Raw genomic sequence first — 113,792 nt, forward strand, 5'->3', positions numbered from 1 at the left:
AACAACCAACGGCCAGGGTTGTCGGGAAGAGGCCCTTGTCCTCATCAACATGGGGACAAGGTGGTTTGGGGTGGGGGGGCCGCGCGGCCCCCCTTCCCCAAGGCACCCCCCATGTTGAGGGCACTCGGCCTGGCACGGCTCAGGGGGGGCGCTCGCTCGTCCCCACCCCCTTTCCTGGCCGGCCGGGTAGAGTGCTCGGACAAGGGTCTGATGTGGACCTGGGGGAGACCCCCACGCAGATTTTTTCGGTGTAGGGGTTCCCCTTTAAGTCCATACCAGGTGACGGGGCCAGCGACGCCTCCTTCGCTGGCCCCGGCTACCTGGAGACGCGCTCAAAATGAGCGGACTTTCCTCCGCGTGTGTGGGCGAGTCCGTTCATTTCAAAAGTACGGCGGATAGTCCAGCTGAAAAAGTGCCGTTTGTGGGCAAGTAGCTCGTTCGGTAAACACACCACTCCTTCACCGCTCCAAAGAAGCTGCTGGCAGGATTTTTCCCTGATGTCCTGCCAGCGCACCACTGTAGTGTGAAAGCCCTCGGGGCTTTCACAGTACACACAATGGTGCAGCTTCTTTAGGGCGGATTGCAGGCGCTATTTCTAACGCTATAGCGCCTGCAAAACGCCCTGAAAGGGGTCTTACACTTGTCCTGTTAACAGATTCTTCCACCTGAGCTGTGGATCTCTGCAGCTCCTCCAGAGTTACCATGGGCCTACTGGCTGCTTCTCTGATTAGTGCTTTCCTTGCCCGGCCTGTGAGTTTAGGTGGACGGCCATGTCTTGGTAGGTTTGCAGTTGTGCCATACTCTTTGCATTTTCGGATGATGGATTGAACAGTGCTCTGTGAGAAGTTCAAAGCTTGAGATATTTTTTTATAACCTAACCCTGCTTTAAACTTCTCCACAACTTTATCCCTGACCTGTCTGGTGTGTACTTTGGTCTTCATGATGCTGTTTGTTCATTAAGGTTCTCTAACAAACCCCTGAGTGCTTCATAGAACAGCTGTATTTATACTGAGATTACATTACACACAGCTGGAGTGTATTTACTAATTAGATTACTTCTGAGGGCAATTGGTTCTGAGAGCTGCGTAAACTGCTGGCGCTACATAAATCCTGTATAATAATAATACCCATCCGCCCCAGACAGACAATGCTCGTGGCTGCTGTGCCTCCTGTACCCATTCCTCCAGAGTTGTGTGTCACTAATACAGGAGGTGTGATGTTGGCAAGATAACCAGGTAAAAACAGAAGGAAGAAAAGCCAAAGAAAAAAAAACTGATGCAGCCACCACGTCTAATGATTTGTAAGCTGCAATATATTATATTTTTTTCTTTGTGTTTAATACTGCTTTAAATTAACATGAAGGTAAATTTGGGACCAATAGAAATATCAGAAGAAATAAGGGTGCACCGATTTGTGCGACTGGCCACAGAGGTGAGAAGAGACCAGATCATCTCTCCTCGCCTCTATGATCTAGGACAGTGATGGCGGACCCTGGCACACCAGATGTTTTGGAACTACATTTCCCATGATGCCCAACTACACTGCAGAGTGCATGAGCATTATGGGAAATGTAGTTCCAAAACATCTGGGGTGCCAAGGTTCGCTAGGGGGACGAGAATGAGGTCACAACGTCACTTCTGGTCTAGGGAAGCAAATGATATTTTTTTTTGAAAGCACAAGATTAATGTTTTTTTTTTGTTTTTTTTAATCTTATACTTTCAAAGGTAGAGGAGAGATCTGGGGTCTTATAGACCCCTATTCTCTTCATAAAGAGGAACTGTTATCCCTGATTATTTCTATCACAAGAGATGTTTACATTTTGTGTGATATAAACAAAAGTGGAAAAAAAAAATAAAGAGACAGTAAAATAAAATAAAAATAAATAAAAATGGTTAAAGCACCCCATCCCCCCGTGCTCGCGCGCAGAAGCGAACCCATACATAGGTCGTGCACCTGTATGTAAACGGTGTTCATACCACACATGCGAGGTATCGCTGCAAACGTTATAGTGAGATTTGAAAGTATCGTAGTTTGTCGCCATTCCACAAGTGTGCGCAATTTTAAAGCATGACATGTTAGGCATCTATTTACTCAGCGTAACATCATCTTTCATATTTTAACAAATAAATGGGTTATGTATTGTGTTTTTTTTTTTTTTTTGCATTAAAATTAATTAAGGTGTAATTTTTCCCAAAAAAATGCAATAACACAATTTTATTCTCTAGTGTCCCTGCTAAAAAAAAGAATGATTGGGGGTTCTAAGTAATTTGCTAGTAAAAAATAATGATTTTTACTTGTAAACAAAAGGTGGCAAAAAAGGCCTGGCCCTTAGGCTAAGTTCACACTATTGTGCATAAATCAACCCCTAATAAGCTGCCACTTACATCCACAAAGTAGGTATTTGGCATCTCCTGTGCACAGGTCTGTGGATATGATCCGAAGCTGAATGGCTGCCAATTACATCCATAAGTCTACAGATAGCGCCCCCTTCAGGCAGTGTTCCAGTGCAGTCAGTGCCCCTTCCTCTGCTCCCTCCTTTGTACATAGAGTAATGTGGTACCTGTCTGCATGTGATGCCAGCAGGGCAGCTTCTTGAGTTGTCACCCCGCTTCTGAAGTAAGCTTACTGGTGGCTTTACATTGGGATTGCTGCGGTCACATGCTACATGTACAAGTAAAATGCATGTGTCATAGATCCCCATAATACACAGAACGTCTGTTCCCACCTCAGTGCGACTGCATTCTGACAAAAAAAAGGAATGTCGTGAGTACATATTGAAAAATATGACAATCGTTTTTTGTTTTTTTCTCAGAATGCATTGGAAGGCCCATGGAAGTCAATGGCCATGCACGGGAACAAATAGCGAGCGTTTTGGCAACAATTATTAACATGTCCTGGTCAATGTCAGTTAAATGTATCCACTGTAAATTCTACATACCTAAATATGCATCAAAACACACGTCATCTCACATTGACATCTCTCCTGACAATGATAGATTCCCCCTGACAGCAGTGCTAGATCCCTCCTGACAGCAGTTCTAGATCCCTCTGACAGCAGTGCTAGATCCCTCCTGACAGCAGTGCTAGATACCTCCTAGTGACAGTGCTATATCCATCCTGACAGCAGTGCTAGATCCCTCCTGACAGCAGTGCTAGATCCCTCCTGACAGCAGTGCTAGATACCTCCTGGTGACAGTGCTATATCCATCCTGACAGCAGTGCTATATCCATCCTGACAGCAGTGCTAGATCCCTCTTGACAGCAGTGCTAGATACCTCCTGGTGACAGTGCTATATCCCTCCTGACAGCAGTGCTAGATACCTCCTGGTGACAGTGCTATATCCCTCGTGACAGCAGTGCTAGATCCCTCCTGGTAACAGTGCTATATCCCTCCTGACAGTGCTAGATCCCCCCTGACAGCAGTGCTAGATCCCTCCTAACAGCAGTGCTATATCCCTCCTGGTGACAGTGCTATATTCCTCCTGACAACAGTGCTAGATACCTCCTGGTGACAGTGCTATATCCCTCCTGACAGCAGTGCTAGATCCCCCCTGACAGCAGTGCTAGATCCCTCCTGATAGCAGTGCTAGATACCTCCTGGTGACAGTGCTATATCCCTCCTGACAGCAGTGCTAGATCCCCCCTGACAGCAGTGCTAGATCCCTCCTGATAGTAGTGCTAGATACCTCCTGGTGACAGTGCTATATCCCTCCTGTCAGCAGTGCTAGATCCCCCCTGACAGCAGTGCTAGATCCCTCCTCATAGCAGTGCTAGATACCTCCTGGTGACAGTGCTATATCCCTCCTGACAGCAGTGCTAGATCCCTCCTGACAACAGTGCTAGATCCCCCCTGACAGCAGTGCTAGATCCCTCCTAACAGCAGTGCTAGATACCTCCTGGTGACAGTGCTATATCCCTCCTGACAGCAGTGCTAGATCCCTCCTGGTGACAGTGCTATATCCCTCCTGACAGCAGTGCTAGTTCCCCCCTGACAGCAGTACCAAATCCCCCTAATAGCAGTGCTAGATACCTCCTGGTGAAAGTGCTATATCCCTCCTGACAGCAGTGCTAGATCCCTCCTGACAGCAGTGCTAGATACCTCCTGGTGACAGTGCTATATCCCTCCTGACAACAGTGCTAGATCCCCCCTGACAGCAGTGCTAGATCCCTCCTGGTGACAGTGCTATATCCCTCCTGACAGCAGTGCTAGATCCCTCCTTGTGACAGTGCTATATCCCTCCTGACTGCAGTGCTAGATCCCCCCTGACAGCAGTGCTAGATCCCTCCTAATAGCAGTGCTATATACCTCCTGGTGACAGTACTATATCCCTCCTGACAGCAGTGCTAGATCCCTTCTAACAGCAGTGCTAGATACCTCCTGGTGACAGTGCTATATCCCCCCTGACAGCAGTGCTAGATACCTCCTGGTGACAGTGCTATATCCCTCCTGACAGCAGTGCTAGATCCCTCCTGGTGACAGTGCTATATCCCTCCTGACAGTGCTAGATCCCTCCTGACAACAGTGCAAGATGCCCCCTGACAGCAGTGCTAGATCCCTCCTAACAGCAGTGCTATATCCCTCCTGGTGACAGTGCTATATCCCTCCTGACAGCAGTACTAGATCCCCCCTGAAAGCAGTGCTAGATCCCTCTTGATAGCAGTGCTAGATACCTCCTGGTGACAGTGCTATATCCATCCTGACAGCAGTGCTAGATCCCTCCTGACAGCAGTGCTAGATCCCTCCTGACAGCAGTGCTAGATACCTCCTGGTGACAGTGCTATATCCATCCTGACAGCAGTGCTATATCCATCCTGACAGCAGTGCTAGATCCCTCTTGACAGCAGTGCTAGATACCGCCTGGTGACAGTGCTATATCCCTCCTGACAGCAGTGCTAGATACCTCCTGGTGACAGTGCTATATCCCTCCTGACAGCAGTGCTAGATCCCCCCTGACAGCAGTGCTAGATCCCTCCTGATAGCAGTGCTAGATACCTCCTGGTGACAGTGCTATATCCCTCCTGACAGCAGTGCTAGATCCCTCCTGACAGCAGTGCTAGATACCTCCTGGTGACAGTGCTATATCCCTCCTGACAACAGTGCTAGATCCCCCCTGACAGCAGTGCTAGATTCCTCCTAACAGCAGTGCTAGATACCTCCTGGTGACAGTGCTATATCCCTCCTGACAGCAGTGCTAGATCCCCCCTGACAGCAGTGCTAGATCCCCCCTGACAGCAGTGCTAGATCCCTCCTAACAGCAGTGCTAGATACCTCCTGGTGACAGTGCTATATCCCTCCTGACAGCAGTGCTAGATCCCCCTGACAGCAGTGCTAGATCCCCCCTGACAGCAGTGCTAGATCCCCCCTGACAGCAGTGCTAGATCCCCCCTGACAGCAGTGCTAGATGCCTCCTGGTGACAGTGCTATATCCATCCTGACAGCAGTGCTAGATCCCTCCTGACAGCAGTGCTAGATCCCTCCTGACAGCAGTGCTAGATACCTCCTGGTGACAGTGCTATATCCATCCTGACAGCAGTGCTATATCCATCCTGACAGCAGTGATAGATCCCTCTTGACAGCAGTGCTATATCCCTCCTGGTGACAGTGCTAGATCCCTCCTGACAGCAGTGCTAGATACCTCCTGGTGACAGTGCTATATCCCTCCTGACAACAGTGCTAGATCCCCCCTGACAGCAGTGCTAGATCCCTCCTGGTGACAGTGCTATATCCCTCCTGACAGCAGTGCTAGATCCCTCCTTGTGACAGTGCTATATCCCTCCTGACGGCAGTGCTAGATCCCCCCTGACAGCAGTGCTAGATCCCTCCTAATAGCAGTGCTAGATACCTCCTGGTGACAGTACTATATCCCTCCTGACAGCAGTGCTAGATCCCTTCTAACAGCAGTGCTAGATACCTCCTGGTGACAGTGCTATATCCCCCCTGACAGCAGTGCTAGATACCTCCTGGTGACAGTGCTATATCCCTCCTGACAGCAGTGCTAGATCCCTCCTGGTGACAGTGCTATATCCCTCCTGACAGTGCTAGATCCCTCCTGACAACAGTGCAAGATGCCCCCTGACAGCAGTGCTAGATCCCTCCTAACAGCAGTGCTATATCCCTCCTGGTGACAGTGCTATATCCCTCCTGACAGCAGTACTAGATCCCCCCTGAAAGCAGTGCTAGATCCCTCTTGATAGCAGTGCTAGATACCTCCTGGTGACAGTGCTATATCCATCCTGACAGCAGTGCTAGATCCCTCCTGACAGCAGTGCTAGATCCCTCCTGACAGCAGTGCTAGATACCTCCTGGTGACAGTGCTATATCCATCCTGACAGCAGTGCTATATCCATCCTGACAGCAGTGCTAGATCCCTCTTGACAGCAGTGCTAGATACCGCCTGGTGACAGTGCTATATCCCTCCTGACAGCAGTGCTAGATACCTCCTGGTGACAGTGCTATATCCCTCCTGACAGCAGTGCTAGATCCCCCCTGACAGCAGTGCTAGATCCCTCCTGATAGCAGTGCTAGATACCTCCTGGTGACAGTGCTATATCCCTCCTGACAGCAGTGCTAGATCCCTCCTGACAGCAGTGCTAGATACCTCCTGGTGACAGTGCTATATCCCTCCTGACAACAGTGCTAGATCCCCCCTGACAGCAGTGCTAGATTCCTCCTAACAGCAGTGCTAGATACCTCCTGGTGACAGTGCTATATCCCTCCTGACAGCCGTGCTAGATCCCCCCTGACAGCAGTGCTAGATCCCCCCTGACAGCAGTGCTAGATCCCTCCTAACAGCAGTGCTAGATACCTCCTGGTGACAGTGCTATATCCCTCCTGACAGCAGTGCTAGATCCCCCTGACAGCAGTGCTAGATCCCCCCTGACAGCAGTGCTAGATCCCCCCTGACAGCAGTGCTAGATCCCCCCTGACAGCAGTGCTAGATGCCTCCTGGTGACAGTGCTATATCCATCCTGACAGCAGTGCTAGATCCCTCCTGACAGCAGTGCTAGATCCCTCCTGACAGCAGTGCTAGATACCTCCTGGTGACAGTGCTATATCCATCCTGACAGCAGTGCTATATCCATCCTGACAGCAGTGATAGATCCCTCTTGACAGCAGTGCTATATCCCTCCTGGTGACAGTGCTATATCCCTCCTGACAGCAGTGCTATATCCCTCCTGACAGCAGTGCTAGATCCCTCCTGGTGACAGTGCTATATCTCTCCTGACAGCAGTGCTAGATCCCTCCTGACAGCAGTGCTAGATACCTCCTGGTGACAGTGCTATATCCCTCCTGACAGCAGTGCTAGATCCCCCCTGACAGCACTGCTAGATCCCTCCTAATAGTAGTGCTAGATACCTCCTGGTGACAGTGCTATATCCCTCCTGACAGCAGTGCTAGATCCCTCCTAACAGCAGTGCTAGATACTTCCTGGTGAAAGTGCTATATCCCTCCTGACAGCAGTGCTAGATACCTCCTGGTGACAGTGCTAGATCCCTCCTGTTGACAGTGCTATATCCCTCCTGACAGTGCTAGATCCCTCCTGACAACAGTGCTAGATGCCCCCTGACAGCAGTGCTAGATCCCTCCTAACAGCAGTGCTATATCCCTCCTGGTGACAGTGCTATATCCCTCCTGACAACAGTGCTAGATCCCCCCTGACAGCAGTGCTAGATCCCTCTTGATAGCAGTGCTAGATACCTCCTGGTGACAGTGCTATATCCATCCTGACAGCAGTGCCAGATCCCTCCTGACAGCAGTACTAGATCCCTCCTGACAGAAGTGCTAGATACCTCTTGGTGACAGTGCTATATCCATCCTGACAGCAGTGCTATATCCATCCTGACAGCAGTGCTAGATCCCTCATGACAGCAGTGCTAGATACCGCCTGGTGACAGTGCTATATCCCTCCTGACAGCAGTGCTAGATACCTCCTGGTGACAGTGCTATATACCTCCTGACAGCAGTGCTAGATCCCCCCTGACAGCAGTGCTAGATCCCTCCTGATAGCAGTGCTAGATACCTCCTGGTGACAGTGCTATATCCCTCCTGACAGCAGTGCTAGATCCCTCCTGGTGACAGTGCTATATCCCCCCTGACAGCAGTGCTAGATCCCCCCTGACAGCAGTGCTAGATCCCTCCTGATAGCAGTGCTAGATACCTCCTGGTGACAGTGCTATATCCCTCCTGACAGCAGTGCTATATCCCCCCTGACAGCAGTGCTAGATCCCCCCTCATAGCAGTGATAGATACCTCCTGGTGACAGTGCTATATCCCTCCTGACAGCAGTGCTAGATCCCTCCCGACAGCAGTGCTAGATACCTCCTGGTGACAGTGCTATATCCCTCCTCACAACAGTGCTAGATCCCCCCTGACAGCAGTGCTAGATCCCTCCTAACAGCAGTGCTAGATACCTCCTGGTGACAGTGCTATATCCCTCCTGACAGCAGTGCTAGATCCCCCCTGACAGCAGTGCTACATCCTTCTTGATAGCAGTGCTAGATACCTCCTGGTGACAGTGCTATATCCATCCTGACAGCAGTGCTATATCCATCCTGACAGCAGTGCTAGATTCCTCTTGACAGCAGTGCTAGATACCGCCTGGTGACAGTGCTATATCCCTCCTGACAGCAGTGATAGATACCCCCTGACAGCAGTGCTAGATCTCTCCTGATAGCAGTGCTAGATACCTGCTGGTGACAGTGCTATATCCCTCCTGACAGCAGTGCTAGATCTCTCCTGGTGACAGTGCTATATCCCTCCTGACAGCAGTGCTAGATCCCTCCTGACAGCAGTGCTAGTTACCTCCTGGTGACAGTGCTATATCCATCCTGACAGCAGTGCTATATCCATCCTGACAGCAGTGCTAGATCCCTCCTGATAGCAGTGCTAGATACCTCCTGGTGACAGTGCTATATCCCTCCTGACAGCAGTGCTAGATCTCTCCTGGTGACAGTGCTATATCCCTCCTGACAGCAGTGCTAGATCCCTCCTGACAGCAGTGCTAGTTACCGCCTGGTGACAGTGCTATATCCCTCCTGACAGCAGTGCTAGATCCCCCCTGACAGCAGTGCTAGATCCCTCCTGATAGCAGTGCTAGATACCTCCTGGTGACAGTGCTATATCCCTCCTGACAGCAGTGCTAGATCTCTCCTGGTGACAGTGCTATATCCCTCCTGACAGCAGTGCTAGATCCCCCCTGACAGCAGTGCTAGCTCCCTCCTGACAGCAGTGCTAGATACCTCCTGGTGACAGCGATATATCCATCCTGACAGCAGTGCTAGATCCCTCCTGACAGCAGTGCTAGATCCCACCTGACAGCAGTGCTCGATACCTCCTGGTGACAGTGCTATATCCCTCCTGACAGCAGTGCTAGATTCATCCTGACAGCAGTGCTAGATACCTCCTGGTGACAGTGCTAGATCCCTCCTGACAGCAGTGCTAGATCCCTCCTGACAGCAGTGCTAGTTACCTCCTGACAGCAGTGCTAGGTCCACCCTGACAGCAGTGCTAGATCCCTCCTAACAGCAGTGCTATATCCATCCTGACAGCAGTGCTAGATACCTCCTGGTGACAGTGCTATATCCCTCCTGACAGCAGTGCTAGATCCCTCCTGACAGCAGTGCTAGATCCCTCCTGACAGTAGTGCTAGATCCCTCCTGACAGCAGTGTTAGATCCCTCCTGACAGCAGTGCTAGATCCCTCCTGACAGCAGTGCTAGATCCCTCCTGGTGACAGTGCTATACCCCTCCTGACAGCAGTGCTAGTTTCCTCCTGACAGCAGTGCTAGATCCCTCCTGACAGCAGTGCTAGTTACCTCCTGACAGCAGTGCTAGATCCACCCTGACAGCAGTGCTAGATCCCTCCTAACAGCAGTGCTATATCCATCCTGATAGCAGTGCTAGATACCTCCTGGTGACAGTGCTAGATCCCTCCTGACAGCAGTGCTAGATCCCTCCTGACAGCAGTGCTATATCCCTCCTGACAGCAGTGCTAGATCCCTCCTGACAGCAATGTTAGATCCCTCCTGACAGCAGTGCTAGATCCCTCCTGACAGCAGTGCTAGATCCCTCCTGGTGACAGTGCTATATCCCTCCTGACAGCAGTGCTATATCCCTCCTGACAGTGCTAGATCCCTCCTGACAACAGTGCTAGATGCCCCCTGACAGCAGTGCTAGATCCCTCCTAACTGCAGTGCTATATCCCTCCTGGTGACAGTGCTATATCCCTCCTGACAACAGTGCTAGATCCCCCCTGACAGCAGTGCTAGATCCCTCTTGATAGCAGTGCTAGATACCTCCTGGTGACAGTGCTATATCCATCCTGACAGCAGTGCCAGATCCCTCCTGACAGCAGTGCTAGATCCCTCCTGACAGAAGTGCTAGATACCTCCTGGTGACAGTGCTATATCCATCCTGACAGCAGTGCTATATCCATCCTGACAGCAGTGCTAGATCCCTCTTGACAGCAGTGCTAGATACCGCCTGGTGACAGTGCTATATCCCTCCTGACAGCAGTGCTAGATACCTCCTGGTGACAGTGCTATATCCCTCCTGACAGCAGTGCTAGATCCCCCCTGACAGCAGTGCTAGATCCCTCCTGATAGCAGTGCTAGATACCTCTTGGTGACAGTGCTATATCCCTCCTGACAGCAGTGCTAGATCCCTCCTGGTGACAGTGCTATATCCCCCTGACAGCAGTGCTAGATCCCCCCTGACAGCAGTGCTAGATTCCTCCTGATAGCAGTGCTAGATACCTCCTGGTGACAGTGCTATATCCCTCCTGACAGCAGTGCTATATCCCCCCTGACAGCAGTGCTAGATCCCCCCTCATAGCAGTGCTAGATACCTCCTGGTGACAGTGCTATATCCCTCCTGACAGCAGTGCTAGATCCCTCCCGACAGCAGTGCTAGATACCTCCTGGTGACAGTGCTATATCCCTCCTGACAGCAGTGCTAGATCCCCCCTGACAGCAGTGCTAGATCCCTCCTGATAGCAGTGCTAGATACCTCCTGGTGACAGTGCTATATCCCTCCTGACAGCAGTGCTAGATCCCCCCTGACAGCAGTGCTAGATCCCTCCTGATAGCAGTGCTAGATACCTCCTGGTGACAGTGCTATATCCCTCCTGACAGCAGTGCTATATCCCCCCTGACAGCAGTGCTAGATCCCCCCTCATAGCAGTGCTAGATACCTCCTGGTGACAGTGCTATATCCCTCCTGACAACAGTGCTAGATCCCTCCTAACAGCAGTGCTAGATACCTCCTGGTGACAGTGCTATATCCCTCCTGACAGCAGTGCTAGATCCCCCCTGACAGCAGTGCTAGATCCTTCTTGATAGCAGTGCTAGATACCTCCTGGTGACAGTGCTATATCCATCCTGACAGCAGTGCTAGATCCCTCCTGACAGCAGTGCTAGATCCCTCCTGACAGCAGTGCTAGATACCTCCTGGTGACAGTGCTATATCCATCCTGACAGCAGTGCTATATCCATCCTGACAGCAGTGCTAGATCCCTCTTGACAGCAGTGCTAGATACCGCCTGGTGACAGTGCTATATCCCTCCTGACAGCAGTGCTAGATCCCCCCTGACAGCAGTGCTAGATCCCTCCTGATAGCAGTGCTAGATACCTCCTGGTGACAGTGCTATATCCCTCCTGACAGCAGTGCTAGATCTCTCCTGGTGACAGTGCTAGATCCCTCCTGACAGCAGTGCTAGATCCCTCCTGACAGCAGTGCTAGTTACCTCCTGGTGACAGTGCTATATCCATCCTGACAGCAGTGCTAGATCCCTCCTGATAGCAGTGCTAGATCCCTCCTGGTGACAGTGCTATATCCCTCCTGACAGCAGTGCTAGATCCCCCTGACAGCAGTGCTATATCCCCCCTGACAGCAGTGGTGATAGATCCATCCTGACAGCAGTGCTAGATCCCTCCTGGTGACAGTGCTATATCCCTCCTGACAGCAGTACTAGATCCCCCCTGACAGCAGTGCTAGATCCCCCTGATAGCAATGCTAGATCCATCCTGACAGCAGTGCTAGATCCCCCCTGACAGCAGTGCTAGATCCCCCCTGACAGCAGTGCTAGATCCATCCTGACAGCAGTGCTAGATCCCTCCTGGTGACAGTGCTATATCGCTCCTGGTGACAGTGCTATATCCCTCCTGACAGCAGTGCTAGACAGCACCACACCTCACAACTTTTTAAGATGATAATGAGGGACAATTATTAGCAACAGTATGCAGGAATAGGACACACCCCATGCCACGCCCCCTTAAAGTAAAATGATACAAAAAAATATATTAGTTAAACCCACAAGTGTTTTTTTTACCACTATTCCTTTAAATTGGCTTTTGAAATTTACAAATGCGGCAATTTAGAAACCATATGAAAGGTTTAGCACTTGGAAACACTTTTTGAAAGATAAAACGCCTATTTTATATACAACTATATAGATCAGACCAAAATGAGGGACACATGAGGAGGAAAGAGGGACAGAGGGACACTGCTCCAAATCAGGGACAGTTGGGAGGTATGCAGCAGTGCTCGATCTCTGCAGGTGACAGTGCTGAATTCCTTCTGACAGCAGTGCTGGATTCCTTCTGACAGCAGTGCTGGATTCCTTCTGACTCCTTCTGACAGCAGTGCTGGATCTCTCCTGACAGCAGTGCTGGATCCCTCCTGGCGGCAGCGGTAATCGGTCCCGTAGTTGGGAATGGTGTGTGCGGGAAGACATTCTGGTAATGGTCCAGCAGGTGGCGGTAGAAGGCCACGGAGCGGTCAGTGTCGTGCAATGTGCGGAATGTTGGTGATGAGTGGCGCCTCCCCGCACCGCCTTGTCCCCGGGAAGAAGAGAGGAGGTCCCGTCCTGTGCCTGGAAGGAGGAGGGGACAGAGGAGCTTGTCTCAGCAGCAGGAAGGGCAGAGCAGGCTGCGGTGGAGGGAGGCAGTGCCAGCGCCCGCTCATCGGGAGGGTCTGGCAGGCTCTCAGTACACACCCGGGCAGCTCCATCCATGGCACAGACCGACACACCCGGCGGGGAGACATCGCTGCCGCCCGCCGCCCTCCCTTCCTTCACCATGGAGCCGGCCGGGGGTGAGGAGCCGGGGCATCATGTGCCCGGGGGGGTGGCGGCGGCTGGCAGTGCCTGGGATCGGGGCACCCCCGTACAGATCCGGGTGGACATCGAGGAGGCCGAGGATGAGGAGCCGGACAGTGCGGAGGGCAGAGGAGGCCTGGAGGGGAGCAGTGAGGAGGACTACGGCCGGGGAGACAAGTACAGGTGAGGAGAAGAGCTCCATCATCATCATCATCACACCTCCATCATCACTTCTCCACCATCCTCTCCATCATCACACCTACATCATCAATTTTCCATCATCCTCGCCATCATTATCATCACACCTCAATCATTATCTCACCTTCTCCATCATCATCATCACCTCCTCTATCTTAATCATCATCATTATCATCACACCTTCATCATCACTTCCCCACCATCCTCCATCATCATCATCACACCTCCATCAACACTTCTCCACCATCCTCCATCATCATCATCACACCTCCATCATCACTTCTCCATCATCATCTCTATTATCTCCATCGTCATAGCCATCATTATCATCACACTTCAATCATTATCACACCTTCTCCATCATCACCTCCTCTATCTTAATCATCATCATTATCATCACACCTCAATCATCACTTCTCCATTATCATCATCACACCTCCTTTTCCATTATCATCATCATTACACCTCCTCTATCATCATCACATCATCATCATCACACCTTCTTCTCCATCCTCATCATTACACTTCAGTCATTATCATCATCACATCTCAATCATTATCACACCTCCTTCTCCATCATCATCACATCTCAATCATCATTTCTCCATCATCATCATCACACCTCCTTCTCCATGATCACTTATCCATCATCATCACACATACCTCAGTCATCATTACCTCCTCTATCATCATCATCTCCATCATCACAACTCGGTCATCACTTCTCCATCATTATCAAACCTTCTCCATTATGATCATCACACCTCCATCATTATCATCATCATCACACCTCAATCATCATCAAGCTCCATCACCATCACACCTCAATCATCATCACGCCTCAAAAATAATTGCACCTTAATCATCTCTTCTCCATCATTATCATCATCATCACACTTTACCTTCTCCATTATCCATCAGCTCTCCATGATCATCGCACCTCCTTCTCCATCATTATTACACCTCCATCATCTACATCATCATCACATCTCAGTCATCATTTCTCCATCATTATCACGCCTTCTCCATTATCACCATCACATAGTTACATAGTTAGCCAGGTTGAAAAAAGACATAGTTAGCCAGGTTGAAAAAAGACACAAGTCCATCCAGTTCAACCTTAAATCACAACTCCATCATCATCACACCTCCTTCCCCATTATCATCATCACCTCTCCATCATCATCACACCTCCTTCCCCATTATCATCATCACACCTCCTTCTCCATTATCATCATCACCTCTCCATCATCATCACACCTCCTTCCCCATTATCATCATCACACCTCCTTCTCCATTATCATCATCACCTCTCCATCGTCATCACACCTCCTCCATCATCATCATATCTCAATCATCATAATTATTACACCTCCATCATCACATCTCAATCATCATTTCTCCATCATTATCACACCTCCTTCTCCATCAACACACCTCCTCTATCATCAACACACCTCCTCTATCATCAACACACCTCCTCTATTATCAACACACCTCCTCTATCATCAACACACCTCCTCTATCATCGTATCTCTATCCTCCTCTGTGTGTAAGGGGATGATAGGACACCAGCAATGTGGAAAGGACACACATCTCTGCAATGTATACAATGGAGCAATGGCCGGATTGTTGCATCAGATTTAGATGTCATGAAGAGTGTGTATGGAGGAGAAATCTCTCCCTGATCTGGTGTGTATAGAGGAGAAATCTCTCCCTGGTCTGGTGTGTATGGAGGAGAAATCTCTCCCTGATCTGGTGTGTATAGAGGAGAAATCTCTCCCTGGTCTGGTGTGTATGGAGGAGAAATCTCTCCCTGGTCTGGTGTGTATGGAGGAGAAATCTCTCCCTGATCTGGTGTGTATGGAGGAGAAATCTCTCTATGGTTTGGTGTGTATGGAGGAGAAATCTCTCCCTGGTCTGGTGTGTATGGAGGAGAAATCTCTCTATGGTTTGGTGTGTATGAAAGAGAAATCTCTCCCTGGTCTGGTGTGTATGGAGGAGAAATCTCTCCCTGGTCTGGTGTGTATGGAGGAGAAATCTCTCCCTGGTCTGGTGTGTATGGAGGAGAAATCTCTCCCTGGTCTGCTGTGTATGGAGGAGAAATCTCTCCCTAGTCTGGTGTGTATGGAGGACAAATCTCTCCCTAGTCTGGTGTGTATGGAGGACAAATCTCTCCCTAGTCTGGTGTGTATGGAGGAGAAATCTCTCCCTAGTCTGGTGTGTATGGAGGACAAATCTCTCCCTAGTCTGGTGTGTATGGAGGAGAAATCTCTCCCTAGTCTGGTGTGTATGGAGGAGAAATCTCTCCCTGGTCTGGTGTGTATGGAGGAGAAATCTCTCCCTGGTCTGGTGTGTATGGAGGAGAAATCTCTCCCTGGTCTGGTGTGTATGGAGGACAAATCTCTCCCTAGTCTGGTGTGTATGGAGGACAAATCTCTCCCTAGTCTGGTGTGTATGGAGGAGAAATCTCTCCCTAGTCTGGTGTGTATGGAGGAGAAATCTCTCCCTGGTCTGGTGTGTATGGAGGAGAAATCTCTCCCTGGTCTGGTGTGTATGGAGGAGAAATCTCTCCCTGATCTGGTGTGTATGGAGGACAAATCTCTCCCTAGTCTGGTGTGTATGGAGGACAAATCTCTCCCTGGTCTGGTGTGTATGGAGGAGAAATCTCTCCCTGGTCTGGTGTGTATGGAGGAGAAATCTCTCCCTGGTCTGGTGTGTATGGAGGAGAAATCTCTCCCTGGTCTGGTGTGTATGGAGGAGAAATCTCTCTATGGTTTGGTGTATACGGAGGAGAAATCTCTCCCTAGTCTGGTGTGTACTGAGGACAAATCTCTCCCTGGTCTGGTGTGTATGGAGGAGAAATCTCTCCCTGGTCTGGTGTGTATAGAGGATAAATCTCTCCATGGTTTGGTGTGTATGGAGGAGAAATCTCTCCCTAGTCTGGTGTGTATGGAGGACAAATCTCTCCCTAGTCTGGTGTGTATGGAGGAGAAATCTCTCCCTAGTCTGGTGTGTATGGAGGAGAAATCTCTCCCTAGTCTGGTGTGTATGGAGGAGAAATCTCTCCCTAGTCTGGTGTGTATGGAGGAGAAATCTCTCCCTAGTCTGGTGTGTATGGAGGACAAATCTCTCCCTAGTCTAGTGTGTATAGAGGAGAAATCTCTCCCTGGTCTGGTGTGTATGGAGGAGAAATCTCTCTATGGTTTGGTGTATACGGAGGAGAAATCTCTCCCTAGTCTGGTGTGTACTGAGGACAAATCTCTCCCTGGTCTGGTGTGTATGGAGGAGAAATCTCTCCCTAGTCTGGTGTGTACGGAGGACAAATCTCTCCCTGGTCTGGTGTGTATGGAGGAGAAATCTCTCCCTAGTCTGGTGTGCAAGGAGGAGAGGAGAAATCTCTCCCTGGTCTGGTGTGTATGGAGGATAAATCTCTCCTTAGTCTTGTGTGTATGGAGGAGAAATCTCTCCCTGATCTGGTGTGTATGGAGGAGAAATCTCTCCCTAGTCTGTTGTGTATGGAGGAGAAATCTCTCCCTAGTCTGGTGTGTATGGAGGAGAAATCTCTCCCTAGTCTGTTGTGTATGGAGGAGAAATCTCTCCCTAGTCTGGTGTGTATGGAGGAGAAATCTCTCCCTAGTCTGGTGTGCAAGGAGGAGAGGAGAAATCTCTCCCTGGTCTGGTGTGTATGGAGGACAAATCTCTCCTTGGTCTGGTGTGTATGGAGGACAAATCTCTCCCTAGTCTTGTGTGTATGGAGGAGAAATCTCTCCCTGATCTGGTGTGTATGGAGGAGAAATCTCTCCCTAGTCTGTTGTGTATGGAGGAGAAATCTCTCCCTAGTCTGGTGTGTATGGAGGAGAAATCTCTCCCTGATCTGGTGTGTATGGAGGAGAAATCTCTCCCTAGTCTGGTGTGTATGGAGGAGAAATCTCTCCTTGGTCTGGTGTGTATGGAGGAGAAATCTCTCCCTGGTCTGGTGTGTATGGAGGAGAAATCTCTCCCTGATCTGGTGTGTATGGAGGAGAAATCTCTCCCTGGTCTGGTGTGTATGGAGGAGAAATCTCTCCCTGATCTGGTGTGTATGGAGGAGAAATCTCTCCCTGGTCTGGTGTGTATAGAGGAGAAATCTCTCCCTGATCTGGTGTGTATGAAGGAGAAATCTCTCCCTGGTCTGGTGTGTATGGAGGAGAAATCTCTCCCTTGTCTGGTGTGTATGGAGGAGAAATCTCTCCCTGATCTGGTGTGTATGGAAGAGAAATCTCTCCCTGATCTGGTGTGTATGGAGGAGAAATCTCTCCCTGGTCTGGTGTGTATGGAGGAGAAATCTCTCCCTGATCTGGTGTGTATGGAGGAGAAATCTCTCCCTGGTCTGGTGTGTGTATAGAGGAGAAATCTCTCCCTGATCTGGTGTGTATGAAGGAGAAATCTCTCCCTGGTCTGGTGTGTATGGAGGAGAAATCTCTCCCTGATCTGGTGTGTATGAAGGAGAAATCTCTCCCTGGTCTGGTGTGTATGGAGGAGAAATCTCTCCCTGATCTGGTGTGTATGGAGGAGAAATCTCTCCCTGGTCTAGTGTGTATGGAGGAGAAATCTCTCCCTGATCTGGTGTGTATGGAGGAGAAATCTCTCCCTGGTCTGGTGTGTATAGAGGAGAAATCTCTCCCTGATCTGGTGTGTATGAAGGAGAAATCTCTCCCTGGTCTGGTGTGTATGGAGGAGAAATCTCTCCCTAGTCTGTTGTGTATGGAGGAGAAATCTCTCCCTGGTCTGGTGTGTATGGAGGAGAAATCTCTCCCTGGTCTGGTGTGTATGGAGGAGAAATCTCTCGCTACTCTGGTGTGTATGAAGGAGAAATCTCTCCCTAGTCTGGTGTGTATGGAGGAGAAATCTCTCCCTGGTCTGGTGTGTATGGAGGAGAAATCTCTCCCTAGTCTGGTGTGTATGGAGGAGAAATCTCTCCCTAGTCTGGTGTGTATGGAGGAGAAATCTCTCCCTAGTCTGGTGTGTATGGAGGAGAAATCTCTCCCTGGTCTAGTGTGTATGGAGGAGAAATCTCTCCCTGATCTGGTGTGTATGGAGGAGAAATCTCTCCCTGATCTGGTGTGTATGAAGGAGAAATCTCTCCCTGGTCTGGTGTGTATGGAGTAGAAATCTCTCCCTGATCTGGTGTGTATGGAGGAGAAATCTCTCCCTAGTCTGGTGTGTATGGAGGAGAAATCTCTCCCTGGTCTAGTGTGTATGGAGGAGAAATCTCTCCCTGATCTGGTGTGTATGGAGGAGAAATCTCTCCCTGATCTGGTGTGTATGAAGGAGAAATCTCTCCCTGGTCTGGTGTGTATGGAGGAGAAATCTCTCCCTGATCTGGTGTGTATGAAGGAGAAATCTCTCCCTGGTCTGGTGTGTATGGAGGAGAAATCTCTCCCTGGTCTAGTGTGTATGGAGGAGAAATCTCTCCCTGATCTGGTGTGTATGGAGGAGAAATCTCTCCCTGGTCTGGTGTGTATAGAGGAGAAATCTCTCCCTGATCTGGTGTGTATGAAGGAGAAATCTCTCCCTGGTCTGGTGTGTATGGAGGAGAAATCTCTCCCTAGTCTGTTGTGTATGGAGGAGAAATCTCTCCCTGGTCTGGTGTGTATGGAGGAGAAATCTCTCCCTGGTCTGGTGTGTATGGAGGAGAAATCTCTCGCTACTCTGGTGTGTATGAAGGAGAAATCTCTCCCTAGTCTGGTGTGTATGGAGGAGAAATCTCTCCCTGGTCTGGTGTGTATGGAGGAGAAATCTCTCCCTAGTCTGGTGTGTATGGAGGAGAAATCTCTCCCTAGTCTGGTGTGTATGGAGGAGAAATCTCTCCCTAGTCTGGTGTGTATGGAGGAGAAATCTCTCCCCAGTCTGGTGTGTATGGAGGAGAAATCTCTCCCTGGTCTGGTGTATACGGAGGAGAAATCTCTCCCTGGTCTGGTGTGTATGGAGGAGAAATCTCTCCCTAGTCTGGTGTGTATGGAGGAGAAATCTCTCCCTGGTCTGGTGTGTATGGAAGAGAAATCTCTCCCTGGTCTGGTGTGTATGGAGGAGAAATCTCTCCCTGGTCTGGTGTGTATGGAGGAGAAATCTCTCCCTAGTCTGGTGTGTACTGAGGACAAATCTCTCCCTGGTCTGGTGTGTATGGAGGAGAAATCTCTCCCTAGTCTGGTGTGTACGGAGGACAAATCTCTCCCTGGTCTGGTGTGTATGGAGGAGAAATCTCTCCCTAGTCTGGTGTGCAAGGAGGAGAGGAGAAATCTCTCCCTTGTCTGGTGTGTATGGAGGAGAAATCTCTCCCTGGTCTGGTGTGTATGGAGGATAAATCTCTCCTTAGTCTGGTGTGTACGGAGGACAAATCTCTCCTTGGTCTGGTGTGTATGGAGGAGAAATCTCTCCCTGATCTGGTGTGTATGGAGGAGAAATCTCTCCCTAGTCTGTTGTGTATGGAGGAGAAATCTCTCCCTAGTCTGGTGTGTATGGAGGAGAAATCTCTCCCTGATCTGGTGTGTATGGAGGAGAAATCTCTCCCTAGTCTGGTGTGTATGGAGGAGAAATCTCTCCTTGGTCTGGTGTGTATGGAGGAGAAATCTCTCCCTGGTCTGGTGTGTATGGAGGAGAAATCTCTCCCTGATCTGGTGTGTATGGAGGAGAAATCTCTCCCTGGTCTGGTGTGTATGGAGGAGAAATCTCTCCCTGATCTGGTGTGTATGGAGGAGAAATCTCTCCCTGGTCTAGTGTGTATGGAGGAGAAATCTCTCCCTGATCTGGTGTGTATGGAGGAGAAATCTCTCCCTAGTCTGGTGTGTATGGAGGAGAAATCTCTCCTTGGTCTGGTGTGTATGGAGGAGAAATCTCTCCCTTGTCTGGTGTGTATGGAGGAGAAATCTCTCCCTGATCTGGTGTGTATGGAGGAGAAATCTCTCCCTGGTCTGGTGTGTATGGAGGAGAAATCTCTCCCTGATCTGGTGTGTATGGAGGAGAAATCTCTCCCTGGTCTAGTGTGTATGGAGGAGAAATCTCTCCCTGATCTGGTGTGTATGGAGGAGAAATCTCTCCCTGGTCTGGTGTGTATAGAGGAGAAATCTCTCCCTGATCTGGTGTGTATGAAGGAGAAATATCTCCCTGGTCTGGTGTGTATGGAGGAGAAATCTCTCGCTACTCTGGTGTGTATGGAGGAGAAATCTCTCCCTAGTCTGGTGTGTATGGAGGAGAAATCTCTCCCTGGTCTGGTGTGTATGGAGGAGAAATCTCTCCCTGGTCTGGTGTGTATGGAGGAGAAATCTCTCCCTAGTCTGGTGTGTATGGAGGAGAAATCTCTCCCTAGTCTGGTGTGTATGGAGGAGAAATCTCTCCCTGGTCTGGTGTGTATGGAGGAGAAATCTCTCCCTGGTCTGGTGTGCATGGAGGAGAAATCTCTCCCTGGTCTGGTGTGTATGGAGGAGAAATCTCTCCCTGGTCTGGTGTGTATGGAGGAGAAATCTCTCCCTGGTCTGGTGTGTATGGAGGAGAAATCTCTCCCTAGTCTGGTGTGTATGGAGGAGAAATCTCTCCCTAGTCTGGTGTGTATGGAGGAGAAATCTCTCCCTGGTCTGGTGTGTATGGAGGAGAAATCTCTCCCTGGTCTGGTGTGTATGGAGGAGAAATCTCTCCCTGGTCTGGTGTGTATGGAGGAGAAATCTCTCCCTGGTCTGGTGTGTATGAAGGAGAAATCTCTCCCTGGTCTGGTGTGTATGGAGGAGAAATCTCTCCCTGGTCTGGTGTGTATGGAGGAGAAATCTCTCCCTGGTCTGGTGTGTATGTGCTGAGATGGAGAGAGAAACGTGATGTGGAAGGCAGTAGATGGTAGTATGTCCTACAGCTCTGGGTCTGGGATATATGGGATGGAGCGGTGATGGTGGGATGCTCTGTGTGATATATGGGATGGAGCGGTGATGGTGGGATGCTCTGTGTGATATACGGGATGGAGCGGTGATGGTGGGAAGCTCTGTGTGATATATGGGATGGAGCGGTGATGGTGGGATGCTCTGTGTGGTATACGGGATGGAGCGGTGATGGTGGGATGCTCTGTGTGGTATACGGGATGGAGCGGTGATGGTGGGATGCTCTGTGTGGTATACGGGATGGAGCGGTGATGGTGGGATGCTCTGTGTGGTATACGGGATGGAGCGGTGATGGTGGGAGGCTCTGTGTGGTATACGGGATGGAGCGGTGATGGTGGGATGCTCTGTGTGATATATGGGATGGAGCGGTGATGGTGGGATGCTCTTTGTGATATACGGGATGGAGCGGTGATGGTGGGAAGCTCTTTGTGATATACGGGATGGAGCGGTGATGGTGGGAAGCTCTTTGTGATATACGGGATGGAGCGGTGATGGTGGGAAGCTCTTTGTGATATACGGGATGGAGCGGTGATGGTGGGAAGCTCTTTGTGATATACGGGATGGAGCGGTGATGGTGGGAAGCTCTTTGTGATATACGGGATGGAGCGGTGATGGTGGGAGGCTCTGTGTGATATACGGGATGGAGCGGTGATGGTGGGATGCTCTGTGTGATATATGGGATGGAGCGGTGATGGTGGGATGCTCTTTGTGATATACGGGATGGAGCGGTGATGGTGGGAAGCTCTTTGTGATATACGGGATGGAGCGGTGATGGTGGGAAGCTCTTTGTGATATACGGGATGGAGCGGTGATGGTGGGAGGCTCTGTGTGATATATGGGATGGAGCGGTGATGGTGGGATGCTCTGTGTGGTATACGGGATGGAGCGGTGATGGTGGGATGCTCTGTGTGATATACGGGATGGAGCGGTGATGGTGGGATGCTCTTTGTGATATACGGGATGGAGCGGTGATGGTGGGAGGCTCTGTGTGATATATGGGATGGAGTGGCGATGGTGGGATGCTCTGTGTGGTATACGGGATAGAGCGGTGATGGTGGGAAGCTGTTATTGATGAGATGATCTGCAGTGTCTCCTCTGAGTCACGGTGACAATATCTGAGGAGTGCAGTCATCTGTCACCTCCAGCAGTGACGCAGGTACCATCTGACGTTGCCCTTAGAATAACACTGGACTCATCCATGCCGTGACACTGCCTCTGATCGTAGGGGTCATTCATGTTGTGACACCCATGGTAAATATTGTATGAAGATGTAGTGACTGGAATAGCTGTATGCCCTTGGAAGACCTCTGTATTGTTGTCAGGACAGCCGCATCCACAGGCTGCCATCCTCCATGTGTGTGTCATTGCTGCTTCCAGAGAAGCCATGGACCTGGAGGGAGTTATTTCTGGTACTGACTGAAATAGCGTGATACCATCACATATTAGTAGTGTATTCGTCCTGTTCTGGAATTGGCGTGTTACTATCACATATTAGTAGCGTATTTATCCCATTCTGGAATTAGCGTGTTACTATTACATATTCGTAGTGTATTCGTACCGTTCTGGAATTGGCGTGTTACTATCACATATTAGTAGTGTATTCGTCCTGTTCTGGAATTGGCGTGTTACCATCACATATTAGTAGTGTATTCGTCCTGTTCTGGAATTGGCGTGTTACCATCACATATTAGTAGTGTATTCGTCCTGTTCTGGAATTGGCGTGTTACCATCACATATTAGTAGTGTATTCGTCCTGTTCTGGAATTGGCGTGTTACTATCACATATTAGTAGTGTATTCGTCCTGTTCTGGAATTGGCGTGTTACTATCACATATTAGTAGTGTATTCGTCCTGTTCTGGAATTGGCGTGTTACTATCACATATTAGTAGTGTATTCGTCCTGTTCTGGAATTGGCGTGTTACCATCACATATTAGTAGTGTATTCGTCCTGTTCTGGAATTGGCGTGTTACCATCACATATTAGTAGTGTATTCGTCCTGTTCTGGAATTGGCGTGTTACTATCACATATTAGTAGTGTATTCGTCCTGTTCTGGAATTGGCGTGATACTATCACATATTAGTAGTGTATTCGTCCCGTTCTGGAATTGGCGTGTTACTATCACATATTAGTAGTGTATTCCTCCTGTTCTGGAATTGGCGTGTTACTATCACATATTAGTAGTGTATTCGTCCCGTTCTGGAATTGGCGTGTTACTATCACATATTAGTAGTGTATTTGTCCCGTTCTGGAATTGGCGTGTTACTATCACATATTAGTAGTGTATTCCTCCTGTTCTGGAATTGGCGTGTTACCATCACATATTAGTAGTAGATTCGTCCTGTTCTGGAATTGGCGTGTTACCATCACATATTAGTAGTAGATTCGTCCTGTTCTGGAATTGGCGTGTTACCATCACATATTAGTAGTAGATTCGTCCTGTTCTGGAATTGGCGTGTTACCATCACATATTAGTAGTGTATTCGTCCCATTCTGGAAATAGCGGCATAATCCTTAAAATACATAGAAGAAAAGAGAGTAGTGAAAGCAATCAGTTTCCATGTGAAATCCATTAGACAGTATTCAGCATGTAAACCCCAAATTCTACATTCACATCTTGTTGTCATTTTCAGTATTTGTAAATCTGCAGCTTTTAGCAAAAAGCCAAAAATGTGCATTTATTGATTATTATTTTGCATTGGAGCCGTGATCAGTGGATGTGGCTCCTGTGGTCCAGGCCCAAACAGAGGTAGGGAGCATCAATGACAGGGCTGGAAGAACTATCAATGGACTACAATATATGATGATGTCACTGCGCCTGTGTTCCATTGGAGGACTACAGTCCCTGCTGTGGTGGCAGATGGAGTTGGGGATTTTATAGGCTTTTTATTCGTAGATCTCTGTTAATGATGCAGCAGTGCAGGCAGAGCCACGTACATCGGCGCCAAATTAAAATATGACAGGAGCCGGTGAAGCGGACAACCCCCTGAACTCAGCAAGTGGGGTTGGGGGGGAGGGGGGCTGTAGACTGACCATGGGGTTTATTTACTAAAACTGAAGAGTGAAAAATCTAGTGCAGTTGTGCATGGTAGCCAATCAGGTTCTAACTTCAGCTTGTAGAAATAAAAAGCTGAAAGCTGATTGGCTTCTATGCACATCTACACCAGATTTTGTACTCTCTAGTTTTAGAAAATCTTCACCATTTGTCTTGTTACACCCTAAACATTGGTGTAAAATGAAATGTGGTCAGAAAGATCGACTGACCACACTAGTTTGACAGGTCCGTGAACATGTTGAGTTCACTTCGAACCTATCACTGACCAAACCCAAATCTCATCCCTATATAAAAACACACAAGATTTTTCCATAGATACATACACTATATTGTCATAAGTATTGGGACACCTGCCTTTACACACACATGAACTTTAATAGCATCCCAGTCTTAGTCCATAGAGTTCAATATTGAGTTGGCCCACCCTTTGCAGCTATAACAGCTTCAACTCTTCTGGGAAGGCTGTACACAAGGTTTAGGAGTGTGTCTATGGGAATGTTTGACCATTCTTCCAGAAGTGCATTGGTGAGGTCAGGCACTGATGTGGACAAGAAGGCCTGGCTCACAGTCTCCGCTTTAATTCATAACAAACATGTTTTATTGGGTTGAGGTCGGGACTCTGTGCAGGCCAGTCATATTCCTCCTACCCAAACTCGCTCATCCATATCTTTATGGGCCTTGCTTTGTGCACTGGTCCAAATCATTTGGTGGAGGGGGGATTATGATGTGGGGCTGTTTTCATGGGTTTGACTTGGCCCCTTAGTTCCAGTGAAGGAAACTCTTAAGGCGTCAATATACCAAGACATTTTGGACAGTTTCATGTTCCCAACTTTAAACCTTGTGGACAGAAGAGTTGAAGCTATTATAGTATGTTTGGGGGTTCTAAGTGATTATTTTTTAGCAAAAATGGATTTAAAGAGGGTGTAAACCCTCATTTTTTTTTCACCTCAATGCATCCTATGCATTAAGGTGAAAAAACTTTTGTCACCGATCAGCCCCCCCCCCCCCCCATTTTACTCACTTGAGCCCATTCGTTCCCACGCCGGAGATGCGCACACCCTCTCTGGCCGGGCTTTTGGCTCTTGATTGGATAGATTGATAGCAGTGCAGCCATTGGCTCCCACTGCTGTCAATCAAATCCAATGTCAGGGGGCCGAGTCCGGCATTCTGTGTCTATGGACGCAAATGCTGGACTCCAGGAGTGCACCCACACGATAACCCCCCAGGAGAGCACTTCTCCTAGGGGATTTTCCGATGCGGGGACCAGCCGCAAGCGCTGTTGGGGGACCCCAGAAGACGAGGATAGGGGCAAAATGAACTGCACAGTCCAGGTAAGTATGGTTTATTTTTTATAAAAAAACAAAAAACAACCCCTTCAAGTGGTTAAACTGGCCTCATCTACTGACCAACTGAAGTTCATTCCTTTCATCTAAAAGAACCAAGAGATACATTGTATGTCTTCTCTTCTCCATCTCTCAGCGCTGAGGAATGTTGAGCAAAACCCCCTGGTTTGTTACAAATAGAAATATTTACACTAGGGGGGCTTTTTTTTATTTTTATTTTTTTAATGCATAGCAGTTTTCCCAGTGAAAGTGCAAATACATTTATTCTGTGCAGTTGGAACGAGAAAATGAATGTTATTGGGCAATTTCCTGAGCTTGATTTTCATTGCTTTTAACCTGAAAATACCACATTTGGCCACTAGATGATAAGAAGTATCATAGTAGATTCCTAGAATACTTAGCGCCATCTAGTGGCTGATTTAACCACTTCAGCCCAGGAAACTTTCACCCTCTTTATGACCAGGTCATTTTTTGCTATTCGGCACTGCACTATTTTAACTGGTGATTGCACAGTCATGCAATGTTGTACCCAAACAAAATTTGTAATTTTTTTTCACACAAATAGAGCTAGGTGGTATTTGATCATCAATGTTTATTTTTAATTTTTTGCGATATAAATTAAAAATTGTATTTCTTCATACATTTTAGCCAAAATGTATTCTGCTACATGATTTTGATGAAAAAAAATCCCAATAAGTGTATATTCATATTGATTGGTTTGCATGAAAGTTTTAGCACCTAAAAAGTAATATATATACTAAAATAAATATATATTGTTTATACTACTAATGGAAGCGATCAACGACTTTTAATGGGACTGCAATAGTGCATCGGAAAATCTGACACTAACTGACACTGGAGGGAACTGACTAACTGCCACTGACATCACCAGTGACAATAATACAATCATTAGTGCTAATATTATACACTGTCACTGTACTTATGACACTGGCTGGGAAGGGGTTAACATCCAGAGCGATCAAAAGGTTAAAGATGTGCCTATCTTTGTGTAATGTGTGTACAGTGTTATGCTTTTACTAAGAGATCTCTCAGTTTGCTTTGCAGGGATGAGAAACTGACAGATCGCTCCCTTTGTACAGAGCTCTGTGTTGTTTACCAACATAGAGCTCTGGGCTGTGATTGCACATAGCTGATCAGCGGGTCCTGGTCGGGAATCATTGGCTGGGACTTGCTGGCAGGCTACTGCTGTGTGCACTCACAGCAGGTGCTGGGTGGAGGGCGCGCATGCGTGTGCCCAAAAGTCAGAAGTAGGTAGGGATCTACGGGTACGTCACTTTGCCTAAAGTGGCGGCTAAGGGGTTAAATAAAAGAATATTCAACCAGCACAGAAAATAGCCTAATAACATTCTTTTTTTTTTCTTTACTGTTTTTGCCCTGTTTGGATAGAACAAATGTAATTTTCACTGGATGTTTTGCAGATCTTTTTTTTATTAACCACTTCAGTCCCGGAAGGATTTACCCCCTTAATGACCAGGCCATTGTATGCAATACAGCAGTGCGTTACTTTAACCTACAATTGCGTGGGTTTGCAACACTGTACCCAAATAAAATTGATGTCCCTTTTTCCCCACACATAGAGCTTTATTTTGGTGGTATTTGATCACCTTTGCGTTTTTAATTTTTTGTGTTGTAAACAAAAAAAGACCAAAAATTTTGAAAAATAAAAAACAACAATATTTTTTACTTTTTGCTTTAAAACATTTGCTTTAAAACATATCCAAAAAAATATTTTTTTTTTCATATGATATTTTATATATATATATATATATATATATATATATATATATATATATATATACTGCAACAAAGTGCATGGTAGGGATGCCCACTTGGATTTTAAAGGACAGATAAAAAAAGAGTAAGAGAGAGTAAATATAATAAAAAATGCACAAAGCTGCCAACTTTATTAATGTGCAAAACTATATTTTGGTAAAAACTAAAGATAGTTCAATCTAGAAAACACACAATAAATGAGTCAATACAATATTGGAAACATACAACAAATAGCTGACAATCCCAACTGTGGCCCAAAATGTGAGCTCAGTGCGGAATAAAGCAGCTAATAATTACATCCCAACATGTTTCGGAAATTCAACATATCTTTCCTTCTTCAGGGGAGTTTTGTATAGTTATATATATTATATATTCATCAATTTAGGCCAATATGTATTCTGCTACATATTTTTTGATTAAAAAAAATCCCAATAAGCGTATATTGATTGGTTTGAGCAAAAGTTATAGCATCGACAAAATAGGGGATAGATGTATTGCATTTTTGTTATTTTTTTTTTTTACTAGCAATGGCGGTGATCAGTGATTTTTAGGGGGACTACGACATTGCGGCAGACAGTTCGGACACTTTTGACACTTTTTTGGGTCCAGTGACATTTATATAGTGATCAGAGCTAAAAAAAATATCCCCTGATCACTGTATAAATGACACTGGTAGGGAAGGGGTTAACACTAGGGGGTGATCAAGGATTAAGTGTTCCCTAGGGAGGTGTTTCTAACTGTGGGGGGAGGGGACTGACAGGGAGTAGAGAGAGATCACTGTTCCTGATCACTAGGAACAGAAAATCACACTGTGCTTCCCTGACAGAATGGGGATCTGCTTTGTTTTCACTGGCAGAACCCCGTTCTGACTCTCTGTGGAGTGATTACAGGTGGCCGGTGGACATCGCAGCAGCCAGCCATCCGCATCGGTGCTGTCAACATGCTGCTGTAGCTATGAAGCGCCGTACCAATACGGTGATCCGCACAATAGAGCCACCCTGCCGCAGTATATTTGCGGCGGCTGGTTGGCAAGTGGTTAATAAATCCTAGAGCTGCACGATTAACCATTAAAAAAATTGTGGTCTTCAACCCCCTCACGATCCTAATCCAGCATTTCCACGATTCCTGTAACAAGTGCAGAGCCGTTCTCTACTCAGAGCCGTTAAAAAAATAAAAATAAATAAAAGGCAGCTGGTAAAGTTTATCACAACATTGCTCAGTGCTGAGAGATAACAGGAAACGTTGTATCATTTGGTTTTTTTAGATCAATGGTCTCCAAACTGTGGACTGGGGGGCCAAATTTGGCCATTTGTGTTCCTTTATCTGGCCCTTGGAGCACTTTTCCTCAACACCCATTGTTGGTGAGCAAAATTCTTGCTACTGGCATCAACAATGGGGCACTATTCATCCCCACTGATACCAATGATGTTGCACTTTCTCTTACTGATAGCAATCATGGGCACTATTCCTTCTCACTGATGCCAATGATGGGGCACTGTACTTCCACTGACACCAATGATGGGTCAGTATACTTCCACTGACACCAATGATGGGGCAGTGTACTTCCACTGACACCAATGATGGGGCAGTATACTTCCACTGACACCAATGATGGGGCAGTATACTTCCACTGACACCAATGATGGGGCAGTATACTTCCACTGACACCAATGATGGGGCAGTGTACTTCCACTGACACCAATGATGGGGCAGTATACTTCCACTGACACCAATGATGGGGCAGTATACTTCCACTGACACCAGTGATGGAGCAGTATACTTCCACTGACACCAATGATGGGGCAGTATACTTCCACTGACACCAATGATGGGGCAGTATACTTCCACTGACACCAATGATGGGGCAGTATACTTCCACTGACACCAATGATGGGGCAGTATACTTCCACTGACACCAATGATGGGGCAGTATACTTCCACTGACACCAATGATGGGGCAGTATACTTCCACTGACACCAATGATGGGGCAGTATACTTCCACTGACACCAATGATGGGGCAGTGTACTTCCACTGACACCAGTGATGGAGCAGTATACTTCCACTGACACCAATGATGGGGCAGTATACTTCCACTGACACCAATGATGGGGCAGTATACTTCCACTGACACCAGTGATGGAGCAGTATACTTCCACTGACACCAATGATGGGGCAGTATACTTCCACTGACACCAATGATGGGGCAGTATACTTCCACTGACACCAATGATGGGGCAGTATACTTCCACTGACACCAATGATGGGGCAGTATACTTCCACTGACACCAATGATGGGGCACTGTACTTCCACTGACACCAATGATGGGGCACTATACTTCCACTGATACCAATAATGGGTCAGTATACTTCCACTGACACCAATAATGGGGCAGTATACTTCCACTGACACCAATGATGGGGCAGTATACTTCCACTGACACCAATGATGGGGCAGTATACTTCCACTGACACCAATGATGGGGCAGTATACTTCCACTGACACCAATGATGGGGCAGTATACTTCCACTGACACCAATGATGGGGCAGTATACTTCCACTGACACCAATGATGGGGCAGTATACTTCCACTGACACCAATGATGGGGCACTATACTTCCACTGACACCAATGATGGGACACTATACTTCCACTGACACCAATGATGGGGCAGTATACTTCCACTGACAGCAATGATGGGGCAGTATACTTCCACTGACATCAATGATGGGGCAGTATACTTCCACTGACACCAATGATGGGGCAGTATACTTCCACTGACACCAATGATGGGGCAGTATACTTCCACTGACACCAATGATGGGGCACTATACTTCCACTGACACCAATGATGGGACACTATACTTCCACTGACACCAATGATGGGGCAGTATACTTCCACTGACACCAATGATGGGGCAGTATACTTCCACTGACACCAATGATGGGGCAGTATACTTCCACTGACACCAATGATGGGGCAGTATACTTCCACTGACACCAATGATGGGGCACTATACTTCCACTGACACCAATGATGGGACACTATACTTCCACTGACACCAATGATGGGGCAGTATACTTCCACTGACACCAATGATGGGGCAGTATACTTCCACTGACACCAATGATGGGGCAGTATACTTCCACTGACACCAATGATGGGGCAGTATACTTCCACGGACACCAATGATGGGGCAGTATACTTCCACTGATACCAATAAACGGGGCACTAAACTTCCACTGATACCAATAATGGGGCACTATACCTCCACTGACACCAACACTATACTTCCACTGACACCAATGATGGGGCACTATGGTTCTACTGACACCAATGATGGGGCACCATACTTCCACTGACACCAATGATGGGGTACTATTCCTCCCACTAAGACCAATAATGGATAATATTCTTCCCACTGACAACAATCATGGGGATATATTCTTCTCACTGATACCAGGGATGCATTGTTTACTCCCACTGCCGCGAAGACTATATGTACTCCCAATGGCCGCAATCCGGCCTCCTAAAGTCTGAAGGACAGTAAACTGGCCCTTTGTATAGAAAGTTTAGAGACCCCTGTTTTAGATCAAAGGAATGAACTTCGGCCTGTAAATAAGGTCAGTTTAACCACTTAAAGACCAGGACTTTTTCTGACACTTGTTGTTTACAAGTTAAAATCTGAATTTCTTTGCTAGAAAATTACATAGAATCCCCAAACTCTATATATTTTTTTGTAGCAGAGACCCTAAAAAATAAAATACCAGTTGTTGCAATATTTTATGTCACACTGTATTTGTGCATTAGTCTTTTAAAAGCTATTGTTGGGGAAAAAATACACTTCAATGAATAAAAAAATAAATAAAAAAAAAACGAACTAAACTTACTAAACAAACAGTAAAGTTAGACCATTTTTTTGTATAATGTGAAAGATGATGTTACGCCAAGAATTGAGATCTCTAAGCAAAAAAATAGCGATTCTCATTTTATCCAGAATCGTGCAGCTCTACAGTGTGAGTAATGGTGCCATCCATCCATTTGTCACTTCAGCACCCATTCTCTCCAGATTTTCTCCAGGTCTGCACACTCTACACAGTGCACCAAGTATCCCTAATAAGTCCTCTAGGTTGGTTCTCATTGCTGCTACACATAAACTGGTCACACACTGCTCACATTCCTGCAAAGTGTAAGCAGTGCATGGCCCTGTCGGCATCATTTCATATGACAGAAGTCTATTGGTCAGTCGGCTTTTTGTCGAAGGAGGCTGGCAGAAAATTGTCGGCCGAACAGTGCCTGCATCCAATCAGATGCAGCCACTTTTTGGGGATCCTGGGAAGCAGGTTGTCAGAATACAATAGAATACAGCAGGGTTTGTCCATCTACACTGATAGCAAGGATGGAAGAATCTGTTAGAGTTTTTCATGCAGCACGCAGGCTGACCAAAGCTAAAGTCAAATGTTTGCGTTTCTGCTATGGAAATGAGCAGAGCAGGCGCTCATCTGGCACCAGCTCGGTTTATTAGGAAAAAAAGGTGATTACACGAGGTTGGGTAACCTGTACAATCATGTCCTTTGAGAAGTAATGACCTGTAGGTGCCCACAGATAGCAACTTTGCCTGATCTGGCTGAAAATGGACAGATTGGGCAATTCTAATGATCTTTATGGGTACCTTTATTGTACCACACAGACTACAACATAAATGAGGCTCCCAAAGCAAAATGAAAGCGGATTTAAACCCAAAAGCAAACATTATATTGCAGTGTGATGGCTGCATTTGTTCTCTTTTTTTTACGCTTTCTTTACTTTCACCTGGTGGTCTGGTCATTAACCACTTGCTTACTGGCCACTTAAACCCCCTTCCTGCCCAGGCCAATTTTCAGCTTTCAGCGCTGTCACTCTTTGAGTGACAGTTGTGCGGTCATGCAACAGTTTACCCAAATTAAATTTGATCATTTTTTTCACACAGATAGAGCTTTTTTTGGTGGTATTAAATTTTAATTTTTTTTGCTAAATAAAACAAAAAGGGACCGAAATAAAAAAAAAAAAAAAGAAACAGTTTCATAGTATGTTATAAAATTTTGAAAACAGGTAATTCTTCTCCTTCGCTGATGGGCACTGATAGGTAGAACTGATAAGCACTGATAGGTGGCACTAATGTGCACTGGTAGGTGACACTGATAGGCAGCACTGATTATTAGACACTGATGGGCATTGATTGGCAGCACTGGTGAGCATTGATGGGTGGCACTGTGAGCACTGGTAGGTGGAACTGTGGCCCCTGGTAGCTGGCACTGGTAACTGGCACTGGTGGGTACTAATAGGTGGCACAGTGGGCATTGGCAGGTGACACTGGTGGGCACAGCTGCGGCTTTCTAAACGAGGGACCGATGTCCCTCTGACAGAAGCCGGTGATTGGCTTTTTTTCCCCTCACACTGACAATGTGGTAAATGAGGTCAGTTTAACTACTTAAAGACTAAACCTTTTTCTGACACTTGTTGCATACAAGTTAAAATCCGTATTTTTTGCTAGAAAATGACTTAGGCCGCGTACACACGCGCGGACTGTTTGCCCAACCTTGTTCGTCAAACAGTTTCGGCAAACAGTCCGCTCAAAATTTGCATGAGCGGACTTGCCCACACACGAGCGGACTGTTTCAACGAACTGTTTGCCAAACAGTCCGCTCAACTTTTGAAATGAACGGACTCGCCCACGTAAGGCGGAGGCAAATCCGCCCATTTCGAGCGCTTGTACAGGTAGGCGGGGCCCGCGAAGGAGACGTCGCGGGCTCCGCCGCCTGGAATGGGCTTAAAGGGGAACCCCAACGCCGAAAAAAATCGGCGTGGGGGTTCCCCCAAAGTCCACACCAGACCCTTGTCCGAGCACGCTACCCGGCCGGCCAGGAAAGGGGGGCGAGCGAGCGCGCCCCCCCTCCTGAGCCGTACCAGGCCGCGTGCCCTCAACATGGGGGGGTGCCTTGGGGAAGGGGGGGCCGCGCGGCCCCCCCACCCCAAAGCACCTTGTCCCCATGTTGATGAGGACAAGGGCCTCTTCCCGACAACCCTGGCCGTTGGTTGTCGGGGTCTACGGGCGGGGGGCTTATCGGAATCCGGGAGCCCCCTTTAAGAAGGGGGCCCCCGGATACCGGCCCCCCACCCTATGTGAATGAGTATGGGGTACAATGTACCCCTACCCATTCACCTGTGAAATAAAGTACAAAAAAAAAACACAACACAGGGGAAAAAATATTTTATTGCACAGCTCCGGGGGTCTTCCGTCTTCGGGGGTCTTCTCGCCGGACTCCTCCGCTATGTGTGTGTAGCTCTTTTACTAGCGGAGGAGTCCGGCTTTCTTCCTCCCCGCCGCCGGCCTCTTCTCCCGACTTCGGGGGTCTTGTCCCCCTCTTCGGTTCTTCTGCCGGGCCACCGCGCCTTCTTGTAGCTCTTTTACAGGCGGTGGCCCGGTCTTCTGTCGCCGCTGCCTTCCGTTCTTCTGTCGCCGCCTTCGGTTCTTCTGCCGGGCCACCGCGCCTTCTTGTAGCTCTTTTACAGGCGGTGGCCCGGTCTTCTGTCGCCGCTGTCGCTGTCGCCGCCTTCCGTTCTTGTTCTTCTTCTTGTTCTTCTTCTTCTTCTTCTTCTCCAGGCGATGTTGACACGTCGCTCCCTCCGGCCGGAATGCCAGGGACACGCTCCGCTGCCACTTATATAGTGACAATGGGGCGGTGTCACATGGTATATGTCACATGGGTTGGTCACATGGTGACCCCGCCCCCTTACGATGTCATAGTCCCCATGTGACATCAACCCATGTGACCAACCCATGTGACATATACCATGTGACCCCGCCCCATTGTCACTATATAAGTGACCGCACAGCGCGGCTCTGGCATTCCGGCCGGAGGGAGCGACGTGTCAACATCGCCTGGAGAAGGAGAAGAAGAAGAAGAACAAGAAGAAGAACAAGAACGGAAGGCGGCGACAGCGGCGACAGAAGACCGGGCCACCTCCTGTAAAAGAGCTACAAGAAGGCGCGGTGGCCCGGCAGAAGAACCGAAGGCGGCGACAGAAGAACGGAAGGCAGTGGCCCGGCAGAAGAACCGAAGAGGGGGACAAGACCCCCGAAGTCGGGAGAAGAGGCCGGCGGCGGGGAGGAAGAAAGCCGGACTCCTCCGCTAGTAAAAGAGCTACACACACATAGCGGAGGAGTCCGGCGAGAAGACCCCCGAAGACGGAAGACCCCGGAGCTGTGCAATAAAATATTTTTTCCCTGTGTTGTGTTTTTTTTTGTACTTTATTTCACAGGTGAATGGGTAGGGGTACATTGTACCCCATACTCATTCACATAGGGTGGGGGGCCGGTATCCGGGGGCCCCCTTCTTAAAGGGGGCTCCCGGATTCCGATAAGCCCCCCGCCCGCAGACCCCGACAACCAACGGCCAGGGTTGTCGGGAAGAGGCCCTTGTCCTCATCAACATGGGGACAAGGTGCTTTGGGGTGGGGGGGCCGCGCGGCCCCCCCTTCCCCAAGGCACCCCCCCATGTTGAGGGCACGCGGCCTGGTACGGCTCAGGAGGGGGGGCGCGCTCGCTCGCCCCCCTTTCCTGGCCGGCCGGGTAGCGTGCTCGGACAAGGGTCTGGTGTGGACTTTGGGGGAACCCCCACGCTGATTTTTTTCGGTGTTGGGGTTCCCCTTTAAGCCCATTCCAGGCGGCGGAGCCCGCGACGTCTCCTTCGCGGGCCCCGCCTACCTGTACACGCGCTCGAAATGGGCCGACTTTCCGAGCGGGAACAGTCCGCTCATTTCGAAAGTACAGCGGACAGGCCCACACACGGGCGGACTGTTCGCTCAAACACAGTTTCAGCGGACAGTTTTTCGGAATTTCCGAAAGACTTTGTCCGTCCAACTGTCCGCTGAAACTGTCCGCTGAAAGCCCACACACGAGCGGACTGTCCGCCCAAACACTGTTCAGCGGACAAGGTTGGGCGAACAGTCCGCCCGTGTGTACGCGGCCTTAGAACCCCCAAACATTTATATATAATTTATTTATATATTACCAGAGATTCTAGAGAATAAAATGGCGCTTGTTGCAATATTTTATGTCACATTGTATTTGCGCAGCGCTCTTTCAAACGCAATATTTTTTGAAAAAATACACTTTAATTAATTAAAAAGAAAAAAACTATAAACAGTAAAATTAGCCCAATTTTTTTGTATAATGTGAAAGATAATGTTACGCTGTTAAAATTGTGATCTTTATTCTAAGCAAAAAAATTGTGATTCTCATTTTAGCTAAAATTGTGGAGCTCTACTAATAAGTAAAGAAACCTAACAGCTAACGTGTCATAACAAATACAACTCTATGGTAGTAGTAATGCTGTAGCAGCAGATTTATTAATTTATTACAGTAAATACTATAATTAAGAGGTTTTCTTGGTCTTTTGACCTCAGCTTTCTACGTATTTCAGTGCTGGTTCATTCCTGCATGCATACATGTTACACAGTTGCTGATGTAATCCTGGGTTTACTCTGTACAGTGAGTGCTTTTCCATTTTCCAGCTATAGAATTTGTTAACAATCTCGTGTTAATTCCGTTGCTTTCTATAGCAAAGAATCAGGCCTTGACGTCTTCCAGCAGCAAGTGGAAAACATGGGATCGCTGGCAGTATGCATCAGCATTGTAGGCTCGCCTTGCTCGCTATACAAATCGCACCACCATATCATTTGCATAGATAACCATAAACATTGTAAGCATTTATTTATCACTGTCTGCCTTATTCATAACTACCAGGAGGAAGACAACATTGATGACTTTCTTGAGTGATTTTAGAATAAGCTGTGCTGACTCTACATAAAAACCAAACCATTTTATGAAGATCTTCCATAAGCCTATGAGCAGTCACTTAATAGAAGGAAATGCAAAGCACAGCCCAAATGTAAAAAATGAAATAGTAATAATATATGAATGAATAAATGTAAAATAAATACACAAATCCCTAAAACAGGGCTCGACAAACCCCAGGCGCCAGGTCGCCAATGCGACCAGAAATCGCAACCTGACGCCTAAGCTGCCACCAGCCCACTCACTATCGATGCCCCAGACATGCAGCAGCATAACACTGACTGCCGTCCTCCTCCCTCCTCCACACTCAGCGGCGCCACGCTAAGTCTGTGAAACTGACAAGCTACGGAGAGAGGAGGAGCTGTCAGATTTAAGCTTGATGTCAGGGTGGGCGGGACCCGGCCGGGGTGGGGGCGGGACCCAGCAGCTATCAAACACCAGCCAATGGGATCTGGGCGGGCCGCTACATGTATGTGGCCCCACCCCTTTTCTTAAGCAGCCCAATCGTTGGCTGGTGTTTGATAGCTGCTGAGTCCCGCCACCCGGCCGGGCCCCGCCCATTCCGACATTAAGTTCAATTCTGACAGCTCCTCTGTTACATTTCAGTAACAGAGTGCTCCGTGTGAAACCTGCCAGTGCCACCTGCCAGCGCCAACCAGTGCCACCTGCCACCGCCAATCATTGCCACCTGCCAGTGTCAGTGCCACCGCCAACCAGTGCCACCTGCCAGTGCCATCTGCTACTGCCAAGCAGTGCCACCGCCAACCAGTGCCACCTGCCAGTGCCAACCAGTGCCACCTGCCAGTGCCGAGTGTCACTGTCAATCCGTGCCATCTGCCAGTGCCATCTGCCACCGCCAATCAGTGCCACCTGCCACCACCAACCAGGGCCACCTGCCATCACCAACCAGGGCCACCTGCCACTTCCAAACCAGTGCCACCTGCCAATCAGTGCCAAACCAGTGTCACCTGTCAGTTCCAACCAGTGTCACCTGCCAGTGCCATCTGGCAGTTCCACGTTCCTGCCAGTGCCACCTGCCAGTGCCAGTCAGTTCCATCTGTTGCAAGCCTTACTCTGAAACAGCATTTCATTGGAGTTATTGACTGGGTGCTCCATTGTGAGTTAGGGATAGGGGATGAAAATGAGTGGCCTTACCCCGGGAGCTGACAAACCATACCACTCTAAAAAAACAAAAACTGGCTCCTAACTTTTTTAACCGGCTCCTAAATTCAAAGAAAATTTGTCAACCTCTGCCCTAAAAACCATCATGAATAAGTAAAATAAATTAATAATATGTAATAATACATTCATAAATAATAATTAACCTCTAACCTTAACAAATATTAAATAAACTATTATTAATAATAAAATAACAATAAACAACCAAACTCAAACAAAACAAAATCCATTATTAATAATAATAATAATAATAATTTATATTGTGTTAGGATTAGGGTGTTTAGTTATTTATTTTTTAAGGGGTAAGGGTTACAATTAAGGGTTAATTATATATTTAATGTTACTTAGTATTATTTTATTGAATTTATTTATTTTTGATTTTTATTTGTGTATTTTACATTTATTTATCCATTTATTATTATTCATATAATAATAAATAATAATAAATAACCCTATCCCCAACTCCTAATCCTAACGCTAACCTAAACTGAACTTGAACCCCTTACCCTAACGAAAAAAAACATTATAATAAATTAATAATAATAAAAGAAGAAATAAAAGCTAATGGAAAAGCTAAAAAAAACTTTTAGCTTTTTATTTTTTTTTCCTAGCAACAAATGATGCAACAGATAATAGTTTTCTCTATTGGCTAATAAAAAAAAGCCAAAGCCCAAAAACGCTGCTTACAAATGTGGAAGTCGCGCAAAAACGCGTGAAAAACACTCAAAAAAAAAAAAAAAAAAAAAAAGCTCAGGAGTGAATGCAGCCTTAGTGGTTAGCACTGCGGTCTTGGAGCACCACGTTCCGGGATTCACATCCCACCCAGGGCACTACTTGCATGGAGAATGCTCTTCCTGTGCTTGTGTTTTCTGTTGGTTGCCATCAGGTTGGATTTGATTTAAAGGGGTTGTAAACCCCCCCCCCCCCCCCCAGTTTTACTCACCTGAGCCCGTTCGTTTCCACGCCAGAGACGCGCACACCCTCTCTGTCCATAGTCTCGGCTCTTGATTGGATAGATTGATAGCAGCACAGCCATTGGCTCCAGCTGCTGTCAATCAAATTCAATGATGCGTGCGCCGGAGGGTCGGGGCAGAGTCCGGCTTTCTGTGTCTATGGACTCGGGAGTGCACCCGCACGGGGGCCTGAAAGGAGATCGCTTCTCCTAGGTGGTTTCCCAATGCGGGGAGGAGCTACTAGCGCCGCCAGGGGACCCCAGAAGAGGAGGATCAGGGCCACTCTGTGCAAAACGAACTGCACAGTGGAGTAAGTATAACATGTTTGTTTTAAAAAAAAAACAAGAGGGTTTAGTAACCCTTTAAATCAAGTCAATACTTTGGGGGGGGGTGCAGTGGGAATAGAAAATGCCCCAGCATCTGTAGGAGTAAACAATGCCTGAGGTTTGGTTATCAGTGGGATTAAGAAATTAACACGGTGCCTGTGGTCAGCGGGAGGAGGAATAGTGTCCCATCATTAGTATTGATAGGAGGATTAGTGAACCATCATTGGTATTGATAGGAGGAATGGTGACCCATCATTGAAGTCAGTGGGAGGAATAGTGCCTTATCATTGTTGTCAGTGGGATGAATAGTGCCTTATCATTGGTGTCAGTGGGAGGAATAGTGCTGTATCATTGGTGTCAGTGGGAGGAATAGTGCCTTATCATTGGTGTCAGTGGGAGGAATAGTGCTGTATCATTGGTGTCAGTGGGAGGAATAGTGCTGTATCATTGGTGTCAGTGGGAGGAATAGTGCCTTATCATTGGTGTCAGTGGGAGGAATAGTGCTGTATCATTGGTGTCAGTGGGAGGAATAGTGCCTTATCATTGGTGTCAGTGGGAGGAATAGTGCCTTATCATTGGTGTCAGTGGGAGGAATAGTGCTGTATCATTGGTGTCAGTGGGAGGAATAGTGCCCTATCATTGGTGTCAGTGGGATGAATAGTGCCCTATGATTGGTGTCAGTGGGATGAATAGTGCCCTATCATTGGTGTCAGTGGGATGAATAGTGCCCCATCAATGATGTCAGTGGGAGGAATAGTGCCCCATTGTTGGTGTCAGTGGGAGGAATACTGACCAATCATTGGTGTCAGTGGGATGAATAGTGCCCTATGATTGGTGTCAGTGGGATGAATAGTGCCCTATCATTGGTGTCAGTGGGATGAATAGTGCCCTATCATTGGTGTCAGTGGGAGGAATAGTGCCCCATCAATGATGTCAGTGGGAGGAATAGTGCCCCATTGTTGGTGTCAGTGGGAGGAATACTGACCAATCATTGGTGTTAGTGGGAGGAATACTGACCAATCATTGGTGTCAGTAGGAGTAATATTGACCCATTGTTGGTACCAGTGGAAGGAATGGTGCCTCATTGTTGGTGTCAGTGGGAAGAATAGTGCCCAGAGGGCCAGATAAAGGCAAGAAAAGGGCCTTATCTGGCCCACGGGCTGCAGTTTGTAGACCAGTACCCTAAGCCATTGAGTAGCTGCCAAATGTAAGGTAGAGCAAAGAGAATGTCTAACTCATACTGGCAAATTTCAGTTTAATGTAAACAGGAGAAATATGATTTGGGGTTTCTATAGGTTAGGTAACATTCCATGTTGATTTTGTTGGTTTGTTTATTAAGAAGTATGCAAAGTTTTGTAAATTGTAGCAGAGGTCACCATTCATGATTGCAAAAGCTTTACAAGAAACCTGAAGGCTCACATCATTTTGTAAGGTAGGGTTAGGTACCTGCCTTATGGACTTGAAGCCACCTTGACGGCAGGCTTATTTCATTTGCAGGGACTGGGACCCTCAAAGCCCTGGTGCTTTATTGGACAACACCTTTGTAATCGATTAGCCCACCTCCTCTCTTGCCCCCTTCCGCCCTTGCTTTCCTGTTGGCCAGTAAGGTAGAAGAGAGGGGGCAGGGAAGCTAATTATCAACCAGGAAACTCTATGGTCTGTAACTACCTATAGAAGAGTGCTGGAGCCTGGGGGACACGTAGACACTCTGAGCTGGTGTTAAGGCATCTGTTATGGACTACGAGGACTACCTTACAAGGTCAGTTAAGCTTGCAGGTTCCCAGAAATCTAGAAAGGTGGAAGGTGCTCACATGCTATGGGTTTCTCCCCTTGGTGCTTCACTATTGCTGGTCGACTGTCTTATTCAGTCAACCAATTTGTAAGGTTTTGCAAGAACAAAGGGTTTGATTGGTAGAGTAGCTGCTATCATGTTATTTTTATGCCATTCCACTCTATAACTTTTTTTCTTCCGCACATTTGGTGCCCCCTTGCTGTGTATTGTAATACCCCCCTATGTACAATGAATAGTTACTATAAAAGGCTCTGAAACTATTGTATGATGATCTTGCTCACGTATTGGTTCCCTTTATTTGCAGTAGACCTGCCATACAGACAGATAGTGCAGGCAAGCTACATTTAACATGATTGTTGTGTCTCCTGGAAACGGGAGATGAGCAAACATCTTAAAATGTGTTCTGTCAATGATTGGCTTAATTAGCCACTGCTATCTGGTTCATGCCAGAAACTCGAACAATTTCATGACCATTCCACAAACATTGCCAATGTATAGGTTTATTAAAGAGACACAAAATGGGTTCACTTAGGTAAATTTCGTATTACATTAGACATCGAATGGTGCTCTGAAATGCATAATCCAGCCGCTCTCTGCTACTGCTCATGGCCATTTGCCTGTTATCTTTTGTGCATAAACATATGTTTAAAATGTGTGGCTTTCAAACAATATGAACTTGAAGAAGAAAGATGCTTTGCAATTTCCACTAATTATCAAAGACTTAAAAAAATGCCTTTGAAAAAGCAGTCCAACTACCAATTATAGAAGGCCATTTTACAGAGGTGGATTCCAATTTACACAAGTCTAAGGGTGTACTTATTCTGGGTACGTATTCTTCTGGTGCTCTGCACTCACAGTGTGCTTAAAGGGAAGCACTCCTGGGTATGCATTAGCCCTTGTACACACGGTCGGACATTCTGCCAACCAAATCCGTTGGATTTTGTCCGACGGATTGTGTCCGAAACGGTTGCATACACACGGTCGGACCAAGTTGTCGGAAAATCCGATCGTTCAGAACGTGATGACGTTATTTCGTTACGACGGGACTACGTTCAGGCTAGTAGCCAATAGCTTTGGTGTAGGAATTTGATCTGAGCATGCGTGGGACTTTGTCCGATCGGAATTCTCTACACATGATCGGAGTATGTCCGATCGGACCAGTTTGTCGGAAAATATTTCCAACAAGTTGGAAAATTGGGTCCGACGGATATTCCGATGGAAACAGTCCGATGCATACCACACACAGTCGGATTATCCGACAAAACGGGTTCCGATAGGACACATTCCGTCGGATTCTCCGACCGTGTGTACAAGGGCTAAGAGCTGCACGATTCTGGCTAAAATGAGAATCACGATTTTTTCGCTTAGAAGATAGATCACGATTCTCGTGGCATAACATCATCTTTCACATTAAAACACAAAAAATTGTGCTAACTTTACTGTTTTTTTAATTTTTATTTATTGAAGTGTATTTTTCCCAAAAAATTGCATTTGAAAGACTGCTGGGCAAATACAGTGTGACATACAATATTGCAGCAATTGCCATTTTATTCCCTAGGGTCTCTGCTAATATATATATATATACACTGTTTAGGGGTTTCAAGTAATTTTCTAGCAAAAAATATTGATTTTTAACTTAAGAAAGTGTCAGAAAAAGATTTAGACTTTAACCACTTTCAGACCGGACCATTTTGCTGGCTTAAGACCAGACCACTTTTTGCGATTCGGCACTGCGTCACTTTAACTGACAATTGCACGGTCGTGCGACGTGGCTCCCAAACAAAATTGACGTCCTTTTTTCCCCACAAATAGAGCTTTCTTTTGGTGGTATTTCATCACCCCTATGGTTTTTATTTTTTGCGCTATAAACAAAAATTTTGAAAAAAAAATGCATTATTTTTTACTTTTTGTTATAATAAATATCCCCCAAAAAAATATATAAAAAAAAACATTTTTTCCCTCAGTTTAGGCCGATACGTATTCTTCTACGTATTTTTGGTAAAAAAAAAATAAAAATCTCAATAAGCGATTATTGATTGGTTTGCACAAAAGTTATAGCCTTTACAAAATAGGGGATAGTTTTATGGCATTTTTATTAATATATATATATTTTTTTACTAGTAATGGCGGCAATCAGCGATTTTTATTGTGACTGCGACATTATGGCGGACACATCGGAAATTTTTTGACACATTTTTGGGACCATTGTCATTTATACAGCAATCAGTGCTATACAAATGCAGTGATTCCTGTGTAAATGGCAGTGAAGGGGTTAACCGGGGGTGGCAGTGCAGGGGTTAAGTGTTCCTAGGGGTGTGTTACTAACTGTGGGGGGCTGGGCTTTGTGTTGGTGAACACTGATCTCTGCTCCAATCACATGGAGCAGAGATCAGCATCACTTGTTGCTAGGCAGAACGGGGAGATGCTGTTTACAACGGCATCTCCCCGTTCATCCTCCCCGTGAGACGATCGCGGGTATCCCCTTGGCGATTGAGTCCACGTGACCCACGACCGGACTCACGGGGGTCCCGACCGGCACGCGAGCGTGCCACCGGTGGCGTGCACGCGATGGCAGGGCGGCATATAAAAATGGACGTACCTGTACGCCAATATGCCTGTCCATGCCATTCTGCCGACGTACATCGGCGTGCGCCGGTTGGAAAGTGGTTAAGTGGTTAAACTTCCTGCATTTCCATGTGGTTGAAAGCTTGGCAGACTGCCCAGATTATTTGTTTACACAAGAAGTTCTATCCATTTGAGCTAAGAAGTAAGCTTTAGTTACAATGTTTCAAGTTCTAAACTTGGCAGATTGCCCCAGATGCTTTCTTTTGACAGCTGAGTGAGCAGATAATCTCTCCATTTGTTTATATGAAATAATCGCCTACTCTCAGTGGGAGAGATCATCGGGGGGTGAATCGAGATCGCGATTTTTTAACGATTAATCGTGCAGCTCTAGTATGCATACATCATCATCTCTGCCAAACAGACCACAGCAAATCCTCTGCTTCTGTGCTGTGCAGATTTAGGCAGAGTTCTGTGCTCATGCATGGTTTACTTTCATGCTGAAGCCGACTGTAGAGTCGCACGTGAACTGTGCTCGGGGTCACCTTTTCCAAGCAGTCTAGGACTGGGCATGGTACTCTTAGCTGTTTTTCAGCCATGATACAGAGTATTCACAATACACAAAAGAACCAGACCTAGGGGGGGAACCAGTGGCATTCGGGTGTGCACCCTACAGCTTAACCACTTGCTTACTGGGCACTTAAACCCCCCTCCTGCCCAGAAGAATTTTCAGCTTTTAGCGCTGTCACTCTTTGAACGACAATTGCGCGGTCATACAACACTGTACCCAAATGAAATTATTATCATTTTTTTCCCACAAATAGAGTTTTCTGTTGGTGGTATTTGATCACCTCTGGGTTTTTTCTTTTTTATAAAAAAAATGTAACATGCCGAAATAAAAAAAAATACAAAACAGTTTTATATTTTGTAATACATTTTGCAAACAGGTAATTTTTCTCCTTCACTGATGTAGGCTGATGAGGCTGCACTGATGGGCACCAATAGGCTACATTGATGGGCACTGATAAGGTGGCACTAATGGGCACTAATAGGCGGTACTGATGGGCACTGATAAATTACATTGGTGGGCACTGAGAAGCGGCACTGAAGGGCATTGATAGGCGGCACTGAAGGGCACTAATAGGTGGCAACGATAGGTGGCAGTGATGGGCACTGATGGGTGGCATTGATGGCCACTGATCAGCACTGGTAGGTGACACTGACAGGCAGGACTGCTAAGTGGCACTGATGAGGCACTTATTGGCACCACTGGTGGACATTGATAGGTGGCACTGATATGCACTGGTGGGCACTGATTCATGGTACTGTGGGCACTGGCAGGTGTTACTGGTTGGCACAGATGAGGCGGCTTCACCTCTTCCTCTTTGGGGCCGATGTCCCTTGCACAGAAGCTGGTGATCGGCTTTTATTTCTCCTCATGCTGTCAGAAGAAGAAAAAAAAAACAATACCGATCTTCTGTTTACATCACGTGATCATCTGTCATTGCCTGACAGCTGATCACATGGTAAGGGCCCGGGATCGACTCCTTACTCCGATATGTGATCACCCGAGTCTCATTGACATGGTGATCAAAGTGCGTGCCCTGCAGGGGGCGCGTGCAAAGGGGAGGATATCTACTGATGGCCCCCAGCAAAGTAGGTCCATGCGGTCGCCGTCATTCGGCTATAGCGCGGATCTGAAGGAGCTAAACACAGATGCGGGTATATATATGGACGGTGCCAGTATAGCAGTGAATGGTGCCCATATAGTAGTGGATAATGTTAGTGCAGTGGATTGTGTCAGTAGAGCAGTGGACGGTGTCTGTATAGCAGTGGATAATGTTAGTAGTGCAGTGGACTGTGTCAGTAGAGCAGTGGACGGTGTCTGTAGAGCAGTGAATAATGTTAGTAGTGGAGTGGACTGTGTCAGTAGAGCAGTGGATAATGTTAGTAGTGGAGTGGACGGTGTCTGTATAGCAGTGGACGGTGTCTGTATAGCAGTGGACGGTGTCTGTATAGCAGTGGATAATGTTAGTAGTGGAGTGGACTGTGTCAGTAGAGCAGTGGATGTCATCAGTAGAACAGCAGTGGACGGTATCAGTAGAGCAGTGGACGATATCAGTAGAGCAGTGGACAGTGTCAGTAGTGGAGTGGACTGTGTCAGTAGAGCAGTGGACGGTATCAGTAGAGCAGTGGACGGTGTCAGTAGTGGAGTGGACTGTGTCAGTAGAGCAGTGGATGTCATCAGTAGAACAGCAGACATGTCAGTAGGACAGTGGATGGTCTCAATCAGTAGAGCAGTAGAAGGTGCCAGTAGGACAGAGGACGGTGTCAGTAAGGCAGAGAACGGTTTCAGTAGATTTTTATTTTTTATTATTCTTTCCAATATAATTTTTTATTATCTTTTTACATTTTCTTTTAACCACTTGCCGCCCGCCCTATAGGCAATTGACGGTGGCAAAGTGGTTGCATAATCCTGACCGGACGTCATATGACGTGGTCAGGATTATGAGCCGCTGCGCGCCCCCGAGGGCACGCATCGCGGCGATCATTGTTGCGGGGTGTCAGTCTGACACCCGGCAACTATGATCTCGGTAAAGAGTCTCCGACGGAGACTCTTTACCACGTGATCAGCCGTGTCCAATCACAGCTGATCACAGTGTAAATAGGAAAAGCCGGTGATCGGCTTTTCCTCACTCGCGTCTGTCAGACGCGAGTAGAGGAGAGCCGATCGGCTGCTCCTCTGACAGGGGGGGGTCTGTGCTGATCGATTATCAGCACAGCCCCCCCGAGGATGCCCACACTGGACCACCAGGGATGCCCAGGACAAGGTATGCCACCCTAGACCACCAGGGATTCCAGTCAGTGCCCACAATGGGCATCACTGATTGGCATGCATTATTGATTGGCACTGATTGGCATCCATTAGTACAATATATTATAATACAATGCCGCCTATCAGTTCCCATCTGTGCCGCCTATCAGTGCCCATCCATGCCACCTATCAGTGCCCATCCATGCCCACCTGTGCCGCCTACCCATGCCCACCTGTGCCGCCTACCCATGCCCACCTGTGCCGACTAACCCATGCCCACCTGTGCCACCTATCCATGCCCATCCATGCCAATCCGTGCCAGCTATCAGTGCCAATTTGTGCCACCTATCAGTGCCCATCCGTGTCGCCCATCAGTACCACCCATCAGTGCCGACTATCAGTGCCACATATCGGTGTCCATCAATGCCACCTCATCAGTGCCACTTCATTGGTGCCACCTCATCGGTGCCCATCAGTGCCGCCTTATTATTGCCCATCAGTGTAACCCCATCAGTGCCCATCAGTGAAGGAGAAAACGTACTTATTTGCAAAGTTTTGAAACTGAAACAAAAAAAAAACATTTTTTTTTTCAAAATTTTCGGTATTTTTTTATTTGTTTAGCAAAAAATAAAAAACGCAGAGGTGATCAAATACCACCAAAAGAAAGCTCTATTTGTGGGGAAAAAATGATAAAAATTTCATTTGGGTACAGTGTAGCATGACCGCGCAATTGTCATTCAAAGTGCGACAGCGCTGAAAGCTCAAAATTGGTCTGGGCAGGAAGGTGTTTAAGTGCCTGGTATTGAAGTGGTTAAGAAGCCAATTAGGGGCTTTGGTGAATTATCAGGGGTCAAAACAGACCCCTGATGTCCCACTTTTGAGACAGAGAAAAGGACAGAGGATATCAGTTTCTCATTCCCTTTATCTGCTGCCTCAGCTGCACTGGACAGTGAATGAATGGGAGGTGCTCTGAGCTGAGCGGTCCTGTTCATTCACAAATTGGAGCATAGTAAATACAGTTTACTATGCTTCAGTTATGAATGGACACAGTGAATAACTGGTACCGGTCGCTCATTGGGGTTTATTTACTAAAGCTGGAGGGTGAAAAATCAGGCTTGCATAGAAACCAATCAGCTTCCAGGTTTTATTGCCAAAGCTTACCTAAACAAGCTGAGGTTAGAAGCCGATTGGCTACCATGCACAGCTGCACCAGATTCTGAATGCTCCAGTTTTAGTAAATCTACCCCATTGCGGTGTGCATTGAGAAATGGAAAGGGCTGGAAAATGACATATTTCCCTGCTCACCATCCTGAAACCTATCCGGCACATCCTGTTAAAACTGCCCTTGCGAGTACACCCATAACCATGATCTTGGTGATGCACTGATTGGCTCTGCCATAGACCTGGAATTTCTTAGTGCAGTCAGGCAACATGGCACCGTACAGAAGACTAGGCTGTGACATGATAGGCTCCCTTTAATTCTCAGGCCATGTATAAATGAATATTCTAATGCTCTTACATTCTGTCACCAAGGAATAACCTGTGACAGACCATAGCAAGTAGATATTATTCAGATACTAATAAGGATCAAATGCAAAGCATGCCTTTATTTAGTATCCGTTATTCCCTTCAGAATAAGCCATGAGGTTGCACATGTTGCGGGAGTATATGATTCACAATGAAATGTCATGGCGTGGTCTTTGTCAGTCTTGGCAGCATTGTGCCTGATGTAAATCCAGCACTGGAAGTGAGCAGTGAGTAATGCTGTACACAAAGTGCTGTACGCAGGGATGCAGTCTTTATGTGTGCGATGAGGAGCTGCTGGCCTCTTCCATGCTGCTGAAAACGCATCATTATTTCTGAGGACCAGCCCACTGCTTAAGTGGAAAGCTCATTCTGTATTTTAGTGCATATTTTGGGTTTATTATTGAAGTGCTTACCTCCAAGTCATATTTAATGTGACTTTCACATTCTTACATCCTTGCTTTTTTTGTATTGTACAGAAGCCCCCTCTGTATTTATTACTGTTATGCACTCAGGCTGAATATAAAGTAAGAAATGTGCGTTGGCTTTCATTTATTTGTTTCAAAGTCCTGCAGAAATGATTAACCTCCCTGGCGGTATGATGTCAGATTTTTGCGTCACAAAGCGGTACAATGTTTCGGCATTTTATATTGTAGGCCTGTAATTCTTAGCAACAACACACTTAAAGCGGAGCTCTACCTTAAAAAAAATACTAAAAGTCAGCAGCTACAAATGCTGCAGCTGCTGACTTTTAATAAATGGACACTTACCTGTCCAGGGTGCCCGCCATGTCAGCAGCTGATGACGAGCAAACGGGGGGGGGTTTACTGGTGGGCGGGCATCTGCAGCTAGCTATTCCCAGAAGTGGGTGCAGATACCTGGGTTATACAGATATCTGCACCCCCCTCCCCCTGAAAGGTGCCAATTGTGGCACCGAAGGGGGGAGGAATCCGATGAGTGGAAGTTCCAGTAGACATCTCGGGTATGATAAAATTTTAAACACAAATTCATAAATTATAATATAATAAAAGAAGGTAGCTGCGCTGACAATGACACCCCTGTTTTTGAATCAGAGGTAAATATTCAGATAATTTAATAAATGTAATTAATATGGACAATCAAATGTGAAATACCCTCAACCAATATTGTGTAAATGAATAAAAATTGAATAAAAATTACTAAAAAATATAATAAAAATTAATGAAAATGATATCTTGAGTGATAATAGAAAAATTCAAGTATTAGTCCAAATAATAAAGTGAATGTGATGAATTCATGCAATCTTCTGTCACCAATAAGTGTTGACCACCATAAAGAATGTACGCTTACCAGAGGCAAGCATCAACCAGCTTGCAATCAACACCCTGATAGGGTCCCAATGGCAGATCCTGTATTATAAATTCAAAGGACAGCAGGTCAGGAACACACCCCCCCCAATGGTTAATCGAGGAGACTCCCAATCGTGAGACAATGTCACTGTCACCCTTTCCGTGGCGCTTCATCTTCCATGTGTGAAGCACCACGGAAAGGCTGCTGTCCTTTGAATTTATAATACGGGATCTGACATTGAGATCCTGTCGGGGTGTTGATTGCAAGCTGGTTGATGCTTGCCTCTGGTAAGCGTGCATTCTTTATGGTGGTCAACACTTATTGGTGATGAAAGATTGCATGAATTCATCACATTCTCTTTATTATTTGGACTAATACTTGAATTTTTCTATTATCACTCAAGATATAATTTTCATTAATTTTTATTCAATTTTTATTCATTTACACAATATTGGTTGAGGGTATTTCACATTCGATTGTACACATATTAATTTTTTTTTTAATTATCTGAATATTTACATATGATTAAAAAACAAGGGTGTCACTGTCAGTGCAGCTACCTTCATTTATTTTACTGTGTTTTTGTGTATCATACATAGTAGCTGCTGCTATTCATTACTTTATAATTAGTTAGTTACAAGCAAAGTATTTTTCCTTTTTTCCATAAATTATATTATAATAAATAACTATAAATAATTATAAAAAATAATAATTTAATAATAATAAAATTATTTTCCCAGGATTCACTATCGCTCAATTTTGCAAGTGTTCTAATTTACTATCGCTGTTTTCTAGCTGATCTAAAACCACTTTTGACGTAAAGGGACCCTTTTTGGTTGCCATGGACAATCTCACGTTTCCAGGCAGAAAAACAGTATATATATATATATATATATATATATATATATATATATTATAAAACTGCATGCAGGGCACTGGACAAAAGGGAGGTGAAATTATTTGATACAGTAATGTAATCTTACAGATTACAGTGTACTGTATGCGTTATGAATTTTGTACTTTTTAAATTTGCCGCCAGGCTCCGCCCCTGTGTGTTTCGAAGCTCACAGGGAACAGAACCCGGCACACAGAGGCATCAGGCAGAGGACACAGCCCGAGGACACAGCGGGGGGACATCGCAGGATCCTGGGGACAAGGTAAGTAACCTGCACCAGGATCCTGAGTTGCAATCCCGTGGCTCAGGGTTACCACTAATGGCACTGAAATTTAACCCTGCGCCACACTCGGGTATACCGCAAGGGAGATTAAAATAATTCTGTATTGGCATCACTTTGGAGAGCAACAACCACTATGCTGCAATTTAATTTGAGAAGCACAACCTACTGTATGTATGTAATGAATAAATATGGTTGTTCGTATTTACATATAAAATGATACGTATACAAAGAGACAAAGGGGTGGATTTACTGCTGTGCTCTCTGTAAGTGCAGTTGCTCCAGAGCTTAGTAAATGAGGGGAAGCTTTACTTTACAAAGAGTACCCAATCACATGCAAGGGAAAAAAGCAAAACAAAAAAACAGCAGCATTTTTGCTTGAACATGATTGGATGATGGAAGACTGAAAAGCTTCTGCTCATTTACTAACCCCTGGAGCAGCTGCTGTTGCAGCATGCAACTGCACTTTGCATAGTGCACAGTCTATTTGCCTATTGGCAAACCATTTGATCGATATGCCACACACAGGAAAATGGATTTTGATCAATGACTGAGATTTGATTGAAAATTACAATTTTAATTATTGACTGCATCTTTGTTTCCAACAGTAATCTCATAATCTGATAATACGATCATATTTATGAACAAAGTATCTCAGTGCTGCTCATTGATGCAAATCAACTGATATTTTTCTGCCCTTGCAGATCAACTTAGTTTGATCAAATTTAATTTTAATTCATTCTAAATCGATCGGAAGGGAAGTTTTGGCAATTTGATTTGTTGCAGATTTGATTGTTTTAATTGGATTACACATCGAGCAGATTTTTAAAAAAAAATCATGCAGAAAGGACATTTTGCAAACTCTCCCAGAAGCGTTTCCTCCTGGCAGCAGCGTTTTGGCAGAAAAAAACGCCTGTCACGTGTAAAAGTGTGTAATGCTTTTAGGCACGTTTACAGCGCCAAGTGCTTGGGCATTTAATCATTTCACAGGCCAGAATAAATTATTTATTGAAGCAAATTAACACTCAAGCGCTAAACACACCTAGTGTTGATGTGCATTTAGACACATTTAGCCGTGTTTAGTAGCATCAATTTTTTTTCTGCCAAAACTCTGCTGCTCCTGGATGCACTGGCAGTGTTTTTTTTGTTTTTTTTTCCTGCCTTTAAAAACCTATATGCATGGACACATAGGCTAACATGCAGGGAAGTTTAGAGCAGGGTTCCACAAATCCCAGGTCACCATGGCAACAAGAAATTGTGTCCTGCTGCCCAAATGCTTACATGCACAACGCGCCCCCCCCCCCCCCCCCGGGCGTGCTATGTATCCCTGGCTCCGCTTGCCTATCTGCGGGCCTGGGACTGGCATAGCGGGTGCCGCCAGGTAGAGGGTAGGAAGGAGGGCAGACATGTTTACTTTCCTCCCCTTCTTGTTACTGACCCGGAAGTGATGTGTACGAAGTCACTTCCGGGTCCCCGCTGACAGTTTCCTTGGCCATCAAGGCTTGGAGAGAATGTAATGCAGTGCAATGTGCATTGCATTACATTCAGTGGAACACAAGGGAGACATACAGCTCTAGTTCCAGAAACACTTCATAGAGACCCCACATCAGAGTTGTGTTTTTTTCTGCTGGGCTATGTGGTTTCTTGGAGAGACAAAAAATTTCACTAACCCCTCCACTGACTTACGAGTGACCTTGCCCATCCTTATGTCCCTTGATCCTTTATCTTTCTCTGTGTGATCCTATGAAGATTTATTTATTATAGGTACTTACAGTATATACTGCTGTCAATTTACACAGCACTTTACATATATATTGTTCATTGACATCAGTCCCTGCCCTCAGGGACCTTACATTCTAAGGTCCCTAACTACATACACATACTGGGGCCAATTTAGACAGGTGCCAATTGAGCTACCAGCATGTCTTTGGAGTGTGGGAGGAAGCACACACAGGCATAGAGAGAACATGCGAACTCCATACAGGCAGTACCGTGGTTCAAACCAACAACCCTAGTGTTGGTAGGCGAAATTGCTAACCACTTAGCCACTGTGCTGCCCACCTGAGAGAATGCTGGTTGTACTGAAGTTGAGCTATCAATCGACTTCAGTACAACCAGTCCGTTTTGTTTGTGCAATCACTGCATAGTTGCTGGCAGTGACCATTGTATTCTGACGGCAGGGAAAGCTTTCCTCTATGGGCGGTCGGATGTACATGGACAGGTGGCCTGTTTACATCTGACCACCCATAGAGGAGAGTGGGCTGTGTCCATGTCTGCTCTGCATCATCGGAACGGACTCAGACATGTCTTCCACCTGCTCAGTGGGGATGAGCGGACAGATTCCTCGCTGAGCTGGCAGATTCACCATGTCAAAAGAGCCTAATGCTGCGTACACACGATGGAGTTTTCGGCAGAAAAAATCTTGGAGGGTTTTTCGGACGGAATTCCGCTCAAGCTTGGCTTGCATACACACGGTCACACAAAAGTTCTCTGAACTTTCGACCCTCAAGAACGCGGTGACATACAACACTACAACGAGAAAATTAAGTTCAATGCTTCTGAGCATGCGTCGAGTTGTTTCCGAGCATGCGTAGGACTTTGCGTTTTGAGCGTCGGACTTGCTACAGACGGGAAAAATAGAGAACCTGCGCTCAATCTTTTGCAAAGGTCCGATGGAGCATACACAAGGTCACAATTTCCGACCAAAAGCTCTCATCGGAATTTTGCTGGCGGGATTTCCGATCGTGTGTACAGGGCTTTAATCTTTTCTTAATATAACACTAAGGCCCCATACACACTATTCGATTTTCTGCAGATTTCTGTCTTCAAATTTACCAAAACCATCTAATATAAGGTTAAACCTTAAGCGTTTCAATTTGTATGCAATCAGGCAGGCCCTTGCACTGAAGACAAAAATCTGCAGAAAATCTAAGGCCGCGTACACACGCGGGGACAGTCCGCTCGTGTGTGGGCTTTCAGCGAACAGTCTGCTGAACAAAGTTTTTCGGAAATTCCGAAAAACTGTCCGCTGAAACTTTGTTTCAGCGAACAGTCCCCTCGTGTGTAGGCTTGTTCGTCAAACTAAGTTCCGCGCATGCTCAGAAAGGATTTACACGCCGAAGTTTGCATTGCAGTGTATAGGACGTCGTTTTCTAGTCCCGTCGTACGTGCCGTTCACGTCATCGCGCACGGTTTCAGCGGACTGTTCGTTCGTCGTGTGTGGCCAAGTCCGTCCATGCTAATTTTGAGCGGACTGTCCGCTGAAACTGTTTGACGGACAAAGTTGAGCGAACAGTCCCCGCGTGTGTACGCGGCCTCATAGTGTGTATGGGGTCTAAAGGGCCGCACAGTCAGAATATCTGAAGATACATTTTGTCCGATGAACGATCTGCCGATTTTCTGATCGTTAGTATGCTGACAGCCGATTACGAATTTTTGGCAGACAAAACAAAAAAGGTCAGATTTTTTTTTTCATTAGTAGGGTTTTCTGACAAAAAAAATCTGAAGAGCAAGACTAGGCATTTTCAGAAATGAAAGAACACATACAAAAAAATTCAACACATTACGTCACTTCTGACGTTGAATTCTGTGGTCAGAAAATTTTTTGATGACGCGTACCCTCTTCACTTTCGATTTGAGACTAGCATCAAACAAAAAACTGACGAAAATTCATCCAATAATCTAACCGTGTGTGCAAGGCTTTAGACCCCTTTCACACATGTGGACTGTTTGTCGGTTTTTCATCCATCTGTTGACGGATGAAAAACGGTTATTAATGCATCTCTATGGAAAACTGATCTAAACAGATGATCATCCATTTACATCAACATCTATTTTTTGGAACAGATTAAAGTCCTACTTTTCTTCCATTAAAAAAACGGATTGGACCAAAAACGGTCCCTTTATGCGTGAAAAAACGGTTCTGGGACGGATGTAAAAACGGATGAAAAATTGATGAAAACTGATGTAAACTTCCTCTGCACAGGTGAAAGGGGCCTAACAATTTATGCAAACTGATTTTTGTGTCTGTGGCTTTGGAAGGGGAAGAAAGCTCCCCTAAAAAAAAAAAAAACAAATGCGTACATTCACTTTATGCTTTACCATTCAGCTACATTACATAAAAGTCACACTAATTTGAATGATTCTATCTTTTGGTAAATCTATGAGGGTACACAAATGATATAACTGCTGCTTTGTGAACTATTGTAGGAACATGCATTGTTTTCTAATGTGTACGATATATTCCCAATAAAAACCAAGAAAACTAAAATATATGTATCCAAATCTGCTACCAAATTAATCCCTAACTGCCCCAGGTAATAAAATATATAATACATTAGCGTAGACTGCAAACGCTGAAAGATATAGTGTGTGAAATGGAGACATCACCAAAAACAAAAAAAGTCCCTCCAGAAATCAAACAGGTTTAGGGAGGTAGGGGCCTGGGCACTCAGGTGGGTCATTTCCCAGTCTACACTATGACATCACATACTCTAGCCAGTGTTATTTTTATCTTATGAAGGACAATGACATAAGTGCTGCAGGTGTTACAGGAGTAAAACACGTGAATGTCAAAGCCTGTGACCTTTCCATGGCGATATACTGTATAAAATCAATATCATTATTTTTATAGCCAATTTACCCACTTCCTGCTCACATTACGTCATATGACGTTGGTGGACTTTGAGTGGAAATATCTGGATGATGTCTGCGGCTACAAACATCATCCAGATATCTTTTTTCAGCCATAATTTCCCTGCAATTTAAAAGCCATCCTAGCAGCTCATTAATCACTGGATTTATTTTACAGTCAATGGGAGGGGACGCACCCCCCCCCCCCTTCCCGCCACCCTCTAGTGGCTTCTCTGGGCCCCCCCCCCCTGCAAACAGCCCACCTAACAACAGACATGCAGCCACTCAGATGCAGCTGTTGGGATGCTTTGTATTGCGCCTGTCTGTGACAAAAAATGAAATGGCAAGTCGCATTTGTCTGGTAGTACCATTGATGAACCCGACCCAATCGGCTATGCTGCAAACATCCTGCAATGCACCATGGTACTTCTGCATTTTGACTGTTAAAGTGCCGCTTTGCCTCCTCACAGCCTGTCAAACACCCAAAGCTCATTATTGCGACTTTTATGCAATGTAGCAGAATGAACTATGCGTTTTACAGTAGGAGAGCTTTCTTCTTTTAAATCGGTCCTTGGTCCTCAAAGAAAAAAAAATGCAATTTATTTATAGGCTGTAGAGGAAGAAGAGAATGACTTTCATGTTTGGGTGAAGGTCTGCCTTAAAGTGGAACTTTAGTCAGAAAATGAAGTCCTGCCAGGGGTCTCCAAACTATGGCCTTCCAGTTGTTTAGGAACTACAATTCCCATCATGCCTAGTCATGTATGCGAATGTCAGAGTTTTACAATGCTTCATGGGAAATGTAGTTCTGCAACCCCTGGAGGGCCGTAGTTTGGAGATCCTTGTACGGATGACTTCAGGCTGGCTCCATTTTCAGGCCTAGCGAAAACATTAAAATAAATGCCTATATTATTTAAAATCCAGTTGTACACTGTCTCAATAATATAAAACAGTGCAGAGCTATCCCCCAATGTATACAGTACAGATATTCATATATAAAAGAAATAGAAAAAAAAATAGTATTCAATGTGTAAATCCAGTCATAAAAGAGCAATATGACATATCACACAGAGATAGTGCTGAAGTGTTTGCTGCTAAGGGAACCCAGTCCTAGAAGAGTAATATGACATATCACATTGAACTAGTACTGAAGGGTTTGCTTCTAAGTGAAAATGAAAAAATAGTGGAATTTCCAGTAAAACCAGAAATCACGCAACGCTGGAATATCTTCTTGCAATCACCCAGTGCGCAAACTGTTTCCATATTCACCGATGGAAAGTGCTGGAGAATTCAGCCGCTTACCAGATATTATAGACCAGGGATATGCAATTAGCGGACCTCCAGTTGTTGCAGAACTACAAGTCCTATGAGGCATAGCAAGACTCTGACAGCCACAAACATGACACCCAGAGGCAGAGGCATGATGGGAGTTGTAGTTTTGCAACAGCTGGAGGTCCGCTAATTGCATATCCCTGTTATAGACCTTCACTTTCACAGCAAAGGTTTAGACAGCGCTTTTAGGGTTAATCTGGTCACCCTCAGCCAATAGACTGCCTCTGTGCTCCGTACTCAACAATATCTCCCAAAGGTAAATGACCAGGAACCATCTCATAGCGTAAAACCACATGAGAAAATGTATAAAAGGTGTACACTCACAATGTCTTGAAGCCGAGCTGGCTATACAGCACATGAACATTTTCCAGCATTCCTCTGGGCTGCTCCAAGTCGGTCCGCTAATCCAATCACTTTGCGGTGCGTGATGACGTCACTTCCATAAACCCTATCCGACGCATTTCATCACTGATGATGCCGTCAGGGGGGGTGACATGGGGGTCCCCAAGAAATTCCTTTCACCTCCTGTTTTGGCTATGGGGGAGGAAGTGAAGGGAAATCTTCCCAGTGGGGCAATGAAGGCAAAAATAAACCTTACAGGGGTTATATAACCCTCCCTTACTATATCCAAAATTAAAAAAAAAGAAGTTTTGCCTATAATTCTACTTTAACTATGTTTACATTATGTAGAACAGCAACTAAAACAAGAGCGAAAGCTCTGTATATGAGGGGATTGATAATACCTATACAGTACTTATATTTCTATAGGAATATGATGTACTATGAAGATTTTTACAAAGTTTAAAGGAGTTGTAAAGTCCGAAGGTTTTTTATCTTAATGCGTTCTATGCATTAAGATAAAAAGCCTTCTGTGTGCAGCAACCGGCCCTCAGCAACCCTAATACTTACCTGAGCCCCATCTCTGTCCCGAGATGTCCACGAGTCCCTCAGCCACCTGAGACTCTCTCTCCTGATTGCCTGAGACACAGCTGTGGTGCCATTGGCTCCGGCTACTGTCAATCAAAAATGTCAGCCAATCAGGAGAGGGGGCGGAGCCAGGTCACAGCTCTGTGTCTGAATGGACACAGGGAGCTGTGACCCGGCTTGGGTGCCCCCATAGCAAGCTGCTTGCGGTGGGGGCACTCGACAGGAGCAAATCCACTGCAAAAAACAAGACTTTACATTCACTTTAATCTTGTATTCTACACTGAGCTCAATATGTATCAATTGGTCAGTACAACTCAGTAAAAATTATTTTAATGTAAAAGAAATCCCAGATGTGATTGAACTTTGATCTGAGTGTGTGTGGCCAGAGCCCGCTACAGCACAGAAATTCACCGTTATTGCAAAACTTCAGCCTGCGGTTTTCTTGTGGGATTTTTCTTCTTTATTTATTCAGCGTCCAGATGTGAGTTACCTCATCATACAGGCTCCCCGCAGCACGTCCTGATGTGTGTGTACAAATGTGCTTTCAACAGAGTTACAGGAAACACTGGCCGTCTAAGCAACTTTGTATCTCTTTTATTAAAGGCAAATTTCCGCTAATGCCCCATACACACTATCAGATTTCCCGCTGATTTTTTTCCTTCAAATTTACCAAAATCAAATAATATGAGATCAAACCTTACATGGTTACATGGTTTTGGCAAATCTGAAGACTAAAATCAGCAGAAAATCTGATAGTGTGTATGGGGTTTAAGAGATATCCACGGGCTGCCACTGTCTTCCCCTAAAAATGCTAGTTGCCTTGCTTTCGATTGTGTTAATATTTTATTTTTTTAACCATTAACCTCTGGAAGATTTACCCCCCTTCCTGACCAGGCCATTTTTTGTGATACAGCACTGTGTTACTTTAACTACTAAGGAAATAGAGAGAGAGACGGCACCCTCTAAGTGCAGCAGTAAAGTTACTCAAATTTATTAGAAATGGTTAAAAAACACTCACATTAAATTAGTGGTGTACAGGCACATCAGGGATAAAATGTTTCATCCGTAAGTCCATGAGGGCGACTCGCAGGGCTGTAAGGCTAGGTTTCCGGCATCTGACTTTATTGACCGATGGTAGGTGTTTTGGTCTATTCCATGTATTTCCTTGGAGTGGTCAGAGCAATCAGGGTAGTGCTGGTAGCTGTGGTGCCTTTAGTCTGGTGTTCGGGGAGTCGATGTCCTCAGGAGACGGGCTAGGCAGAGCTCTGCCTAGCCCGTCTCCTGAGGACATCGACTCCCCGAACACCGGACTAAAGGCACCACAGCTACCAGCACTACCCTGATTGCTCTGACCACTCCAAGGAAATACATGGAATAGACCAAAACACCTACCATCGGTCAATAAAGTCAGATGCCGGAAACCTAGCCTTACAGCCCTGCGCGTCGCCCTCATGGACTTACGGATGAAACATTTTATCCCTGATGTGCCTGTACACCACTAATTTAATGTGAGTGTTTTTTAACCATTTCTAATAAATTTGAGTAACTTTACTGCTGCACTTAGAGGGCGCCGTCTCTCTCTCTATTTCCTTGTTTCCTAGAGCTTCTTCTTGCTTTAAGACTGGCAGCCTTTTAGGATACAGCCTATACTGCTGATCCCCCTCATGGACCACCCTGATGATCCACAAAGACCCTGAACTTCTCATCGAGGATACTGGTGTGTGGACATACCCAAAACCCACACAAAAACTGATGTACTTTAGCTACATAAAAACGACCAATCTTTTATACTAACAATTTTTTACACTAATATTTTGTGACTATACTACAATATATTCTTGGGATCCCCAGCGAGCGCCATATTACCTTCCTCCGCTGTGTTATTACTTTAACTACTGGCAGCTTTCAGCACTGTCGCATTTTGAATGACAATTGCGCGGTCATGCTATACTGTACCCAAACTACATTTTTATCATTTTGTTCCCACAATTAGAGCTTTCTTTTGGTGGTATTTGATCACCTCTGGGATTTTTATTTTCTGCTAAACAAATTTAAAAAAGACTGATGATTTTTTTTTTTGTTTCTGTTACAAAACTTTGTAAATACGTATGTTTTCTCCTTCACTGATGGGGCTGTACTGACAGGCACTGATAATACAGCACTGATGGGCACCGAAAGGTTGGCACTGATAAGCACTGATGATGGGCACTAATGGGGCACTGATAGGTGCCACTGATGGATACACATAGGTGGCACTGAAAGGCGGCAAGGGTGGGCACTGATAGGTGGCACTGATGTACACTAATGGATGGTACTGATGGATACCAATCAGTGCCAAACAATAATGACTGCCAATCAGTGATGCCCATTGTGGGCACTGATTGGCATACCTGGTGGTATCTTGTGGTGGGTGTCCCTGGTGGTCCAGTGTGGGCATCCTCGGGGGGGGGGGGGGGGGCTGCACTGACAATCAGTGCAGACCCCCCCATCAGAGAAGCAGCCAATCGGCTCTGCTCTGCTCGTGTCTAACAGACGCGAGTGAAGAAAAGCCGATCAATGGCTGTTCCTTCTTACAGTGTTATCAGCTGTGATTGTACATGACCGATCACGTGGTAAAGAGTCTCTGTCAGAGACTCTTTACCTAGATTGGTGTTGCGGTGTGTCAGACTGACACACCACAACAACGATCACCGCAATGCACACCCCCGGGGGTGCACAGCGTGATAGCCTGGCGACGTCATATGACTTCCGGTCAGGGTATTGCAACCACTTCGCCAATGTCATATTGCTATATGATGAAGTGGTTAACTAACAATTGCGCGGTCATGCAGTGCTGTACTCAAATGTAATTTTTACGACAAATAGAGCTTTCTTTTGATGGTATTTGATCACCACTGCAGTTTTTATTTTATGTGCTATAAACAAAAAAGAAAACTATATTTTTTACTTCCTGCTATATATAAAACATATTCAATAAAAAGATGGAAAAAAAATCAAGTGCCTTCATAAATTTAGAGCAATATTTATTTTGCTACATATTTTTGGTAAAAAAATCCCAATAAGCATGTATTGTCTGGTTTGCGCAAAAGTTATAGCGTCCACAAACTATGGTATAAATACAGATTTTTTTTTTTCAACAAGTAATGTCGGTGATCAGCTACTTATAGCATGACTGCGATATTGCGGCAGACAATCAGACACTAGCTGAAACTTTTGACACTTTGTGGGAACCAGTAACACTTATACATAGATCAGTGCTAAAAATATGCACTGTCACTGTACTAAAGGGGTTAACATCTAGGGTGATCAGGGGGCTACATGTGTGCCTAACCAGTGTTTTGTCATGTCTGTTTTGCTACAGGAAATAATGGATTTTATTTCCTGCTTTGCGGAGGGGGGAGGAGGGGGAAATCCATTACTTCCCCACTGACAGGACAGAGTGTGTGTACATAGGGATAAATGGCCCTAAGAGCAAGCAGCACAATTCCATAAAAATTCAACTTAAAGCACAATTCCACCCAAAAGTGGAAGTTCTGCTTTAAGCACTCCTTACCACTTACATGCCACATTTGGCTTCCTGATGTACTGGGAGTAGACTCAGGAAGACAAAGGCAAATATTAATTGTCACACAACTGGGTGGACCTCAAGCCCACCTTTTTTTAAGACAATTAGAGCCTCAGAGGCTTTAATCACATGCTTCAAAAAAAAAAAAAAGACACATTTAAAATCAATGCGTCCAGCGCCCTGCATGTAGATTAGGGGCCGGGCACGCAGACACCCGCTATCCCATAGGAATGCATGTATGTCCGTATTTCATCCGCAAACGGATGGATAAAATACGGACATACTGTTCACATGTGTGAAAGGGGCCTTTTACGCCAATATTTCAATTTTATCTTACTCAGATGGGACAGGGAGGGGGGAGGGGGAGGGGGGAGCGCCATCAGATTACATACAGTGAGAATCTCCTGTTTACTTGGTGGCCTCTGTAATAGGAAATCCCATCTCATAGGAAGCCATTGGACCACTGTTCTGTCTATTATAGGAGATTCTCACTGTATGCAATCTGTCAGCGCCCATCCCGCCCCCCCCTCCCTTTCCCCTCTAGACTTCAGATGGGCATCGATCAGGCTGCACTGATGGCAGTTGTGAGGCTGCTGCATTGAAGGCAATGGTGAGGCTGTAGATGGGCATCGATCAGGCTGCATTGAAGGCAATGGTGAGGCTGCTGCATTGGTGGCAATGGTGAGGCTGCTGCATTGGTGGCAATGGGGAGGCTGCTGCATTGGTGGCAATGGGGAGGCTGCTGCATTGGTGGCAATGGGGAGGCTGCTGCATTGGTGGCAATGCTGAGGCTGCTGCATTGGTGGCAATGCTGAGGCTGCTGCATTGGTTGCAATGCTGAGGCTGCTGCATTGGTTGCAATGCTGAGGCTGCTGCATTGGTTGCAATGCTGAGGCTGCTGCATTGTTTGCAATGCTGAGGCTGCTGCATTGGTGGCAATGGTGAGGCTGCTGCATTGGTGGCAATGGAGAGGCTGCTGCATTGGTGGCAATGGTGAGGCTGCTGCATTGGTGGCAATGGTGAGGCTGCTGCATTGAAGGCAATGGTGAGGCTGCTGCATTGGTGGCAATGGTGAGGCTGCTGCATTGGTGGCAATGAGGAGGCTGCTGAATTGAAGGCAATGGTGAGGCAGCTGCATAGATGGCAATGGTGGGGCTGCTGCATCGATGACAATGGTGAGGCTGTAGATGGGCATTGATCAGGCTGCATTGATGGCAATGGTGAGGCTGTAGATGGGCATTGATCAGGCTGCATTAATTGCAACGGTGAGGCTGCAGATGGGCATTGATCAGGCTGCATTGATGGCAATGGTGGGGCTGTAGATGGGCACTGACCATTATAAGTTCCTTATTTAAAATGTACGTTTTTTTCCTGAAACTTCTATCTTAAAATGAATGTGCGTTTTATATGCCTGTGTGTGTCATACGCCGATAAATACGGTAATTTTTATTTTGCTTTGGTACGTGTCCCCCATGGCAGTGTCCAGCTGGCCAGGGCATTTTTTTTAAACAAAAGCTGGCAAATTAGCTTTGAAAAAGACCAGAAAACAATAACAGGATTGGGCTCCCGTGGGCTCCCGTGGTGTCAGCACATTCCCTGGCAGGTTCATCAAATGTCCAGCCAACCAGATTTTGCCGGGTTTGCTCATCACTATACAGCAGTATGAAATATTCTGCCAAAGGCCAATGTTAATTGATGCAGCTATGCAATGAAGATGAGGTTTTCTGTAATAAAATATGCACATTTCAGTTTCTATGAGGAACAGTAAGTAACACAATACTCTGTTTCTAAATGCTGTAAATTGCGTCTTCTGATGCTGGGGAGTTCTATTTATACATTGGGGAATTATAGACGCAGACAATAGACCCTCATTTACTAAGCCATTGAAGCACGTCTGTGTAGTGGAAGCGGAATCCAATTCTCCCCCACGGTGACACATCTCCCGGTAGCTTTGTTGTGCCCAGTTCTGTGGCTGACGTTCTGTGATAAATAGACACCTGTGATTCAGCAAAGGAAATATCTGGAGGCATGGTGATGGGCGACTAGAACCAACGCTGCAGATGAAGGGGAATCTGTTGCTAGGGAACTGATAATCAGATTAGTGTCTCTCCTGCATGCTGATCATAATCTCTGGCAGAAAAGCCTGTTACAGAATTGCAAAGTCATATTGACATAATAGGCTGGCTAATTAAATGAAGTGAACCATGCGATTCACCAGCACTGATGTTTTAATATTACAAAGTGTACTGGAAGATGGCATGTGGGGGGGGGGGGGTCAGTTATTCTACTCAGATGGCATACAAGTGAAGATGAAATTTGCATGGTACCCGAAATGTTATGTACCAATCCCCACATTTATTGTTACACTTCCTATATTATTTAAAACTCTTTGATTATCTTCTAATCTAGGGGTATCCAAACTTTTCAGCACGAGGGCCATGTTGTATATTTTACAAATATTCGCAGGCTGAAAAATACAATTTATAAATGCATTAATAAAATTTAAATGAATGCTGTAACTACTTTTTTGGAAACCCTACATCACGTCAGCCCTCCGTTTCCCATCAGAACCCCCTTTCACATCAGAATATGTCCATCAAATCAAAGTCCCCCTTCCCATCAGAACCCCCTTTCACATCAGAATAAGCCCATCAAAAAAATCAAAGCCTCCCTTCCCATCAGAACCCCCTTTCACATCAGACTATGCCCATCAAATCAAAGCCTCCCTTCCCATCAGAGCCCCCCTTTTATCAGAATACTCCCATCAAATCAAAGTCCCCCTTTCCATCAGAGCCCCCCTTTCACATCAGAATATGTCCATTAAGTCTCACTTTCCATCAGGGCCCCCCTTTTATCAGAATACTCCCATCAAAGTCCCCCTTCCCATCAGAACCCCCTTTCACATCAGAATATGCCCATCAAATCAAAGCCTTCCTTCCCACCAGAGCCCCCCTTTTATCAGAATACTCCCATCGAATAAAAGTCCCCCTTCCCATTAGAACCCCCTTTCACATCAGAATACGTCCATCAAATCAAAGTGTCCCTTTCCATCAGAGCCCCCATTTACATCAGAATACTCCCATCTAAACAAAGTCCTCATTCCCTTTAGTACCCCGTTTCACATCAGAGTATCCCCATCAAATCAAAGTCCCCCTTTACATCAAAGCCCCCTTTTCTTATCAGTGCCGTCTTCACATCAGAACCCCCCCCTTTTACATCGGAGTCTTCCTTCACTTCAGAACCCCCCCCCCATAATGTCATATCAGAAGTCCCCTAACACATTAGAGTCCCCCTTACCATCAGAACCCCCTTTTCACATCAGAATACGCCCATCAAATCAAACTCCCCCTTCCCATCAAGAGCCCCTTTTTCACATCAGAGTACTCTCTTTGCATCAAGTATTCCCATCAACTCAAAGTCTCCCTTTCATATCAGAGCCGTCTTCACATCAGAACCCCTCTTTTACATCAAAGTCTCCCTTCACTTCAGAATCCCCCCATAATTTCAGAGCCCCCTTCACATTAGAGTCCCACTTTCACATCAGAAGCCCCCTATAACATCAGAGTACTCCCCTAAAATTGGAGCCGCCTTCACATCTGAGGCCCTGTTACACATCAAAGCCCTTTTCACCTAAGATTTTCCCCTTCACATCAAAGCCCCCCATTCACATGAGAGCCCTCAGATGTTGGAAGCAGAGCAGGTCTGGACAGAGGATGGGAGGCAGAGCAGGTCTTCTTATGGATGATGGGGTCACCCTGGATGCCATCACCCTAAATCACCATTATATGTTTCCATGGTATAGTCAGACCGGCCACCAGCACCATAGCAATGAATGATGCCACAGATTCATTTACTAAAACTGGAGAGTACAGCTCTGCATAGACACCAATCAATTCAATTCAGGATTTTTTGTCAATTAACCACTTCAGCCCTGGAAGGATTTACCCACTTTCTGACCAGGCCATTTTTTGCGATAGGGCACTGTGTCGCTTTAACTGACAATTGCGTGTTCATACAGCTTTGTACAGAAACAAAAATGTGCTTCCCCCCCCCCCCCCCCCCACACAAATAGAGCTTTCTTTTGGTTGTATGTCATCACCTCTGCGGTTTTTCTTTTTTGCACTATAAACAAAAAAAGACAATCAATTTTGAAAATAAATAAATATTTTTTACTTTTTGCTATAATAAATATCCCAATAAAAAAAATTCTTCATCAGTTTAGGCCAATATGTATTTTCCTACATATTTTTGATTAAAAAAAATAAAAAATATCGCAATAAACGTATATTGATTGGTTGTCTACAAAATATGGCATATTTTGATGGCATTTTAAATTGCCGATGATCAGCGATTTTTAGCAGGACTGCAACATTACGGCAGACAGATGGGACACTTTTGACACTTTTTTGGGAACATTGACATTTATACAGCGATTGGTGCTATAAAAATACACTGATTACTGTGTAAATGTCACTGGTAGGGAAGTTAACTGTGTTCCCTGGGATGTGACTGACTAGAGGAGTAGAGAGATCGCAGTTCTTGATCACTAGGAGCAGCGGATCTCTCTCTCCTCCTCTGTCAGAACGGGGATCTGTCTGTTTTACATTGACAGATGCCGTTCTGGCTCTCTGTGGAACGATCGTGGGTTGTCGGAGGACATCCCGGGCCGCTGGCCATGCGCATCAGCGTTGCACCGCGGGCACGCGTGCCTCTAACAGCTCTTAAAGCAGCCGAAGTACACCTATGTTGTTGTGATTTGCAACAACAGCAGCTGGTCGGCAACAGGTTAAGCTTTGACAAGCTTTAGGCTAGGTTCACATTGCAGCGATGCGGGAATGCTGCAAATCCACTGTGGGTTCCCGCATCTCATGCCTCCCGCCGGCAGTTCACACTGCCCTATGCGAACTGCTGGGAGCGTCAATGAAACGTTAATGACACCCCCAGATCAGTTTGCATATCGCAGTGCGATCTGCAAACTCGGACAGGAATCGGATCGCATAGTGTGAACACCCATGTGATCCGATTCTGCTGCGGACCAAAAAAAGGGTCCTGTGCGAGTTTGGGCCGGGTGCGATGCGAATTCAGCCATACTATCTGTATGGCTGAACTCGCACCGCACAGAGATCGGATGTGATTTGCACTGCAGTGCGGTGCGAATCACATCCGATTCTCGTCACCGCAGCAGTGTGAACCCAGCCTTAAAGCTTATTGGCTGGTATGCACAGCTGAACCAGATTTTGCACCCTCCAGTTTTAGGAAATCATCCCGACTGCGTCCTGGCCGCTCAGCGTCATTGGTTGTTATGGTGCTGGCAGTCAGCCCAACCACACTGTCAAAAAACACAAACACAGGATAGGTTTCCGCGGGTGGAGTAAAATCTTGTAGTAGGCTGTATTTTGGAAAATCCTTTCTCAAACTAATGCTTTTTACACAATGTTGTCAAGGCCTTTCTGTATTGTCAGCCTACTACTGGCCAAGAAGGTTATGGCTAGACTATGGATTATGGTTAGATTTAGTTGGGTTTTCCTTTCATTGTTTTCTTTTCTTTTCTTTTTTTTATTATAATTATTTTTTTTTTTCTTTAAAAGTGCGCTAAAATATTTGCCATATTAGACACTCAAGTGTGATGGATCATGGACTATAAAATTTGGCATTCCATACCGCGGATCGAACAGCTCCATCTTATTGCTGCTCTCAGGAATGCTCAGGGATCAGATTAATAGGTCGGAGGCAGAAACCACTGGTTTAAACAAGCCAATTTCCTATCGCATTACTCCACAACCTCAGATAAACTCATAGAAAGCTGGAACGGATCAAATTTCTGTCTTCACATATACAGATGTGCTGGAGGCACAGATTATGACCATGCATGTCCTTCTCCAGGACGGCACGCAAAAGTGTGCGGCATACCACCGTATGTAAACTGGTTTAACCTCATAGCAAGCAAAGGGGACATGCCAATTTAGAATCAGTTTTCTGCCTTTGATGTACTTTAGTCTCACAAGAAGTTTGTAGCTATTTTTTTGGCAAATAACATTTTCATATTTCATTTGTTTCTGAATTTATCATAGTGTTCAGCTAGCTGAATGGATATGCTATAAGCTCCAGGGCCATTTGGCAAAGGAAATAATCTTTTTAGGTACAACAGGCATTTCAGGGGGCAGAGAGTTGGCAGGGATGGGGGGCGAGGGGATAAATGAGAGACAGGAGGAGGGAAGGAATATGAATGCGTGTTGGAAATCCTGACCAAAATTGTGCAGTGAGCTCCGATCAGTTATTAGGAGATTTAGCGGTTCGGGTTGATGGAATATCTAGCTCATTGTTACAGGTGCTACTAGGACACTGCTTAGCTGATATTCATTACTGAATATCCAAATTTGTAATAGTATAAAGAAATATAGGTAGATTTGTACACAGGGAGGGACCAAATAATTGTCGGGATTGCAAAATCGGCAGTAGAGGTTTCATTTGCGTTAACTCACTGTTTTACGACGGGAAGTCCAGGGGAGTTTGGCAAGAGTGGCCTTAAAATTCTAAAGAGCGCCAATCCCATTCGGATTGCAAGAGTCACTCCTTAGGGCAGTAATGGCATACTATATATCTCTAAAGTTTTACCCTGAAAAGTCCAGGTGAGTTTGGCAAGGGTGGCCTTGGAATTCTAAAGAGTGCCAATCCCGTTTGGGTTGCAGTAAAGGCATGCTATAATGACTTTCGTAAGTTTGTCAGTGGCCTTAAAATTCTAAAGAGCGCCAATCCCATTTGGATTGCAAGAGTCACAACTATATATCTCTAAAGCAGTGTTTCTCAACTCCAGTCCTCAAGGCACCCCAACAGGTCATGTTTTCAGGATTTCCCTCAGGTGAAACGGCTCCGGTAATTACTAAGGCAGTGAAACTGGTCAAATCACCTGTGCAAAATAATGGTAAGCCTGAAAACATGACCTGTTGGGGTGCCTTGAGGATTGGAGTTGAGAAACACTGCTCTAAAGCTTTACCCTGAAAAGTCCAGGTGAGTTTGGTAAGGGTGGCCTTGGAATTCTAAAGAGTGCCAATCCCATCTGGGTTGCAGTAAAGGCATGCTATAATGTCTTTAGGAAGTTTGTCGGGATAGCTCCTGGATAATGCATGGAAAATTCTATGTAATTGGAGGCAACTCTCTGATGCTAATCCCTGTAACAGAACTGTGACCATTGATTAGAGGTCCTCATTAGATCCAGGAAGGCCAGGCAGCCAAAGAATAGGCCTGCCACCCTCCAGTTGTGCCATTTTGTTTTTGTGGCCATCCAGGACAGTGGTAATTTCGCTTGCTTAGGTTCTAATTCCATTAATCAGTTGGCTGGTTATCTGTTTAGACACATCAAGCATTTATGTAAGGTGGCCAGGAATTGTGTCAGGAAAGATGTGGAATCTTTTGTCCCAGAAAACATTATCAAATCAGTTACCCCAGGTTGCGCAGTGTCACGTACCTGGTGGGGAGCCTGATTTGTTGAGGAAGGCCTCTCTTACACCCTTGGCTCTGGTCCCCTGATAGAGTAGACAGGTAAGCCAAGAGCGCAGAGTAGCATAAGTGCCTGTTGGTCTTGCTAGCAGTGAAGCTGGTATGATGTCCAGGCTAGGCAGCAGTGAGCTGGCAAAGCACCACAGTGGGGTTAACTGGGTTATGGCAGGTCAGCAATAGCCAGGACAGGCTGGCACCAGCGGCAGCAGACTGGTGAGGCACACTGGTGGCAGACAGATGCTTTTAGCAGAGGACCAGCAGCAGGCTGGACAGGAGCACAATCAAGCAAGCCGGGTCAGATACTGATAGTGTATCAGATGCAGGGGCACAAGCAGAAGCGTAGTCAGAGTATAGACCAGAATCGGTAACAGATTAGAAGTGTAGAACAAAAGGAGCAGGCAGAAGCAGAGCTCTGCAGCGAGAACTGTTCACTCAAACATGGCTGATTGCTCAGTTCTCCCTTCCACTTTGAGGGCCGGGCCGGGTCTGTCAGTCACCTCTGCTGTGCCCCTCCAGCGCTCACTGGAGCACTAGGCTGTGGAGGGGGGAGGGATGGATCTGGCTCAGGCTCGCAGCAGATCACTGGGAGGCTGAGCCAGGTGCTGGTCCTGGCATCTGGGTGGATTCTGACCATATGGCAGGCTATAGCCACTAGCAATTATCACTGTGTGTGTCGTTTTTTCCCCCCAGCCGCCCCGGGAGAACACAATAGCTCCACAAGAGGGATTTCCTCATCAGCACTGGGTTGCAGGACAGAAAATCGCTCCATCTATTTCCAGGGAGGTGTGCCTTTAAGATTGCTGGATTTTGCCCTGTTTTACACAGGCTTCTGCTTGTACAGTATAGGAGCAGTGTGAACAGAAAACTTTGACAAAGCATTTGCAGAGCTTTGTTGAAGCTTTTAAAAAGTACCATTCAGCTCCAGTTTGTAAATGGGCTGCTGTGCCTGGATCTCCTGCAGAAAAAATTGCATGCACCTTTTTCAACCATTTTGACCATGCGATTTCCTTGCAGTTCCTACACCCGCAAATGTGCTGCGTTTTTACATGTGTGGGAGTGCCATTTAGACTGAATGGCAGCCCCTGCACATTTTCTCACAACAGAGAGTTTTCACTGCGGGTGGTTGAGGTTTCGGGAATTTCAGCGAGTCCTGCAGCCACCCTATAAGAGCTCTCATTACGATCTGTATTTAATTTTTAAACTTGATCTGAATGGTACTTTAAAAGCTCATCAAAGCTTGCTGTTCACACTGCTCTTATACAGGGCTCCACAAAACCATGGCAACTGGAAATTGCGTCCTGGCGCCTGGGCTACACTGCAGCGGCGTTCTGTATTCCCCCCATGTGGTTTGCCTGTGGGTGCACGGACTAAGGTCAGGCTGGCTGGTAATTGAGGGCTTTTTGGCCTGCTGTAGCGGGATGCACACTCCTTTGTGTGAACCGGCATCCTCATCTGGTGGGCAGGGCTGTGATGACCATGGCTGAGGGCTTCTCTTGCATGCTCTCACTGTCCGACCCACCTCCGACATCTCCTTCCCAGTTTGACAGCTAGGTGCTGGGGTTTCAGTTCCAGGCTTGATCTGTCAACCTTTCCTTACCGCAGGTGAGTGGACGGGGAGTGCCGCCTATCAGTGCCACCTCATCAGTGCCCATCATTGCAGCCTATCAGTGCAGCCTATAAGTGCCCATCGTTGCAGCTGATTAGTGCCACTTCATCATTGCCCATAAGTGTCACCTGATTAGTGCAGACTCATCAGTGCATATTAGTGAAGCCCATCAGTGCAGCCTCATCAGTGCCTATCATAGGCGCTTCATTATTTCTCATCAACACCTCCTATCAGTACCACCTCATCAATGCTTATCAGGGCCCATTCAGTGCAGCCTCATCAGTGCCCATTAGTGAAGGAGAAAAATTACTTATTTGCTAAGTTTTAACAAACAAAAAAAAAGTATTATTTTTTTTGTTTATTTAGTTTTTTTAATTTTCGGTCGTTTTTCGCTTGGCACCAGGCGTGAGCAATTCCTATTGCCCGATACCCCAGACATACAGTTCCGGGCAGCTGATTTAAAAAACTGTCTCCTAACTTTTTTAACTGGCTCCTAGATTCAAAGCAAATTTGTCAAACCTTGGTTTTATACAAGCTAAAGCCCGTTGAACAGGCCTTCCAGATCAGTCAGAATAAATGAGCCTGAGAAAATCTGTTTTCAGTGAAACACATTCCCAGGATCAAAAGATAAATTTTTAGTGTATTTACCTGCATCCTCTCATTCCAGTCAGATGACAGGGATTATTAACATGATTCAACATGTATCCACAACATTGTACATATTAAAGCCTCATACACACGATCGGACTTTGTAAAAACGTTCCCGTGGATTATTGTACAAAGGGCGTCGGCCGTGAACTTGTATTGCATACACACGGCAGGACTTTTTCAGCCAACTTTCACCAAATCACGTGTTTTTTCTGCTCTTTACCGCCACCTTTGGTCAACTTCTGTATTGTTGTCTGATCTTTTGCATTGGTTCTGAGCATGCGTGTTTGTACTTTGTACAAGAGTCCTATGGTTTTTAAAACAGCTAATTTGCGTGTTTGTTGTCAAAAAGTCTGATCATGTGTATGGGCCTTAAGATACATGCATTTGGTGTGAACAGCCTGAAAATGGCCATGCGGATCAGCTGACACAAGATCAAAAACCTTCCTCCACTTGTGACAGCTGCCATACATTCCACACTCCTGTGAGATTTGTGGCCAATATGAAGGATTCTGATTCTCTTTTCAAGCAATATTTGCAACAGAACTGTATTTTTCCAAGTATTATATTCCATGAAGTAAAAACCTACTTCTGATATTCCTGACAGTTGTAAAATACAGTGGGCCTTGTATTTGAAGTATCTGAAGTAGGATCTGTCAAATAAAATTCAGCTGGTCATACACGTATACATTCCTCTAAGCCCTTGTACACACGGTTGGAGATTCCGACGGAATGTGTGCTATCGGACCGTTTTGTCGGATATTCCGACTGTGTGTGGTCTGCATCGGACTGTTTCCGTCGAAATATTCGGCGGACCAACTTTTACAACTTGCCGGTAAAATTTTCAGACAAAATGCTCCGATCGGACATACTCCGATCATGTGTAGCCTACTCCGACGGACAAAGTGCCACGCATGCTCAGATCAAATTCCTAGACCAAAGCTATTGGCTACTAGCCTGACCGTAGTCCCGTCGTAACGAAATAACGTCATCATGTTATGTACAATTGGATTTTCCGACAACTTAGTCCGACAGTGTGTATGCAACATCACTTCCGGACCTCTTCCGGAATTAATCCGTCGGAATTACTCCGACGGATTTGGTTGTCGGAATCTCCGACCGTGTGTACAAGGGCTAAGGCCCCTTTCACACTGGGGCGCTTTGCAGGCACTACAGCGACAAAAATAGCGCCTGCAAAGCGCCCTGAAACAGCCGCTGCTGTCTGTCAAATGTGAAAGCCCCGAGTGCTTTCACACTGGAGCGGTGCGCTTGCAGGACGGTCAAAAAAGTCCTGCAAGCCACATCTTTGGAGCGCTGTAGGGGTGGTGTATTTACCGCCCCTAAAGCGCTCCTTCCCATAGAAAACAATGGGGCTGGCGAAGCAAACCCCCCTGCAAAGCGCCACTGCATCAGCGCTTTGCGGGCGGTTTTAACCCTTTTTCGACCAATAGCGAGGGTTAAAACTGCCCCACTAGCGGCCGCAACGCTCAAGTGTGAAAAGTAGCCTAAGACTGACCATACATTGTACAATTTTCCTTTAGGCCCTTTTCACAATGAGGCGCCTCTAAACCGCTGGTAAAACACTGAGTGCTTTTGAAGAGCTTTTCATTTGCTTTTGAAAAGCTTTTTAGTCACTTTTGAAGAGCTTTCCATTCATTTGAATGGAGAGGGGCGTTTTTTCCTCGCCCTGCCAGCGCACTGCCCCAGTGTGAAAGCATTCATTGATTTTAATGGAAATAGGTTTTCGTGAGCTTTTCAGATGCTTTTTTTTAGCGCCTGAAAAGCGCCTCAGTGTTAAAGGGGTCTTAGATTTACCAAAACCATATATTATGAGGTCAAACCTAAACACTATCAATTTGTATGCAATCAGGCGGGCCCTACAGTACAAATTGTATAATGTACGGTCAGCTTAACAGATTCCTAAACAGTGCAGATGGATGAATTATCCCCTGTCGTTTATTATATTCTAACAGCCGACTCCATCCCTGTAAGAATACCTGAACAGTGCTTGCATCTGGATGCAGGTGCTGCTCAAGCGATTATTTCCCACCCAGCTGCGTCGACAAAAGTCAATTGTTCAATAGCTTTTCACCAAAATAGGTGGTGCTAACTGGCGCTGGCTGAAATTTGAGCCTGCACACAGACGGCAATGTGTATTACCCTCTGAAAAGTGATCTGCGCTGGATTTCAGAGGGCTGTAGAGTGGTGGCTGCCAGGCATTAAGACCTGATTCACACCTATGCAGGTTGTAGTTTGCATATTCCAGATGCATTTTGAGATTTTCAATACGTTTCTGATCCAATGAAGTCTATGGAACCAAAAACCAGAAAAACATCTCTTTCCATAAAATGCACAGATGTGAACTACATCCATAAGAAACCATGTTAAATGGACTGTAGTGTGTTTCTGAAAAACTGAAAGTGCACTAAAAAATGCCTAGGTTTGAACCAGGCCTTAGGAGGGATTTGGCTCACGGTTGCGGTGCACTCCCATTGACCATAATGAACGCATGTGGCAGCTGATGCCACCTGTCACAATGCAAAGCGAGTCAAAATGGCAGCCATGGCATGTTTACAGCTCTATCCGGCTGCAATAGTAGAATTTAGCTGTCCCGTAAGGATGAGCTCTGGTGTGTTGGCATATGCCACATGCAGAGCCCGCCAGGAAGTCGGCGCAGCGCTGCGCTAATCACAGGCACTGAGACATTGCCCGATCTCTGCAGCCGCACATCGGGGCAATGTCTCACTGCCTGTGAGAGAGAGACCTGTCATCTGGCAGCTCTGGATCCGGCCTGTGTGAAAGGGGCCTTACAGTTGCATGTAACAACTACATTTTTCCTTCCTCCAGAGCAGTATAGAGTCCTCCAGAGTCTGACAAGTTGCTACGGGTAACACAGACTGTCAGTAGAAAGTCTTCCCTAAAGGCCAAATGGATGTTATATACTAAAACTGTAGTGTACTCAATCTAGTATAACAGAAACCAATCAGCTTCCTGGTTTTATTGTCAAAACGTAACCACTTCAGCCCCGGAAGATTTTCCTGGTTAAGGACCAGGCCATTTTTTGCAATATGGCACTACGTTGCTTTAACTGACAATTGCGATGCTGTACCCAAACAAAATTGACGTCCTTTCTTTCCCACAAATAGAGCTTTCTTTTGGTGGCATTTGATCGTCTCTGCGGTTTTTATTTTTTTCACAAACAAGTGCAAAATTTTGGGGAAAAAAAAACACATTTTTTTTTTTACTTTTTGCTATAATAAATATCACAATTAAAAATATATATACATATATTTCTTCCTCAGTTTAGGCCGATATGTATTCTTCTAAATATTTTTGGTAAAAAAAAAAATAATTATTTTTTAACTAGTAATGGTGGCGATCTGCGATTTTTATCGGGACTGCAACATTGCGACAGACACATTGGACACTTTTCTGGGGCCAGTGGCATATATACAGCGATCAGTGCTATAAAAATGCACTGATTACTGTATAAATGTCACAGGCAGTGAAGGAGTTAACACTAGGGGGCGATCAAGGGGTTAACTGTGTTCCCTAGGTATGTTCTAACTGTGAGGGGGAATGTGGCTGACTAGACGAGAAGAGAGATGGTTGTTCCTACTTAGTACTCTGTCTCCTCTGCCCCGACAGAACTGGGAATTATGTGTTTACACACACAGATCCCGGGTTCTCGCTCTGTCATAAGTGATTGCGGGTGCCCGGCAGTCTGCCAGGCACTCGCATTGGCTCCGGGAACACGCTTCGGGCGCACACAGGGCTCACAGAAGGAGCCAACCTGCCGCAGAAGTGGGAAGTGAGCCTACCTGGTCCACAAGTGGTTAAAGAGGAAGTAAAGGCAGTTAAAAAAATAAAATAAAAAAATGCAACCTGCAAGACAAAGGCATAATGAGCTAGTATGCATAGCATACTAGCTTATTATGAATAACTTACCTGAGAACGAAGCCCCCGAAGCGGTCCACCGTCGAGTGACTTCCGGGTCTCGCTGCTCCGACGCTGTGATTCGCTGGAGCCGCAATGATGTCACTCCCATGCATGCGCACTGGAGCCGACACGAGCGGCATATCACTGCGATCTGTAGCCTGCCCGTAGACAGCGGTGGCTGTTTTTTTGTAAATATCTCCTAAACCGTATAGGTTTAGGAGATATTTCTTGGACCTACAGGTAAGCCTTAATCCAGGCTTATCTGTAGGTCAAAGTGGTTTGTAACTGTTTGCAACCACTTTAAAGTATAACTAAAGGCAAAACTTTTTTTTTTTTTTTGGATTGAGTAGAGATGAATTAGAATTTCAGTCAGGTTTTTATTGCTGTCTGTGCTCCCCTCCATTAGGGCGATTCTCCCTCTCTTTTGGTGAAAGTAAAAGGGATGTTCCCAGAAAAATAATAGAGGGAAATGTTCCAATGGGGCCACTAGTTCTGGTGACCTTGGGGTCCCCAAGAGATTCCCTTCATTTGCAGGGATTTCCTCTCACTTCCTGTTTGACTATGAGACAGGAAGTGAAGGGAGATCTCCACAATGAGACACAGACGGTGAAAAAAATCTGACAGGTTATAACCCTCCCTTGCTCTATCCAGAATAATTAAAAAAAGGTTTTACCTATAATTTTACTTTAATTGAACAAGCTGATGTTAAAAACTAATTGGCTACCATGCACAGCTGCACCAGATTCTGAGTTCTCCAGTTTTAGTAAATCAACCACAATGTGTTGCATTGGCGCATGTGTTTTAAGCACGCTGCATTAAAGGATAAGTTCACCTTTTTTTAAAAAAAATAATAAATGCACATCTTGCATGTGCATTTTTATTTTTTTTACTTGGAGCCTGGAAAGCAGATTGCGGGTGCCATGCAGCACTCCTGCAGACTTGTCAGTATGTATCTGTCTGCTCGTACCTTGTATGGACAGGCAGATACATACTGACAGGAATAGACAATGAACTACCAGAGTGCTCAACAGCGCCATGGTAGTTCATTGAGAACTACAAACCTACAGCCGCAAAGTCTGTCAGGGCTTGCAGTTTCCCATTCACAGAGGATATTTGCAAACAGTGACAGCGGGCGCCCAGAGAAGATGCCCTAATGCTGTCATTGGGGGGGGGGGAGAGGCTGCAGCTGCAGGAACATGTTAGGTGTTCCACCCTAAATACGAGTGGAACGTGTCTTATCCTTTAGGCCGGGTTCACACTTTTTGGTTTCCCCACTTCCAATTCGCATGACAGGAGACTGTGACCAGCTCTCAATGAAGCCGCTTCACACACCTCTGGGGTGGCAACGGTCACGTGTGTGTGTTTGGCACAGTTTTAGGTCCAAATTCAGGCAAAAGTTAGGATCTGATTTGCACTGAAGATGGAGAACAGGGACGCACCGGACCCCCTTCTTGCGGGCCGTGGCTGCAGCTAGTGTGAACCTGGCCTTAAGGCAACCAATTAATTATGAATAGGCTGGTTATATATCTTTACACAAAAACAGACGTGACCCCTTTTTTTTCAACGCAGTACGCCACAACACATGACACATTTACTGTTGTGCGCTGCAATGCAGGTATATTGGCTTTATTAGCACTCTGGGGTGCCATTCAAAACGTTTAGCACCACACTGCGATTCATGCGTTGTAGTAAACACACAATACCATAATGACTTTATGTAAATGTTTTCTAAGACTTCTATGAAGAAGTTCTAATATAATTTCCAATCTATATGTAATGGCGCATGTACTATTACTCAAGGAATTACCTTTATGGAAGTTTTGTAGACCTAGAACCTGTTTGTGTACCATGCAAATATTCTCAGCTCTGTAATGACCAGGACACAATGCAACTGAGCTAATCAGGGACTCAGCGATAGTCATCTGTGCCTAAACAAGACCTCACATTCACTGATTAGACCAGTGTTTCTCAACTCCAGTCCTCAAGTACTCCCAACAGGTCATGTTTTCAGGATTTCCCTCAGATGAAACAGCTGTGGTAATTACTAAGGCAGTGAAACTGATCAAATCACATGTGCAAAATAATGGTAAGGCTGAAAACATGACCTGTCGGGGGTACTGGAGGACTGGAGTTGAGAAACATTGCACTAGACCTCCAGAGCAAAAGAGCACTGCAGTAAGGGGTTAAACAAGGTAACTGATATAAGGCAGTAAGAGGAAAGGGCTGAGCCCTTTGGCATGGTCAGGCCTAGATGTGGGTTTATAACAGGGCCTTACTGAAGATGTTTCACTCAATGAACACATTCATCCACTGCTTCCTACTTCTCCTCCCTTCTCCTTTTCAGGAGTTATGTCCCATGTTTAGGAGTGAGGGAAAATGGTTTGGATGTCTGTGTGCAAAGAAGAAAAGTTCTCTGTGCAGTGCTGGGCAAGTCGATAACATTGCAGGTGGATCAGAAGCTAAGTGTAGGCCTCAGGCTGGGCCATTGTCTGTTCCCTGGGGATTCAGGGTTTGGCTTTGGGCAGCTGGGCACCTCTGCTCTCCATATTTGCTGCAGATGTGCCAAAAAATTTCAGGTTTTCCAAAGTGTTTTGACCAAATGAATGCCGTACAGCAGCCAGAGAACTCTTCCAGGCCTGAGGTGGGATTTACACCCTCTGATCCTAGACTAGACTCCATAGAAGAGATTTCAGAAGGTAGAGAGGAGCCGAAGACTGCCCTTGAATTAAAGGAAGATAGAGTTGATAGTTCTTTGGAGGCCTCATGCAAAGGGCAAGAGTTTGTTGTGGGAATAAATTGTCCCACGGAATTGGAAGCTGACCCGGATGTCCTGTTGGCACCTGAATTGTGTTCAGAAATAGATATAGGTTGGGGATATGAAGAGGACTTTACGGTTTTTGAACCTGTAACAGGACCCTCCTTGGTAGCAGGTGAATGCCAGACTGATGAGGAACTGACCAGTTTTTATGGTTATCTGGATGATTCAATGGCCTCCACTATGGTGGACTTTAGTTCATCCACAGAATCAGACATGTGGTTTCCAATAGATCCCTGCGGTGAAATATGTGGGCCTGTGGAATGGCACAATTTAGACCCTGCAAGGGGAGCAGGAAGCCCCCTTGAGGTAGAACTAGACTTTGCCTCTTTTCCAGGGATTGAGTGCTATGAAATTGAAGATCATTTAGCTCAGGTTATAATCACTACTGGGCCATCTGATGAGGTTTACCATCAAAACAGACACACAGAAGGCGGAAGCAGTAGTGATGAGGACTTCATCAGGACTGACAAGGCTAGGTATTTCACATTTTCTTTAATGCACTTTGTTTTACAGCATTTTTTTTTTTTTGTACCGTTGTTTTATATGCTAGAATTGGAACACACGCTGTGAAAGGTATAACCTCACTTTCCTACTGTTGTATATGTGAAAGGCAGTTCCTGCTGTGCTTTAAATGTCACTTTATAACCAGTAATGGAGGAGGTGGGCCCAGCTATGAAAGGCTTAATGGTGGCTCTTGGTCCGTCCTGCTAATAATGTAGGATTCTGTAATTGGCCAGGAAGACGTTTGTTACATTGACATGCCAGTACTTAAAGCTCAGAGTTTAACATGCATATTCTAGTAATGTATCGCCAGCAATGTAATTTGCCTGCTCTATTTAATTGTTGACACTTTATTTACATACTGTAGGTGCTGTAGCTGATTAAAAGGCTCACCATTTACATTACTATCTGTACAATCCTAGGATAACCAATTTTAGGTCTACCAAAACTATGTATTCTGAGCACCTACCTAAACAATCAGGCAAACCCTTACACTACATGCTAGTTGGTAGAGCTAAAGGAGATTGTAAGGTGTGTGGTGAGCTTTAAGGCCTCAAACACAAAGGTTGTCAAACGTGCTGCTTTTATGGGCGTTTTACACTCTTTTTTTTTTTTTTTTTCTGCCGCTAAACTAGCCTATGCACACATGGGTATTTACAGGCGTTTAGAAGCAGAAAATAAAACTTGTTCAGAAGAGGAGTGTTTGGGCAGAAAAAAAGTCAACCCCACATTAAAGGATACATTTTAAAAAATGCACATATTTTTGCAGGTAAACATGCGTTTAATACGTGTTTTTTTTTTTTTTTTTTCTTGGATCCTGTAAAGAATTGCACCCACGATCAGCAGATCGCAGGTCTCCTGCAGACTCGTGTATCTGTCTGCTTGTACCTAATACGGGCAGGAAGAGACAATGAACTACCAAAGCCTTCAACAGCACCATGGTAGTTCTTTGGAACTGCAAGCTGAAAGCAGCAGAGGCTGTTGGTACTTGTAATTTCCCATTCATAGAGCATCGTGAATCAATGATTTGCCCTGCACAGCCAGGGAATTTTCAAATAATGACAGTAGGTGCCCACCCACTGTCACTTGGGAGGAGAAAGCTGTAGCTGCTGGAACATGTTCCACGCTAAATATGGATGTAACATATTCCAAAAGGTAATCTTATCCTTTGTTTTATTTTTTCCCAAAGTTTCCTGGGAGTTATATATATATATATATATATATATATATATATATATATATATATATATATATATATATATTATATATATATATATTATTCTAGTGTGTTTTTGATGCATTATGCCATGTTCCAGTGCAGTTCCTTACACAAAAAAATGCAGCATGTTCTACAGTTGTTCACTGTCCTGGAACGCACTGGTGTCAACTTTGCTGTTGAAACCCATGTAACCTACTGTCCATGCATTTTTTGTTGCACAGAAAAAATGCACTGACCGCATGTGATGTGAACATGCCCCAACGCCAAATGTGCGTGCAAAATGCTGCTTTAGAATTTTTTTTAGCGGCATTTTCCTCTGTGCAAAGGTGTCCAGGAGAGAAAAAAAAAACCCTGTATGTATGGAGCCTAAGCCCTCATTCACATTGAAGCGACTGCTTATATGATTTAACAGGTCAAATCGCATGACAAGCTGCAGCCTATTGTCGGCAATGGCACTGTCCAAATCAGTGCGGCGCCGGCTTTGCGCTGCCGCATTATTTTGAAAAAGTAGTTCCTGCACTACTATTGGTGATTTCGGATGCGACTTGGATAGACAACTGCACAAATGTCTTCCAAGTTGCACAGACATGCAGCTTTGAAAACACAATTTCAAAGCCGCATTCAATGTGAACAAAGGCTAAGAATGAGTAGCAATCTAACTACAGTGAAACAGCTGTGTGACTAGGCACTAATGGAAGCAGGTAATCATTGCTATGTTAGCAATACAGTCCACAACACTGAAGGTTCCAATATAAGTCATACATTTTATTGATTACATCAATTTTTAGCCTTATGTAATCAACAAAATTGGACTTTCTTTCATGTTGGAAGCTTCTGTGATGTTGATTATCTATTACTAATGTCATATTGGAAGCAAGCTGGCAGAAGCTTGAAGTTGGGCTCTGGTGCCCAGTGGTTTGATTGGGGTACAAGAATTGAGCACTTCTCTTGGATTTTGTGCTATGACTCCTTGAGATGTGGCATTCTAGTCCTGGGGCACGGAAGCTGAATCATTTCACTAACACTGCCCCAAAATCAATACAAGTCAAGGAATGGCCAATTCTGACAGTCTACCCACAAAAATGTACATTTCAGGACAAACCATAGAAATTGACAGAATAGTCCAATGCAGCTGATCCGTTTCCCCTAAGGGTCAGTACATGCCACATGCAGTCGAGTGTGTTTTTTTTTCTGCATCAAAAACACATGGGAAGTAGGTTATATGGTTTTCAATGGAATAGTTCACACCAGTGCTTGCAGTTCCAGAAATAAAGTATTACATGCTTTATATACCTTGGACTGTACTGGAATGCTGTAAAATGCATAAAAAAACGCACTGGAATACACTTCTTTAATGTTATAGAGGGAGAAAAATGTACTGGACTGCATCAAATACACACATGCAGAAAAGCATCTGGAATGCATCTGGACTGCGTTTCTTTGGTGTGAACTAGCTCAAAGACCAATCAGAATGTATGTAGAGGTCTATTAGTGGCCCTAGACACAATGATCTGCTGATCCTGCAGAAATCCGCTATCTTTTTGTATTTTGCTAGTCATGATCTCAGAATGCCTTCAAGTTTGTCAAAAGCAAATGTTATATTGCAGGCTAACAATTCTTAGATGTGATGGCTGCATTCGTTTTCATTAAGGGCCAGTTCACACCAGATGCTGTTCAGTTCCGTGTGATTTCTTTCTGCGCAAAATGCATGCACAGTGTTTTCTATGTATACCAATGGCTCTAGTTCACACCATGCAGTCAGTTTTCAGTCAGTTTCTTCAACGGAAACTGACTGCATGGTATGAACTAGAGCCATTGGAATACATGGAAAACACTGTGCATGCATTTTTGGTGCAGAAAAAAAAGCACACGGAACTGAACTGGACTGCATCTAGTGTGAACTGGCACTTAGGCTTTCTTTGCTCTTTCACCTGGTGATTTGGCTGGTAAGTCTTAACAGAACCAACTGTTCTGCAGATGCAGCAGATTTACTACTGACAGGGGTGTCTACCATGATCAGCTTTTATTTATGTAAAACCTTTATCCCTAAGGCCTCTTTCACATGGGGATGTCTGCATTTAGCCATCTGCTTGCTCAGTGGGGATTGCTACATTGATCTCCGCTGAGCTGGTGGATGACAAGTCCGCCTCTGCACTCTGCAGGGACGGACCTGTCCGAGTCTGCTCTCCCCTATGGAGGGATCGGATGATTACTGATCGCCTGTCCGTTTTCATCCAATCCGCCAGACAGATTGGAAAACAGGATTTCCATCCGTCTGGATTTATCGGATCGGGGCGGATCGGATGTCAGCATGTCACCACGGACATCCGTTGCTCCATAGAGCTGTATGGGAGCGACCGTTCAGATCAGCCTAAAAGAAACCTGACAGGCGAATCTGAATGGTCCGCACGTGTGAAAGGGAAAAAAATAAGGTTGCTGTAACTGCTTATAAAGCAGTAGCTTGAATGCAACTTCAATTTGTTTATCTAAATTTGCAAGGGCATCTAACGCCCCTTCCACACAGATTACCAATGCTGCTGTGCAAAGGGGTGTCTGTTGCTCCTTCATCCAGAGTGAAGACACACAGGAGGTGAGTTATTGGTTGGATCGCTAGGTGAAAACAGGGAAAAATAGCTAAAGAAAACGAATGCAGCCACCACATCTAATTATTGGTAAGCTGCAATATCTCACATTTTTGGTTTTGGGCTTACTGCATTATTAGAGTCAAGTAATAGTAAATTTGCTTTAGTTATTATGTGCAGTGTACCAACATAAAGACGATCTGTAGATTCTTGCCAGCGTTGTAAATGCTTGCGCACGCTGTGTGTGATCAGCTGCAGTCGCCGGATCGTGTGCTCTGTACAAATTAATGGCAGGCGCTGATGCTGTTTGCATATAAGCGCTCATCGGCTTACCTGTAGGTAAAATTAGTATCTCCTCAACCTGTATAGTTGAGAAGATATTCAACTTGCATGCAGCAGCGGACATCAGAGGCGCATGCGCAGTGAAGGTCTGGCGTATCATGCTGGAGCGGCGGGAGTGACATCATCGCGGCTCCAGCCACTCACAGCGATGCAGCCGCCAACCCGGAAGACGCGCTGAGGGAACATTTCAGCTCCCTCAGCGGTGACCAGGCGGCCCTGCAGGAACTTCGTTTGAAGGTATTTCATAATGAGCTAGTATGTGCAAACTAGCTCATTATGCCTTTGCCTTACAGAGTTTTTTTGCATACAACCACTTTAAGGAGAAGCTCCAGCTTCCTCAAAAAAAATTAAGTCCGCGGCTACAAATACTGGAGCTGCGGACTTTTAATATAAGGACACTTACCTGTCCAAGGATCCAGCATTGCCCTCTCTTGAGCTGATTTTTCAATCTGCTTTGGGTACAGGCACCAGCTTCCCAAGGGAAAACCGTCGGTGAAGCTTCACAGTTGGTGTCACACTGCGCATGCGCAAGCTATGCTGCTCTTGCGAATGGTTCCTGCAGTCTTCTGGGACCTGTGATGTGTCCAAGAAGGCTGCAGGGGAACCTCCGTTTGGATTGCTGCAACCATCTGACCGGAAGTGGATGCAGGGACCTGTCAAAACCACCACCCCCCCCCCCCCCCAAAAAAAAAGTGCCAAATTTAGGGGGGGGTGTAAATAAGCAGTACATCTCCTTTTGGGTGAAGTTCAGAGATCTTATATAATATACAGTATACTTATACAAAGTCAGTGACCCACTGAACAAAGAAGCAAGGATGACAACCCCGGAGCTTTTAACTTCCAAATCAAGTTGCCAAAGGCTGCCCGTACATATTTCCCTTGGCAGGTACTTTTAATGCATTGGACCAGTTTATACTTCTGACTTGTCCTAGAAAAATATGGTCCTAGTTTCTCATTTCAGCAGATGAGCAGCATTGTAGATTATTAAGTAGAGGATTTGTAGTGTGCGATCCTGGCCAAGCTTTAGCAGCGTTTCCAAAGGGCTTCTGAGAAATTGAAGTACTCAGTGTTTTCATGGAATGTGCTAAGTGTGCACAGTACTGTACATAATCCTTGCCACTGACAAGTCATAACAAGGATTGTGCGAAGGATGTGTCTTCCCATACATGCTATATAGAACCAGAGGTGTGGGATACGGTATTCTAAAGAATATAGCCTGATCTCACCAGCCCATTTTTGGTCCAGCAGAAAAGAGTAGAAAGACTCTAAATGTAGCCATGAAAAAGCAAGACTAAAATGATCACAAATGTTATTGGCAAACCATACAATTTTGTCGTATGCCAGGGGTGTCAGCTACATTTCATGGAAATGGTTGCTTTCAAAGAGCCAGATTGTGTCTGTAAGACTAGATGTCCAGAGCAGTCCACCCCCCCCCCCCCCATCAGATGCTGAGAAAACCCCCACCATCCTTTACATCAGTGCCACCCTTCTTACCTTGTGGTGCTGTCTGGAAGAAGCTGGGGGCAGAGCTGGGAAGCAGAAAGTGAAGGGTCTGGAGGAGGACCAGAGGAGGGCTTGAGTCTGTTGCTGGAGTCAGAATGCTGAGACCAGGGAGGGGGTGCTGTGGCTGCACAGAGGTGCAGGATCTGTAGGGGGAGTTATTTTTCCTCCCTGCCACCAACCGCAGAGACGAGAGAGGTGCCACAGCTGCTGAAGTGCAAGGATCACATAAAATGGCCTGGCAGGCCACATTCAGCCCGAGGGCTTTCACATTGGAGCGGTGCGCTGGCAGGATGGTACAAAAAGTCCTGCAGGCCGCATCTTCACTGCGCTGTAGGAGCAGCGTATACACCGCTCCTAAAGCACCCCTGCCCATTGAAATCAATGGGGTGGTGCTTTTGCGGGTGGTTTTAACCCTTTTTCGGCTGCTAGCGGGGGCTTAAATCCACCCCACTAGCAACCAAATGGCTCCCCTAAAACAACGGTAAAGCGGTGCTAAAAATAGCACAGTTTCACCTCCGACGCCCCCAACACCCCAGTGTTAAAGGGCTCTTAAGGAAACCAGACAATAAAAGTTGCATAGTGTGTATGGGGGTCTAAGAGTGCGGAGGACGTGGAATTCCCTTCCGCTGTTGGTGTCAGAGTGTAGATGAATTAAAAAAAATACAATGGGTTAGCGAACACAATGTACGGGGCGTGGATAACAGTCTCAAACATTCTCTGGTTGAACTGGATGGAGCGGTGCCTTTATTCAGCCTTACAAACATGGAACATATTTCAGAGCAGACATTTCTGCTTCCTTAGGACTTGATTCAATGACGGCTATTCTTCTGAGAGCCACATTCTACTTTACAATATATAGGGAGGGCTGTCCTGGCCATTCCGGTCCTGGGGGCACACTTGAATATATCTCTCCCAATGTATATACTATATGTAAGTCATTTGAACTATTACTCAATACACAAATGAATTATAAATGCATTGTGATTTATTATATGTATATGACAATTGAATTATTGTATAGTGCAGTGTAGACACATTGTATGTGGTTTTCTATATTCTTCCTCAGTCCCCCTTTTTTTGTTTAATGCTCCAATTTGGTCTTGTTAGCTTTGTGTATGAACAAGATTTATAGAATGAAAGGGAGGACGGGGGGTTTATTCAAAGCTTCCAACTGTATAGACGATTTGTATTGCATCTTGTATTTTGCTGAGATATGATTGAAATGTGATTAACTGAATATTTGTCAGGGTCTTGGAGAGCTGGCACTTCCCTTGTGGGCTGTTGGCACTGTCTCTTGTGTGGCAGATAGTGGCTGGGTCTGGTGGTCTCTCTTGTTGGACCCCACCCTAAGTGTCTCCTTATGTGGGGGAGAGGTCCTCAGCCCTAATGCGTCCGGACTGGGGGGGAGGGGTGTGATCTTTTGCACATTTTGCCAAGATTTAGGAACATGCTATTAAATAACATGTTTATGATGTTCCATAAGATTATCTATTTACACTGCATATGCATCCTTGAAAAAGTAAACTTATTCCTAGAAATACGTTGGAGGAAAAAATGAATCGTATGCTAGATAATCCAAAGCTTGACGTGTGACTGAGAGATTATATGCAGGAGTTTTTTTCTTAATTTTTAAAATAGGGCTGCAACTAATCATTAGTTGGTAGGTTGTTTCGATGGAGCAGATAAAAAATCTCAAATAAAGTTTAATAAAAAACAATATTTGTATTTGGTTGGAGAACAAAAATATCTGATTTACTCTGAGAATAACAGAAAAAAGTGTGTGTGTGTGTATATATATATATATATAGATATATATAAAATCGGATATCTTGTTCCCCAACCAAATACAAATATTATTTATTAAACTTTATTTTTGAGTTTTTCAATGGAGCAGATAAAAAAAAAAAAACTACCAACTAATCTATTATGAAAATCATTAGTTGCAGCCCTATTTATTTAAAAATATGTATATTCTCTGAAAGTAGGACTACAGGGTATTTTAACTAGGAATCCGATATGGAGGGGGAATATATATCTTTTATATTAAAGTAGTACTACAGGCTGAAACTTTTTTTTTTTTTTTGTATGGCTATAATTATTTTAAATTGAATGCACAATAGTGGTGAACTTTTACTTTAAATGTAATTGTAATGCCTTCATCTCCAGGCTATCAGTCTCCAGCTTTTCTGGATTCAGATGCTGATCTTCATACTTGTCTGCTCTTTATAATGGTTTTGCACAGAGCAGCCCAAATTCTCATATTCTGGGGACCCCCACCAGCGCTTCTGGCTCCTACCTTGAGTGCCCCTATAACTAGCCACTTGCTATATGGGGGTACTTGTGTGGGTTAGATCCTTAGCCACACTGTGTGCTTCTGTTGACACACACAGTGCATCTCGGCTCTACCCCTGCTCTCACAGGCTGTGATTGGCAGCAGATGCTGATGACTCCCTCTGCTACATCTGAATCCTGTTTTGGAGGGAGAGCAGTGTTGCTGCCCTCAGGTACAGTGCTTGATCAGGCAAGTATATGGAGGGGTTGGAGCACAGGATCAGGCAGGTATATGAGGGGGGGGCTTGGAGCTAGTTGCATGTGTTTTACCTTAATGCATAGAATGCATTAAGGTAAAAAAAAATCTGCCTTTAGAATCACTTAATTTCTTCCATCTCCTGTTTAGGACTACATGTCCCATGAGGCACTGCTCCTTACATGACATGTAGGGACGGCATAGTGTACTGAGCTGTATGTGACAAAATGCATGCCAAGTAATCCTGAAAATAGCTGACAGTGCTGTATAATTGAGTCCATTATGATGGGTGGCAGTGTGCTGCAAGAAGCTATTATGAGAGTGTCTCTAATACAGCATTTCTCAACCTTTTCAACACAGAGGAACCCTTGAAATAGTTCTCCAGTCTCGGGGAACCCCTGCTAAAAATGAGAAATCTACAACTCATGATACATTAGTGTGATGGTCAGTGGGAAGAACGGTCCTTAGACTTGTGGTCATTGGGAAGAATTACCTCCTTATGGCTAAAAAGATCAATGGTGTGAGTGGGAACTTATTTGAGAGGCAGAAATTGCCCAATGCTGAAGGAACCCCTAGCAACCTCTGGAGGAACCCTGGTTGAGAATCGCTGCTCCTAGGACAATGCTTTCATAGATTACTGCAGGACACCATTACCAAACGTTACCAGAAGCTGTATGGAAATTGGGTTAATTCTGACAAAATATACAATTTGTACAGTCCTTTCTTTCTAAAAAAATGCCAGTTTCTTGGCTGTCCTTAGCTGATCTCATCATTTTCAGTACATTATGACTTGACGACCTGGAGTATATCAAGCAGAAGTTCTTCTTTCACAGAAAAGTCCGCTTGTTCCAGGTCAGCAACAGGCATCGGAGACCGCCAGGCAGCTAGTATAGTCACAACATTGGTAGAGATACCCTACATAGTTCAAGTGTGCTCTGTATAAAACAACTCAACCACTTCAGCCCCGGAAGAATTTACCCCCTTTCTGACCAGCGATTCGGCGCTGCGTCACTTCAGCTGACAATTGCGCGGTCGTGCAACGTGGCACCCAAACAAAATTGATGTCCTTTTTTCCCCACAAATAGAGCTAGCTTTTGGTGGTATTTGATCACCCCCTGTGGTTTTATTTTTTGCGCCATAAACAAAAAAATGAGCGACCATTTTGAAAAACACTATTTTGTACCTTTTGCTATAATAAAACGCCTAGGCTTTTTACCAGACAGGAAGTGGGCTGTATAAGATATTTACTGGCAGAAAAAAAGTTTTACTATCCAAAGTTTAAAACGACAAGGGCAGAAGATTTAATGTAAAGATGAGAAAATGACTGAAGTTCCACTTTAATATGTACAATCTGGAGGAAAGAAGGGAAAAGTGGAGACGTGAGTGCGTGCATCATGGGTGTGAAGAGTGTAGTTGATGCTTGGAATAGACTTCTCACAGAGGTAGTAACAGTCAACAGTAAGTGGGTTCAAATGTGCTTAGGACAAACCTAGATCTATACTCGGACAAAAAGTTAACAAAAATAACCAAAACATAACCATATATAAAAAAATAAAAAGTTAGGCAGACTCAGTGGTCCACGTGTTTTTTTTTTTTTTTTTTTTTTTTTTTCCTGCAGTTCTGTTTTTCTTTAGGCTAGGTTTTAAACATTTTTGTAGTCCCATGTATTAATGTTGATATTAATGAAGTACAGCCAAAGCTTGTTTGGCTGCACTTCTGTGGATCATGGGAGTGCACTTCCTTCTGTGACCCGTTTTCAGCAGACAGCGGGCTGACGTCGGAGCCAGCCCAGGCTGTGAAAAGTTTGCGACAATAAAGTCAGAATCTGCCCACAACCCTGGACCAGCACCTAGCTCTGCCTCTGAGAGCCAGCCGCTCCCGCCCCTCCACAGCTCAGCGCTCCAGTCAGCATGGGAAGGCAGAGAGTCGGTGACTGACAGTCACCAGCTCTCTGCTCATGGAGCTCTGAGAACCAAGTGATCAGTGGTCTTTGATCGCTCGGTTCTCAGTCTTAAGACTCCATACACACTATTAGATTTTCTGCAGATTTTTTTCTTCTGATTTACCAAAACAATGTAGTGCAAGGGCTTTCCTGATTGCATACAAATTGAAACTCTTAAGGTTTGACCTCGTATAGTTTTGGTAAATCTGAAGACCAAAATCTGCAGAGAATCTAATAATGTGTATGGGGGTCTTAGAGCCGGCGGGGGGGGGGACAGATGCAGTATTGGACCTAGGCTGCATCCACCTAGGTATGATTATTAAAAAAAGCTGAACTTCTCTTTTAACCCTTAATGTTTAGCCATCTGGCTGCTACGTATGGCTTGTACACAGTGGGTATTTTTTCAGCATCATTAATGCTCCATTTTCTGTTCATTTTTTAGTGGAGCTGCCACAAGTGGAGGAGAGAATGATGGCGATGAACTTGACCAAGACTGGAAGCCTCCGGACTCGGAGCTCATCCAGAAACTTGTTGTACAGATTGAGTACTACCTCTCTGACGAGAACTTGGAGAAAGACGCTTTTCTGCTGAAACATGTCAGAAGAAACAAAATGGGATTCGTCAGTGTTAAATTGCTTACCTCGTTCAAAAAGGTTTGTCATTTTCCCTATAAAGGTTTTTACTTCTCTGGAAAGACATTGACAAAATTACACAGGCAAGTGGACAATATAGGGGTCCTTTCACACGGGTGTTCTGCTTGACAGGCTCCGCTTTGCTCAGCAGGCGATCGATCCGCTGATCCCCACTGAGCAGGCGGATAACAGGTTCACCTTCATTCAATGTGCAGAGACTGACCTGTCAGAACCCCGCTCTCCTTTATGGGGAGATTGGATGAAAACGGACCACCTGTCCACTTTCATATGATCTGCCAAATGGCTGGAAAATATTGTCACCATCAGTCTGGATTTTATGGACAGGATCGGCTGGTATAGCAGCGGATGTCAGCGGACATGTCATCGCTGCTCTATAGGAATAAATGGAGGGCTCGATCAGGTCCGCCTGAAAAAATGACATGCGCACCTGACAGCCCCTGTGAAAGGGGCATTATACATCTTTTTTTTTTTTTTTTTTTTCTGGGAAAATATTCTAAACGTTTTAAATAGTAACTGCTGAAGTTCTGTGCATCTTCATGCTACTTGGTGATATTAAGTCTCGTTTTCTTCTTTGCTTTAAAAATGTTATACTTGCCTGCTCTGTGCAGTGGTTTTGCACAGAGCAGCCCAGATCCTCCCCTTCTTGGGTCCCTGGCCAGCGCTCCTGGCCCCTTCTTCCTGCTGAGTGCCCCGACAGCAAGCAGCTTGCTATGAGGGCAGCCGAGCCACTGCTCTGTGTCCATTCAGACACTGAGCCGCGGTTTGGCCCGACCCCCCCCCCCCCCCCCCTCTCTCTCATCGGCTCGCTGACTTTGACTAATGGCACCTGTTGCTGTCTCGGCCAGTGAGGAGGGAGAGTCCTGGACAGCTGAGGCTCTCGTGCAACATTGCTGGATCAAGATGGGGCTCGGGTAAGGATTTGGTGGCCGGGGGACCTGCTGCACACAGGTTTTTTATCTTCATGCGTAGAATGCATTAAGATAAAAAAAAAAAAAAAAAAAAAAAAACCTTGTGCCTTTATAACCGCTTTAAGTCTCAGTGGTGGTGAGATGTTTCAAGGCCACAGCCTTTACATTGTTTGCTGGAATATTTCAGAAAAAAATAGTATACCTGTGTGCAGGAGATGTAAACTCAACTCAAAACCAGTTTTCAGACTTCAAACACCAGTATAAATGCCAACATAATTTCCTTGCTTAGGGTTGATTTACTAAAGCTGGAGAGGGCAAAATCTGGTGCAGCTCTGCATAGAAACCAATCTGCGTTATCAAACTTGATTGAACAAACTGAAGTTAGAAGAGGATTGACGATCATGCACAGTTCCACCAGATATTGCACACTCCAGTTTTAGTAAATAAACCCCAGTGTGCTGCCCTATTGGTAGTGTCTGACTTTTTCGGTAGTGTCTAGACCAGGGGGTCTCTAAACTTTCTAAACAGAGCCAGTTTATTGTCCTTCAGACTTTAGCTGGACTGTGACAAGTAACAGTAGAAAATGCCTTGGTGTTGGTAACCATGCCCCAGCATTGGTGTAAATGTCAAGAGGAATGGTGCCCCAAGGGCCCCGATAAAGGCAAGCAAAGGGTCGCTGCTTGGGAGACCACTAGTCTAGACTGGGTATACCAGTATGGTGGCCATTGGGTAGCGGGTATACTGCATTCTAGTTTCCAGTGTGTCTTTTTCTGTCCCTATGGAATTGTCACATGCTTGAAAGACGGTTACCTTACATTTTAAAATGTCAAGGTCTCTTTACTCCAACAAAAATGCAACTAGAAGAAAATAAACAGCCGATCCTGTGAGTTCATAATGTGAAGCATTATTCATAGAAGTGGGCTAGAAATGGCATAAAAACATTTCTATTCTTTGCATCTTCTCTTGTGCATTGTGGAGGTTTAGACTTGAGGGATAATTGTCTGAATGCCTGCTCATTAATAAATTGGTAATATCCCACCCATGGGATAAGCTAGCCTGGGGAACGGAATAAAAATAATTGTGCCGTTTCTGGCTGGGAATAGGTGAGTGGGAGGAAATCTCAGTGTGGCTGGTAGGATAGAACATATGTAAGAGGATGATTTATGAAAACTGGAGCCAAGAAATCCAAAGCGTTTGCACATAGCAACCAAACCAGTGTTTCATTATGCTGTATATTATATAATAAAAAGACTGTTTGCATTGGTCCATAAGTCTATTGGGGAAAAATTACAATTTTCTCGTGGTGTCCTTTTCACCTGCTTGTTCCCTTGAGTGTTTGGCATTCAATTTTCATCAATAGAGCTTGGCTCCAGCAGCTGTTTTTGGCACCAACAAAAGAGGAAAAGCAGAAGCCATAGACTGAACTAAATGTGCCTGTGTGTTTTGGCATTTAAGATTTTGGGTAGGCCCAGGAGTTATGCCAACAAGAGGTATATAGTGCAGTAATGGGTTGGAGACCACCCAAAATGCAGAGCAGCCTTGTAGAAGCCATTGGCTGATGAATAGCCCTTAGCTGTAATCTTGCCAGTGTCCCTTGACTTTCAATCGAAATCCTGCTGATGGGGACCATTGTTAATTTTGTTGATGAAAATATTTTTGTCAGCACCATGTTTCCAGTGACAAAAACGCAAATTGCTTAATATTTTTTGTCAATTGATGAAAATTATGACACATCCATTCCAATTGTCAATGAATGAAAACAACAAATGTGAGGGAGTGACATTTACCCCCATGAACTTCCGCTTTATACAAGACTAAATCGGTGTCTGTAGTTTGTTTAATACCATAAAAAAGTTAAACGCTTAAAGAATGCATTACAATTTAACAAGACTGTTTAGATTTTAGTTGACTAAAATGAACTGGAGATTTTTGTCAATTTAAAATACAACTAAAACCATTCAGAAGACTAAAGTCCTAAAAGGGCATTTTAGTCAAGACTGACCCAAACTAAATCTGGAGCTGGTGTGTGGCTCTTGGAGGGCTGGCACACACTGGAAGGGTTTGCTCTGTTGGCTCTATTGAACCTGTGTTAGAGAAAAATCTATGCTAATTTTAAGAACTGTGCCATGCTGTACACTCAACACTTAAGTAAACCTGGATTTCTCCTCATCCAAAACCTTAACAGTTTAAATTGTAGGATTTGTGCAACATATTATCAAGACAATAACAGGCTTGGCACTGGAATACATGCAAAGTGCTAATTGAGAAATATAGCACCCAGGGCCATAGATAAATGGGTACCGCCAGTCCTGTAGGGAGCCTGGGTCAGCAGGGGGGCCCATGCAGCAGAGTGAATCTGATGTAGGCAGGGAGGAGGAATGGTGTGACGGGGGGCATTTAGCTGCTGCAGAGAGCCATACAGGGGATCGGTTCCAGTAATTGGCCCCCTGCCACACCGATTACCCTCCCTGTGCACCATTTTCCCCTGCTGCCCAGGCCCCCCTGTGTGCCCCCTGCCCTTACCCCCACAGCGCTGCTGGCTTCCCTCATCCTCTTCCCACCGGCAGCTGCAAGCTCACATTAGCATCCTTTTAAGATTGAGAGTGGGGGAAGGGTTAGGTACCACTCACTGTATTCGTTCATAACTGAAGCATTGGTTGTATGGGGCCCCATGTCAGGTTGTCTGTATAGGCCCCGTGGTTTCTAACCGCAGCCCTGATAATACCAGGGAAGAAAGAGTAGAGAAAAGCAAAGTAGGGAAGAAAATCAAAGGAAGCCAGAGAAAAGACGGGAGGGGATACTTGGGGTGGAAAGGAAGGGTGAGTGTCCAGCAGTGTTTCTCAACTCCAGTCCTCAAGGCACCCCAACAGGTCATGTTTTCAGGATTTCCCTCAGATGAAACCGCTTTGGTAATTACTAAGGCAGTGAAATTGATCAAATATCTGTGCAAAATAATGGACAGCCTGAAAACTTGACCTGTTGGGGCGCCTTTACTTTAGTTGAGAAACACCGGTCCATCGGACTAAAGGCTAAAGAACTCCTGGGAATGCCTTCAGACTACTGAGCAGGATTCGCTCTATGTTCAGGACAGTGTTATAGCATATCCAGGGGTCCCAAATTGTCATATTTGACATAGGTGTCTTCGAATAGAAGTGAGCTTCTTGTGGACAATGGTCCCCATTACCCTTTGTTTGACGTTGGCAAAATTGAGGGGGTTTGCACACATTTTACTTTGATGACTCTGAAATGTCTTCAGCGGATTTCAATTGTACAATTGGGCCTTAAAACGCAAAACTAAAAAAAAAAAAAAAAAATGTGGTCCTAGTTGCCTCTTAAATATTAGTCTCGTTTATTTTCTTTTGTTTAAAAATAACAAACCTGTTATACTTACCTGCTCTGTGCAGTGGTTTTCCACAGAGCAGCCCAGCTCCTCATCTTCTCAGCTGCCCCCACTGGCACTCCTAGCCCCTCCCTCCTGCCGAGTGCCCCCACAGAAAGCAGCTTGCTATGGGGGGGCCAAGCCTTAGTGCTGTGTCCATTCAGACATGGAGCCGTGGCTCGGCCCTGCCCCCTCTCTCCTCATTGGCTTACTGACATTAGCAGGAGCCAATGGAGCCCGCTGCTGTGTCTCAGCCAATCAGGAGGGAGAGTCCTGGACAGCTGAGGCTCTCATGTAATGTCACTAGATTAAGATTGGGCTGAGGGGGGTGTTTTTTTTGTATAAAAATACATTAAGATAAAAAAAAAACTTTTGCCTTTAGAAACCACTTTAAGGATTTAAGCAGTATTAACCCCAAAAGCAAACATTTTATTGTATTGCAGCTTACCAATTCTTAGATTTAATGCTGCATTTTTTATTTTTTTCTGGGTCTTTCTTTCCTTTATTTTCATCTGGTGATCCAGTCAGTAAATCTGTTTATTTTTTTTAAAGAACACATTCTCTTGCAGTTACAGGGATGAGAAAAATAATTTAACACCGGCAAGAGTGTTTACAATGATCCACTTTTATTTGTTTCTGAAAAACCTTTATCCTAAAAGGAGAAAAATGGCTGTAACTGCTTATAACGTATTAACTGGAGTGTGTCTTCAGTTAGTATATTTAAATCTGCTAGTGCATCTAACACTCCTCTCCCCTCAAACCCCAAAAAAAAATCTAAGATATGGTGAGCTGCAATATTTTATATTTTTTGGGTTTAAAACCACTTATGAATTCTGATTGCTGGCCAGTAGTGCACAGCAATGAGAATGGTTACTCAATGTATGTACTTGTAATTTACAATGCATTTGTTTTGGTTTTTTATTATAAAATGTAAGTTTTCTACTGAAAATGCAATACTTGTTGTTTTTTTTTCTTTCCATTCATAGGTTAAACATCTCACTCGGGATTGGCGGACAACTGCATACGCTCTAAGATATTCAGACGTACTTGAACTAAATGAAGATAACCGGAAAGTCAGGAGAAAAACTCCTGTCCCTGTTTTTCCCAGTGAAAACCTCCCCAGCAAGATGCTTTTGGTTTATGACCTCCACTGTATCCCAGAACTGCATTGTTTGGATAAGGAGCAAGAGAATGGGGGGATGCAAGAAAAGATAATGGAACAGCTCTTGAAGAGCTTTGGCGCTTTTGGTAGCATCTCCTCTATACGTATCCTGAAACCGGGCAGAGATCTTCCATCAGATGTCAAAAGATTCAGCAGCCGATATGCTCAGGTTGGAACCATGGATTGTGCAATTGTAGAATTTGAAGAGGTTGAAGCTGCCATTAAGGCACATGAAACCTTAAATTCTGAAAGTGAAACAGAAGAAATCATAAAGGTGGTTCTAATAGGCATGAAGCCACCAAAGAAAAAGATTCAGAAAGACCGGAGCAAGGACGACGACGCAAAGAATCTGCGCAAAAATAAGTCTCTCAATAAAAGAGTTGAGGAGCTTCAGTATATCGGGGATGAGGCCAATGCCTATAGTTCATCTGAGCCTGATAGTAATCCAAACTCCCCAATGATAGGTCGAAAGATTCAGTCTACCAATAAGCTGAGCCCCTCTGCTTATCCAAATAACCACCTGAGTCCAAATGCCTCACCAAGAAATAGCCCCTGGAGTAGCCCTTGTGGCCAACGTAAAGGGGTCAAGCATTCGCCCTTGGCTGACAGCATGAGCCCAGAGACTTCCCGAAGATCTACGGAGTATTCTTCAGACAGCAGCATCACTCCATCCAGCAGTCCTTGGGTCCAGCGGAGAAGACAAGCTCAAACGGTCACACAGGAAAAAAGCCCAGCATGTAGTCCAATGTTGGGAAGGAAGATACAGAATGCAGATGGACTCCCCCCTGGAGTCCTGAGACTTCCAAGAGGTCCTGATGGTACAAAAGGGTTCCATAATGGGATTGAAAGGAATAGGCTTTTGCAGGAATCATGAACGCCATGTAACCTTATTAGACTGGCAGTGCCACCATTGAGCACCTGCCATCCTGTTATTACATTTCCCTGCAGACAATGGGGAGCCTCTAGTAGCCAAAGGCTGGACTTTGCTTCTACCTGAAAAGAGATAGGTTTGCAGAAAGACTGATACCAAGTCTGTATTTATTTTTTATCGGATTTTCATTTGTAAACCTACTTTCTATTTTTATTTGTATTTTTTAGTTTTTGTTAAGCACTTTTAATTTCTATTTTCTTCTCACTGGGTAACTGAAGCAATTGCTGTGCATACTATGCGTGTCTATATAAGGTCAGGAAAGCAACAGGTTGCATTTTCTCAAAAGCCTATTGGTCACAAGGACTAAGTTTATCCAATAGGATGTTCTAAAACATTCTGCAATGTTCATATTACACTTCCAAAGACAGATGTGTATAAAGAATGTACATTTTCTGTGATGTGAATTAAATGAACTTCCATAAGCATTGAACAGGTCTCGCTTACTGATTTGGTATGAATTGATGGTGCCAGATTTGAACCCGGCTGGTTGCTTGGGTCTTCTGGTGGGAAGAACCTGAGCAAGCTGAGGGGAGGGGGTGGGGTCTCCTCCCACTGCATGTAAGAGCAATCTATTAGGAGATGACCAACTGCCAGTTTAAAAAAATATATATATACTGACGATGCCTGCAGCTCCCGGTACAACCACTTGAAGACCAGTGATGTATCGGGTACATGCCTGGTCAGCAAGTGGTGGTTGTAAACCCTTACATGTACTCAGTGAAGTGACTGGCCTCAGGTGATAAACAGAAATTAAGTACAACTTATGTAAGGAGGATTTTTTTTTATCTGCAGTCTTCTCTTCTCTACAGTCCAACACCCAACATTTTTAAAGCTTTTCCGAGCTGTCAGAAAACAGGGGGTGGAGAGCTGGAAGTACACACATAGCTGATTGGAGGAAAGAGAGGTAACTCCACCCCTCCCTGTGCATGGTAAAAGAGCTGGGGCTGTTAATTAGCGAAAGATCCCACCCCTGTCACCTGTTTGTCTCTTGGTGTCAGGAAAACTTGTAAGTTACATTCATGCTGATGGCAGAGGAAAGACAGCAGACAGAATTGTCATTGAGTCCACACTGTAGAGGGATATGCTTGTTTCATATTTCATATCTGAGGTTTACAACCACTGTAAGGTGCTATAAGGCAAAGTAGATGTTACCCACTGTGTGGCAATAGATGGTTTCATTGCCATGCATCTGCCCTACTTTATGTAGATTTGAGCTGCAATATTAGATTGTATGATCAGTGATGCCTCCAGCTAGCTGTCTGGCTGCTGATCTAAAATATAGCAAAAAAATATTTTTGGCCCTTTGCACTGTAAAGATTACTTATGGCTGCTACAGCATTTATTACAATCAGTCTACACTTCCCTGTCACCATTGAACCTTGTAGTTCCTGCTACAGTACAGATATCACAGAAGGTCGCTTGCGTAGTACCATCTCCATTCTTAAAAAAACTTTGGACTCTGTTAACTGAATGCAAAATGTTCTGTGATTGGAGGAAGTTTCATCTGTACCTCCATTCACAAAACATCTTGCATTTAGTGAAAAGAATGCAGAGCTTTTTATAAATGGATGAGGTCCCGAGCAAACAACCTCCTGTTCTGCAGCAAGGGTTTGGTCTGAATACAAGTAAAAGTTTACATTTCAGCACTTGTTGGGAGGTAATACTTGCTGTGCAAATATAGAAAAATCATTGTAGATGTAGGCTATACTTCCGCTTTAAGTCACATAATGGAATTAATATGCAAATCAGGAGTTCTGGCTTTCTTGTCTTCCTTGCATATTCAGGTCAATGATCCAATGTATTGGGGCCAGAGACTAGTGTTTAAAGGCCAAAATAAGTTTAAATCGGCTAAATACATTGCAAGTACATCAAAGCAAAATTTGTGCAAAGTCTTAGGGCTCAGTCACATGGCTGTACACCACCCAGGACAGCAGATCTCTATGGCTGATCCGGCCAGGTATTTTACCTTCAGCCGAAGATAGGAAACAAATCAATGATAGGTTGATGCTTTCCATGAAGGAGCAATTACATCTGGTTACAAAGGATGGGGAGATGGTGAAGGTTTTGAATTTATTCTTCTCAGTGTTCATTAGGGAATTGGGGGGGGGGGGGGGGGTCATAACCAAACTGCAGTGTTTATCCTCATGACACATCACGGGAAGCGCCTCCATGGCTAACAGAGGTCAGAATTAAAATTAGACTTGGGAAACTTAACATTCTTTAAATCACTGAGACCAGATTGCTTGCACCCGAGGGTACTTGGGGAACTCCGTCAAGTAATTACCAGACCATTGTTCCTAATTTTTACTGACTGGAATGGTACCAGTGGATTGGAGAAAAGCCAATGTAGCACAAATATTTAAAAAGGGCCCAAAATACATCCCTGGGAATTAGACCAGTTAGCCTAACATCAATATTATGCAAGCTCTTGGATGGGATAAGGGTATATATATAAGCTTTTAGTAATGAGAACAGTGTCAGCAGTAATCGGCATGGATTCATGAAGAATCGTTCTTGCCAATCTATTGACCTTCTATGAGGAAGTGAGTTGCCATCTAGATAAAGGAAGGCCTGTAGACGTGGTGTATCTGGATTTTGCAGAAGCAATTGACACAGTTCCCCATAAACATTTACTGTACAAAATAAGGTCTGTTGGCATGGACCATAGGGTCAGTACATGGACTGAAAACTGGCTGCAAGGGCAAGTTCAGAGGGTGGTGATAAATGGGGAGTACTCGGAATGGTCAGGGGTGGGTAGTGGGGTCCCACAGGGTTCTGTGCTGGGACCAATCCTATTTACCTGACCTGGAGGATGGGGTAAACTGTTCAATCTCTGTATTTGCGGACGATGATGCTAAGCAGGTTAATAACTTCCCTGCATGATGTGGAAACCTTGCAAAAAAATCTGAACAAATTAATGGGGTTGGCAACTACAAGGCAAATGAGGTTTAATGTAGAAAAATTTAAAATCATGCATTTGGGTGTCCAAAAATATGAATGCAATCTATACACTGGGGGGAGAACCTCTGGGGGAATCTAGGATGGAAAAGGACCTGGGGGTCCTAGTAGACGATAGGCTCAGCAATGGCATGCAATGCCAAGCTGCTGCTAACAAAGCAAACAGAATATTGGCTTGAATTAAAAAGGGGATCAACTCCAGAGATAAAACAATTCTCCCGCTCTACAAGACTCTGGTCCTGTTCGGCTCCTGTTATGCTCCAGTCCAGTTCTGGGCACCAGTCCTCAGGAAGGATGTGCTGGAAATGGAACGAGTACAAAGAAGGGCAACAAAGCTAATAAAGGATCTAGAGGACATTAGTTATGAGGAAAGGTTGTGAGCACTGAACTTATTCTCTCTGAAGAGACGCTTGAGAGGGGATATGATTTTAATTTACAAATGCCATACTGGTGACCCCACAATAGGGATAAAACTTTTTTGCAGAAGGGAGTTTAACAAGACACGTGGCCACTCATTAAAATTAGAAGAAAAGAGTTTTAACTTTAAACTATGTAGCGGGTTTTTTACTGTAAGAGTGGCAAGGATGTGGAATTCCCTTCCACAGGCGGTGGTCTCAGCAGGGGTCATCAATAGTTTAAAAAAAACTATTAGATAAGCACCCGAACGACCACAACATACAGGGATATACAATGTAATACTGACATATAATCACACACATAGGTTGGACTTGTGTCTTTTTTTTTTTTCAACCTCACCTACTATGTAACATGCAACTTGGGAAAGATGAGTGGCTCTGTATGCAAACTACATATAGGACTGTTCATCTCTTCCTGAACACAGGTAATCGATCAATGTGCTATTACATGCAGACAGCTGCAGAGCCTCTCAGGCTGTCTTTGATTTGTAAAGGCTGAACGGCTGAATTTAAACACCTGGCCGTACTCTCCACATACGCTTATCTGAGTGGTGTCCCAACACACAGGCAATAAGGCTTGTACCCTATCATTCAAGTTCTCACCAATGTGTTGGAGTGGCGTGCTATAAAAATAACATACAGGTGGGTAAGGTGAGCGCTAACTCTTACACTGTATATTTGACCATCAGATTGCTCATCAACGGGAGGGGGGGGGGGGGGCAAATTAAAATAGCATAGCTTATGAAAGTCCATATCATGTATTAAGAGTGCTTTAATAAAAATGTAAAATTTGGTACTCACGAAAGTACACTAGCAATAGGCGTGTAAACAAGAAACTGCCAAACATCCATTAAGGGGATCCATTCTGTGAACTTCATATTTTTTGGCCAAAATAGAATTCCCTACTGTTAAATCTTAAAAGCGCCAATGAATTGCAATACACTTTTCATTTTCATATATTAAGTTGTAAGGGTGTTGATATAAAAGTGGGTGCACCAAAGGACACGGTGGGTGGATTTGGTGGGACGACCAGTGGGCGAACCTCAGGGATTGTTGGTGGTCAGGCCTAAAGCTGTGTAAGAGGCCTCAAAATTTCTGATGGCTGCACTGGCCACAAGAACTACTTCCACAGAGAGAACATAGACACATTTTTCTCATCAGGCTGTGGCTACTTTAGAGTGAACTGTAGGACTTTGCACACCTGTTCTGATGTACCTGGAATGTATTTCACTGATTTAGGCTGGGTTCACACTGCTGCGGGGGGAGATCCGGATGTGATTCGCACCGCAAATCACATCCGATCTCCGTAGCGATGCGAGTTCAGCCATACAGATAGTATGGCTGAATTCGCATCGCTCCCACAGCAAACTCGCACGGGACCCTTTTTTCGCTCCGCAACAGAATCGGATCGCATGGGGGTTCACACCATGCGATCCGATTCCTGTGCGAGTCGGCAGATCGCACTGCGATATGCGGACGGATCTGGGGGTGTCATTAACATATCATTGACACTCCCAGCCGTCCGCATAGGGCAGTGTGAACTGCCGGCGGGAGTAATGCGATGCGGGAAAACGCCGCGGATTCGCGGCGGTGTGAACCCGGCCTTAAAGTGAAAGTTCAGTTGGGCTTTAAAAAAGTCTGCAATGGAAGCATCCATATGCTTCTCTGTACAGGAATCATGAGCAAAAAAAAAAAAAACGCATTCTCGCTATGCAAAGTGTGAATGGGGCCTAAAACCCTCACCACGATGCTGCACCCGTCTGCATGGCACGCGGTGATAGTGCAGCCCCATTTAGGTGTGTGGGTTTTCAGTTGAGCAATGTCAGGCAACGAACTGCTTGTGAAGAATACTCGGTGCTGTCAATCAGGAACTGGTCAAAATTGAAACAATATAAGGCCAACTTTAGTGTACTGTTGTGTTTTTGTTGCAGTAACCCAGTAAACCAACCCACTGCAATGGGCTACATTCTATAGTGCAGTGTCCTAAAAAATATGAAGGCCTGATTATAGGACTGTGTATTGGCAACCAGTCAAATCAATGGGTTGCCCTAACATGTTCTAGGATAAATTCACGTTTGGAACATGTTACACCCATATTTATGAGTAGGGTTGCCACCTTTTCTTCAAGTCAAACCCGAACACTTTAGCAGCACACAGCAATTTTTGTTTTTAATATAGTATAAACTATACGGATATTTTGCTATTAAATAACATTTCTAATAATATGAAGTTAATAACAAGAGTCCCCCTTTACATCAGAATCCACAGAGTTCCCCTTTTACATCTGAACTCCCAGAGTTCCCTTTCACTGTAAGGGGTACTCTGCAGACTCTGATGTAAGGGAGAACTCTGGGGACTCTAACATAAGGGATGCTCTGGGAACCCTGATTTAAGGGGGAACACAGAGAACTCTGATGCACGGAGAGGACTCTGATGTAAGGGGGAACACTGGGGCCTCTGGTGTAAAGGGGAACTGTGATACAAGAGGTGCTCTGAGACCCCTGGTTTACCTTAGTGTAGTCACTCAGAGGCAGGAGAGAGAAGGGGGGAGACTTCAATCACAGACAGGGCTCACTTACCCCTTGGCAGTCAGCACCTCTCATCCAGATGTATCTGAGGCTGCTGGACTTCAAATTTCTGGCCCCCCATGTTCCTTTTCTGAGGCACAGTGCCAGGGATTGGAGTGTGGGCAGATACAGAGGGGTAAGGGCGAGAGGAAGAGGTATAGATCGAGCCTCCTCTCCTCTCCTGTCTGTGTGTGTTTGAGGGGGTTGCTAGGTTGTTGCTGGCTTTGGGCAGTGTGAGAGTATAACAGACACTCTCCGCTTAGACAACTGCAGCCAGCATCCCTGCTGGGAAGACAGTCTGGTCTGAATAATATGTCTGGTTTTCTGGCAGTCTGAAACCCAGACACATGATTCCAAACCCTAACTGTCCGGGTGAATCCCAGACAGGCGGCAACCCTACTGATGAGCACCCTTATAATTCATTGACACTTTCTCCGGCTTTGTAACAGAGACAGCCTGTACAGAGATCTGTGCATGAAAGCTGTGTGACTTCCTAGGAGAAGGAAATAAAAAATTTATTTTCTTTACTGCAAAAATGTGTGCATTTATTATTTTTCCCTAAAGGTGAACGTGGCCTTTATCACACCCCATAACATGCGTCAGGCCTGATAGGAATGGGCCCTAAGAGAAAATAGATCCTTTACACACAATGTTGGATCTCACCCTGAGTCATAGGTGTTTAGCTGTGGCCTTCAGGGATGATTCTGTAATAGTAGGATAGTTAGCAGTACTTAGTAAATTCTCATGAAAGTATTTAGTGATATTGAACAAGACTGAAGTGAACAGAATCTGGAGCAGCATGGCACTCACTCTCTAGCTTTCATATTCAAAGTTTAACCACTTTAAACCGAGCCAATTATGACATTTCTCGCATGTAAGAATTTTTTTTTGGGGGGGGGAGGGCACTGAGCATACACATGACAGGTCCGTGTCCAGTCCACTATGTAGAAGACACAACCCCGCTCTCCAATTGTGCAATCTGATTGGAAACTGACCACTGTCTGGGCCTCTTGGCTGCTTCTCTGATGAATGCTCTCCTTGCCCGGCCTGTCAGTTTAGGTGGACGGCCATCTCTTGGTAGGTTTGCAGTTGCACCATACTCTCCCCATTTTCGGATGATGGATTGAACAGTGCTCCGTGAGATGTTGGAAGCTTGGGGTATTTTTTTTTTTTATAACCTAACCCTGCTTTAAACTTCTTCACAACTTTATCCCTGACCTGTCTGGTGTGTGCCTTGGCCTTCATGATGCTGTTTGTTCACTAAGGTTCTCTAACAAACCTCTGAGGACTTCACAGAACAGCTGTGTTCATTCTGAGATTAAATTACACACAGGTGGACTCTATTTACTAATTAGGTGATTTCTAAAGGAAACTAGATGTTAGTTAGGGGTATCAGAGTGAAAGGGGCTGAATACAAATGCACACCACACTTATATATTTATTTGTAAAACATTTATCCTTTTCCTTCCACTTCACAATTATGTGTAACTTTGTGTTAGCCTATTTGTATTTTTTTTACACTGGCAGATGACAGGTTTGTGCCCATACCGCTATGTAGAGTGCACACAGCCCCACTCCTCTATGGGGCAATTGCATGGAAACTGACCACCTGTTTGCTTCCATCCAATGCGATCCGATCTGCTGGACGGATGGGGAATAGGACCACCATCTGTCTGTTTTTGGCAGATGGGATTGAATGGCTGCGAGTGTCAGCAAGACACCCCGCCCCCCGTTTTACTTACCTGAGCCCCGTATTTCCCTTGGCACCCTCTCTCCATGGGATCCCGGATCCCGATTGGATAGATTGATAGCAGCGCAGCCATTGGCTTCCGCTGCTGTCAATCAAATCCAATGACACAGGGGTGGGCCATGTCCGGCATTCATATCTTTAGAGGCAAATGTTGGACTCGGGAGCGAGCCCGCAAGGTAACCCCCCTGGGAGAGCGCTTTTCCTAGGGGGTTATCTGATGTGGGGAGGAGCCACTGAGGGACCCGAGAAGAGGAGGATCGGGACCACTCTGTGCAAAATGAGCTGCACAGTGGAGGTAAGTATGATATGTTTGTAAAGGCTTGTTTTTTATATTTTTTTATAAATAATCACTTTATCCCAAAAGCAAACATTTATTATATTGCAGCTTACCAATTCTTAGATGTGATAGCTGCATTCATTTTTATTTATTAGGTTTCCTTTTCGTTACTTTCACCTGGGGATCTGACCAAGTCTGTTATTTTTCAACAAAGCTGTCCTGCAGATGTAGAAGTTAGAGGGTCGAGACAAACCATGTACCACTGACAGGGCTACTTACAATGGTCAGCTTTTCTTTATTTATGTAAAACCTTTATCCCAAAAGGAACAAAACCGTTGCCATAACTGCTTATAAAGTGTTAGCTGGAGTCTGGCTTTGGTGTGTTAGTGTATTTAAATCTGCTAGTGCTAACGCTCTCCTCCCAGCCAGACTGCCAATGCTGTTGTCCAAAGGTGTCTCTGTTGCTCCTTCATCCAGAGTGTAGGCACCCGAATACAGAACATATCTTAGGTCACTGGGTGAAAACAGGTAAAAAAGAAAAAAGCCTACAAAAAGAAAACGAATGCAGCCACCACATCTAATGATAGGTAAACTGCAAAATATTACATTTTTGCTTATGGATTTAGTTCTGCATTAACTGATTCCCCCTTTCCTTATGTATGTTTACAGTTTCAGAATACTCGTGTACACTGGATAAAAGAGTTCAGAGTGTCCTCTAAGTGGGTGGTACGTTGTATACTTAGAGAGAAATTCTTTCACTTGCAGGACTTTTCATGTCAGAAATAAGAGGCCATACATAGGAGATCACATAACCAATTCATGTTATCTGTACATCGTCCAGATGCTGTGCACTGGCAGATAATATGGAGCACATACAGATGTCTGACAGCAATAAATAGTATGTTATTCTATGAAAACCGGGAAGATTCTTCATCCACACTCCGCATAGACAATCACTACAGACCTGCCTGGAATGTAGTCTGCAGACAGCTGTGCCCGGAATGAAAAGTATTTTTGATGCAATCAACATCATATGGCAGAAATGTTCTATCACGACCAATGATTTCATAATGTAGTACATTGTGTATATTAAAAGGAACGTACAGTGCCTTGAAAAAGTATTCACACCCCTTGAAATTTTCCACGTTTTATCATGTTACAACCAAAAACGTAAATGTATTTTATTGGGATTTTATGTGATGGACCAACACAAAGTGGCACATAATTGTAACGTGGAAGGAAAATTGTAAATTGTTTTCAAAATTAAAATAAATAAATATGTGAAAAGTGCGGGGTGCATTTGTATTCAGCCCCCCTGAGTCAATACTTTGTAGAACCGCCTTTCACTGCAACTACAGCTACACGTCTTTTTGGGGGTGTCTCTACCAGCTTTGCACATCTAGAGAATGAAATCTTTGCCCATTCTTCTTTGCAAAATAGCTCAAGCTTTGTCAGATTGGATGGAGAGCGTCTGTGAACAGCAATTTTCAAGTCTTGCCACAGATTATCAATTTAGGTCTGGACTTTGACTGGGCCACTCTTAGCCCTTGTACACACGGTCGGAGAATCTGTCGGAATGAGTCTTATCGGACCGTGTCGTCAGATAATCCAACTGTGTGTGGTATGCATCGGACTGATTCCGTCCGAATCTCTGTCCGACCCAATTTTCCAACATGTTGGAAATATTTCCCGACCAACTGGGCCGGAAGGACCTAATCCGATCATGTGTAGAGCGTTTTCATCGGACCAAGTGCCACGCATGCTCAAATCAAATTCCTACATCAAAGCTATTGGCTACTAGCCTGAATCTAGTCCCATCGTGACAAAATTACGTCATCACGTTCTGAAAGATCGGATTTTTCGCCAACTTGGCCCGACCGTGTGTATGCAACAGTTTCGGACACAATCCGTCGGACTAAATCCGACGGGCAAAATCCGACAGATTTGGTTGGCAAAATCTCCGACCGTGTGTACGTGGGCTAACACATGAATATGCTTTGATCTAAACCATTCCATTGTAGCTCTGGCTCTATGTTTAGGGTCCTTGTCCTGCTGGAAGGTGAACCTTCGCCCCAGTCTCAAGTCTTTTGCAGACTCTTAACAGGTTTTCTTCTAAGATTTCTATGTATTTGGCTCCATCCATTTCCCCATCAACTCTGACTGTATTACCTGTCCCTGCTGAAGAAAAGCATCCCCACAACATGATGCTGCCACCACCATGTTTCACAGTGGGGATGGGGTGGCCAGGGTGATGTGCAGTGTTAGTTTTGTGCTGCACAGTGTTTTGCTTTTAGGCCAAAAAGTTCAATTTTAGTCTCATCTGACCAGAGCACCTTCTTCCACATGTTTGCTGTGTCCCCCACATGGCTTCTCGCAAACTGCAAATGGGACTTCTTATAGATTTCTTTCAACAATGGCTTTATTCTCGACACTCTCCCATAAAGGCCAGATTTGTGGAGTGCACAACTAATAGTTGTCCTGTGGACAGATTCTCCCACCTGAGCTGTGGATCTCTGCAGCTCTTCCAGAGTTACCATGGGCCTCTTGGCTGCTTCTCTGATTAATGCTCTCCTTGCCCGGCTTGCCAGTTTATGTCTTGGTAGGTCTGCAGTTGTGCCATACTCTTTCTATTTTCGGATGATGGTTTGAACAGTGCTCTGTGAGAAGTTCAAAGCTTGGGATATTTTTTTATAACCTAACCCTGCTTTAGACTTTTCCACAACTTTTTCCCTGACCTGTCTGATATATTCCTTGGCCTTCATGATGTTGTTTGTTCACTAAGTTCCCCTAACAAACCTCTGAGGGCTTCACAGAACAGCTGTATTTATACTGAGATTAAATTACACACAGGTGGATTCTATTTACTAATTAGGTAACTTCTGAAGGCAATTGGTTCCACTAGATTTTAGTTAGGGGTATCAGAGTAAAGGAGCCAAATACATGTCACACTCTTCAGATATTTATTGGAAAAATATTTTGAAAACCATTTATCATTTTCCTTCTACTTCACAATTATGTGTCCCTTTGTGTTGGTCTATCATATAAAATCCCAATAAAATACATTTACGTTTTTGGTTGTAACATGACAAAATGTGAACATTTTTAAGGTATGTGAATACTTTTTCAAGGCACTGTATAATAGTTTGTACCTATTTTCTTAGTGTATATACAGTATTTTATTTTTTTTAGTTTTGGACAGAGTTAGAACCTTAGTCAGGTTTTTGTTGCTGCCTGTGTCCCTGTTGGCAAGCTTTACCCATTGACCATTATCGGTGAGATAGGAAATGAGGGCGAACACAGAATTTTACAGTTGTCACCAGAACAAAGGGTTAGTGGAACTCTTCTCATGAAAACAACTAGGTGGAGAATTGTGCTCATTTTGGAGAAATTTCCTCTAACATCCTATTGAATATCCATCATAGAAAGTGAAGGGAAACAGATAGAAAAAATGTCATGTGTCACCGGTATGGCCAATCATCTTTGGTTGGGGTATTCCCTTCCCCACAAGCGTGTATACACTTTAATTATAGTCAGGAATAAGACATATTTTTTTTTTTAGGTAATTATTAAATCTTGCATGCAATAAATATTACATTATCATAACATTTGTAGTTTTAGGCTTTAAAAGAGCCTATTTCACTCTTCTGCCTCCCTCTCTATATGGTTCTCTTTGAGGTTTAAGGAATAGGTTCACCTTTTGTAACGTTATATATGTTAAAACCCATATTCGGGGTGTAACATGTTACAGATGCACCAGCTCCCGCACTCCCCTAATCCCCCGTTTTGACAGCGAGCGAGGGATCTTCTCCCTACTGGCGTTTTATGCTGGTTAAAATCACCCCGCTACCGGCCGAAAAGGGGTTAAATCTGCCCACAAAACGCCACTGCAGCAGCTCTTTGCTGGCGGTATCACGGCGCTGCCCAATTGTTTTCAATACTGCCCTGGCGCTGCCCCATTGTTTTCAATACTGCCCTGGCGCTACCCCGTCGTTCTCAATACTGCCCTGGCACTGCCCCATTGTTTTCAATACTGCCCTGGCGCTGCCCCATTGTTTTGAATGCACCACACCTCCACCACTCCAAAGAAGCTGCTGGCAGGACATTTTGTGATTCCCTGCCAGCGCAGCGCCCCAGTGTGAAAGCACTCGGGCTTTCACACTGGGTTTGCAGTATGCATAGCATACTAGCTCATTATGAATAACTTACCTGAGAATGAAGCCCCCAAAGCGGTCCTCCTTCTTCATCTTCACCGCTGCCATGTATCCCCGAGTGACTTCCAGGTCTTGCTGTTCCGGTCACTGCTGCGCGTGCGCACGGGAGCCGCCACGAGCGGCATATTTCTGTTATCTGTGGCGTGCTCAGTGCACCTGCGTGCTGTAGACAGCGGTGCCTGTCTTTTTGTAAATAGCTCCTAAACCGTGTAGGTTTAGGAGATATTTCTTAGACCTACAGGTAAGCCTTAATCTAGGCTTACCTGTAGGTCAAAGTGGTTTGTAAGGGTTTACAACCACTTTAAATATTTAGTCAAGTTTTAACCTTATGGAAGCTTAGCACAAGGGACTTCCCTTCCATGACTTGGCTATAGTTTGCCTGGTGCACTGAATATAAAACCAATGATTTTTGCCATATTTCATTGGAGATCTTGGATTGGTTTATGTAAGTGGGCCTTGATAGCGTCTTCACGCAGATTACAATTCAAGAGTGATTAGGTAGAAACGAGAAATACAAATGAGAGTTATGTATCAATGAAAAAGAAGCTTATTAGGAACTCTCCAAGCTGTATTTCAAATGATCAGATCTCAAATGAAAGCTAAATGTACCTAAATAAATGCCATATTTATTCCACCTACACAAGCCATAAAGTGATTTTAAAGTCTTTATTTTATTTTTTTAAAGATGTTATACTAATGTGTTCTGTGCAATGATATCGCATAGAGCTGTCCCTTACTTCCTCTTCTGAAGTCCCCATGCCAGTGCTGTCTGCTTCTTCTCTCCTCTGGGTGCCCTCTCCGCAAGGGTGGCACATGGTAGGGTGCACTCAAGGGTGGACTCAAGTAAGTGTTTTGGGGGGGGGCAGGTTTGGAGTTGTTTTTTTTAATTTACATTGTTCCTTCTATTTCTGTTCTGTTTCTATTATGTGGATAATGGCACTGTAGTTATTGTAATAAAACAAAAAAAAACTTTTAAGTACCTTTTTCCTAATCGATATACAGCTGTCAAATGACCCAGCTCTGTCCCAGCCTGTCTGCAGGGAAACATAAGCAGGAAGCTTCCTGAGGACAGCCTTTCCCATTGGCTGAAACACATTGAGGCTTGATTGTGTTATCATCATCCGCCCAAGGAATCAATCCACGGAACCGAGCCAAAACCGCAACATAGCGATATCCAGTGGATGCAGGCTGGATTGTTTCCCTTCATACACACATGCTGCACACACTGGGTGCTATAAAATATTGGAGTATGTATGGGATTTTTGAGGTGTGTATACTAGGAGATAGATCCAAGGAAAGTATTAAAAGAGAAACATTTTCTTTTATTTTAACATTAGTTAGAAAATATCTAAAACAATATAACAGCGGGTACATAGAGTACAGTCCTTATGGCTACAGCAAGTCTGATGTAGTTCCCAACATGTTTTGCCCTTAATCTGGGCTTCCTCAGGGGATGCTGTCCACTTAGAGCACAAACCTTCCCAGGATCTAGAACAAATATGTAAACTACAATCAATGGATAAGGATTCTACAAACGCTACAACAAGCCAGGGACTGCAGGTGACCATAGGGGGCATTTACGGACCAAAAAATATGATTTGCAAAAACGCAAAACACCCAGGGACACAACATTTCCAAGACAGGCCACTCATATATAGAGCTGAAGTCCCGTAGAGTGTGTGCATGTCCCTGTGGTTCTGGCAGGTGTGGGGTGATAGGCTATAGGCACCAGAACATGTAAGTGTACCTACATTCATTTATTGCATTTTAATTTAAAAAAAGGTTTTATGTTATGGGCTTCCCCCTCTGTAATTTTTCTCCCTATCATTAGAGGAGCATATGAAGTGTAGCCAGCCATTAAAGACACCATCTAGGGCAGTGATGGTGAACCTTGACACCCCAGATGTTTTGGAACTACATTTCCCATGATGCTCAAGTACACTGCAGAATGGATGAGCATCATGGGAAATGTAGTTCCAAAACATCTGGGGTGCCAAGGTTCGCCATCACCGATCTAGGGGTTTCTTTCCCCACTAAGCGCAAGTGACCACTCTAGAGATAGGTGGTCAACATCTAAGGTTAGTTTACATCCATGTGGGGTGCCTGGTCTGATCACTAAGCAGTGGAGCACCGATCTGTCCATTTGGAATTTGAGCATGAGCGCTTTCTTTCACAATTGTGGGACTTTATATATTTTTATTTGTATTTCTGATCCATTTTTTGCTAATTTGTATTAATCACTCCGCACAAGCTAGTGCGGTGTCTATTTATAATTTCAGGTCTCGGGGAGTCCTACTAAAATGATTATATATGTATCTCATGATACATTAGTAAAATCAGTAAGTTGTAGATATTCAAATAAAATAGCATTATAAACAATAACTAATAGCGGCGCTCCGTCAAGTCTCTGCAATTGACCGGTATTTAAAGTGGAGGGACACCCTGAAAAAAAAATTAATAAAAAATTTGAAAAAAATCATTAAAAAAAAAATGAAAACAATTTTTTTTTTACTTACCAGAAATGCCTATTGCTAGGCACATCATCCTAATCTGCCTCTTCCTCCTCCGCGGAGACCTTCTTTCTTCTCTCCTCCATCTTCTGGGTAATGGGTCGCGCTGTGTTCTGGGAACTGTGTGTCCCAGAACACAGGGTGTCCCATTCACAAAGCGCTGCGCGACTCGCGCATGCGCAGTAGGAAACGGGCAGTGAAGCCGCAAGGTTCCACTGCCTGTTTCCCTTAGATAGAATGGCGGCGCCGGGACCCGAGAGCCGAGGGATGGGTCGGCCTCGGGCAGCCGACATCGCGGGAACCCTGGACAGGTAAGTCGGCTTATTAAGTCAGCAGCTACAGTGTTTGCAGCTGCTGACTTTTAATTTTTTTTTTTTTTTAACCGGCCCTCCTCTTTAAGTTAATATAGACATCCTGTGAGTGTGTGCAAAAAAGTCTCTCTAAAACATCAAAAATCTCCTTGTGTTGCTTTATGTTGTTTCATTCATTGGATTTTCACCATGTGAATCCCGCTCCCATAAAAAGTTTACACTCACCATAGATATAAATTTAACCTGCCTTTGTTTATAGTGCTGTCCAGTCAATCTCAAAGAGATGATGCCGCTCACCCCATGGTTGGATGATTTCCCCCACTCCTTTGGTCGGTCGGTCCACCTACCAGTCCCGCACTTACCTCAACTAGGTCATGGGCAGCTTCAGCTCCTTCCTGTGTCTCCTCCTCGGCAGCTTCACGATGGCTTCCCCTGCATCTCCTCCTCTGTGGCTTCCTCCTTGGCGGCCAATACAATCGCTTCTCCTCTCGGCAAATCGGGTCTTAACTTACTGATTGGCCAGGAGGAGAATCAGTAAGACAATAGTGAATATTAATTTGCTATTGTCACACAACTGGGTGGACTCAGGGTGCAGTGCTCTGCCCAAACTTTTTTTAAGCCTCAGGCTCTAATCATGTGCTTCCAAAAAAAACCCCATTGAAATCCATGCGTCTGGCACTCTGCATGAAGATTAGGGGCCGGGTGCATGGAATAGGGGGGCGCTGCCCCTGCGCCCCATATGGATGGGCCGCCACTGCCGCTCACACTGGGGTCAATGCAGGAGTCACTAATCTTTTATAAGAAAAAGGCTCCACCTTGTGTAATACCGTTCTAGCAGACTTTAGTAAAACATCCTTTAAAATTGCATTTACCAACATAAATCATATACATATAGTGTATGTCATCTCACCCACCACGCTGATACTCTCACTGTATCAGATGTCCGTCACTGTCAGTGGCCCGATGACGTCACTTCTGGCTGCCATATGGTCCCACTTTGACGGGTTTCGTCATTACAACTTCGTCTGAGGGTGTCGTAGATATTATAGTAAAATGAAATGTAAAATATGGTGGACTTACAGTATTTGACTTCCAAGGTTGATCTTTTTCTTCTTTTTTTTTTTAAATGTTAATACTTTGTATTAAATTTACATACAGTACAAAAATAATTTTCAAAAAGAAAATTACAAAAACCATTCAATTACAAAGAAAACTCAAACACAACATGAAAAGGATTAATTTCTAAATATTTTCTTTTCCTTCCTAAAAATCCTTCCCTCCCCCTCATTTTTAACCCTCCTTGATCTACATGATAAAAATTTTGTGCAATTACTACTAAATGAATAATTCATAATAATAACAATGGTTCAAAAAGGAATGGAGACAGACTTCGTTACATTGGTGGTCATTGGAGAAATATCTCATTGTATTGATGTTTACTGAAGGGTCCCCTTACATTGTTGGCATCATGTCATGCCTCTGTTTTTGGCTGTGCAGGCTGTGTAGGCCACTGCCCAAGGAACTCCAACAACTTCCAAAGGAACCATAGTTTGGAATGACTGGTGTAGGCTAAAGCTTCAAGAACTCCATTGAAGCCCTATGCTATACAACAATCTTTGAAACTGTATCATGAAATCCAAGTCTAAAACTGACTGACAACTGAAAGATGAATGATGGTCTTCAGCTGTATTCTCACCACTAGGGATGAGCTTCGTGTTCGAGTCGAACGTACGTTCGACTCGAACATTGGCTGTTCGTCCGTTCGGCGAAATCCGAACTCTTGGTCCGTTCGCGTCAAAATTCGTGTGGCGCGCACGGCCCACAATGCACTGCGATGGCGCAGTGCATTGCTGGCTCATGATTGGCCAAGCATGCACTGTGACCCCGCATGCTTGGCCAATCGCAGCGCCAGCAGCGAGGAGAGCCATGATTGGCCACAGGCATCCTGCCTGTGGCCAATCATAGCTCAGGCTGTGTAGTGCACGCCCCACACTATATAAGGCCGCCTTTGAGGCGGCCTCGTGTAGTGTGTTGGCATCTGAAGCAGTGGGTGTTCTGTGTACCTTCAACACAGTACACACCGATCGTTTTTGGCTGATTTCCTATCTTGCTGTTGTGTAGTGGTTATTGTCTGTGCCCTGACCGCAGTATACACCACTATATTCACCTCACCTATATAGCTAGTGGTCCATCTTTAATAATAGAGCTTGCAGTCAGTAGTGTTAGGAGATAGTGCGTGCTGTCTGCGTGCTCTGTACCCAGTACATACCGCTATAATCCACCTACATAGCTGTTCTCTATTTGAGCCCAATTGCCATCTGCAGGAGTTATTGGAAGTTGTGTGTGCCTCCAGCACAGCACAGTATACATCTGTATATACCCCTTTATCTCTGCTGTTTTCTGGTTATTGTCTGCGTGCCCTGACCGCAGTATACACCGCGATATTCACGTCACCTATATAGCTAGTGATCTATCTTTAATAATAGAGCTTGCAGTCAGTAGTGTTAGGAGATAGTGCGTGCTGTCTGCGTGCTCTGTACCCAGTACATACCGCTATAATCCACCTACATAGCTGTTCTGCAATAAAACAGGGCTAATTCCTGCAATAAAACTAGAGTATATGGCAGAGGTTGCAGTGTGGTGGCACCAGCACCAGTGCCTAAGGCCCAATTTTTCTGCCCCTGTTTAACAGGGGCGTTTAAGTACAATTTTTGATGCAATGCTTTGCAGCAGGGCTAATTCCTGCAATAAAACTAGAGTATATGGCAGAGGTTGCAGTGTGGTGGCACCAGCACCAGTGCCTAAGGCCCAATTTTTCTGCCCCTGTTTAACAGGGGCGTTTAAGTACAATTTTTGATGCAATGCTTTGCAGCAGGGCTAATTCCTGCAATAAAACTACAGTATATGGCAGAGGTTGCAGTGTGATGGCACCAGTGCCTAAGGCCCAATTTTTCTGCCCCTGTTTAACAGGGGTGTTTAATTACAATTTTTGATGCAATGCTTTGCAGCAGGGCTAATTCCTGCACTAAAACTACAGTATATGGCAGAGGTTGCAGTGTGATGGCACCAGTGCCTAAGGCCCAATTTTTCTGCCCCTGTTTAACAGGGGCATTTAAGTACAATTTTTGATGCAATGCTTTGCAGCAGGGCTAATTCCTGCAAAAAAACTAGAGTATATGGAAGAGGTTGCAGTGTGGTGGCACCAGCAGCAGTGCCTAAGGCCAAATTTTTCTGCCCCTGTTTAACAGGGACATGTAATTACAATTCTTGATATAATATTTCACAGGAGGGCCCCTTCCTGTGCCCACCCAGAGTAACGGTGAGGACTTATAGTGTTGTGGCACCAGCACCATAACCACCAAAGGAAAATTTTTCTACCACTGTTCAACAATGGCATGTAATTACAATTCTTGATATAATCGTTCACAGCAGGGCGCTCCAGCGCCCACCAAGAGTCACTTTGAGGGCTTACAATGTTGTGGCAAAACCAACACCTTGTTCCGCCATTTCTGCAGAGCATATAGGGCAGGCCCCTACTTTCAAACATCCAATTTACAAACATCTCCTACTTGCAAACGCAAGGAGACAGCAGCAAGTGAGATGAAAAAAGATGGACGACAAAACAAATTATACAGGGGTGATAACCCTTCCCTATGTTTTCCAAAAAGCTTAAAAATAGTTTTTTTGACTGGAGCTACACTTTAAAAATGTACCAATTGAAAATTACAAACAGATTCAACTTAACACAACAAACCTACACAGTCCCTGTCTTGTTTGCACCGCCTGTATACTGCTGTTCTGAGTATATAGGGCCTGGGGGCCACACACATTTCCTTTTTTTAATATGGGTACGGGGTTCCCCTTAATATGCGTACAAGACCCAAATAGGCTGGTAATGGGCAGGGAGGGCTACCCATGCCATTTTTCTCAATGATTTTCAACCATATTGCAGGAACCAGATATAACATTAAAACCGCAAGCAGTTTTAAATGGTGTTATTTCCGTTTAATGTCATTTTGTGCAGGGACTGTTCTAAACACGGGAAACACGTGGCACTTCACAGGCATACTACAGACACCCCCCAGGCACCATATTTAAAGGAATATTTCACTTTTTTTTCACTTTAATCGTCATTAAAATCAGTGCTCCCGCCAAAACGGCCGTTTTTAAAACTTTTTTTTGCATTGACCCATGTCCCCTGAGGCAGGAGGCAGGTCCCCAAACCCTTTTTAGGACAATATCTTGCATATTAGCCGTTAAAATTAGCACTTTCCATTTCGAACGTTCGAGTCCCATA

The 113,792-nt window shown here is 45.1% G+C and overlaps 1 protein-coding gene across 3 annotated transcripts; it reads left to right on the forward strand.

The window, feature by feature from the left end:
- Window positions 1-12,855: 12,855 nt before the first annotated feature.
- On the forward strand, window positions 12,856-94,925 carry LARP6 (La ribonucleoprotein 6, translational regulator). Of its 3 annotated transcripts, none has more exons than XM_077472491.1 (3): window positions 12,856-13,279; window positions 87,905-88,115; window positions 93,389-94,925. In XM_077472491.1, exons 1-3 carry the CDS (start codon window positions 13,011-13,013, stop codon window positions 94,436-94,438), a joined length of 1,530 nt encoding a protein of 509 aa, XP_077328617.1. In that variant the 5' UTR covers window positions 12,856-13,010; the 3' UTR covers window positions 94,439-94,925. The 3 variants fall into 3 exon arrangements, with proteins under 3 accessions (XP_077328617.1, XP_077328616.1, XP_077328615.1); XM_077472490.1 differs by lacking the exon at window positions 12,856-13,279 and adding an exon at window positions 40,312-40,447; XM_077472489.1 differs by lacking the exon at window positions 12,856-13,279 and adding an exon at window positions 77,228-77,322.
- Window positions 94,926-113,792: the final 18,867 nt, after the last annotated feature.

This window comes from Lithobates pipiens, unplaced genomic scaffold (genome assembly GCF_037356315.1).
Source record: "Lithobates pipiens isolate NorthernLeopardFrog02 unplaced genomic scaffold, aLitPip1_a1.2 Scaffold_8, whole genome shotgun sequence".
Taxonomy (NCBI): Eukaryota; Metazoa; Chordata; class Amphibia; order Anura; family Ranidae; genus Lithobates; species Lithobates pipiens.

What these genes read in the sequence shown, in the direction of transcription:
- LARP6 (XM_077472491.1), top strand. Translation starts at nt 13,011, where the DNA reads ATGGCACAGACCGACACACCCGGCGGGGAGACATCGCTGCCGCCCGCC. An exon ending in GGCCGGGGAGACAAGTACAG is followed by an intron (nt 13,280 to 87,904) that starts GTGAGGAGAAGA and finishes TTCATTTTTTAG; the next exon opens with TGGAGCTGCCACAAGTGGAG. An exon ending in TGCTTACCTCGTTCAAAAAG is followed by an intron (nt 88,116 to 93,388) that starts GTTTGTCATTTT and finishes TTCCATTCATAG; the next exon opens with GTTAAACATCTCACTCGGGA.